Below are 144179 nucleotides of genomic sequence, written 5' to 3'. Positions count from 1 at the left end.
GGGAGGCCGGGTGGACGTACCGCCGAATTGCTCAACACGTGGGGCTTGAGGTCTCCACAGTACATCGATGTTGTCGCCAGTGGTCGGCGGAAGGTGCACGTGCTCGTCGACCTGGGACCGGACCGCAGCGACGCACGGATGCACGCCAAGACCGTAGGATCCTACACAGTGCCGTAGGGGACCACACCGCCACTTCCCAGCAAATTAGGGACACTGTTGCTCCTGGGGTATCGGCGAGGACCATTCGCAACCGTCTCCATGAAGCTGGCTACGGTCCCGCACACCGTTAGGCCGTCTTCCGCTCACGCCCCAACATCGTGCAGCCCGCCTCCAGTGGTGTCGTGACAGGCGTGAATGGAGGGACGAATGGAGACGTGTCGTCTTCAGAGATGAGAGTCGCTTCTGCCTTGGTGCCAATGATGGTCGTATGCGTGTTTGGCGCCGTGCAGGTGAGGGCCACAATCAGGACTGGATACGACCGAGGCACACAGGGCCAACACCCGGCATCATCGTGTGGGGAGTGATCTCCTACACTGGCCGTACACCACTGGTGATCGTCGAGGGGACACTGAATAGTGCACGGTACATCCAAACCGTCATCGAACCCATCGTTCTACCATTCCTAGACCGGCAAGGGAACTTGCTGTTCCAACAGGACAATGCACGTCCGCATGTATCCCGTGCCACCCAACGTGCTCTAGAAGGTGTAAGTCAACTACCCTGGCCAGCAAGATCTCCGGATCTGTCCCCCATTGAGCATGTTTGGGACTGGATGAAGCGTCATTTCACGCGGTCTGCACGTCCAGCACGAACGCTGGTCCATCTGAGGCACCAGGTGGAAATGGCATGGCAAGCCGTTCCACGGGACTACATCCACCATCTCTACGATCGTCTCCATGGGAGAATAGCAGCCTGCATTGCTGCGAAAGGTGGATATAAACTGTACTAGTGCCGACATTGTGCATGCTCTGTTGCCTGTGTCTATGTGCCTGTGGTTCTGTCAGTGTGATCATGTGATGTATCTGACCCCAGGAATGTGTCAATAAAGTTTCCCCTTCCTGGGACAATGAATTCACGGTGTTCTTATTTCAATTTCCAGGAGTGTATATTATCAACCTAGCAAGTAATTCTTTTCCCAGAACAAAATCCAAACTTTGTATAAGTTCTGCTCCAGAAACATTTAATCCAAATGGTACAACACAGTATTGATAAGATCAACCTCCAGACAGAAAAGTAGTGTACTTTCTAGAATCGGGTTCCAATGGTATCTGGTGAAAACTAGAGGTTATGTCATTGCTAGTCATGTATGTTACATCTTTAAATTTATGCAGTAGTTCATATTTGATTACAGAATGGTCAGCTTCTCTTACTATTCATTTAAGTGTCTGAAATCTAGTTCAACCTTCAACCTTCCATCCTGTTTGCATACTAAGATTGTGTGGGTTATTATAAATACCATAAACAAAAATTACTTACATTTAAAATCACACATTGGCAACTAGAAATTTCAGAACAAAGAAGTTCATGTCAAGTAATATGTGCCTGTCAGCAGAATGAGTAAAATCCATTACAAATATTCCCATTGGAAATAGGCTAAGTGTAGAAGTCATCACATTAAATTGTACATAGAATTAAAAGGCAGTGGAATGTCTCATACATGGCTAGTGACATGTGGCAACTGACAAAGTTGTCACATTGTATGAAATAGGAAACACTGGTAAGTGGTGTACCTATGTGGAAACATATACACATTGCAAACAGATGAAGTGTAAGCTATCAATCACCACATTGCATCAAAAAGAGGCTGAGAAAAGATTTTAGTAGAAAAATGGGGGTAATTGGGAGGCAGGGAGGAGGAGGGGAACTTTAAAATAAATTATAGAGGAAAAAGGAGGATAAATAAAAAGAGATAAGCTATTAAACAAGAAAAAATAGAAATTTGATGTGAATGAATGACAAGTGGAAGCTACCAGCTGTGCAGAGTGGCCACATGGTTTGAGATGCTATGTCACAGACTGCGTGGCCCTTCCCATTGGAGGTTTGAGTCCTCCCTTGGGCATGGGTGTGTGTGTTGTTCTTGTCATAAGTTAGTTTAAGTAATGTGTAAGTCTAGGGTCCGATGACCTCAGCAGTTTGGACCTATAGTAATTCACACACATTTGAACATTTGAAGCTACCAATGAACTTTAACAACATTAACCAGTTTGAAGTACAGGCTTAAAACCTTCAAGAAACTGTTCAGTTGCAAGTTGCAGCTAATCATTTAACATGTTACTAGTCCTATTGAGTGTGTGTTTAACAAGTACTTAGATGATAAAGAGCTCCCATCTTCCCCAATTTTTCTACCAAAATATTTTCTCAGTCCCTTTCCGATACAGCATTGTGATTGACAGCCTACAATTTATCTGCTTGCTTTGCATGTATGTTTCCATCCAGGTATGCCACCTACCAATATTTCCTACTTCATAAACTGTGACAAATTTGTCAGGCACTGCATGGCACCATCCCAATATGAGACATATCACTGCCTTTTAATTTTATGTACAATTTAATGTGATGGCTGTTATGCTTCTCCCAGTTCCCAGCTCCAGTAGGAATCATTTTTAATAGATTAAAGTTATATCTCTCATTTCTTTCTAGTGCCCTGTCTACTTTAACTACATATTTTAAGAATTGATATATGGAACCTATATACTAAACCACACTGCAGTTTTCCTGGCAATCTCCTCCATGTGTCTATTTGCATAAGGTCATTGAACAGTTTGTCTAAATGTATTAATTTCTTAGTTACTTTTTACAGAAATCTTGCATATTGTCAACTCCTTCTCTATAATGTGCTCCATTCAAGAACTTGCTTTTAATTCTAGGCTGTTCTTTTTCTGACTAAAATTCATTCAAAATCTTTCTTCAAAATCACTACAAGTCATATTTACATTAGCGAACTGATTAGCCCAAGAGAGTGCTCCCTCATTCAATTTTTTTTTACAAACTTAATTTTAAGCAGATCATTCATACCACTAATGAAATTACCATGGCAGTTTTATAGACAATGAACTGAAGTCTATTATTCCCTGGGGACTGTTTAATAGGTGCATTGGCCAACATTCCATTGCAGTTACTACTGAAATTTTAATAGAAAAACTGTCTTCCAGTTCAGCTAGGTTTTTGCAAACATGTCATATGTTATTTTTACATGCATCCACATTGTTAGTTACAGTGTTTCTGTCTCAACTACTTTATTGTGTAATCATGAATAAATGATTTTCTGTTTTACTTTCTAAATTACTGATTGATTTTTAAACTCAAAGTTTTCATCATTTGGTCCTATTTGTGTTGTTAATACATGGCTTTCTTCTTTTATTATCTAATGAAATATTTCAAAACTTTTGTTAATTTTCTGAACTGTTTCTACTTAATTCATTTTAACAGTAGATACTTTGCCTTCTGAAGCACCTATCTGTGAATTGATTCATTTGTGTTCTGACACCACACCAGTTTATATTTATTGAGGTTATTTCTTATTTTAGTAACTTTAAAATTAGTGTTTAAAAGATTGTTCCTTTATTCTTTTAATTTGGCACTTGTAGCAACAAATTTTACAGCCCAAATAGTTATCAAGTTTGTTTTTTGAAGCTTTGATTTTATTATTTGTTTGCTGTATTCTACCTCCCAAAATTTCCAAACTGTCATTTGGTCCTTTGCTTGTTTCTCCAGTTTCTAGGCATTTAGCGAATTGTTCAAACTATAGTTCCCTCTGAGTTTTTCTCTGGCATCAAAACCTTGGAATGGACTGCAAACACTGCTTGTATTCATGTAAACTTCTCTCTCATTATGACTCTGATCTAGTTCATTATTACTGTCCAAAGTAACTTCTGCCTCACTGTGGATGACACTAAGTTCTTAATTTTCATTTGCTACTAAGTCATTGTTGATTACTTCAGTCTCATTTATCATGTTAAATTATTGTCAAAATACTTCACAGTCCTAAAAATAAAGTTTTTTACATGGTCTCCAACACTGACTTTCATTACAATAAAAAAAAGAGAAATAATTTTCAAACTACTTACCTTTTCAGTGTTTCAGACGATGATGTCTCACATGATTATTTCCAATTATTTAGTTTGTCACTTTCCTTATTTGTCACTTTGTTTCATTTATGATCTATATTGTCATCAATGCTGGCTATGTTTTTAATCTGAAGTCTTTTAATTGTGAATTTCGTTATTTGTGATTCGTTAGTACCTGAAACTTGAAAAAAACTACCAAGACTGTCCTGACAATTTTCAACAGATCCTAGAGCCTCCATCAAATTAAAACATAATTAAAATGGAAAGCTGGATGTCCACCTGTTGTAGCCAGCAGGCTGGTCACTTGCTGTTTTCCTGCTGGCCACCTGCCTTCTTCCCGTCAAATTGGGGTGTGGTTGCCTCCCCCCCCCCCCCCCCCCCACATTGACACAGAGCTCATGTAACACTGTAAAAAAATAAAAATAATAAAACATTAATTTGGACTGCTGTTTCTCTTTGGGCTTTCACTGGCCTACTACTCTGCCCCAACCCTCCACTGTCTGTTATACTGACATTATAGCCACCCATCCACCCCCAGGTCAGCTATAGTTGCTACTAACCACACTGCTCCTCAGTTCCATATCAACACATGCTTCTACATCAGGGAACACCAGTGCCTGTGTTTCAGACATCTGATCGATTGTAATAGATGCCAAATCCACATTATTGTCATTATCCTCTAGTTCGATCATATTATTTTGTTTAAACAATGAACTCAATAATTGGAATGATCATAATTAGAATATTCATTACCATTATTTCTATAATATTCTTTGCATTCATTCCTTCTATCACAGCTGTTGGACTTAATACAGTCCCCCTCTATTATTATGACACTGTCTTGTCCTGTTCCATGTGCAGTTCTTACATCCCCCTCCCCGCCTTTCCCTTTGCCAGCAGCCTGCAAATTTTATGTGATGCACCAGCTAGTTTCTTGACTGCCTGCTCTGAAAGTTTGCACCTTGTGGACCCACCTGTACTGGCCTTCCCTGTCAGCTTTTCTTCTCTGCTAAAAACTCTCTCTTTCTCCTTCATAATTCTGTACTCTTCTTGCTGTCTATTTCTCCACTTCATATCCTGACTACTGCTCCCATTTGTATCCTCTCTCCATCTCTTGCCAGCATTACGATACAAATTATTGTTATTCTTATGCATGACACGATTTCTGTTACTATTTACACTATTAATGAATGAAAACTGATGCAGTTGCTGCTGAGAACTGGAGTACTTTTCATTAATTACATTAATAGCTGCAGAATCAGTGCACCCTCCAAACATAGAGAAACTAATATTTTCCCTATGGTCTGCCAACATTGGGCAGAAACACATACCAATTTCCATCTTTTCAATACAATTCAAGAAATCCTCCATAGAATCAGTAGTTACTGGATGAGTTCCCAATGCAATGGCTCCAGACATCTTCTTTTTAAGGTACAAAATTTTTGACAACATACACAGTAGTCTACCTAAATGAATCAGTTTATTTAACTCCCTGACACAAAATTCTTTCACACTTTCATTCCCACTTTTGTAACTTGGCCCATTTAAAAAATCAGTCTGCAATCTGAGTTGTTTAGCTTTCCCCCAGTATTTATTTAAAAACATAACGTCAGGAATTTTGTAATGAATGAAGTGCTCAGCATGCTGATCAGCCCAAATCTGAACTCTGCTACTGATTGCCTTTTAACAAATTTAACCTTAGTAAAATCACTCATACCAGCTACAAAATTATCTTTGGATGCTGCCTTGAAATCCACAGCAAGGTATCTGTGTTTATTTTTCCTAATCACCCCACAGAATTAAAAAAAAACTGATAAACACAGTGTAAAATGGCAGTAAAGACTGTCAACTATACAACTTAGGAGTGGAAAAATTTGCCATCTGAACTCTTTTGAACTGCAACTATAAAATCCAGATATGTACATGTACATCAGTTGTTACCATCAGTTTTTTACTTATGACACACTTGATTATATTTTAATAATAATAATAATAATAATAATAATAATAATTATTATTATTATTATTATTATTATTATTATTATTATTTTTATTATTACTGAAGCCACAATATTTAAAGTGTAGGATTATAAGTTTTATACAGTATCTAGATATCATGTATCAAAAGTGTAAATGGGTTGATGTTAATACAGGTGGAAGCTTTCTTCTGAAGACAAATGGCATGTCAAATTGCATCACAAACAAAGGATAGGTACCAATCATACTGACTTGCCCATACTGAATTTTAAATAAAAGGTTTCCGCTATTTTGAAAAAAAAAAAAAAGTTGTGAAATAAAATAAGAAATGAAAAATTCTCACCACTGCAGTTACTGTGATCTTTGTGTCTGGTGTGTTTTACAGAGCTTTGAAAATATATGACATTGTGATGCATATAAAGTGTGCAGCAGTGTGTGAGAAATTCCAAAGTATTTTAATAATGCATGAAATGATTTATTTTGTAATTTCAAATGACTGTTTTATTAAAAATATTCTCTAGGTTTCAGTGCTACATAAGAATGATTATTTTCAAAACAGTGTAAGGTTATTTTTACCCCAATGACTAATTCAGTAAAACAGCTGCATGTATAAAGCACAGAGACTTCTACTTTTGTTGTCTCCGTGACATATAGAACCATATTGCAAATACCTTATTATTCAAATTAAAAGAATTCGTTTATTTTTGCTGAACACGCACCAGGATAATTACAATATGACCATTGAAAGTTCGTGCTGGATATGGGATCTGAACTCATCCTTTTCATGAGGGTTGTCTTCATCAAGTGGACCATCTGAAATTGCTTCCGAAACTGACTCAAATTCAGACTCTATCACATTTCCTTCCCTCCAATTCCTCTGAACATATGGGCAGACATTCTGCAACAGCTTAGGAGGGAACAGTCGACAGGAAAGCAGAGCCTAATGACATCACTGCAAACTGTACTATTCAAATTGAAGAAAGCAGTTGTTTAACACTGGACATACGTTAAGAGAAAAAGTTTTAGGCACACATGTGTGGCATTGGGAACTTCTGTCAATCTGACAAGATACTATTCAATGAAGTTTCAGGGTTTCAGCTCGATACAGCAACTTCTTCTCATGATATTTCAGCAACGGCTATTCAACAATCTTCAGGTGGAGTGTTTTGCACTTACCTGAAGATGGCTGAATGGTTGTCACCCAAAATATCATGGTAAAAAGTTGATTTATCTGGCTGCAATGCTGAAACTTCATAGAATACTCTTTATGCCAGGAAAATTTCAAGAATCACATGACAAGATATTAATTTGTAAATATAGCCACTTCTGAACACTGAGAGATCCTATTTTGAATATAATGCCTGAAAATTTTTGGTCACTTTGAAAATATTGCAAATATTCAGAAGTTTATTTTTGACATAGATCAAGAATGCACATGGCACACAAAATTGCATGTGAGTTTGATATGCTGCATGAGTGTGGTCTGAGGCTCGGCCTGTCTCAACACTACTCATTACCTCTTGGCTTAACTCGGTCCTTCTAACAAGTTCTTGGTAAATCATGACATTTCACTTAGTAACAGTAAGGAGCAGCATTTTTTTGGTTGGCAGGACTATCTTCAGTCAAGCAGAACCATGGTGTCAGCACTGTTTATCCTTTACTATTTATTCCTGAAATAAAGTAAGTTCACAGGTCATGGGGCTGTTTGCACACCATGGAGAAGGAATTTAAAAGGTTTATTTGATAATGTAAGAGCAAAAAGTTACAGTGATCAACAGACAGTTTTTACAAGATTCACTCTTCTGTACAACAAAAAGTGCTTTTTGGTAAATTTGCAGATATGGAGTAAACAATGAAATGGATCATACAAACAGTAAATTTTCTGAAGTCTCATGCATTATTACACTATGAGTTACAACAGTTGTAGATGTAAGTGAATGAAGAGTATGGAGACTGCAAAGTATGTTGTTTAAGTTAAATAAAACCAGTGTTACTGAATTTCTGAAGGGAAAAGGAAAGCAGGAATGAAAATTCGAACATCTACAGAACCTGCATTTTAAGTGGATTTGAGTGCACAGTGCCCACAAGATGTTGCAAGGTGAGAAACAACCTATTTCTCCAGGGCAAAATTTTCATTCTGCAGCAGAGTGTGCACTGACATGAAACTTCCTGGCAGAATAAAACTGTGTGCAGGACTAAGACCTGAACGCAGAACCTTTCCTTCATGGGCAAAGTCCTACCAGCTGAGCTATCCAAGCACGACTCAGTGCCCATCCTCAGAGCTTTACTACCACCAGTACATCTGCTCCTACCTTACAAAATTCACAGAGGCTGTCCTGCAAAACTTTCAGAACTAGCACTCCTGGAAGCACACTCCACTGTAGACTGAAAATTTCATTCTGGAAACATCCCCCAAGCTGTGGCTAAGCCATTTCTCTACAATATCCTTTCTTCCAGAAGTACTAGTTCAGCAAGTTTCACAGGAAAGCTTCTGTGAAGTTCGGAAGGTAGGATATGTGATACTGGTGGAAGTAAAGCTGCGAGGGGAGGTTGTGAGTTGTGCTTGGGTAGCTCAGTTGGTATAACATTTGCTCATGGAAGGCAAAGGTATCAAGTTCAAGTCTTGGTTCAGCATGCAGTTTTAATCTGCCAGAAAGTTTCATGACAGTGCACACTTTGCTGCAGAATGAAAATTTAGTTCTGGAAACAACCCCCGGGCTGTGGCTAAGCCATGTCTCCACAAAATCCTTTTGTCCAGGAAGGCTAGTTCTGCAAGTTTCACAGGAGAGCTTCTGTGAAGTTTGGATGGTAGGGGACAAGGTACTGAGAGAATCAGAGCTGTGAGGATAGGTCATGAGGCAGGACTTGCCTGTGAAAGGCGAAGATCCCAAGTTTGAGTCACAGTGTGGCACATAGTTTTAATTAGTCAGGAAGTTTCAACTTATTTCTTATTTGATGGGGATGCATTTAAAAAGACAGCTACATTGCTGAAAGGGCAAATTCTGACAAAAAACACCATCCATTCCCTAGCTCACTGGCATTACAGAAAATGTGAATTTTGAAGAATTTGTTGTGGCAATGAAAGAATTACAAGGATAATTATCTAAATGCATTGAGGGCACTGCCAAATTTATATCTGTTTTTGATCAATTTTTGAGTCCTGCCAATGCAGTTCAAAGTGCCCCTGTGCATGTGCAGATGGAACTGATCTGTCTACAATGTAATTCCCATTTGAAAGACAAACTGTTTTACATTAAAACTGTCCAGTAGCTATACATTGTTTTCCTCAGGGAGAGTTTCCATGTCTCTATAACAGGGTTGCAAATGAGATATGATATTTTGATTAACACAAATGTGTAAAGGCTTTTTTCAGTAATGAAACAAAATGAATCATGATTACATGACAACCTGAGTGATGAAAATCTGTGAAATCATCTTGCATCTGTCAGTATGCTGAACCATTTGTGCTAGATAAGAATTTTATTATGTCTTCTGTGCACCAAAACTATTTCATTTAGACTGAAACTTTGCTAGACAATGTGGCATGGTAGTGGAAGAAATGTGCAACTTGGTGACAGAGCTCCACACACATGCAAGATCACTGCACATGTAGAGAATTCTTGGCTGTCGCTGACATACTGCTTTTTCTGATAAGTTCTGAAGAGAACCACAATTTTCATTCACATTACTTAGAGTTGCAGTAACACAAATCTGTAAAGTTTATTTATCCTACCTTTTGCAAATAATAAGTCTCACCATCACAAAATTGGAATAAAATTTTTAAAGTCCTACCTACTAATGCCACAAATACATTGAAACTGACTCAAGTGAACAGGATGTCTTTTTTTTTCTTATTTTTACTAAGTGGGAAGAATGAGGTAACCACTGTTCCCGGTTTTTACATTCAATCAAATTACTGGAAAGCAGTACTGGCAGCTGTTCACTGTTGGAGACACTGGCTGTACAGATTGTCTTAAAGATGATTATAAATCATTGTAACTCACATTAAAAAGTAAAATGTGTCACATCATGAACTTATAAAGCTTAGACCATAAGATAGAACAAAATTTCATGACACACTCCTTGGGAATGTCCCACACAGTTAAACGCCATGTCACACTGGTTAGGAAAGTCTGATCTATGCTGTGCTTAGAGGTGGAAGCTGAAAATATAACACTGCAACATTTGGTATGAGAAAATGATCCTTTTGGGTTATCTGAATGGGTTGGAGATTAAAGAATGCATACTTTACAGAAATACAGAAATCAAAAATGTGCACAACGCAACTGGCATTAATAAAAATGTAATTTCCTGAGTAATTAACAGGTGGGGAGAAATTAAATGCAACCAAACCTTGGGTTACAAATGGGATCAGAATATCACTCAAAATAAGAGAAGCCTCTACTTAGCAGTAAGGGACACAGATGTTGGTGTGGCTATATCACATTACTGACTGTACTGTAAAGTTCTAAGCAAAATTCTCAAAACATTGAAATGCACATATTTCCAAGGAAAAGTAAGCTCCTCAGAGTGAATAATGAACTGATCAAACATAGCTCCAAAACTGTAGAAATTTTTACTTATTTCCTGTCAGTTCCAGATAATTTAGGTTAGAACTACTCAGAGAATAAAATTTTTTTGAGCATCTCATGACCACTTGTTAACATATTGCCTTTGGCTGATATTTGTTTAATAATTTTTCTGATGTTGTGCCAGCACTAGTGGCTAGCTTTATTGAAGATTCATCCTCCACTGTAGCCAAAGAGAATTTGTGTCTGTGTTTGAGAAGATAGGCAGTTCCTAAGAAAGCCTTCCAAAACAAGTTTGATCAAATTGAATTACAACTCCAAAAGAGGTATTCAATATTATCAACTATTCTAGAAACAACTGTGCAAGTTGTTATGGTGAAATTCAAATAGCCAAACTTATTGATAATTGAATTAGTTACTGGTACGTAATGTAGCAATTCAAAGTGGTACTTTGCAACAGAGCCCTAAAATGCTGTTGTCAACCCACTTCACAAAAAAGGAAATAAAACATTCGTAAAGAATTACCAACCCAATCATTTTCAAAATTTGTCAAGAATATCATGTACAGTAGACTTTATAAACACTTATTACAGGAAAACACACTCAGTAACAAACAGTTTGGATTTAAAAAAGGACTGATAACTTCAACAGGCTATATGTATGTTGACAGATGAGATAATGGAATCAATAGATCAGAAAATACTACCACTGGAAATATTTCTTTACTTAGCTAATGCATTTGATTGTGTGAACCCTGATATTTTAATGCTAGAGTTAAACATTGTAGAGTCACAGACACAGAAGACTCATGTGGGCTTTATTGTACCTGAATGACAGGAAGCAATGTGTACTAGTTCCAGGTCAATTACTTATAAGTAGGGACTTAGAATTTGAAGCACCAGTATCCTTTTTACAGATGATACAAGAACATAAATAAGAAGTAATATCACTCTCCTTAATGAAAAGATGGCTATTGATATACCGGGTGATCAAAAAGTCAGTATAAATTTGAAAACTGAATAAATCATGGAATAATGTAGATAGAGAGGTACAAATTGACACACATGCTTGAAATGACTTGGGGTTTTATTAGAACCAAAAAAATACAAATGTTCAAAAAATGTCTGACAGATGGCACTTCATCTGATCAGAATATCAATAATTAGCATAACAAAGTAAGACAAAGCAAAGATGATGTTCTTTACAGGAAATGTTCAATATGTCCACTATCATTCCTCAACAATAGCTGTAGTCGAGGAATAATGTTGTGAACAGCACTGTAAAGCATGTCCAGAGTTATGGTGAGGCATTGGAGTCGGATGTTGTCTTTCAGCATCCCTAGAGATGTCAGTCGATTACGATATACTTGCGTCTTCAGGTAACCCCAAACACAATAATCGCATGTAATCGCATGGACTGAGGTCTGGGGACCTGGGAGGCCAAGCGTGATGAAGGTGGCGGCTGAGCACACGATCATCACCAAATGACGCACACAAGAGATCTTTCACGCATCTAGCAATACTTTGTTTTTTCCTTGGTTCTAATAAAACCCCATATCATTCCAAGCATGTGTGTCATTTTTTACCTATCTATATACATTGTTCAGTGGTTTATTAAGTTTTCAAATTTATACTGACTTTTTGATCACCCGGTAGACATGAAAACACCAACATATGGCTTAAATCTAATAAGTTATCACTGTATTTTGACAAGACTCAGTGTATATGGTTCACTACTTCTCATAGAACTCAATTAGCTAATAATTGGGTTCTTCAAATAATGAAATACAAGAAGCAGGTAGTGTTAAATTTTTTGAACTACAGATAGAAGTAACCTTAATCAGAAAACTGATTTCCTAGAATTAACGAAGCACTTTAGTTCAGCCACATGTGCAGTACACATAGGTACTGCTATAGGTGATTTAAAAGTGAATATACAAGTTTATTCTCCATATTTCCATTCACTAATGAGTTATGGCCCCCTATTAATCATAAACCTTGTCATTTGTGGGGAGACTTGCATGCCTCAATGATACAGATAGCCGTACAATAGGTGCAACCACAACAGAGGGGTATCTGTTGAGAGGCCAGACAAACGTGCAGTTCCTCAAGAGGGGCAGTAGCCTTTTCAGTAGTTGCAGGGGCAACAGTCTGGATGATTGACTGATCTGGCCTTGTAACACTAACCAAAACAGCATTGCTGAGCTGGTACTGCGAACGGCTGAAAGCAAGGGGAAACTACAGACGTAATTTTTCCCGCGGGCATGCAGCTTTACTGTATGGTTAAATGATGATGGCATCCACTTGGGTAAAATATTCCACAGGTAAAATAGTCCCCCACTCGGATCTCTGGGCGGGGACTACTCAGGAGGACGCTGTTATCAGAAGAAAGAGAACTGGTGTTCTACAGATCGAAGCTTGGAATGTCAGATCCCTTAATTGGGTAGGTAGGTTAGAAAATTCAAAAAGGGAAATGGATAGGTTAAAGTTAGATATAGGGGGAATTAGTAAAGTTCAGTGGCAGGAGGAACAAGACTTCTGGTCAGGTGAATACGGGGTTATAAATACAAAATCAAATAGGGGTAATGCAGGAGTAGGTTTAATAATGAATAGGAAAATAGGAATGTGGGTAAGCTACTACAAACAACATAGTGAACACATTATTGTGGCCAAGACAGATACGAAGCCCACACCTACCACAGTAGTACAAGTTTATATGCCAAATAGCTCTGCAGATGACGAAGAGATTGATGAAATGTATGATGAGATAAAAGAAATTATTCAGATAGTGAAGGGAGGCAAAAATTTGGTAGTCATGGGTGACTGGAATTCAATAGTAGGAAAAGGGAGAGAAGGAAACGTAGTAGGTGAATATGGTATGGGAGTAAGGAATGAAAGAGGAAGCCGCTTGGTAGAATTTTGCACAGAACAGAACTTAATCATAGCTAACACTTGGTTCAAGAATCATGAAAGAAGGTTGTATACATGGAAGAAATCTGGAGATACTAGAAGGTATCAGACAGATTATATAATGGTAAGATAGAGATTCAGGAACCAGGTTTTAAATTGTAAGACATTTCGAGGGGCAGATGTGGACTCTGACCACAAGCTATTGGTTATGAACTGTAGATTAAAACTGAAGAAACTGCAAAAAGGTGGGAATTTAAGAAGATGGGACCTAGATAAACTGAAAGAACCAGAGGTTGTAGAGAGCTTCAGGGAGAGCATTATGGAACGATTGACAAGAATGGGGGAAAGAAATACAGTAGAAGAAGAATGGGTAGCTTTGAGGGATGAAGTAGCGAAGGCAGCAGAGGATCAAGTAGGTAAAAAGACGAGGGCTAATAGAAATCCTTGGGTAACAGAAGAGATATTGAATTTAATTGATGAAAGGAGAAAATATAAAAATGCAGTAAATGAAGCAGGCAAAAAGAAATACTAACGTCTCAAAAATGAGATCAACAGGAAGTGCAAAATGGCTAAGCATGGATGGCTAGAGGACAAATATAAGGATCTAGAGGCACATATCACTAGGGGTAAGATAGATACTGCCTACAGGAAAATTAAAGAGAGCTTTGGAGAATAGAGATCCAGTTGTATGAATATCAAGAGCTCAGATGGAAAACCAGTTCTAAGCAAAGAAGGGAAAGCAGAAAGGTGGAAGGAGTATATAGAGGGTCTATACAAGGGCGATGTTCTTGAGGAGAAAATTATAGAATTGGAAGAGAATGTAGATGAAGATGAAATAGGAGATATGATACTGCGTGAAGAGTTTGACAGAGCACTAAAAGACCTAAGTCGAAACAAGGCCCGAGGAGTAGACAATATTCCATTAGAACTACTGACAGCCTTGGGAGAGCCAGGCCTAACAAAACTCTACCATCTAGTGAGCAAGATGTATGAGACAGGCAAAATGCCCTCAGACTTCAAGAAGACTATAATAATTCCAATCCCAAAGAAAGCAGGTGTTGACAGATGTGAAAACTACCGAACTATCAGTTTAATAAGCCATAGCTGCAAAATACTAACACGAATTCTTTACAGACGAATGAAAAAACTGGTAGAAGCTGACCTCAGGGAAGATCAGTTTGGATTCCGTAGAAATGTTGGAACACGTGAGGCAATACTGACCCTACGACTTATCTTAGAAAATAGATTAAGGAAAGGCAAACCTGCATTTCTAGCATTTGTAGACTTAGAGAAAGCTTTTGACAATGTTGACTGCAATAATCTCTTTCAAATTCTGAAGGTGGCAGGTGTAAAATACAGGGAGCGAAAGGCTATTTACAATTTGTACAGAAACCAGATGGCAGTTATAAGAGTCGAGGGGCATGAAAGGGAAGCAGTGGTTGGGAAGGGAGTGAGATAGGGTTATAGCCTAACCCCGATGTTATTCAATCTGTATATTGAGCAAGCAGTAAATGGAACAAAAGAAAAATTCGCAGTTGGAATTAAAATCCATGGAGAAGAAATTAAAACCTTGAGGTTTACCGATGACACTGTAATTCTGTCAGAGACAGCTAAGGACTTGGAAGAGCTGTTGAACGGAATGGACAGTGTCTTGAAAGGAGGATATAAGATGAACATCAACAAAAGCAAAATGAGGATAATGGAATGTAGTCGAATTAAGTCGGGTGATGCTGAGGGAATTAGATTAGGAAATGAGACACTTAAAGTAGTAAAGGAGTTTTGCTATTTGGGGAGCAAAATAACTGATGATGGTCGAAGTAGAGAGGATACAAAATGTAGACTGGCAATGGCAAGGAAAGCGTTTCTGAAGAAGAGAAATTTGTTACCATCGAGTATAGATTTAAGTGTCAGGAAGTCCTTTCTGAAAGTATTTGTATGGAGTGTAGCCATGTATGGAAGTGAAACATGGACAATAAATAGTTTGGACAAGAAGAGAATAGAAGCTTTCGAAATGTGGTGCTATAGAAGAATGCTGAAGATTAGATGGGTAGATCACATAACTAATGAGGAGGTATTGAACAGAATTGGGGAGAAGAGGAGTTTGTGGCACAACTTGACAAGAAGAAGGGACCGGTTGGTAGGACATGTTGTGAGGCATCAAGGGATCACCAATTTAGTATTGGAGGGCAGCCTGGAGGATAAAAATTGTAGAGGGAGACCAAGAGATGAATACACTAAACAGATTCAGAAGGATGTAGGTTGCAGTAGGTATTGGGAGATGAAGAACCTTGCACAGGATAGCATAGCATGGAGAGCTGCATCAAACCAGTCCCTGGACTGAAGACCACATCAACAACAACAACAAGTTATGGAATCATTTTCTGGAGAAAATCAACATAAGGTTTGTATTTTCAGAATACAGAAGTGTATTGACAGAATTTATTTGGTGTTACTTCTATAACATCATTAAATTACCATATATTTCTTTCCTCAAAAACTAGAATGAATACGGCACTAGTGCCAAAAACACCTACAAAGATTTCAAGAAGTTAACATCAGTACAGAAACAAGTCAAATGAATGCATACACATGTAGTTAACAAACTGCCAGAGCACATTAAATGTCAGGTAGATAATGTGATAAAGTTTAAGACTGAATCAAAGGACCTCATGCTGGGCAATTTCTCCTATTCCATTGAAGAGCATCTTAACATAAATTCTTAAAATTATTGTTTTAGTTTATTTCATAATTAAAATTGGCACTGTAATGTGACAGTCTTTAGTAATGTAGAGTCATGCAACTGTATTGCACTCTAAGTCAAATTAAAATACTGTACATCTTTGACATATTTTCACATCATAAAGACTGCTCTCAGGAGGATCCAAGCAATATGACTAATGTAATATAATGTAACTGCATTGAAACATGGAAGATGAACTACGGTCATGTCTCAAACACAATCAAATCCAAATCAGAAAAATGATCATCAAAGAAATACAGCACTTAGCACTGAAAGCACATTTATTATGGACACTAGAATACAGGCAGAACAGAACAGCCTCCTGGACAGAGGGTGCTGCTATTTATACAAAAATTGCCAGTTCAAACTTGCATCTGGCCATCCTGATCTAGCTTTTCTGTGATTTCCCTAAATCACTTCAGGAAAATGCTGGGATGGTTCCTCTGAAATGGAATGGACAGTTTCCTTCCCTATCCCTCCCTAATCCAATCTTGTGCTCCATCTCAAATGACCTCCTTTTCAACAGGGCTTTAAACACTACTCTCTTCTCCTCTCCTCTCCTCTCCTCCGCTTTGTATCACTGGCCAGTGCTTGGCATTATAGTGCTCTCACTCGTTCACCTGAGCATCTGGAGTCCATATGCCTGCTGGCTGCCTTTCTTCCTCAGTTCCAGTGATTAGGTGTTTCATGCAGTCATTCTGAGTATTGTACAGTTTAAAAGGGAACAGTGCCCACTGTCATTTTGGCCCTGTGACCATGGAGCAGAAAGTATGGTGTGAAGTCTGTAGTGTTTGGTTTTGCTATGTTGTATGGAAGTGTCATGAGAAGCAATATTGCATTCCAGACTCTCTGTGTGACATCACTGTGCATCAAGAGTATATCTACAAGGTTCTTATTAAAGCATTCTGTGAGGCCATTCTGCTGTGATATCACAATATGAAATTTCCTCCGCTACTAGCTATCACTGCCATTCCTTACAGTGGCTCACATAGTGTCTAATGAAACAGTACATACCTGGCCAGTGATACCTACAACTGATTTTGTACAGTGTGTTCATGGATCTCAGATGATCAAGTATTGGAGCATTTTGGTACTACTTCAGGACAACTGGTCATAGGTAAGCTGGGATGATGAACAATCATTTCTTCCCATTGTATCATAATTTCTCTTATACAATATTCTGTTTACTGATTGGAATTCATTTGTGGTCAGTTCTTCCTCCTTCAAAGCTTTGTGCTATTCAGTAGAGCTGGCTCTTCCCTCTGTTCAGAAGTAAAGTCATTTAACACTGCAGTGACCGAGATTTCATCCACACTGCTGTGTTCCAACAAAGAAGTCCTTAAAAAGTAGTCAACGTCCTTGAGTTTGACTCTGTATTTGTATATCACTGTGACATTTCACTTCTGAACCCTCAGTGCCCCTGTAAACAGTGAAACTGACAAATCCTTCAAAGCAAGCCAGCCAGCACTGAAAATTGTCGTCTGTCACAACTGTGAATGGTCATTGGTGATGGTGACCTATGACCTCTCTCTGGCTAGGATGAGTGAATGAGTGGCTGAACTTGAATAACTTTCAAAGCCTCAGATCTATGAATGAGTTCCTCATGCTCCTGCTTCTGCCAAGAATTTTCATTCATTAATACATGAACCTGCTCTGTTAGAGCAGCAACAGACTCTGTAGTAGTTAGCATGTGTTTCTACCATTTGGTGTACTTTACCTCATACTGTAATCAATACCAGAAGCACAAATAAATAACTAATGCACTCAGTACTAAAAAAAAACTTTATAAATTAGTTTTTCCAACACTTCTTGAGACATAATGTGTTGTGTCAGGAAGAGTAACAACCACTTATTGACTCTAGCGGTAATGACATGGCCTATTCCAGGCTGGCACATGTCAGAATTGGTGAGAGGAATGGTGAGGGAGAGGGAAGATTCACACTGGGGCATACAGTTAAACAGTGGTAGTATTAATACGTGTTTTCTCAGGCATCCTTATACAGCATTCCAGCCTGTCTAAGGGACACACTGTGTACATGCAGTTGTATGTTAATGGTGGAATGCAAGTGCCCCAATGTTGCCTGTGACATCTGTTGCTCTAGACTGCAACTGGCAGCTGCCAAAGTGCTGTGTGGTGGGACACCAGAGGGCAAAGAATGAGCACAGTGCACACAGGTCCTTTGTAGTTTTACCAGCTGTTACCCACCCACATACTCGTTGTCCCCATGTTTTGGGCTGGAGTGTGACAGCTGACATAGATGTCCTGATGCCAAGCAGCAGTGCCTTGGTCATTCCCTATGGTAGACCAGGATGGTAGCCAATGAAATTTAGGTGGCTAGGAGGCCACAAAGGCACACCTGCCTGAGCCAGATTGTAGGCAGCCAAAGTCCCTCAGAGGATGGTGGCTGCCCGGACATCAGCTCCCCAAATTGGTGAAGTTTCCCCAACTTCCACAGCAACCACACTACCAGTATGGTGTTCCTCATGCCTGAACTAAATGAGCTAATCAATGGACAGGTAGTGAGGCCTCTTCCACAAGCTCCAATGGATTCATACACATGGGCATTAAAAGCAACACACCCGTGTTACAATCAGTGGTGGGGTAGGATAAGTTTCTGGACAGATGTCAAAATCTAATGCTGCCAAGACTGGACTTCTGACTGATTTGCAATGTTCTTGACAGATTGCAAATTCACATGAAAAGAAATGTTAATGAAATGGAGATAGTGGGAAAGAAGTTTTGTGTTCCAGTATGTATTGATAATTGTGGGCAAAAAGATATTGAGATTCCATGTGGAAAAATACTTGCTAGTGGTCAGGATGCTGTGGAGAAAGGATTTCAGTGTGAAAAACAGTTTAAATGTAAGAGAAGCAACTGCAAGTAAGCAAAGTTTGGGCAGCTGCATGCTTGGTTATAAATCAATTATATGAGTAGTCAGCACATGTTTCTGAGTCAGACCAAAATCTTTTTTACCCAATATTAGAGAAATATGCTTGGTTATTCGAATAACAGCAGTATTTGCCAGCAACTGACCTTGTACAACATAAAATTACAAAGGGAGACACTGGACCAATTGCGAAAAAACACACAGACTCCAATTCAACCTAAAATCCATTGTTGAAGATACTGTACAAAAACAGTTGGCTCCAGGGATAATTCAACCATCTGCAAGTCCTTGGCCATTACCTACCATTGTGATACCCAAAAAGTCAATCAATGGGGGAAAAAACCTATTGTCTATGTCTATTGTCTATGTGTTGTGGTTACCCCCAAATTATAGTTGTGCCACAAGACTAACCAAGAAACCACATTTGTGGTATCTGTCAGGGTTGTATGAGATTTTACACATTCCTTTTGGCCTTAGAAATGCTCCTGCTACTTTCCAAAGTTTCACTGACCTGTTGTTGAGATGACTGAAGCCTACCATGTGTTTAATGTATTTAAGCAATGTCAAATATTTTTGAGGACTATAGAGAAACATGTGAAGAAACTGTAGAAAGTATTATTTAGATGCACATTTAAGTTAAAAGATAGAGAAGTTTTCTTTTGCACAGTTTCTAGTTCAATACCCGGGACATATTATCAGTTCAGATGGATTCAAGCTGATGCATCAAGTGAAAAGGTTAGAGTGGTTCAGATGGATGATGTTATATTAGAAGAACTGAGAGAAGCACAAGAGACAGATGCAGAATTCAATAGTACACTTCCCATCCAAATTTCCTTCCAAAGGATGGAAGTCTGTACCACAAGATTCCCTTGTATAACAAAGTAGTAATTCCTACAAAGATGCAACTGCATATCATAGCTCAGTGTTATAACAATTTGTAAGCAGGCCATAGTGGATGAAGAGCCACAAATTCTAGAATGGCTTCACAATTTTGGCAGGAAGGCAGACAGACTGATGTTCCAAAGTATGTATAAAGCTCCTTGTCTTGTCTACATCTACATACATACTGCACAAGCCACCATATGGTGCTTGGTGGATGGTACCTGTACCACTACTAGGAATTTTCTTTCCTGTCCCAGTCACAAATAGAGGGAGGGAAAAATAACTGTCTATATGCCTCTTTATTAGCCTTAATTTCTTATATCTTATCTCTGTGGTCCTCATGTATAATGTATGTTGGTAGCAGTATAATAGTTTGGCCAGTTCTCTAAACTTTCTCGTTAGTGTTCCTCAAAAAGAATGTCACCTTCCCTCCATGGATTCCCATTTAAATTCCCAAAACATCTCTGTAACACTTACCTGTTGTTCAGATGTACTGGTAACAAATTTAGCAGCATGCCTCTGTAGTGTTTCAATGTCTTCTTTTAATCTGTCCTGGTGCAGATCCTAAACACTCAAGCAGTAAAGAACAGATTGCACTAGCATTGTATAACCCATCTCCATTACAGATAATGATACTTTTTGAAAATTCTTGCAATAAACCAAAGTCGACCATTTGCTTTCTCTACCACACTCCTCACATCCTCGGTCCATTTCATATTGGTTTGCAACATTACATCAAGATATTTAAACAATGTGACTTGCCAAGCAAGATAATATTAATGCTGTATTCAAATATTAGGGGTTTAGTTTTGCTACTCATCAGCATTAACTTACATTTTTATACATTCGGAGCTGTTTGCCATTCATCACATCAAATAGAAATCTTGTCTAAATCATCTTGTATCATCCTCATCACTCATAATTGACACCATTCTGTACATCACAGCATCATCAGCAAACATCTATAGATTGCTGCCCACCCTGACAGCCAGATCATTTGTGTGTATAGAAAATAACAGCGGTCCTATCACACTTCCCTGGGCCACTCCTGACGATACCCTTGTCTCTGATGAACACTCACAGCTGAGGACATCATACTGGTTCTATTACTTAAGTCTTTGAGCCACTCAAATATCTGGGAATCTATTCCATATGCTTGTACATTCATCAACAGTCTGCAGTGGGGTAGCATGTCAAATGCTTTTCAGAAATCAAGAAATGTGGAATTTGCCTGTTGTCCTTTATCCATAGTTTGTGAAAGCTAAATTGTGAAAGCTGGATCAGGAGGTAGCAAACATAATTATTGGGCTAAGATCTGAAGACAAAAACATGACCAGCTAATGATGCTGAAAGTTCTGCAATCTTAGGTTACAACAAGAGGCAGATTAAACTCATGGTAGGTCTAGTGACAGGCTATAGGAACTCCAGGAAATACCTGCACATGATGGGTATAGAGAAAGAAGCTCCTAAGGACAGACTATGTGGTGTGGGGGATGAAACTGCACCTCATTTAATCTTCCAATGCGAAGCACTGGAGGCCAAAAGACACAAAATATTTGGGTCATTCATTCCTGAAGAGACTGTGTCTAACAAAGACTTAATAAAGGGTCTTCTACTCATCAAGGGTGCTGACTGGCTTTACTAAAATGACTGGGAGAGACACTGCACAATAAACATAGTTTCAGTGCAGGCAACAGAGCATTAAGTCTGCAGTTTTTTGTCCTTCTGGTTAAATCCTGTCAATCTGACATTCAAGAGACTGAGTACATACCATGATAGAAATGAGAAATATGGACAGCATATTTTACAATTTATTCTCTTGCTTTGTAAAGAATAAAAACCCTTTCACAAAGAATGTCAGCAGTATACAGCTCCAACATTTTTTTATCCAGTTGCTGAATTTATGAAAACCAATTTATGTCAAATGGCACACAAATTTTACTCACAACACTATAATTTTGAACGTAATTTTAATTAACTTACCTAATATAACAATAATTAATTTACCATTTCTTATGCTGATACATATTCTGTCTGCTTTAGGTATGTATATGTGAAGACTATTAAAATAAAAAGATATAAACTTTTCAACAAATAAATAAATCAATTTGGTGTACCTCTATATTCTTAATTAAATTCTCAAAATTAACATGTCCACCCATCCGGACAGCTGAGCACATTATAGCACCCACTCCCACGACATGGGGAGGCACACTGGCCCTGGACTGAATCCACCTCGCAGATTAATGAAGGGGGCTGGTGTGCCGGCCATTACCCACTTTGGTAAATTTGGGCTGATTCCCAGTTTATGCCTCTGTTATATGTTGTGCAAATGCCTTGAAAAATAATGTCACATTTGACCATACAATATACACTAGATGCAGGCAGAACAGGTACACAGATTCCTACAGGGTTGGGAAGGGTGGGGGCAGGGGTGGGGGTGAAGGGGGGGTGGGGGCGAACACTACTATCACATGCTGGTTTCTGTGACTTCAGTGCTCTGGCCAAAAGCTCATTAGGAATAGTCAACTGAGCAAGCTCAAGCAACGACTGTAGACCATAGGGCACATCCACCTACCTCAGTGTCTTCTCCTTTCTACCTGAAACCTAGCTTTATACAATTTCACAGATTTCAGAAAATGCATTGCTTCTACTACTTTTTATTTGGACACCACAAATTGCAGAACCTGAAGTCAAAAAATCTGAACCTGGAGTCTGAGTGACCTGCCCCTTTTTCCCAAACCTGTCTCCTTTTCCTCCCTAAAGAAGGAACTTACAGTTCTGAATAGTTTAGTCCTCTTTTAAATGAGTCTATCAGTACTACTGGATGACCAGCCATTCTGTAATTTCTTTTACCTTTAATTTCTGCAATTTATGGTACATAAATTAATTTTGAATACTAATCTGTTTCTCCTTTTCAGTGAAGATTTTATTACTATTGCAGTCTGAATTTTATATTCAGCATGCCTCTGTAGTGTGCCATTAGCAGTCTTTTTACTGCCCAGATAGCAAAACTTGTCTACTGTTTCTAGCATCTAATTTCCCAATTCCTCCAGCGTCACCAAACCCCAATACCATGTACTACTTTTTTTGTCTTCATTTTACACCTTTTCAAGACAATACTTATCTGTTCAACTGATCTTCCAAGTTCTTTGCTTTCTGTCAGGATAACACAGCACCTTCTTCCAACAGAGCTTTTAACTCTCCTTCCAACTTTTTTTCTTAATTTAACTTTATTACTTGCTCTATATATGCATTTAACAGCATAGGAAATAAGTTACAATCCTGTCTCAATTGTTGCCTCCTTTTCATGGCACTCAACTCATAAGTGCAACTCATAAGTGCAGCCTGGTTGCTGTAAAAAATGTAAATAAATGTTTACTCTCTGATCCTCTATAACTTCAGAATTCCAAGGACTATATCCCATTTAACTCATCAAACATTTTCTTTCTAAATCTACAGATGTTATAAATGTTGGTGTGCCTTTCTTCTAAGATAAGATGTGATATTGCAGTTGCTTCATATGTTATTGTTTTTCTTTGGAATCCAAATTGATATTCCCTTACATCAGATCCATCCAGTGGTCTGAATCTTGTATAGATAATTCATGTTAATGTTTTGCAACCATGACTTATTAAACTTATGATTTGGCAATACTCACATTTGTCAGTACCCATCTCCTTGAACTCTGAGGGTATTTCACTTGTTTCACATATCCTGCATACCTGGTGCAAAACATTGCCATGGTTGGTCTCCCAACAATCTTAGCAACTCTGAGAGAATGTCTATTCTATGTGTTTTGTTTCAACTTAAATTTTTCAGTACTCCATCAAATTTTTCACACATTTATTGCATCACCAAACCTATGAACATCCACTCTCTTCTCCCTTTCCATAATAGTTTCCTTCATGTTTACTTTCCTTGTATAAAACTTCTATAAATTCCTTCCATATTTTAGTCTTCTCTTCTCTGTTTAGCACTGGCTTTCCATCAAAGTTCTTGATGTTCATACACTAGCTTCTCTTTTCTCCAAAGGTTTCTTTATTTGCTTGTAAGTGGCATTTGTCTTTCTTATAGTCTTAAATCCCTCTATAACTTCGCGTTTCTCCTCTAGTTGCTCCTGCTTTACCGCACAGCACTCTGTCAAGCTCATTTCTTAAGTACCCATTTTCTTTGTTGGCTGCTTCAGTTGCTGCATTTTTACATTTTCTCATTCCATCAATAAACTTTAATATCTTGTCTGTTGCCCAAGGACTTCTTCTCCAGTATGCTTCCTTCTTTTTCCTGGCCTTATCTTATACCTTCATGGAGTCAGCATGTCTGTCTGGATTTGGCAACGTTAGTGGTAGAATGTGACCAGATGCCCTCTTTCTATCTTTTGTCCTCTCCCAATTCCTTCCCAGACGGAATTTGTGTACCCCCATCTGTCTGTGTCTAGCATTATTTGTGTACCTCATCTATCTGTGTCTAGCGTTATTCCACATGAAACTGAGAGAAAGTGTTTGAAATGTTTGCAGATTGTGTAACTGAGGCTGGATGTAGGTATCAGCCCAGTATTCACCTAGATGAGTGCTGAAGGGTAGGGAGGACTGGAACAAGATAGCTCCACAAGAAGTTTTAATTCTAGGGCTGGTAATGTCATGTTACATAGAGATGGACTGCTTCATCGTAGCTCCTTAATGCATTACATAGCAAATTTATTTTCTAAGACTTGTATTAATGAGAAATGACAGTCATATGACACATCTCTCTTAATGTTTGGTGAAGCCAAGAACATGGGGTAGCTAAGTATGAAACATGGTATTTCTCATGACTGATGCAGACTTATATAATGAATGCTGTTTCAGGACAGACTTCAGATTTGCAAATGTACATTTAGTCAGTACTTTATTTAAATGTGAAACACAGAATGAGGTGACAAACATCATGGGATAGCGATATGTACATATACAAATGGCAGTAATATCATCTACACAAGGTATAAAGGGTCGGTGCATTGGTGGGTCATTTGCACTCAGTTGATTTATGTGAAAAGGTTTCTGAGGTGATTATGGCCACGTGGTGGGAATTAACATTCTTTGATTTGGAATGATAATTGGAGCTAGAGACATGGGACATTCCAGTTCAGAAATTGTTAGGGAATTCAATATCACAAGAGCCACAGTGTCATTAGAGTGCAGAGAATACCAAATTTCAGGCATTACCTTTCACCACAGACATCACAGTGTCCCAAGGCCTACACTTGCCGATCAATAGCAGTGTCATTCGTGTAGAGTTGTCAGTGTTAAGAGACAAGCAGCACTGCTTGAAATAATCACAAAAATCAATGTGGGACATACGACGAACTTACTCATTAGGACAATACAGCAAAATTTGGTGTTAATGGGCCATGGCAGCAGCTGAGCAATGTGAGTAGCTTTGCCAACAGCACAGCATAGCCTGCAACACCTCTCCTGGGCTTGTGACCATATCGGTTGGACCATAGATGATTGGAAAACTATGGCTTGGTCAGGTGAGTTCTAATTTCAGTTGATAAGAGCTGATAGTAGGGTTCGAGTGTGGTGCAGACCCCATGAAGCCATGGACCGAAGTTGTCAACCAGACACTGTGCAAGCTGGTGGTGGCTCCATAACGGTGTGGGCTGTGTTTACATGGAATGGACTGGGTCCTCTGGTCCAACGGAATAGATCATTGACTGGAAATGGTTGTGTTTGGCTACTTGAAGATAATTTGCAGCCATTTGTGGACTTCATGCTCCCAAATCGTGTCATGTCACCGTGCCACAACTTTTCACAATTGGTTTTAAGAACATTCTGGACAATTTGAGCAAATGATTTGGCCACCTTCATCACCAAACACAAATCCCATCAACCATTCATGGGATATAATTGAGAGGTCAGTTCATCCACAAAATCCTGTACCAACAACACTTTCCCAGTTATGGATGGCTATAGAGGCAGCATAGCTCAATATTTCTGCAGGGGACTTCCAATGACTTGTTGAGTCCATGCCAGGCAAAAGGAGGTCCAAAACGATATTAGGAGGTATCCCATGACTTTTGTCACCTCACTGTAAAAACACAGGATGTTCATGAATACTATTTATTTTGCTTACCACCAAAGCATCAATGTCTGGTACCACTTTTCGGGCACTGCTAATCTGAAGACAAACTTTTAAGTTGAAGTCTGTCAGTGAGCTTCTCTGGGCAGAATTCATTCTCTTCATTGCAGAAAAAAGTTGCTCGCATAAATACACCAACGGAAAAAAATTACAAAACCAAAAGATAATTAACCCAGACTAATCAAATTTTGGGAGTACATTTGTTTGTGTAAAATATTTATGTGATTATCATGGCAAGTTCACTGGTTAACATAAGCATGAGAATAGCCACTGGAAATGTGAAATGCTGATACATTAATAACTTGTATAACCACCAAAATGTTGAATGCAAGTATGCAAACGTGCATGTATTGTGTTGGACAGACAGGTGCCGGACGTCAGTTTGTGTGATGGGGTTCCATGCTTGTTATACTTGGTCACTCGATACACAAACGGTTAATGCTGTTTATGGATAACACTGGAGTTGTCATCTGATGATGTCCTATATGTGCTCAATTGGAGACAGGTCTGGTGATAGAACAGGCCAAAGCAACCTGTCGACACTCTGAACAGCATGTTGGGTTACAATAGCAGTATGTGGGCATGCGTTATCCTGTTGGAAAACACCCCTGGAATGCTGTCCATGAATGGCAGCACAAGAGATCAAATCATCAGACTGAGATACAAATTTGCAGTCAGGGTGCATCAAACAACCATGAGAGTGCTCCTGCTGTCATACAAAGTTGCACCCAAGACCGTAACTCCAGGTGTAGGTCCAGTGTACAGACAGGTTGGCTGCAGGTCCTCAACTGGTCTCCTCCTAACCAACACACGACCAGCACTGGCACTGAGACAGAAAGCACAATAGATCTCTAATTCCCCTAATATGAGCCCTTGCTTGACACCACTGGCAGTGATTTGGGGTCAGTGGAATACAAACTACAGGGCTTCCAACTTGAAGTTGTCCTTGAAGTAACCAACTTGAAACAGTTTGATCTGTCACTGTGGTGCCAACTGTTGCTCAAACTGCTGCAGATGCAGTATGATGCGCCAGAGCCATATGAGAAACACGACGCTCTTCCTTCTCGGTAGACACATGTGGCCTTATGGAGCCTGGTCTTCTTGCGACCCTACATTCTCGTGATCACCATAGGAGCAACCATGAACAGTGGCCACATTACTGACAAGTCTTCCCTCTCAGTAGTGCCATGCGACTGTATAGCGCCTGGTCTTCTTGCGACCATACATTCTTGTGACCACCACATCTCATACAATGCCTCCTTGGTATTGTGATTTTTTTTCCCCATCAGTGTATGTGGATCTAGACATCAACGCAATTGTAGTTGCAGACTTGTAACATCATACAAATTTACACAAAGGAAAATTCTTATAAAAGTCTGAGAGACTAATTTTGTTAGGGTGCTTATCACCCAACTGCCTGTCACACTGTAGAACTGTAAATTCTATTTGCAATCCAGTTTTCATATTGTTAACATCAACTGAAAAGGGAAGTGAAAAAGACATTAAACTTTTCAAAATCCTAAAAGGGAATCTCATATTTGTGGAGATGACCAAGTATATTTTGATACTATTCGAAAGTCTGCTCTCTTAGCACTGTTAAAGACAACTCAGAGAAATATGCAGTGATCCCATTTCCTAGCTGTCTATTCCAGTAAGTGTTTCATCTTAAAGCTCTGAGTGCAGTCATCCATCTCAGAAATTAACATGTTTTTATCATGCAATGCTCAATTCAAAATATTCATATAGTGCATAATATCTCAGAGGAATGTCAAATCTGCACATGACTGCAAATGAAATTGTTGTACGACTCACCACACTTATCACTTCTGTCATGTTCACACTCTTAGCACATACATTCTCTTGGTGCAGAATGCAAAGAAAGCAAAAATCTGATGTGGAATTGGTAACAATTTTAGCATCTCTCGTAAAGGTGCCACAAAACTAATGTTTCAGCTAATCATTGCCACTATGCTTCGTGTAAGCACAAAAGTGAAATTTTTCCATTCCAGGCACATGTTGTCAACACACAATTGAAGACAGGCAAGAATATCTGCCCATTGTAGTGTCTTGCACTGGCACCAAGTGCAGTGGATCTTCTGTGACGAGAAGATAACCATCCGCTCTGGCAATTTAAATTCCCAATTGAGCAGTGTCAGAAATGTCAGTGCAATCATCCAACACCAGATGAAATGCAACAAAAGTTTTTGAAAGGACCGCAGACTTATCTGAGACATTATCAGTGAAACTGCAGTGCTTTGTTAATCTGAAAATTAATGTGGTAACTTACTTGCATTGATTATTTGTTTGTCGACTGTTCCTCCCAAAAACAAAAATATATTTTCATAGTGAAAATGTTGGGGAAAATTATTCAGATGTTTATTTCTCTGCTCCCAAAAGATGAATACTTACTTCAAATACACCACTTTTTACACCTCTGCTTCTCACTCTTCACCTTCCAAATGCCCATAATCCATTGCATGGAAGATACTGTAATGCTGCTGTAAACTGAATTTTTTCATTTTGTTCAGTGCTTTGAAGCACACTAAGGATCTCAAAACGCTGTTAGATACCATAAATATAATAGTATCCTGCAGTGGTGTATTGTAAATTGATACTGCTGCGTCTGAACTTCACTTTCAAGTTCACAACCCAGCCATCATGCTACTTTTAATTCATTTAAAAAGAGCTACTTTCCACTTCAAACATAGTGCTGTAAATATATATGCTAGTGTCTAAGGCTATGCTGAACCTGTAGTGATTCCTCTGAAGGCATTGCACGTTGCACACTTCCCCTGAACTATGGAATGACATCTGACTGCCCCATTCTGCTCTTGCTCAACTAGCCACATCCTGAACACTCTTGCTACAGAGGATAGCCCAGTTGAAATCAATCAGAGATTGAAAGGAGGGCCAAAGTTCATGCATGGAATTAATTACCATTTAGGGGGAGGGGTGAAGAGAGAAGGGAAGAGGGGGATGTTTAGGCCAGAGTCCAGACACATTACAAAATTTTAAAACCTTTGTCACACTCGTCTCATCATCAGCTAAAATAGAGGGCAGATTCCCATCGGGGTTTAAATGCACTCTGTTAAAATATGGCGGATGGAAATGTGAACGCAATCCATTTGAGGGTCACTTCACCCCGCCTGAGCAACTGCCAGAAGGAATGTTACGGCCGGGTTGTTGATTTCACCAACCGCAGCTTATTCCTGCCAGCCATTCCTCATCCCACAATTGCCCTGAATACGATGCATCTGCTCCAGGGCCTTGGGGATCGCATGAAGCTCCACTGCAAAAATGGTATATTCTTCAGGAATGTGAATCCTTGTGACATGCCCAGGGAACACTACAGAGTAGCCAAGGGATTCCCTTGTATGGAGCCATCAGTGTAAACTACTGTGAAACTGTGATGCATAACCAAAATGATAAAAAACAGAGACTGGAATATAAAAGGCATACTATCTTTCTTAAGATTAGTCAAGTCTAAAAAGAGGCTAGGTCTCTCGAGGAGCCAAAGTGGAAATCTGCTCCAACCTTGACATAAAACATTAAGACCAGCCACATCCATCTCTAAAAATCCTGTGTGTGAATCCTATAGGGCTTTATTGCTCATTGCTGGTTATGAAACAGCCATGCCAGTGCAAGCCGAGTAACAGTATGGTATGCAGGTGTGTATGGTGTCGACGAGAGGGGAGGAGAGAGGGGGGAGGGAGGGGGGAGGGAGGGGGGAGGGAGGGGGGAGGGAGGGGGAGAGGGAGGGGGGAGAGGGGGGAGGGAGGGGGGAGGGAGGGGGAGAGGGAGGGGGGAGAGAGGGATGGGATGAGGAGGTGGGGGAGGGAGGGGGAAATTGGGAGGGGGAAGAGGAAAGGGAAGGGGGAGAGACGGAGAGGTAGAGGGGTGAGGGGGAGGGAGAGGGGGAAGGAGAGGGGGAAGGAGAGAGAGGGGGAGCGAGGGAGGAGAGATGGGGAGGGAGAGGGGAAGTAAGGAGAGATGGGGAGAGAGGGGGAGGGAGAGAGGGGGGAGGGGGAGGGAGAGGGGGAGATAGAGGGGGAGGGAGAGAGGGGGGAGGGAGAGAGGGGGAGGGGGAGAGGGGGAGGGGGAGAGAGGGGGAGGGCGAGGGAGAGAGGGGGGAGGGAGAGAGTGGGCGAGGGGGAGGGAGGGAGAGGGGGAGGGAGAGGGGGGAAGGAGAGAGGGGGAGAGGGGGGAAGGAGAGAGGGGGAGGGGGAGAGGGGGAAGGAGAGAGGGGGAGGGGGAGGGAGAGGGGGAGGGAGAGGGGGAGGGAGAGAGGGGGGAGGGGGAGAGGGGGGAGGGGGAGAGGGGGGAGGGGGAGAGGGGGGAGGGCGAGGGAGAGAGAGGGGGAGGGAGAGAGAGGGCGAGGGAGAGAGAGGGGGAGGGAGAGAGAGGGCGAGGGGGAGGGAGAGAGAGGGGGAGGGAGAGAGTGGGGGAGGGAGAGAGAAGGGAGGAGAGATGGGATAGTAGTTCTCTCTCCAGCATATCCTGTGGTCTCGTGATTCCCCAGGGCTAAACTTCCGCCAACCTGCTCCCACTGCCTCACCTTCCCTTGTCCCTTCTCTCTTCTGTTCATATCACAATTTCAGCACTGAGAACACATATTGTTTTCTTGCACTACTTCTAACCCTCCCCTCCCCTCCCCCACCCCCATGTGGTCTCTCTCTCTCTCTCTCTCTCTCTCTCTCTCTCTCTCCCCCCCCCCTTCAACCCCTCTCCCTTCTCTCCCCCCTCGATTTCTCCCTCATCTTCACCTTTCTCTCCTTCCCCCCTTCATCTTCCTACATCTCTTTTTGTTGTACCATCCATACTATTTTCATCTCGTTGTACAGCAACGAAGTCACCAGTCCAAAGAAATGCCCGTTTCCTGCTACCCCCTCCTTGCTTCCTTCCCTAGCCCCTTCCCCAACACCATCAGCTCAGGCAATTGCTTTCAATAATCAAGTATCAATATTTAGTCTTAGCATGGCCACGGGAGTGTGCATTTGGGTGTCTGTGTGTGTGAATATGTGTACTATTACTGGGAAAAAGAGGTAGCACTCAAAAGCTAATGTGAATGCTGTTTTCTGTTGCTGTACTGTACTCATCAATCTGCTATATGAGGTGTAATCAAAAACCATGGCGAATAATTTTATTAGGAACAAACTAATAAGCTTACATGGAATTTGATTTAATGTCCTTTAATGTACTGTCCCTAGCTAGCAATGCACTTATCCCAAGACTGAATCCATGATTGTAAGCCTTTTTGAAAGGGTGTTCAGTTGCTCTGTCTTGGACCTCTCAATATCAGGAATGATGTTCAAACATTTTTGTTTATGTACGGTTTTAATTTCTGGTAAGAGCCAGAAGTCTCATGGTGCTAAATCTGATGAGTAAAACAGATGTGAATACGCAGGAATTCGTTTTCTGTCCAAAAACTCATGAATCAAAAAGCGAAGTGCATCACAGAACATTGTCCTGATGCAGAAGCAAGCCACCCATTTTTCTGGTCTATTTCTTTGTACACTGTTTTAAAAACGTTGCAGTATGCCTTTGTAAAATTCATTGTTTATAGTTGTTCCCTTTCGAACAAACTCTGATCGCACTACTCCCTTAATATCAAACAAAGCAATAAGTGTGACTCTGATATTCGATTTTGACTGATGTGCCTTTTTAGGGTGCGGAGATTTACTTGATTTACATTGGGAACTCTGAATTTTTGTCTCAGGGTCATACAGATCGAAGCAAGTTCCATCTCCAGTTACAAATTTGACACGAAGTCCAAATCTTAACGAAGATGATCCTTGAACTCTGTGTAAAATGACACACAATTTTCCTTGTGTTCATTACTCAAAAGTCTGGGAACAATTTTGAACCCATTTGTTTCATTTGCAAATTATCACTTAAAATGTTTTGGACAGAACCGTACAAGATGCTAAGTTCTTTGGTAAGTGCTCAAAAAGTTGTTCGCCTATTTGAACCAACAATTTTTGCCACTTTTTGCACATTTTCTTCTGTTTTTGAGGTCAATGGATGTGCTGAATGTCGCTCATCTTCTGCCGTCCCATTTCGCTTATAAATCACTCATACAACTTGTAAACAGTCTTCAGAGATACAGTGTTATCAACATACAGGAATTTCAATATTTCACAAGTTTCATTGGCAGTTTTTTGCAACTTGAAATAGAACTTAATGTTGATGCATCATTCAAAATCCATGATGCATGATAGAGACAGTAAAAACAACCTAACTCTAGCATCTAATCGAAAAGTCAGAGCGTGTTCCAACTTGATGTTGTCTTTTTCGACAGTTCAGGTAATTGGACAAATTACATCAAATGGTTGTGTTGTAAGCAGATGCTACTTAAAAAAAAACATTCACGATCTTGTTTAATCACATCTCATAGGTGTGTAGTTACAACCATTATTATTATTATTATTATTATTATTACTACTACTACTACTACTGATGACAATGATCAAGAATAATTAAAGCAGCAGCTGTTCAAATTCCCGAAATGAATACAGTTATTGATGATGATTTATAATAAAGTAAGGCAGGGGAAGTTTCAGCCATTATATTTCCTGAGAACTATGAAACCAGTCTTTGGGATGAAAGACGACGACGACGACGACCACCACCACCACCACCACCACCACCACCACCACCACAGATGTTTCCACAAATTGTGAAATGAAAACGTATGCAGTCAGTTTTTCATTCAAACGTCCTCTAGTGTGATGTAATCCAATATGGTATCAATAGTGAGAACTATAGATGGTTAAGACTAATTATGAATGCTTGTGAGAGTTGTGTCTGCAACATTTGCCTGTTTGAGCACGTCAATGCTCAGGCTGTAGCCACACACGAATATGACAGGGAACCATCACTTTTCACTCAAATTGTTATGTAGAGCCATGTCTCTCACAGAAAAAGGGAAGCTGATGTCCACTTCTTTGAGCAGCTACACTTCCTACTTTTCTCATTTTTCAGTCAATCAAGTGCAGTGCTGCAACTCAATCTTTGGGCAGAAAACTATTAGTCCTTGACACATTTTAGGAGAAGTAGCATGGAAGTGCTGTAGAGCACTGTGTTAACAACCGCAGGTCAGCAGCTGCAGTGTGGCGACAGGTGGGTCACAATAACAAACATGTCAGTGGATTGCGAAGCGAGGACATTCGACCTCAGCAGTATACAGTACTGGACAGCAGTAGCTGTGCAGCAAGTGGGGCGATGTCACTCCACGAGGATGAGTCTCTTGTTATGCCAATGTGACTAGGCACATGGTTTTAGTTGGTTGGTTGGTTTAAAGGCAGGAGAAGGGACCAAACTACGAGGTCATCAGTCCCTCGTGGTTTTAGTGAAGCAAATGGGCATCGGAGGCACATAAATAAGTATGGATTTTGAGGCAGGCATCATTTTTTGCTGGAAGCCAGCAGCACCGCCACAACGTCAGAGAGAGAACTGGGCACTGCCGGCAGCAGCCATGGGTTCCAGATTGGGCTGCACCTGCTGCCAGCACTAAGCCTTTCACGGGACTTGGTGCCACAGCCCTGCCAACCTGCAGCCGCTCACATTGAGTTCCTAATGGGACTTGATGCTGTAGTGCCAGCCGCCGTTCAACTCCAGTCTGAGGGCAGCAGGTTAAGTCCCATGCACAGCAGACACCACATGCTGCCATTGTGGCTGCATGTGGGCCCGAGGGACCAATCCCCAAGCAGAACACCATCCCAGCACAACACATAGTGCCACTGACATCAACAGCCGTGGTCTCCAAAGGCTGCCGGTCTCAACAATGCAGGGCACCAGCTGAGGAGCTATGGGTGAAAGCTGCCGCCTGTTCACCAGCACCAGCCAGGGACAATGGGGGAGGCATGCCTGCCTCACTACATCATATATTGAAATCAATGAAAGTTCTAACTATTCACAATGTTTGCCCTTGGCCCCATGGCCTGTCACCACCACTCACTCTTCCCCCAGCTTGCCTGTAAATTAGCTTTATTATTCTATCTTCACAGACATTTTATTGCAGTTAGTACTCCTTTTTACTATTTGTGTGTGTTAGATTTCATATTAAATGTAATGTAAAATATTAAGAACGCCTAGTAACACGAAAGAGTGCCTTTTGATCTTAATCTTACTAGTGTAAAGAAAAAACTGGCTGGAAAAAATTAAGTCTTAAAGTTTGTAATGTATCTTATGCTTTTAAATGTTAGATATGAAAAAAAGTTGCAGGAAGAAAGACATAATCTTGACCATTTTGAATCAAGAGGCATACACAACAAAAAGGAGAGAAACACAATATATAAAATGGGCTCAGCTACAGAGAAGATTTCTACAGATACTGAAGAGCAATGGGAGAGAAGGCAGTTTGCTTCTGGATAGCAGTCGTTATAAAATACATTTTAGAGCCACTACACGGTGAATGAAGTTGTAGCACATGCAAAATGGGTATAACATAAAAATACTATGATAATATGACAGAAATATAATACAGGGAAGTGAAGGAAAGAAAGATAGACACGGAAAATTATGGAAAGAACTAACTATGAATAAATATAGTGATTTAAAGGAAGAGTATGCATTAGAACGCGTGTGTATTGACTCAGGATTGCTGAATAATTTTCTATACCACTGTTACTCTTTGTTACCTATAGCTTTTCTTGTTCTTGTTGCACGATTCACGAAACCTGACAGTTCCATATCTAGCATAAGATAATTTTGGACACAGACGTCGTCGTCATTTTTGGTGAGTGTTATCTTTTTATTTGATGTAACTCACAGCATTTGGTTAATAAATATTTTTGAATTTTCATGCTAATGATAAATAAAATACAAGAGAGGTTTAAATCAAAATTTCATTTTACAAAATCAGAAAATATACAATAAAAATTGGGGCAGAACTGTGTGTTTTTCAAACATATAATAAAAAGTTTGTAACACATTAATATAACATGGTTATAAATATTTCTTCACAGTGGTCTCCGTATTCCAGGTTAGAGAAACACTGCATATGTTCCAGCACTTAATATATTGTTATTCATCATTTCTTCGTGCTTTGTTTTCTACATGAACTAAGCTACAATAGTGTCACACAGGAATTATGGAACTGGATAATTTCTAATGTGATTCTTAACCTTGAATAATTTATAATACTCTCTTTAATTTTCTAAATACCCATTCCAATATCCAAATGTTCATGTTCCAACTAACTTTCTCACTGCAAGGTTTCAAATTTGTTACAGTGTTTGTGGTTTTTGGTGCACTGAAACCTTGTGAACATATATAAAAGGGCACTGGAAAGCACACACTGCAATATTTAGTAAACTCTGGATTTGGAAACCACCATGGTGGAATGTCTACAAGACAGTAATAGGGGAAATCCAGTAATGTATGCAGTTATTTCATACAAAAACACATATTTTAGTTGAAGTCTTACAACATGGTCTCCATCATTTCCAATAAAATACTTTTAGTTCTGTACACAGAGCCTCTTGTTAATACCACTCAGTGGCAAAGGAGTTACTAAGTCTGTCACACTATTTAAAAAATTATGACTGTTGATAGAATAATAGTTTGGCATGTGTACATTAAATACATACGGAACACACTAAATTCACATTTCTAGAACTCACACTCCCACATATATTCCAGGAGAATTGGTGAATTAAACAATACACAAAACAGCATAGCACACTTTCTTCATTAAGTATCTTACAAATGTATGACCATATAAATCCAAGTATCAACATTTACAACAAAAGATAAATACAATGCATATTAATGGAAAGTGAGGAATTGGTAATGGCACAGGTCATGTATTATCAAACAACATCATACAAATAATACTGCAGTTTTGTAAAGCTTATGAGATAAGGCTATTTTTAATTCCTTTGCTTTGGGAGCATCTAAAATTATTCAATAATTTATTACTCCCATGGAGTCTTAAAAAATTCATCAGATATAGAAGACAGTCCAAAGTTATGCAGAAAACCAGCAATTTTTTTTAACACATGCTCACTACTGTTCAAAATTTATTTATACATTTAATCACCAAAAACTGAGATTATAAATGCCTTTGAGATCTGTTTTCTAGCACATTACTCTATTACAAACATGTTAATGAGTAAGCAAATATCTAAATTTGAACATGTAAAACTGTTATTCTCATCCTTAAAATTTTAGCAGTGTTGATGACAAGCAAATGGAAGGCCATCTAACATTTGTGTAAAGCAATTCCACAAACAGAATATAAAGCTAAACAGCAGCTGGTATGGTTAAGGAACATTGCCATTGTAAATGTAAAAGATGTCACTGACCAATCAGCTCATCACTCTGAAGACTGATCCAATCAACAGGTTGCCAATATTAGTCATACAAAAAGAAAGTTTGTGAACTATCATCATTCAGTTAATGACAATAGGGTGTGTGGGTGGGGGTGGGGGGAGGGACTGACTGAGACTGCAAACATTAAAGTCAACCAGAAGGCTTGTGAGAAAGGAAACAATAATCATGTAAAAATTATCTGAATACAATTAAAATATCCTTCTGTGTCATTTTTATACAATATCTTAATAGTTCTTAATAAAATATGGCTATTGGCACAGTTTGGTTTCTGAAGAGAGTCAGATACATAATAATTGTATTTTCTTTATTTATTTTAGATTTCTTTGACAAAATACTGACCTAATGAACCTTCAAGCCAGAAGCCACAAGTATACACTAGTAAGCCTTAGACATCCTGCTTGGAAGTAACTACAATGCAATTCAATGCATAAAGTCTCTCTGGGAATGTAACTGCTCTGTCACCTGTTTGTGACATGATATTGTACCATCTCCAATTTTCCTCTACACATTATCATTCACATTTTATTTTTCTTAACTGATTTCAAGCTAAGCTTTATGGGTTTGGCATCATGTAGTAAAAGTACTGGCAAGCTCTGTGGAATGGTGCCCATTTGTTGCAATTCCAATGGATGGCATGCAGCAAGCGAACTGAAGCTAATCGCATTCCACACGTACATTTACGATGAAGGGTTTGCTAGGCAACAGCTTCATAATGCAGCACCAGAGCTTAGAATGCTAATGGTATTTAAAATTATGTACATTGTCTCATTCATGTAAAAGAGTTCATCAATACACAAAGTAACTTGGAAAATTTATTGAATAATGAGTTAGTTTTCTTAATTTTCAGAATTTCTGACTGCATTAAAAACAAAATAAAAGGTGAAATACAATTAGTGTTGAAAGTATCCATTTATTTCTGAATTATAATGTGTAATATGTAAGTGTCAGTATATGAATGGACTGTACACCTCTGTGCACGGTTCACCAAAATGTAACTTTATATTGTTATTATGAGTCACAATGACTCAATTTGCAGTTCAGAAAAGTTTTTAATTAATGGATGGATGATTTATGGGTTTACATTAATTTCAATGAGAATGGCTCAGAGAGGGAACACTCCATTGACATGCATTAATTACATGTGGCATTTTGATTTATGCCCCCCCCCCCCCCCCCCAAAAAAAAAAAAAGAAATCCATTGTCTATTTCCAAAATATGCTGCCATTTTAAAACTGAAGTATATTCAGGAACTATTCACTAAGACTACATGGACATTCATTCAAGCAACTTACAGGTATGTGAATTATCTACTTCTGGGTTTATACCATTCAATGTGAGTATGTTCAAGAATCATTTCCTGAATCAGTAGCCAATGTAATTATGACACTGTACAGTCTGTGGTAGTGAATCTGCTAGGTGAAAGCTTCACACAACTATTTTGACAGATGGAAATAAGAGCATTTCCACTCAGACTCAGTGGAATGTTAGCATATTTACTGTTGTAGGAAACAGTATGCTCTGTCTCAAACACTGACTTTAATGCAGCATAGTAGTTTGTAGAAGATCATTTTAACTTTAACACAAACATGCTGATGGAATTGTTAGGTTATTTGAGATCTGCAGCATTTTAGTTAGTGTCATTGACATATATAAACCACATGGACAAAACAGTGGCGAATGAGGACAAAAATAAACGTGTTCTGATTGTAAACATCCATAAACTCAAAAACACATAGAAAGTGGGAAGATATATTGTAGATGATTTTGCATAGCTAAAATTCAGTATAAGTTTATTCTTGGCATATCCAAAAACAGTATACTGAGTTTTGTTACAACACAAGAGTAATTCAGATAAAACTCTGCATTCCAGCACTTACTGACTGGTCATTTAAATTACTATCATTATTTTACATCAGATACAAAATAATTATTGGCCTCAAATATCAATAGCCTTTTTGTTTAAAAGAAGGCTGTTATTAATTTGTCTTTTCTGTTAGGGTTTAATGTCTCGTCGACAACAACTAATTACAAATGGAAGAGAAGAAAAGGTAGTGATAAACTCAACATCTTTTTCCTCTCTCTTAATCACAGCAATGTCACCATCTTTGCTCCACTTATCAAAAAGAGTGATTCAATCCATCATTACTATTTCCATTAGTTAGCTTAATCTGTGCTACTTTGTTACACAAACTGAGCCTAACTATCATTCTGCCACCCAAGAATATTTCTAAAATGTGGCTTACAAAATAATACAGAACATCATCAGTAATGGTTGCTACATAATTTCAATGACTAATTTTACAAATAAAATAAACCTCAGTGAAGTTGGGATGCAATGGAAAAATGAGTTAATGGCCATTTCTACACCTTGATCCCAGCAGCCACTTGAGTCTTCTTTCTAATTGAACGTAACCTCTGATTGCAGTACACTCGCAAAAAAATTGATATAAAAACTACAAATACTCCAATAATGCCAAGAGCAGTAATATGATGTTGATAAATTATGCATGATAGCAAGATGGCGAGGCCCTGCAATAAAAAAGGTTATACAAATTATTAAACATCAAAGTGTTACAAGAATAATTATATTACGAGCATGAAAAGAAGTTTACTGAGTGTCAACTTATGCAGACTAGTCTTGATAATAACTCTCAGAGACAATATTTGCCTTAATGAATTCCAACTCAGAAAGTGCACAAAGATGTACTAGCAATAAGAAATTAAGATTTCTGAAAAAATGAAGTTTGCACATGAGAAAGAAAGTGCCAATATATCTTTCTGGTACCAAAGGCACAAAAATCAGCACATGAATGAAATAAAATGGAGCAGAATAATGTGCATTGAGGAAATGGGTCTGTCATACAATTAAAAATTTTGCTTGTATGTATGTCACACATGCGCGCGCGCGCGTGTGTGTGTGTGTGTGTGTGGGCGCGCGCGCGCTCACAACAGACAGGACGCCAGGACGTGGGTTTGAAACATCGTTCTCCCATATGCGAGTCCAGTGTACTAACCACTGCGCCACCTTGCTCGATGAGAAGAACATTGCTTAGCTGAAGGAGCATTTCAACAGTTGCAGACTTGTCTGTGTCCCTGACCAGGTGCCGTTGTTGCTCACTCAACTGGTGGCACAACAAGTATTGCAATAGCTTCCACTGCCCAAAAACTTTTGAGTGTCTCAGCCTGCTGCAGGAATGTCGTTGCTGGTGGTGGTGGTGGTTAGTGTTTAACATCCCGTCGACAACGAGGTCATTAGAGGCGGAGCGCAAGCTCGGGTTAGGGAAGGATTGGGAAGGAAATCGGCCGTGCCCTTTCAAAGGAACCATCCTGACATTTGCCTGAAACGATTTAGGAAAATCACGGAAAACCTAAATCAGGATGGTTGGAGACGGGATTGAACCGTCGTCCTCCCGAATGAATGTCATTGCTGGCATGCTGAATGACAAAATGAAGTTCTTTAAGATGAATTGCTTTTCTTATCCTTGGGTCCACAACCATCAAATATTGATTAAAAGATTATGGTTTCACTTTGGCTGTTATTATCTGGAGAGAGGGAGAGGACAGAAAAGTATAAGTTTTATTCGCCACTGTTGGCCAACTTCAACAACATGTTTATCATCAGTGTGGTTGAGATCTGTACATCTACACCTACACCTGCAGTTACATGATTACTCTGAAATTCACACTAAAGTGTCTGGCAGAGGGCTCATCAAACTACTTTCACACTATTTCTCTACCATTCCACTCTCTAACAGTGTGTGGTGAAAATCAAACACTTAAATATTTATCTGTGAGCTCTGATTTTTCTTATTTTATTACAATGATGATTTCTCCCCATGTCATTGGATGTCAACAAAATATTTTCATACTCTAAGGAGAATGCTGGTTGATTCAGGAGAGGGGACCAAATAGTGAGGTCAATGGTCCATTGGATTAGGTAAGCATGGGAAAGGAAGTCTGCCATGCCCTTTGAAAGGAATCAGCCTGCCATTTGCTTGAAGCAATTTAGAGAAATTATTGAAAACCTAAATCAGGATGGCAGGACGTGGGTTTGAAACACCGTTCTCCCATATGCGAGTCCAGTGTACTAACTACTGCGCCACCTTGCTCGATGAGAAGAACGTTGGAAATTGAAATTTCATGAAAAGATCCCATTGCAATGAAAAACGTCACACATCATATCCATGACATTGTCTCCTCTATTTTGCGATAGTACAAAACAAGCTGCCTTTCTTTGAACTTTTCTGATGTCCTCCGTCAATCCTATCTGGTAAGGTTCCCATACTGCACAGCAATACTCTAACAGAGGACACACAAGTGTATTGTAAGCAGTCTCTTTAGAAGATCTGTTGCATCTTTAAGTGTTCTGCCAATAAAACCCAATCTTTGTTCCATCTCCCCCAAATACTTTTCTACACGATTGTTCCAGTTTAAGTTATTCATAAATGTAATCTGTAAGTATTTAGTTGAATTTACAACCCTCATTTGACTCTAAATAATGAAAAGTGGGAAGTTATCCACATGAGTGCTAAATCCTTTACATGACACAGTAAATCACAGCATCCTCTGCAAACAATCTAAGGGGGCTGCTCACATTGTCTCCTAAATTGTTTATATAGATCAGGAACAGCAGAGGACCTGTATTACATCCTTGGGGAACGCCAGATATTACTTCTGTTTTACTCGATAATTTTCTGTCAATTACTACAAACTGCAACCTTTCTGAGAGGAAATCATGAATCCAGTCATACAACTGAGATGATGCTCCACAGGCACACAACTTGATTAGAAGTCGCTTGTGAGGGATGCTGCCAAAAGCCTTCTGGAAATCTAAAAATATGGAATCAATTTGACATCCCCTGTCGATAGCACTCATTAGCTCATGACAATAAAGAGGCAGTTTTATTTCACAAGAATAATATTCCTGAATCCATGAATCAATGTTGTTTGTTTGTTAATAAATTATTTTCCTCTAGGTAATTCCCAATGTTTGGGCACAGTATATGTTCCAAAATCCTACTGCAAATCAGTGTTAGAGATAAGGGTCTGTAATTCAGAGGATTACTCCTATTTTCTTTCTTGGTTCGTGGTGAGACTTGTGCAACTTTCCGGTCTTTAGGTATCAATATTTCATAAAGTGAGTGGCTGTGTACAATCACTAATATGGAGTTATTGTAGCAACATACTCTGAAAGGAATATAGCTGGTGTACAATCTGTACTGGAGGCATTGCCTTTATTAAGTGATCTAAGCTGCTTCGCTACACCAAAATGTCTACATTTAAGTTACTCATGTCTGCAGTTGTTCTTGTTGTGAATTCTGGAATATTTAATTCATCTTCTTTGGTGAAGGAATTACAGGAAACTACATTTAGTAAATTAGCTTTAGTGGCATTGTCATCAATAACATCACCATTGTTATCATGCAGTGAAGGCAGTGATTGTGTCTTAGCGCTGGTGTACTTTACGTACGACCACAATCTCTCAGGGTTTTCAGCCAGATTTCGAGGCAAGAGTTATTAAAAGCATCTCACACTGATGTTCGGACTAAATTTTGACCTTCTGTAAAACTTTGGCAATCTTGGGGGTTTTGCGTTCTTTTAAATTTGACTTGCTTTTTTCATTGGTTCTGCAACAGCGTTATGATCTGTTTTTTGTTCCCTGGGGCTCTGTTCCATGTGTTAGTAATTTATTTGGCATAAATCTCTCCACTGCTGTCAATACTATTTCTTTGAATCCAAGCCACGTCTTGTTTACACTTTTATAGTTACTTTGGGAGGAATGGAGGCTGTCTCTTAGGAAGGTATCAGGAGAATTTATATCTGATTTTTTAAATAGATATATTTTGTACTTATTTTTAGTGGTTTTGGGTGTTGTGGTATTCAGTCACCCTAAAATGACCTTGTGGTCACTAATCCCTGTACCCATTATAATGCTCCCTATTTGCTCGGGATTATTTGTTGTTATGAGGTCGAGTATGTTTTCACAACCATTTACACTTTGAGTGGGCCCCTGAACTAATTGTTCAAAACAATTTTGGAGAAAGCTTTTAGTACAATTTTGGATGATCTTTTACGCCTACCACCGACTTTAAACACCTATTTTTGCCAACATATTGAGGGTAGATTGAAGTGACCACCAAGTACAATTGTGAGCAGGGTACCTATTTGAAATGACACTCAAGTCTTCTTTAAAATGTTCACCAATTGTATCATCTAAGTTGGGAGATCAGAAAAAGGAACCAAATAGTAATTTATTCCACTTGTCCAGTATAGCCTCTAACAATAATAACTCACAAGAACTACCAGATAAATTTCGCTACAAGATAGACTACTTCCAACAGCAACTAACGCATGACTGCCAACTGTATTTAATCTGTGTAACAATGGAAAATCCAGGATGGAATAATGACAATATTACGAAAAGGACAGACTGCTACTTGCTGTATGGCAGAGGTGTTGAGTTGCAGATAGGCACCACAAAAAGACTGTCAAATAAGTAAGCTTTTGGCCAACAAGCCCTCCATCTGAATCACACACACACACACACACACACACACACACACACACACACAAACGGTACTCACACACAAGAACACTGTCTCTGACTGCCAAGGGAAGATCTCAGAAACCTGACACAATGATCATGGTGTGTGTGTGTGTGTGTGTGTGTGTGTGTGTGTGTGTGTGTGTGTGTGTGTGTGTGTAATCTGGTCGCCTTTTTGGTCGATAACTTACTTGTTTGACAATATTTTTGTTGTGCCTATCTGCTACTCAACATCTCTGTTATACGGTTATGGCGAGTGGTAATCTATATTTTCCATAACGTTGTATTTAATATATCCTTTCTGAACACTATTACATTCTTTGTTAACATTTTGGGTGAATTGATCTCCAGCTTTAGCCAGCTTTCAGTACCTGTAATCATTTGTGCTTCAGTGCTTTCTATTAGCACCTGGAGCTCTGGTTCTTTCCCAACACAGGTACAATTTACTACTAATAAAACCTATAGTTTCTATATCACCCCTGTACTGTATTTGACCTGCATCCTTTGAGACAGAAACCCTTTTGGTTCTTTCCTGTGACCTTCTAACCTAACCCCCCCCCCCCCCCCCAAATTCACTCCACACAGCTCACAGCTCCCACTACCCATGTAGCCACCTCCAGGATGTAGTGGACCACTGAGCTATTAAGAGCGAACAGATTACCCATCGCTCTCTGGCCCAAGTCACGGTTTTCACAGAACCACCTAAGCCTCTGATTCAGACCTCCACTCAGCTCTGTATGAAGATGTGCAGACAGTCCTGTCGACAACGCTACAGAGGGTGAGTTCTGCCTTCACCTCACAAGCAAGACTGGCAGTCTTTACCAATTCAGCTTACCACCTGAAACCAGATGGAATCTCTTTCGATCTAAAGCAGCACACGTCACTATTACCGACATAAGCCACCTGCAGCTGGTTCACCCTGTGTTCTTCATGGCATCTGGAAGAACTCATTTCACATCTTGTGTGACTTCCCTTAGTAAGCACACAGAGTGCACACTGGATTTTCTTCTTGGCAGCCATGTTCCTAAATGACCTCATTACACTGAACTGGCCAATAGTGATAAATAAAACATTGTATTCAAATAAGGACAGCCACAGCACAACCATGACCTCCCTTAAGTGGTTTTGGATGACCGCTGCTTCAACCTGTCCTCCAGTAGTGAAAACATACAGCTTAGACACTTCTGTGGTGACTGCATTCTGGCAGCCTGCATTGTCAAGCAGCATAACAGCAACATAAAGTGTGGCAGTTTGGGATATTACTCGATACAATGTGCGTTCTTGACTGTTATGTATTAAGGGATCACAGAGATTTTATAGCCCAAAGTACTGCCTCTCTTTCAGAAAACTCCTCATGTTCCATTATAGGAGGACAGCGTCTGGCCACACAGACAATGACTGTGCAGGTCTTCTTAAAAGAAAAAAAAAATGTACCAGTGCTTCTCTGGCTTGCACATTTGCTTGATATGTCACCCTCTGCCCATGTCTGCAAATTTGGTTGGCAACATGTTCATCACAGTCCTCCTCCAACCACTGTTCAAATGGTTCAAATGGCTCTGAGCACTATGTGACTTAACTTCTGAGGTCATCAGTCGCCTAGAACTTAGAACTAATTAAAACTAACTAACCTAAGGACATCACACACATCCATGCCCGAGGCAGGATTCGAACCTGCGACCGTAGTGGTCGCTCGGTTCCAGATTGTAGCGCCTAGAACCAATCGGCCACCCCAGCTGGCTCCAACGACTGTGATGGATTTTGAACTCTCATACATATCACATGGGAGGAGACACCCCAGAAACATCTTCAGGCCTCCTTTGATTCAATGCTATACAATTTAGAGTCTTTGGCTGCAGTATATGGGGGCTTCACATGATGCTGCATTGCCAAAGCTTGAGATCATGTGCAGTTCTGTAGCCTTAATCATTTGTGTATTTGCACATACTTAATCTATGCAGCAAATTTCATTCAGTCACACGTGTCCTTCTTGGTGTTGCAACTTTCACAGAAGTAACTATATTGAAATCTATTATGGTAAGAAAACTTGGAGGCATGTCAGCAAGTAAATATTATTAAGTGAAGTGACACCATTGTAAAATTGTGGATGTGTATTGTGGTAAATGTAAAAACTAATAGTAAACCAGATTCTACATCATTAGTAATCAAGTCTAGAAACCTACAGTGTTCTCACTGTTAAAATTTCCACCCTTTTATCTTTTCTCTTACTCTCACTTCTGCCTTCTGTTTCCATATTTTAATCATTACAAATTTGTCACTGTTAATTATGTTATCTCAGTAATCACAGTATGTATTACTTGCCCTCTTCATTACTTCTGTCTGTGTGCTAAGTACATTCTCTGTAAGAATTGGCAGCATACAGTAGGGGAGAACCAAACATAGTAACCAAGTACCCACTGATTCAGAAATCATCTACAATAATTAAATTACATTTTTTTTCACAATCATTACAGACATATGCCCAGAAATGCATGCCGAGGTGTACAGCTACTTGAAGGTAGAGATAAAATATGTTGAACACTGTAGAATATGACCCTAGTATCAGCAACTAACCGGTGGCCCACCAGCACGAGGTAAGCAAATGACTATGTGGCACATTCTCCACAACAGCCAGTATCAATTTCACACAGCATACAGGCCTTATAACTGACAGACTTGCCTCTATAGTGAAGGTTTTGTCACTGGTTCATCACACACACCACCATGCTGCTACGATTTCTGACACCCACTTGATTCACAGATGAGGCTACTTTTACGGGAGGCAGTACTGTCAACCTTCACAAAACCTGCCTGTAAGCTATGGAAAAATCTTCATGCTATGGTTGCAGTGAACAATAACACCAATTCAGCCTAAATGTGTGGGCAGGGATTATTCAGAGCTGCCTCTTGAATGCGGAGATAAAACACAAGAACAGACAGAATGTTCCCACTTGCCTTGTGGGTTCTCGTGTTGCTGTCTATCACTGAAACCTACACTATCACAGATTTAGGATCTTCACCTTCTAGAGGTTGGACCTCCCTTGAAGCACATTTCTGGCCATTTGACCATTACATTTTTTGCACCTTATCCATTCATGGATCATTTCCTGCAGTTCATCCCCATTTACTAAAATTGCCCTATATAGTACTTATGTGGCAAGGAAGGAAAAATATATATGCACACACGCGCACGCACGCACGCGCACACACACACACACACACACACACACACACACACACACACACACACACACACAAGTGCAACACTCTCCACCCCCACCCCCTCTCACAGAGAGAGAGAGAGAGAGAGAGAGAGAGAGAGAGAGAGAGAGAGAGAGCACTACGTAATCATCATACTTATTGCACTGTAACCACAATTACTCCACTACCACACTGCAAGGACAGAGAGAGATGCAATATGCATTTTATGTACTGGGAATAATAACCATTATTGTAAGTATGGCACAATAAAACTAGCAATACGTAAAACATAAAATAAAAGCAAATTCCCTTACCTGTCTAATAGTCATAATTATTGCAAATATCACAGGTCCAAATGTAGAGATTGTGAAGAAAATGAAAAGCTGTCCAGCAGCTGAACAAACGGATAGAATCAGGCAATCAAATATGAATTTTGGAAACTGCAAAAATGAGAAACATACAATGTAAATAAATCACTTTGACCTAAAATAGAAAATTCATAAAGCAGGATTTAACCTTTGGAAGAAGAGAGATCTTTTTTTTATTTTAGTAATAGAACAAATCAGTACAGAAACGTAGCTTTATTTTTATTGATAAATGTAACATATAATGCCTCTACAATTTTTACAATAAGAAAACAGTGGCACTACTTCATACACTCCATATTACTGAACGACATGCACGTCCTGTCTCTGTTGCAGGTTGCCTACGGAACAGCTTCTAGGGGCCAACAAAAATTTTATTTTCAATAGTCCATATAATTATTGACCAATTTTGGAAACTTAAAATACTGTCATACTCTACTCATTAAGAGGTACAATCTTAAGTTAAAGGTTTAATCCAGTAAGACAAGTATTAAATTTAGTAACTGTGTGTATGTCTTCCAACAAATTTTACACGCATTTTCAAACTGTCATGAAATTTTTTCTCAATCTTGTTTGTTTTGTTTTGTTTTAGAGCATAAAAACAACAAAGGTCATATGCGCCCATGTCAGAACCACCGAAGACGAAAGTTGTCAATGAAAAGGGAGCCGGAGCTGCCCGGCAGTGAACAGGCCATAATACGGTTAATGGTGATAGCAAAGAGGATGACACTCAGGATGGAACCCCGTGGCACACTGTTTTCCTGGATAAAGGTGTCCTACAAGGCATAACCCTCACATATCTTGAAAACTTGGTCTTTTAAAAATTCCTGAAGGAAAGGGGGCATGTGGCCTCAGAAGCCCCATGTGTACATAGTACGGAGGATACCAATCCTCCAGCAGATGTCGTAGGCTTCCCCCATATCGAAAAACATGGCCACAGTCTGGTATTTCTGCAGAGGACCATTAATGATATAGGTTGACAAAGTGACAAGATGGTCAACTGTACAACAGTGTGCTCAAAATCCACACTGTGCAGTGGTTAGTAACTCGTGAGACTCAAGCCACCATACCAGCCGGGCATGACTCAAACATTCTATCACCTTGCTAACACAGTTGGTGAGAGAAATAGGGCGGTAGACAGAAGGAAGGTGTTTGTCCTTAGCGGGCTTAGGTACGGCTATAACAGTGGCTCCATGCCAGCATCTGGGAAATGTGCCCTCTGCCCAGATGCAACTGTTTGTATGAAGGACAAAGTGCTTGCCCACACCATAAAGGTTCAACATCTGAATCTGAACATCATGCAGCCCTGGGGCAGGGGATCAGGATGAACTGAGAGCATGATCTATCTCACTCATAGTAAAAGCAGCATTGTAGCACTCACAATTCTGAGAAGAGAAGGGTATCACCTGAGCCTCCTCCAATCATTTCTGATGGAAGAAGGCAGGGTTATAGCGGGTGGAGCTCAAAATCTCCGCAAAATAGTGGCCCAAGGTGTTGTAGATAACAATAGGGTCCACTATGGTTGCTCGAGTACGTGTCAGAGAGAGCAGACCACTTGAGACAACGGGAAAAGTGGTCAGTGCAGTGTGAGAAGTCCAAATGGGAATAGTTGTGTGTGGAGCCTGAAAGGAACATGGATACTCAAGTGTTAAGGCAGATGAGGTTGAGTTGACTGAGAAGGCCAGCCAAGAGAGCACCTCTTGGACAGGTTCTGGAAGAGCCTCAAAGGGGATTGTGAACATTAAAGTCACTGAGCAGCAAAAATGGGTGATGAAATTGCCCAATAAGCTGGAGGAAGTCTGCCCTGGTGACCCCGAATGATGGAGGGATGTACATGGCACACAGGGAAAAGGTGAAGTGGTGTTCCCAGCCTGAATTACACCATGGATGTGAGGGTACTCTGTGTACCCAAAATCATCTGATTCCATTCCTACTGATCACATCTGACATGCCTGGGTCCATATTCAAACAATTTCTGTAAATCCTGTGTGGTACATCAGTGGTCACGAATATGTTCAGTGACTTGTAGTCCTTGTTACTATGTGTCACTATTGTAAGCAGGGCAAGAGGATTCTACATGCTACTAGGAAGAAATCTGTAATTCAGTTGCTCAGTAATGTAGTGTAATTTTCAGATTATCTGTGCACATTAAGTAATCTTTGTATTTCTGGGTTGGGCTTCAATATTTTGATGAACTGAAATCAACTGTTCATGCTAAATGAGTTGTTATTTAAGTGGACTTTCAGACTTTTACAGTACAGCCACATGAAATAAACGTCTGCCTTAACACTGTGGTTTACAGTCTTGGCTTCTCACAACATGACACAAGAATTATACGTTGCCCATTTTTGTGCAACTATGAACCAGATTTCAGCAATGCATATCTTCCCAAAATAACACAGAATATGTATGGCACCTCTGATTCTCAGAATCAAAGGTTATTTTTGCTGTATTAAAAGGTAGGTAGAATTTGCTATCAATTCGGATTCCATTCAGGACTAATAGCATGATTCAGCTTCTTAATAAAAACATTTTTCAACAGTCTAAAGCATTTTCCAGAAAACTGTTGAAACACTATGAAGATGATATCTGAATGGGACAGAAATCTGTAGATGTGATGTCTATGTACAAACAAACAGCTAGAATTTCAGAAAAAATTGTATGATTTGTTCAAGAGAAAGAGCTTCACAAAGTGAACACATCATTAACACATTGGTTCAGGTAAGGGTCTTATGCAAAAAGCTATTCAGCTTGGCACTGATTGATAAAATTGTTGGACGTCCTCCTGTGGAATAATATGAAAAATTCTGTGCAACTGAAGTGTTAGATTGTGAAAATCTCAAGCTGACTGGAAGGCCCTTCCCATTATGCCCTAAATATTCCCAGCTGCGGAGAGATCCAGCAACCTTGCTGGCCACACATGAATACAAACAGTAGAAACTCTCACCATGAATGTGTGGGCATTATCTTGCTGAAATGTATGCCCAGGATGGCTTGTAATGGAGGACAATAAAGCGATGCATAGAATATCATCGACATACCGCTGTGCTGTAAGGGTGCCGCAGATGACAACCAAAATGGTCGTACTATGAAAAGAAATGGCATCCCAGACCATTACTTCCAGCTGTTGGGCCGTATGGAAGGCGACACTTAAATTTGTATCCTACCACTGTCTGCGGCACCTCCAGACACGGCTTTTCTGGTCATCGGGGCTCAATTCAGAGCAAGACTCATGATTGACGACAGTTCTGTTTCAGTCAATGAGATTCCAACTTGGATATGCCCAACACCACAGCAAATAGGCTCATTGGTGTACGTAGGTCAATGGTAGTTGGTGCAAGTGGTGCCACCAGCACAGCCACCTTTCGGTGAGCCAACTATTAATGGCCTCTGTGGTCACTGAAGCACAAGTTGCATATCTGATCAGGGCTCTGAGTGCCTTACCAACAATTGCTCAGTCCTCATGTTCTATTGTCTCTCCAAGTCAAACACTTCCTTCTTGATGCGGTGTTCAGCCACAGTTCACCCATTCCTGCCAACATCATTGAATAGTGGCATCGCTCCTATTCGAATGTCAAGCATTTTGTTAATTACTCCAAGTGGCTTCTTCGAGTCCAACTACACATCCTCTCTCAAATGCTGGCATATGCGTATGTTGTTCACTGGCCTTTCTGTGAGGCACAGGCACTGTCCAACAGAGTACACGAAATTAAATTTACAAAGACTTTATGCCCTGGTTTTGACATGTCCCCTCTTTACTATCACTGCCAGCTGTGCAGTGAAACTACATTGCAGTGCCACACGTTCATTGATCAGCCATCAAAGTTTACAATTTTGCATTTTCAGTTGATACCTGTATAAACAACAATTTCTGACCAATCTGCGTAACTCCTTAATGGTCTGCATCTGCATCTTCTTCTTCTGCTTAGAGTGTAATTTCCAATAGCTTTCTGTCATTTCAGGTTTACCAGTGGAACAGCATTGTTAAACTTTAGTTATTTCTGTGCTGTAAATTTGCATCACCACATTTTACAAATTTGTTCGAGTTTGCCTGTTACACAGCATAATACGCAGAAAAATAACCATGACAATTTCTTTCTCCATTCCAGTGCTCCGTGAACAAACTAGTGATTAACGTGAAGTGCCTGAATGCAGTAATTTTTCTTTTATCAGGTGTTCCTGGTCTTAGGAAAATATTTGTTTTCGTCACTCAATACACACGCGGTATTTTTGTGATGATGTCAGTAACTGTTTAATTGCCAGTAAAATATACATTATTCAAATATTATCATAAGAATTGTGTTACAGGAATTCTTATAAAATATTTAATGTCAACAAATTAAAGTCTCGATTTATGGAAGTCATCTGTAATGTTGCATCATACCCAGTCTGCTAGTCACTTGTGTAACAATTACATATGCAACAGTTTAGCTGTCAATATGAAATGCAAGTTATTCAAAAAATAATGATTTGAGACATTCTTGGTATGGTTTAAGCAATTAAAATTCATGTGTGTGCACTTTAGACTTCACACTATGTGGTGCTACATTCTCTTGTCATGGCTGTTTCTGCTTATTTGCTGGATCACATGCTAGGCAGGAAGGACTTTACAGACTGCAGTTATATGCTGTTCTTCATGTGGCAAAAATGAATAACTTCAAGATTGACTTAAAAAAACTTGCAGTGCATCTTAGCAGTTAAAATTTTGACAGTGCATTTAGTGTATTCTTCCTGCATGAAAAATTTCAGGGTAGGTTTTGAAATGTTGGATTGGCCCATTCCCTTTTAAGTTACCTGCAGATAAATCAGCGACACCTGATGGCAGAACGCGTACCACAACCGTGCCATGCCCCTACTTGAAAAATTTTCAATGACTAGGGAGTAGGCAAGCATTACATAAGTTTATAATATGTTTCACAGCACAGGCTATTTGTTCATTTGTATTGAATTGTTCACTTTAGTAAACTTATGGGCCTTAATAATACTAACCTTGAAATATCAGTGTCTTCTATTTGTTCTAGTTTTTTTGTGTGTGTATGTCAATCCAAAAGTAAGGTAACACAAACTCTCATGGCTGAAAGATTTCTTTGGCTGTCTGAATTAACTGCTAGGAGCTCACAACATAGCCACAGTGTTAGCACACAACTAAAATCATCTCTGAGACGGTCCCATTCACAGGAATACTGTCACATGTAACTGTGCACAAGGTGGCTAAATTTATGAGTGTTAATAAATTGATGACTTGATATGGAACTGGGAGATTTTTCTGGGGAATTTTAATGTGTTGACACCTAGACATGTACAGTATTATTCCTGTACCATTAAGAAAGGTGTAGGTTTAATATACAGTACTTAATAATGACAGGGGACATTTATATGAAGAGTAACAGCGTGGTTAGCTGCAAAAATCTGCGACAGGTGGCAATCTGTGCATTGTATCATTCCTGAGAAATTCAGCAACCAACAAAAATGTTTACACTAGATTTCCAGGCAACTCTCAGGAGGTCACATGTTGACTATAATAGGGAGCAGTGAAAATGGAGCAGAGAGAGAAAGGTCACTTTCCCCACCCTTCACATGTTCCGTCCCGTAACTGCCAATGACCAGCATATAACTCAGCCCATGCCTTTAAATGCACACTACTGTGAGTGCTGTATCTATTGTAGGTGCCATCCAAGTAACACAATAATGAGAAAATTTTCAAAGGAACACCTATTCCTGACACTGATCTTGCAGTAGATTCACACAGCTGCCACCAGCACAGTTTTATGACTCTACTGTAAATAATCTTCTCGTTATGCACTTTTTGTATCCAAGCAGTCTTTGTTTACTGAGGGAACTTTTATTGTGATCACACACATTCCTTTTCCTGGTTGTGAGTTGTTATTCAAATCCAAGACATACAGGGCTAAACATATACAGCCATAGCAAGGTTTCCAAATTTCTTCAAGACTTAAAAGAATATTCCAAATGAAATCCTGTTAGCACCACATGGTGCAATCACAAAGGCATGTTGTGATTCATTAAACAAAACTTGCAGCAGAACAAGTTATGGAAACCACTGATGAAGAGCAGAAGTCCAGTCACAAAAAAACATTAATGGAAGACTGCCAATATTTGGCCAATTTCCAGAAGGTTCTCACTGATCACACTTTATTTTAGAATTCTGTTATTCTTGTGAACCTCCAGTACATCAAAATGGGGGCCAGAGGTCTTAAATAACAAGACTTACTTCACAGGGGGATCACGCCATGGGATGCAAGATTATGAAAACAGACTCAAAAAATACAAAAAAGGAAGATGTATTATGATGCAAAGATTAGACATAGTAGCGAGTAGGGCAAATTTTCTAAGAGAAATAAACAAAATCAGGACACAAAATAATTTTCAGGCCATTACTTGTCAGAATGAGAGATGACTTGACCAAAATCAAGCCAGGAACCATATCTGGTGGTTATGCCAGTTATCATTCAGAAAAATAGAAAATTCATCACTCAAACAAGAAAGGAAGGATGGACTTTTCCACACTAACTATGGGAGGCGGGGTGGGGAGGTGGGAGGGGGCAGTGGAGATGACATATTTTGATCTGGTATATGTAAGAAGATATACTGGAAGAAGTCAATCCCAAAATTTTAATAAGGGTCATTAATTTGATATAAAGCAGCTGTTGGTAATATGTCACTATGTCACTTTGGAGGCAGGCAATGGGAGGATGGTAATGGTTAGTAAATGACAAGCTCTTAACCACTTGACAACAATACTATGGAAAGGATAGTTGCTACTCATCATATAGAGGAGATTTTGAGTCACAGATGGCCACAACAAAAAGAAAGTTCATTTTCTGACAGTCTTTCTTTTTTTTGTTCTTATCTGCGACTCAGGATTTGTGCTATCCTTTTCATAATATTGTCAAACATTCCATCCTGGACTTTCCACTGCTGAATTTTTTCTTAACCGCATGACATCTACAAAACAACAAATTTGCATTCCTCACTGTGTGCAGATGGTCATTCCTTCACTTCCTGCAATTTTCTCCAAGTGAAATTTTTGTTATAAACATATATCGTAATTCTGCATGTATTACTTTGAAATCATTATGAATGGTTTTCTCAGAAATACAGTATCCTTATTGTGCTGCAGACTGATCTGTAGCACAGCCCAAATTCTATGTTGGGTCAAGGGGGGGGGGGGGGGGGGGGGGTGAATAGTTTTATTTGTCGGAAATGAGGGAAGCAGTGTGAACATGCATAAACTGAATATTAGAACTGCAAAAGCTAAGGATTACTAGAGGGCATACAAACAGTATTAACTAATTTCCTATGTGTGTATATCTATTTCCATTGGAAGAAACTGTACTTTTATCTGATACATGATTTGCTTACAAGTTGATGGCAGCTATTTTGAGGTTGTCATTATTTTAGTAACTAACAGTTATTCTTTGCACTGTGAAAATTGCCTCATTAATAAACAGCCTATTGAAAATGAGCTTTTATTCGGCTATCTTAATTCCCATTATTTCTCGTGCTACATATTGCTAACATACACTTCAAGGTAAATATGCAGACTGCCCCTTTTACACTTTTAACAAGAGAACCACCACCAGCACATCCACAATCATTTTGAACTTGATACAATAGCAGCACAAATGGTGTAGAAGATAGAGAGATTCCCCCTTATCACTAATCTGCAATAACATGACTTCACGAGGAGGAATCTACGAGAATTTCTTATACAGCATTACAATTACTTCAAATAATTGCTCTGCTACTGAATTTTCAGATCATCATGTTGAAACCACAATTAAGTCCAAATCCGAAAACAGGGTCATCAATGAAATACAACATTTAGAACTGTAAGCATGTTTATTACTGACACTAACATACAACCGGAACAGAACTGACCTCCTTGATGGAGAGTGCAATTATTTATACGAACATAGAATATTCCAGACATACAAACATTAAAAATATAATATATTTCATGAACATTCCAGAAATGATTACTAAATAACAAGTACTTGCTGGCAGTCAGGTTTGAACCGGTGACTGCAGCACACCAGACAGTGGCTCTAACCACTAAAACACACTGCTTTCACCAGAGCTCACAGCAACGCTCCCTTCCCTGGAGAAGCGGCAACCCAATGTTCTGGAAGTCCTCATAGGAGCCAACTACAATACTATGGATCTAGGTTGTGCCAATAGTCGTCTGTATGGTGGCGTTGGCAGATTCTTACATTCTGCTTGTGCTATTACATCCTCTTCACTATGATGAGCATCGCAGGTAGCCCCTCCCATCAAAGCTTCATGATCGTCACGCAGGTCTTCAGTTTTCTTGAACCTCCCATTGTCAATCTGTGCATCTGGACTCTAGTAGCGCTTCATACAAAGGACATGGACAACGTCTCTGCACTTTTGTCTTTTTGATGATGGGTCACATTCATTAACTTGATGTGTGCTGTTTGTCAAACGATAAAGGATAGTCGCACTTCTGCAATTTTTCTGATAATCCTACTTTCTCCACAGGTGTGAAAAGCCAAACAAAATCTCTTGGGATGTGTCTCATGGGTCAGTGCTTGGTACAGTAGTGCTCTCAGTCCTTATCCAGTGTGTGTGTATGAGCCAGCTGTCCTGCTCCACTTGAAATCAGAACAATGTGTCCACTGTCATTTCAGCCTTGCAACCATGGAACGGAAAGAACAATAGAAGCCTATAGTGCCTTGCATCACTGTGTTGTATGGGAGTGTCATGATGGGCAGTACTGGATCCTAATCTCTTTGTGTGACATCAAAATATATCAAAAACATATTTGCCAGATGGTTATTAAAGAGTTCTGTAATGCCATTTGTGTGAGGACGGTAAAAAGTTGTCACACAGTAGATTATGTCACAACATGAAATTATCTCTGATACTTGTCTCAGCCAGAAAACTTTTTCACAATCAGAGATCAACACAGGGAGCTCTGTGATTCAAAATGATGTCTTCTACAAGGATCTCTGCAATTTCTAGAGCTTTGATAGACAGCACAGCTTTTGCGACAGCATACTGGGCAAGGTAGTAAGTGCAGACTGTTATTCACTGATTCCTGTTTGCCAACATCGGAAACCTCCCCAAGAGGCCTATTCCAGTTCAACGGAATGGTGCTGCTGCAGGCATGATTCGTACCACATGCCCCATATGTAACTGCGTCGTGTGCTTCTATTGATGGCATTCCTTACAGTGGCATATATAGTATCTAACAAACCTGTAGAGACCTGGCCAGTGACAGATACCTCTAATTCTGTCTCAAGTCCTCATGAATTCCAAGTGATCAGACATCGCAGCATCATGGAAAACTTCAGGAGAGCTTGCCACAGATGAGCTGAGGTAATGAGCAACCACCTATGCCCTACTGGATCATAGTTCCTTTAATAAAATGCTTTGTTAATTAATTGGAATTCTTCTTTGGGCGATTCCTCCTCTTTCAAGACATATATAATTTTCAGCAGTGCTGGATATTCCCTCTGTTCAGCAGCAATGTATTAATGCAGTGATGATTGAGATTTTTGTCCATGCTGCTTTGTTATGCCAAAAAATTCCTTGGGAGACGGTAGGTGTCCTTACGTTTGCATCCACTTTTGTATACCACTGTGACGACGTACTCCTGAAGCCTCAGTGCCCATCTCACCAGTTGACCCAGCAGATCCTTCAGGCCAGTCAGCCAGTCGAGCGAATGGTGGTCTGTCACAATGGTGAATAGTTCGCCTAATAAATATGAGCAGAACTTGTTGATGGCCCAAACAACTGCAAGATACTCTTTTTAGTTTGTAAAGTAGTTCATTTTGGATTTGGAGTGTACTCTGTAAGTATAAGCTATCACCTTTGCACCACCACCTTGAAGTTGAACAAAAACTTCTTCATTCAAAAACCACTAGCATCAGTATGAAGTTTTATCACGGCATTCTCACCATGCATCACTAGAATGGGATTAGTTGTAATGACTCCTTAAGGATGAGGAAACATTCTTCTTGTATTTCATTCCAGGAAAATTTGGTGTCTCCCTGCAGTAGTTCTTGAAAGAGATGCTCCTTCGTACAGGGGTACTTTATGAACTGCTGGTGGTATGAGCCCATTCCATGAAAAATTCTCATACATTCCATTGCCATTCACTAGGTGCCCCAAGATTTTTATTTCTTGGGCAACGAAGAAGCACTTTCTCACATTCAGGCGGAGACCTGCAGTCTGAACACACTTCAATACTGTCGTCAGACAGCTTAGATATTCTTCAAATATCTTTGGAAAGATGATAATGTCATCCAGATAGTGAAGACACAGTGCCCATTTAAGGTGTTGAAGCAGGCCGTCCATCATATGTTCATAGGTGGCTGGAGCATTACACAGTCCAAACCGCATTACTTTAAACTGACAGAGGCCATCAGGAGTTACGACAACAGTCTTTTCCCAGTTAGCCTCTTCAACCTCCATTTGCCAGTAGGCTTCTGGCATGTCCCATGTCCATAGTTGGGAAATAATTTGCTCCACGGCATGTCCATAGTTGGAAAATACTTTGCTCCTTTTAAACAGTCTATGGTATCATCAATGTGTGGAAATGGACAGACTTCATTCTTCGTGATTTTACTCAGCTAACGGTAGTGGATGCAGAAATGCCCTGTGCCATACTTCTCCTTCACAAGGACCACAGGAAAGTAACAAGGCCACTCAGACGGTTCACTAACATCATGTTGCCATGTCTTCCCCACTTCCTCCCATATTATTCATTGTTTAGCCTGTGACACTCAACATGAATGCCAAAATTCAAAAATTGATGCAGAATGGCTCCCACTCGCCGATACTGTTCCTCAGTCAGCCCAGATCCTATACACCGTTGGTAGTAGCTCCCTCCCCTGCATTGGCTACTGTGGTAGAAGAGCATGATTCTTCATCAGTGACACTAAGCTACCCTTCCTGGATTGGTTCCGTCATCCCTAAACACACATTTAGAGATGAGTTGTAGCTCCCCATGACAATTAGTGGTCCAAAGTTCTCTCTGGCCACCTACAATGATTATGACTGGCAATGGTATGTAGATTTCTTCTGTGAGCCTGAGTAGCTTTTTGCAATCAATAAAAGCTTGAAAGTTTAATTGAGAGTCTCTACGGAACTCGCCTCATTGATAATGATGAGATATCATCATCGATGACAAACAACTTCCTGAGCAGTCTTTATTATATGTGCTCATCAAAATGCTTCCTCAATCTGGAGCTCCCACAGTCTCAGACTGCTTGTGATGCCTGTAAGAACCCCACATGAGAATAACATTATGCCCGCATTCTGTTAAAATGACTTCACAGAGCATTCAACTAATGGCAGAGATTAGTGCCAAAGGTTGATACACCTCTTTTTTGACATTCTCTATTATCTCTTGACATATGGGGTTGATATTCATGACTGCTATCTCTTGTGTACTCAGTCAGACATTTCTGTATGTCACACACTGCTTAATCTCTTCCCTTATTATCTGATAAATGAGAGAGGCAAGCTCATTGTGGTCTTCTGCAACTAACACAATGACACCATTTGGCTGTCTGTCATATCTCTTTTGTCTGACTCTTTTTCTGTTGTTTCCTCAATTATCTGGATCCACTTGATGAATTCCTCTGTCGTCATGACATCCTTTACCAGAAGAGCTTGGTACATGTATTTTTGTCATTCCTTTCATCAAATGTGAGATTTTTTAAGTGGACTTGCTACTTGTTGTCGCTGAACATTTTCTCAAGTTAGGCCCCGAATTTGACCCCAATATTGAGCTTCTCTTCACTGTTCTGAACCACTGCTGAGCTGTGCCACTGAAGTATAAGAACACATTTGCCAAATACATCACATCATCCCAACTATTGTATCTGGTGATTTGGTCAAATCCCTTCAGCCATTTCATAAGGTTGGCCTGTGTCTCTGGAAAAACACCTCTGGATGCCTGATGTGTAGATGGCTTGTACTGCTGTTTTGGAATCTGTCTGTCTCCTGAATATACAATTCTTATGAATGATGTACTGCTTGTATTCTGGTTCCTGTCTGTGTACGTGACAGCTTTGATGTTGCCTAATTGCAGCCATGGTGATGTAGATGTTTTCAAGTACCCACTCAACAAATTCACATTTAAACCACAATCGCATACATATCTCAAGGCGAGGTTGTCAATGCAGCACAACACTATGGACTGAAAATACACTTACTGCTGGAAGTTTCATTGTTGTACATCTGTTAGTTATTGTTCAGTGCTAAACTGATTAGAATGCTGCGTCACACAGTTTGCGAATTTTGAGGTGGCACAGTTGGAGGAGCAATGCATCTGCATTAAATTTTTTGTGAAACTCAAGAAACCCATTACAGACAAACATTCAATGATGAAAAAGTCAACAGTGATGATTGCTTAAGCCAAACTCAGTGTTACAAGTGTTACGCTTTAAAAATGGCCAGACGGAGTTAAAGATGACCCTCATTGAGGATGGCCTTTGATGTCTACCGACAACGCTCATGTCAGGAATGTCAATGAAATTGTGCATGCCAATCGAAGACTGACTGTCCAAGAGATTGCAGAAGAATGTAACATTTCAGTTGGATCATGTCACAAAATTCTGACACAGCATGTTGAAATGCATTGTGTTGCCACCAAGTTCATTACATAACTCACGAGTCTAGACCTGGAAGACCATCATCTCGCAATCTGTGAAGAGGTTCTGGATCACACAAATGAGAACAAGATGTTCCTTAAGACAATCATAATTGATGATGAGATATGGGTCTATGGTTATGATGTTCAGACCAAGGTTCAACCTTCACAATGGGTCTGAAAGGTTCTCCAAGACCAAAAAAGCTTGTCAGGTGAGATCAAATGTCAAGGCCAAGCTCATAGTTTTCTTTGACTTTGAAGTAGTAGTTCACCATGAATTCATGTCACTTAGAATGTAAGTTCTTTGCTATGTTTCCATGACTGAAAGACAAGACTATATATTATAAACGTTATGTCGATGACATCTTGTTACTGTTAGAGGGGGACAAGAATGAGGTTACTGCATTTGCTCAAGCCATAGGCAGCATGCACCAAAAAATAGTGTTTACTACAGAAATAGAAGCGGGCTCCATTAACTATTTAGACCTTATCATTAAGAAGGTTGATAATAGACACAAATTTTCAATTTCAGAAAGCCTACATCTACAGATACTATTATCGGAGCTAGTTCATGCCATCCGCCACAATATAAAAGGACCTTTTTCACCTCTATTATCCACCGACTTTTAAATTACCATTGACCGACAATGAAATACGCCAAGAACTTGGTATATTAAGGCAAATTGCAGTAGCCAACGATTTCTCAGCTACAGATTTTATGCGCCCATACAATAGGATAAAAAAAAAAACAGAAAGCAAATAGTAGGCAGACCCACAGTCATCTAGAAAAAAGAAAGAATAAAGAAAACCTGAAAACTATTCCAATGAAATTTTACGGAAAAATGTCCATACAAACAGAAAAGTGTTTGAATAAATCTAAGGTTTGATGTGGTTTTCAAGTTAACAACACTCTGAAACTCCATGTAAAACATAGTTTGAGTAAAGATTCTGATAAATTTGATGGGTCTGGGGTTTACAAGATCATTTGTAGTAGTTGTGACAAATTTTACATCGGTCAAATTGGCCATTCTTTTAAAATTAGATTCAGGGAGCATTTGCAGGCACATAACAAAACTGCATTGGGAATGCATTTGGCAGAAACTGGCCACACTATAGGCAATATCGAGAGTTGTATGCGTATTCTACACTGGGCAGAGAAGGGTCTCGCCCTTCACTTGTTGGAGGAGTTAGAGATTTACAAAGTGAAAAAGCATGAGCCCACTAAGGTACTCAATGGACAAAGCAATTTTGTACCCAACGCCTACTTTGCTATGTTTGATAACATACTACGATAACCAAATAATGCCTCGCGTATTTATACCTAGCCTTACTTGGTGATTTATGTCGACAACAGTAGGCATTTGCCTCACTTCCAAACATTAACTGATTATGTCACACCTACTCACTGAATGTATAACCAGACTATATAATTTTATTTATTGACTGTTAATATGCTGTTTAAAAGTTTTCTGTCGGAGACATATTACGTTTTATGTAAAGCCCTCTAGTGGTTAAATTCTTAAGATTGGTGCGTGCCTAAATAACATCCTGGCGGCCATCCCAACAGAGGGTGCTGATCATTGATCTGTCCTTTTTCAGCTGTTATATTGACATTTTATCTTTCATAGGAAATTTATAGGTTGCTACAGGCAATGTATTACGTATATTAATTGTTGACCGTAAATTCACCATAAAAAGTATCAGTCCTATTCTGTTCATATATTTCCTTTTAATAATTTTATATGGGTAACTGTATTCGTCATTTAATGTATCACAATTGGTTTCCATGATAGTTATCAATTTTAAAGGTCTGCTACATGTATTTTAGATAATGTGTTTTTATCAGATTATGTTTTTTGCGTAGATGATGACTACATCTAAGCCCACAGTAGCGACATCTAGGGAGGATGTAGGCAAACAGATTTCTGGCAGCTACTGTACTTCAGTAGCCAGTTGCAATAATGACTGCATGGATGATGATGCCTATTCTACACCTTATTTTAGATCTATGTGATGATGCTGTGCTGATTATATTTATATGTTTTGACGATGCCATTATGGCCTTATCACTTTAGGACATGGTGTAAAAAAGGTACATTTTACCATATTTTATCTGTACATTTCCCTGGTTGTACGATAGTATATTTTGATACGTATTGCTGTATTATGTTGAAAGACACACTGCTCACTAGGTGTATATATTTGTATATTATAGATCTGAGGATGGTCATTATGGACTGAAACCGGTCATCATCTAAAGAATTGATATTGTGATCAAAGACTGGAATAAAAAAACAATTGACAGTATTGGATCACTGTTTGTATACGCGACCACGTCGCAATTGGTGGAAAAAGACAAGGCTCGGTAGAAATCTTCAGGTAATGGATGATATATTGAATCTAACTGATAGTAGGAGAAAATATAAAAATGCAGCAAATGAAGCAGGAAAATAGGACATCAAGACATGTAGAACATGAAACAGACAGGAAGTGCAAAATGGCAAAGCAGAAATGGCTAGACAAGGAAATGCAAGGCTGTAGAAGCATGCATGACCAGGGGAAGTATAGATTACACTTCTAGGAAAATTAAAAAGGGCCCTTGCAGAAAAGAAAAGCATCTGTATGAATATTGTGAGTTTGGGTAGCAAGCCTGTATTAAGTAAATAAGGTGCAAGGAATATATAGAAGATCTATACAACGGAAATGTAAAGAGAAAGAAGAGAAAGGGAAGCAGATGAAGATAAGACAGGAAATATGATACTGCAAGAAGACTGACATAGCACTGAAAGAACAAGTCAAAAAAGGCACATGGAGTAGGTGGCATTCCTTCAGAACTATTCGGATCTTTGGGAGAGTTAACCATGATCAAACTACTCAACATGGTGCGCAAAGTATATGAGATGGCAAAAATACCCTCGGACATCGAGAACAATGTGATAATCCCAATTTCAAAGAAGGCATGTGGTGACAGGTGTGATATCACCTAACCATCAGTTTAATAAATCATAGTTGCAAAATACTGAAACAAATTATGTACAGAAGAATAGAAAACTGGTAGAAGTCAACCTTAGGGAAGATCAGTTAGATTTATAGAAAGATTTTTGACAGTTGTGCCTGGAGTACACACACTGAAATTGTGAAGATAGAAAGAAAATACCGAGATTGAAAAGTTATCTGAAACTTGTACAGAAACCAGACTGCAGTTACAAGAGTCACAGTATATGAAAGGGGATAATTAACTGAGAAGTGACCAAAACACGGTTGCAGCCTCTTCCTAATGTTATTTAATCTGTTCACTGAGCTAACAGTAAAGGAAACCAAGTAGAAATTTGGAAAGGGAATTGAAATTCAATTACGAGTATTTAAAACTGAGATTTGACAATGACATCGAAACTCTGTACAAGGCAGCAATGGATGCAGAAGATCAGTTTAATAGAACCAGTAATTTCTTCAAATGAGATTATAAAATGAACATCAACAAAATTAAAATGAAGATAGTTGAATTAAATCAGTTGTTGCTGACAGAATAATATTAGGCAATGACACCTTAAAAGTAGTAGATGAGTTTTGCTATTTGGGCAACAAAATAACTGATAATGGCCAAAGGAGAAAGGATACAAAATCAGATGGCAGTAGCAAGTCTCGTCTGAAGAAGAGAAATTTGTTAACATCAAATATAAACTTAAACGTTTGGAAGTCTTTCCTGAAGGCATTTGTATGGCATGTAACCTTGTATGGAAGTCGAACTTGGACAGTGGGTTAAAAAGTTGCTGTGAATGCAAAGAGAGGATCACCAGTTTATGACAAGTCAAAGCATGGTAGGCAAACAAATGCTGAATTAAAACAAAATGAGAACCAGGACAGCAGTACAAGAAGCATTCAATAAATTTTGAAGTAAAATTTTGCCAAATGGACTAACTAAAAATCCTAATGAGTTTTGGTCTTATTTAAGTCAGTAAGTGGATCGGAATCGTCTATTCACACGTGTAGTGCCCACACTGGCACCAAAATAGGCAGAGGAAAGGCATAATATTTAATTTAGTCTTATGAAATTGTTTCATTGCAGAAGAACTTAATGCAGTTCCTCTTTAAATCAATGGCTGAAAAGGCAGATATTGAGATAAGTGACTGGAACAGAAAATAAACTAAAACTGCTCAACAGTGGGAATGCCACCGGACCAGATCAGATACCTGTGAGGTTCTACAGAGATTACTTGAAAGAATTTGCTCCCCTTCTAGTAGTAGTTCATCACTGGTCACTGCAACAATGAAGAGTACTTATCAACTAGGAAAAAGTGCAGGTCATTCCCACTTTCAAGAAAAGCCGTCAGACATGCATAATTACAGGCCTACATTTCTGATGTAAATCTGTTGTAGAATTACAGAAGAAGTTACATGTTCACACATTATGACATTCTTGGAGAAGGAAAATCTCTTCTACAATGATCAACATTGATTCTGCGAACAAGAGACCTAGCGAAAAATAGCTTGCTCCATGATAACGATGGAAGCTGAAGAAATGAATTAAAATTTGTGCCACAGGTGAGACTCGAACCCGGGACTCCTTTTTTACTGGTAAGGAGACCCGGGTTTGAGTCCCGACTGTGGCACAAATTTTAATTCATTTCTTCAGCTTCCATCATTACCATAGATAAAAATGAGATTTAAATGTCTTGGGGAAAATTAATTATAATATCTATAAGATCACCTGGGGTACAGGACCTCCCCATTACGTCCAATGCTGGGGTGCTATTCCAATGCCGGAGAGCCCTGGCAATAGTGACGATTTAGGGGGAAAATAACCTGAAGATATGAACTGAAGTTTGAATTGAAGAGGGCACTGGAGTTGGGTAGTCTGTGCAGCAATGGTAACCATAGTGCTGTGGTGGTGTAAAGGTCAGCATTTCTGCCTAGTAAGCAAGGAGACCCAGGTTTTAGTCCCAGCCATGTCACAAATTTTAATTCATTTCTTCAGCTTCCATCATTACCATAGATAAAAATGAGATTTAAATGTCTTGGGGAAAATTAATAAGATCTACAGCTTGCTCTCTTGGGCACAAAATCCACAGTGCTACAGACAAAGGCATTCAGGTTGATGTCATGTTTCTCAATTTCCAGAAGGCACTCAGTACATTGCCATTCTGCCATATAGTGAACAAAATAAGAGCTTATCAAGCATCGGACCAGATTTGTGATTGGATACAGGACTTCCCTGCAGATATGTAATTTTTAATGGAACAAACTCAACAAAGGCATCAGTAATTTTGGGAGTATGTAAAGGGAGTGTTATCGGGCAGATAAAATGACCTAGTGAATAATGTTGGAGGCTACATAAGGCTATTAGGGAATGATGCTATTGTCCATAGAAATGTTGCAACATCAGAAGACAGCATCAAAATTCAGGAAGACTTGCAGAGGATTGACACGTGGCACAGGGTCTAGCTTTTGACCTAGAATGTAGCTAAATGTAACAAAAAAATGGTTCAAATGGCTCTGAGCACTATGGGACTCAACTGCTGTGGTCATAAGTCCCCTAGAACTTAGAACTACTTAAACCTAACTAACCTAAGGGCATCACACACATCCATGCCCGAGGCAGGATTCGAACCTGCGACCGTAGCGGTCGTGCGGTTCCAGACTGTAGCGCCTTTAACCGCTCGGCCACTCCGGCCGGCTTAAGTGTAACATTGTGCATAAATAGACAAACGACTTCACTGCTGTTCAACTGTACTATTGGCAACAACTCACTGAAAACAATGATTCGTAAAAAACCTAGGAGAAACCATATGGAGTGACCTAAAATTGAATGAGCACAGATAATAAACAGTACGAAAAGCAGAGGCCAACTGAATCACCTCGATAACCTGCTACTTTCTCAGTTTATTATAGTACCCAGCAGTTTCATTTGAAATTCTAACAACCATAAAAATTTCAACTGGATAAATTTTGAGAGAATTATGTTCATGTTTCCACAATGAATGTTCAAGTTAACTGAAGCAATATTACTTTTGTTCTAGGTCACTTGGTCAAAAACAGTTTTTCTTAAAACAGATTTAAACAAATTGATGATGATGGAGATTTTATCATTAGGGTACTGCGGAAAAGGCTTGAAGCAATATTCACAGGGTCGAACAAATTTTTAAATGACAAATGTCTGAGAAAAGATGGCTTATACCCGAATGGTTAAGTAAAATGTAGACATGCCTAAAATCATACCAAGCAAGTGAAACTGATGCATTCTACTGGGGGAGATAAAATACAAGTTGAAAATGAAAAGCATATATATCAAAGGAAAGGTGCACTTTAAATCATAGTCAAGAACAAAAATTCTATATTGATGCACTGCAATATTAACATCTAAGCAGCAGAACTTCCAAACCTTATATATTCTAAAATTGATGCTTTCTGAGTGTGCAAACATCAAAATAATCTGCTTAAATGAACCCTTGTTAATAGAGCATTGTATAAAGATTGTTAGTGATATTAATGATTTTAAGGCAGCTACCAGGTTTTGTAGGAGAAATAAATCTCATGGAAACCCCCAAACTCTTGTTTATGCCACAAAAAGTTATAAAGTAAGAAAGGATTTAAATTATTTAAATGAAGAAAGTGTGGATGAGAGTTCCTCTGTACTGTTAGGTGATTTGAATACATTAATTATAGCAATATATCGACTTCTCAGAAACGCTATAACAAACCTGTTCTTAGCTGAAGTCAAATGTCTACTGGAAAAACTTCAAACAGTAAATAAAACAACAGTTGTTGACAGAGCAGACTTCAACCAAAATGAGATAGTGAGGGCAATGAACCCATAAAATTTCATGACTTAATTCAGAAATAAGGTTTCTTGTCAAGTTTCATTAAGGTACTAGAGGAAACAGGAGATCAGTGACCTGCACTGATAATATGATTAGAAACTATCAATTTGATAATACAAGTAACTAATGCTTAGTCCTAAATGTTTCTGACCACTAAAATCTATATAGACTGAGTTGCTGGAAGTGCATGAACTAAAGTCTTGAAGAATGTACATCTAACAGCGACAGACAGACTTGACCTCTTAGAGGATGTACACTGGCATCAGTGCACATGAAGCAGTTTTAACAACAATGATTACTGAAGTACAGAGGGCAACTACAGAAAGTAGAAGGATTTACATGTTCAGCAGGATAGATAAAAAAAGGCAGCAGTATTGTATCTCAATTAGAAAACCTAAACATTTAACACTGAAGAGGAACATATAGAAGAATGATGGCTCAGTTTTAGAAGAATAATTGATCATGCACTTGATAGATATGTACATTGTACAACAGTTCATAATTGGATGGGCATCTCTGTGGCATACAGTCACTGTAAAAAAATAATAGCTTCTAAAGAAACAGAGACTAGTGCATAACAAATGTAAAAAAGCATAGAAATATAGATAGAGCAATGATGAATGAAATGTTTGGCTGGCTAGAGAACAAAGCATGTAGACTTCAACAACTACTGTAGCAAAATATTATCAAAGAATCTCTCACAAACCCAAAGACATTCTGGTCATATCCAAACGCTGTTAGTGGCACAGAAGTTGTGTCCAGACACTCATGGATGAGACGGACTGAAACTGAGGGGACCAAGCAAAAGCAGAAACAATGAACTCACTTTTCAAATGTTCCTTTACAAATGAAAATCTAAGGGTACTGCCCCAATTTACTTATCATATCACTGCAAAGATGAGTGATCTAGATATTAATGTCATTGGTATTAAGAAGCATCTGAAATTGCTAAAACTGAACAAAGCTCCAACCTTCAATGGAATATTTATCAGATAACTGTGCCCAGCAGTTGGACGGAAGCACATGTCACACCTATCTACAGGAAGGGCAGCAAAAGTGATTCACAATATCCTTGACATTCATTTATTGTAGAATCTCAGAAAATCTTCTAAGGCCATACATAAAGAGGTATCTCGAATTAATGACCTTCTCATGTGAACAAGCATGGAGTTTGAAAATATCAGTCATGTAAAACGCAACTCTCACTTTTCTCACATGACACCCTGAAAGCCACAGATGAAGGCAGTCAGGTAGATGCAGAGTTTTCCCCTCTCCAAAATGTATTCCACTCTGTACCACACCAATGCTTATTATCCAAAGTATGATCATAAAGGATATAAAGCAAAAATTTGTGACTGGACTGAGGATTCTTTGGTAGGGAGGACACAGGAAGTTGTCTAGGATGGAAAGTCATTAACAGAAGTAGAAGTAATTTCGGGTGTGCCTCAGGAAGGGGTATTAGGCCCTTGCCGTTCACGTTTTATATTCACGACCTTGCAGACAACGTAGTTGTAACTTCAGTCTTTTCGCAGATAATGCAGTTATCTACAATGAAGTGCTGCCTGAAAAAAGCTACAAAAATATTCAGTTGGATCTTGATAAGATCTGAAAGTGGTGCAAAGATTAGAAATTTGTTTTAAATCCTTAAAAATGAAACACTATGAACTTCATAAAATGAAAAAAATAGTATCCTATGACTGTAGTACCAAAAAGTCACAATTGGAATCAGTCAACTCACAACAGTACCCAATACCTGGGGGGTGGGGGATGACGACTTACATGTATTCAACTGACCCCCCCCCCCTCCGCCGAACTAGGCAGGAGAAAGTAAACAGTAAACATAAATGGATTACAACAGTAATAAAAATCTCTAGTGCTAGAAACAGAGAGTTCCACAATGGGCTAAAATCTAACAAAAACCCTGATTTTATATGTATGCTAAACACTACAAAGCTGTAATCATGAAGTTTTACTGTAGGGGTATTTTAAGTGGTCCAGTAAAAGATTAGTGAAGTGTTTCATACAGAGCATTACCCTGTATTGTAGGGCGCCAATACACAGAAACTGCAGTGGAAAGAAAGAGAAAGAGAAAGAGAAAGAGAGAGAGAGAGAGAGAGAGAGAGAGAGAGGAGAAATGCTTAGTGACTTTTGAGATGTCAATCTACAGAAGAATGAAAGGTGTGAAATGGACATATCAAATGAGACATGAGCTTTTGTTACAAGGAGTGAATGAGAAAAGACTAATGATGGAAGAGTTCAGAGGAGGTAGTGAAATTGGTTATGACACTGGATAAGAAGCATGCACTTGAATCAACAGTGTCTACAAAGAGGACCAGAGGTAGAAGAAGATGCAAGTTAACTGACAACACCAGGATAAATGCATTATATGCAGCTACAAAAAGAATTACAGGGAACTGGGAGGACTGGAGAAAGTTGAGCTTGCAGCGATGGCTAGCATCATCAAAGTAGTATTGCTAGCTAAGAAACTAGCAAATAATAGATAAAAATCAAAAATCAAGTGACTTTGAAAATTACATTTCAAAATGATATTATACTTATTCCTGTTTAGACGTCAAATTGTTTCAACGAATTCCATTCTATCACACAAGGTAATTTTCGTAAGCTTGGACGACAACCTGAACACATCTTGTAAAGAAAAAACAAGAACAAAAGGTTGAAAAGTCATACAAAGAGATGAGGAGAATACAATACCATCCTTCAAAATAAAAATTCATTTGGATGAGATGTAACACACATGTATGTAGCAAAGGATGCATATCATATATCACCACTATCACTGTCCATTATTAGAAAGCAGCCCTTTAAGCAGGACTCTCTCTCTCTCTCTCTCTCTCTCTCTCTCTCTCTCTCTCTCTCTCTCCCTCCCCCCCCCCCCCCCCAACACACACACACCTGTACAGCTACAATGTGCTGGCTGAATACACAATGGCAGAACTGTGATCTGCAGGCAGATTGGGATGTGCGAGGCCATGTCGGGCGGACCATATGAAGGGAAGGAGGAGGCCAGGTGTGGGAGTGTGGGTTGGGGTAGGTTGGCTAACATCTTGGAGGAAGGTAGCAGGGGCACTGTCACTGGTGAGTTTGTGCAGCACATGATAACAATGATGTGAGAGCAGTACACTGGAATGGTGTGACAGAACAGTGTGAAGGGGAGATGAGCAGGGGAGGGGAGGAGGGAGAAGAGAGTATGGATGCAAGATGATTGCAATTAGGGTCCTGTGGCATGGTTGAAATGGCTTTGAGCGGCAGGGGGCTAGCAGAGATTGAAGCCAGGTGAATTAAGGGAACAAAGAGAGTGTTGCAAAAATAACTCCCATCTGCATAGTTCAGAAAAGATGATGCTGAAGTGATGGATCCACATTGCACAGGTTGTGAAGTAAACATTAAAATTGAGCATGTTGTGCTCAGAAGCATGTTCTGTCACTGCTTGGTCAGTACTGCTCTTGGCTACGGTTTGGCAGGGGTTATTCATTTGGGTAGGCAGTTGGTTTGGGGGTGATGCAGCAATTTCAGCAGAGCTGGTTTATTATGTGACTGCTTTCATGGGTAGTCCTGTCTCTGATGGACGGGATAACCCTGTGACAGGCCTGTGGTAGTATGTGCTGGGTGGGTGAGTCAGATGAGTCTTGCACCTGGGTACGGGTTACAATCCATGTGGGAGTGGGTGTGGCATAGGGATGGAACAGAATATTGTGTAGACTGGGTGGGCAGCAGAGCACTACTCTGGGGAGGGAGGGGTGGCAAGGATTGTAGGTAGGACGTTCCTCGTTTTCTTGGATAGGACTGAAACTTCTGTGATATTGAGGTATTTATTGGATAGGTTGTCAATAGTGTTTTGGATTTGTTTAGGTTCTGGGTTTTGTGTGATGTTGGGAAAGGAATTTTGAGGACTGTGACACATGGAAAAAGTCAGGACATCAGTGTATGGGTTCCACTGGTGAACCCCCTTGTGATGAGGGGTGGTTCACTGGGGGTAGGTATGTGTCGTCGGTGGTGGTGCTTTGAGGCACGAATAGCACCCAGTCCCTGCCTTGCTGACCTTTTTCATCTACCACATCCCCAAAACTCCTCCCAATGCCCCACAAAACCCAGAACCTCCAAAAATTTAAAAAAAAAAAACTTTGCCAAGTCGAGAATGGTGTCACCACACATACATGTTTGAATCAGCTGCCAACTGTATCACCACAGGCCAGTGGCTGGCAGCCACCTGTGGAAGGTGTCCACGTGGTGCTGTCTCAGCTGTGCCGTCTGGCAGTGACTTGTACATATATATGCGTGGAGCAGTGCCAATTGACCCTCTTTCATGTCCTGCCAGTGTGCCATTCGCACTAGTGTACTGTGTCTTGTTATGTGGGGAACCACTAGTGTCTATTTTCCATTACTGTTCCATGGTTCATGAATAAAACCATATTTGTGGTTCTTGGACTGGTCTCATGTATTACTTTATTACTACAGTTTTCTATCTGGTCATGTTTTAGAGTGTCTCTCTCCTTGTTCATGGCCTGCTGACATTGTGACCAAGGCTTTCACTTTGCATCTTATTGTGGCACAGGTTGCTTTGGGCTTGTCTTTGTCTGTGTCTTTTCCACTGTCGGTCTGGCATGTTTAGCTCGACCACCACTTCATACTGTGTTCTCTTCCGAAGGTGGTCCTTCTGCCTTGCAACTTCACCTATTTCTCTCCTTCAATCTGACATGTGTGCTGATACCTGGCTACTCATGGATATACCACCTTACCTCTAACCTGATCTCACCATCCTTCTCCAGGTCCTTCCCAAGAACAGAAAACTCCCACAGGAAGAAAGGACAGCAATCCACAGCCTCAAGAAAAACCCTGATTTAATCATCATCCCAACAGACAAATGCTCCACTACTGTCATGATTACCAGACAGAAGGCACATACCAACTATCCAATTTCTTCTCCCTCCTTAAACCTATCTCAACCCCCTCCAAGCACCAGCATTCCACACGATTCCCAAAATCAATAAACCCAAAAATCTTGACTGTCCAATTGTAGCTAGTTACTGTGCACCAACTGAGAGCAGAACACAGCATGTTGTTATCAATGGAGAGACGTCTACAGACGTTAAAGTAACCTCTGGCGTGCCACAGGGGAGTGTTATGGGACCATTGCTTTTCACAATATATATAAATGACCTAGTAGATAGCGTCGGAAGTTCCATGCGGCTTTTCGCGGATGATGCTGTAGTATACAGAGAAGTTGCAGCATTAGAAAATTGTTGCGAAATGCAGGAAGATCTGCAGCGGATAGGCACTTGGTGCAGGGAGTGACAACTGACCCTTAACATAGACAAATGTAATGTATTGCGAATACATAGAAAGTAGGATCCTTTATTGTATGATTATATGATAGCGGAACAAACACTGGTAGCAGTTACTTCTGTAAAATATTTGGGAGTACGCGTGCGGAATGATTTGAAGTGGAATGATCATATAAAATTAATTGTTGGTAAGGCGGGTACCAGGTTGAGATTCATTGGGAGAGTCCTTAGAAAATGTAGTCCATCATAGTCCATCAACAAAGGAGGTGGCTTACAAAACACTCGTTCAAACTGTACTTGAGTATTGCTCATCAGTGTGGGATCCGTACCAGATCGGGTTGATGGAGGAGATAGAGAAGATCCAAAGAAGAGCGGCGTGTTTCTTCACAGGGTTATTTGGTAACCGTGATAGCGTTACGGAGATGTTTAACAAACTCAAGTGGCAGACTCTGCAAGAGAGGCGCTCTGCATTGCGGTGTAGCTTGCTCGCCAGGTTTCGAGAGGGTACGTTTCTGGATGAGGTATCGAATATATTGCTTCCCCCTACTTATACCTCCCGAGGAGATCACGAATGTAAAATTAGAGAGATTAGAGCGTGCACGGAGGCTTTCAGACAGTCGTTCTTCCCGCGAACCATACGCAACTGGAACAGGAAAGGGAGGTAATGACAGTGGCACGTAAAGTGCCCTCCGCCACACACCGTTGGGTGGCTTGCAGAGTATAAACATAGATGTAGATGTAGAGGATCTCTGCGCTTGCCAACCAACACCTCCAACCAATTTCCTGCAACCTAGCCTGTCACATTAAAGATACAAACCACTTCCTTCACTGTGTCTCAACCAACCCCACCTTATTTCATTATCACTTGGCACTTCACTTCATTATCACTTGGATCCCTAATCACTACTGATGGCCCCTCCTTACACACCAACATCCTCCATGCCCACAGCCGTGCTGCTATCTAACACTACCTTTCCCAATGTACTTCTGACTCGAAACCCACCACCTAATTCCTTATACACATATTGCCCAAACCTAGTTCCCAGACAGATTCACTGGGCCATATCCCCACACACCCCTTATTCTATCACCTCTCCCCCCCCCCCCCCCCCCCCAAGAACCAGCTGCAATGGAGCAACCTCATCATACAGAATCATCCCTGACTGGAAAAATTCAATCACAGCCTCTGCCAGACTTCAAGTATTTATCATTGTGCCCAGAAATGAAGAACAATATTCTGCAGCCCACCCAATCTATGCAATATCCTGGTCCATCCCCCATGCCACACCCGCCCCCAACCAATCACCACATGGGTTGTGTCTTAGAACCAGATGCAAGACCTGTCCGATCCATGCAACCAGCACATGTTACTCAAGGCCTGTAACTGGCTTTTTCTATCCCATCAGGAGTAGGGCAACCAGTGAAAGCAGTCACGTCATATACCAGAACTGCTGCAATTTCCACTGGGTCCTAAGTCGATGAGGTAGCACACATCAGACATCTACAAAATGAATAAAATATTAACACGTTTCTTTACAATATGTACAAGTTGAAATATGTGATACACATAACTTAGGTACACCATGAGTCCTTCAGTGTTGCTGTGAAACATCATTTTCTGAACGGTTTTTTATCCAACCTGGTACACTTGATAGTGTTATAAGATACAATCATTGGCTAGCTGTTAAGATTTATATTTACGTATTCTCACTGCAGGTGTACCAAGATCTGTGGAAGGAGTTCAGTGTGTGTTGTCATAAGACAACTTGCTGATGGAACAGTTGAATGCAGTGAGTGATCTGAAGACATCCTGTGGTAGCATCTATGGCGCCACCCATAACAGATGATGGACGCTGAAGAGAGCAGAGCTCACAGAGGCACACTGGCAGTATGTTTGAATGTATCATTTCCTGCGGAGATGCGAGTGGCATATGGTTCGCTGTGTGTGGTCAATGAAGACCCCATTGATACTGCAATTTTTGCACAGTATTTTAAGTAGACATGTCCCCAACCAACTGTCACCCGAATGAATGGCCACTGCAAGCTGTGGCCATAAGCAGTACTGACCACTCAGTGGCAGAACACATTCTAATCACATCATGTTTGATTTCCATAGCTGCTTTACAACCCATGCTGTCTGCATCTCCCCCCCTCCCCCCCTTTCCTGCCCTCCCCAGCACCTGGTTTTCTGAACTATGATGATGGGAGTTATCCCCATGTGCTCCATTCCTGTAATCTATCTGGCCTCAATCTCCACTAGTCTACTCCCCCACATCCAACTCTACCTTGTCAGAGGACCATAACTTCACTCATTATGCCCCCCCCCCTCCCCCAGGTTTCTCTCTCTCTCTCTCTCTCTCTCTCTCTCTCTCTCTCTCTCTTTTTTTTTTTTTTTGCGAAAAAGGATTCATCTGAAAGCCAGCCAAGTTTTCAGTTTTGTTTTTGTACCTGTCAACAATTCAATGCCTCCCTCTACTATTCAGTGAGTTGTTAGCTTTATTCCTTGAGATGAAACCATTATTCAAATGTGTCAACAGATGATATTGAGAATTACATCTCTCTTGATAGTTTTCTCTACAGTGGCTGCAGACACTGCAGCCAAACAAACTGAAAAATGTGTTACAGTGACACAATTTTTAAACACTAGTTTGGCATCCAGCAAGGAAGAAGCACTACAGCGTCATCAGTGCCTTACTTAAAATATATGCTCCACATCAGGTAAGGGTAAAAAGTGTCATAGGAATAGACTGTGATCTGACAAAAGCATTCAATTCAGTGATTTACTCCTTACTTCTCCACAAATTACAGATGCATGGGCTCAGAGACAATATTTTACAGTGGTTAAGCTCATACTTAAACAGACAGAAAATAAAGAGTAATTGTAACATCAAATTCCTCTGATGAAAAATAATTTCCTGGTAGTCTCACAGTTTTCAATATTGGGCCCCTTTTTTGTGTGTGTTCTATGTAAATGACCTAACAATTGCTGCTGATGTTCATTTAGTTTTATTTGCAGATGATACACTAGTTCTAATTGAAAATGAGATACCAGAAAAAATTTCAGAATGTGTCGAGAAGCTTGAATACTGGTTACAGCAAAAAGGACTAAAATTAAATATCACTAAAACCCAGATGATGCAATTTGCAAATGAATCAATAAAAACACCACATATAAAAACAAATTATAACACCCACGAGAGGCCTAAATCTTGACAAAATATTTAACTGAAATGACTACATAGACCATTTAGCAAATAAATTTTATAGTTTAGCGTCTGCATTGTGTATTTTGTCAGTTGTCACAAGCATAGAAACCAGAAAGATAATCTGTAACTGTCACATTGAGACAGTTATTAATTATGATATAATCTTACAGGGGAATTTAACAAATGTCACAAGGATACGAGTATTGCAAAAGAAAACAATTGGTTGGTTGGTTGGTTGGTTTAAAAGAGGGGGGAAAGGGACCAAACTCTGAGGTCATCAGTCCCTTGTTCCTAATAAAACAATGCCACAAGTGTGAGAATAAAATAGATGAGACATATAACACAAAACTGAAAGAAAGGAAAGACCACAAGAATGAAGGAGAGGCGATGAACACTAAAAGGAATGAAAGAGGACAATAGAACAACAAAGAGATGCAAGAAACAGTTAGAAGAGAGTAAAACAAGGAAGCAGATTACAGTGGCTGGTCGACAACGAAAATTAAAAGGAAGAGACAGCCACCCTGCAACACATTAAAACCTTCACCCTAAAAGCACTAGGGTGGAGGACACTGAGGGACAAAGGACATGCGCTAAAACTCAGATCGAATGATAAAACCCACCCTCACGGTTGAAACACAAAACTAAATCAGCCGATGAGGCATTGTCTGCTAAATCAATAACAACAAGTCCGACAACCGAAAATTAAGTCGCAGGGCAGCCAAAGGAGGACATAGTAGAAGAATATGGGCCACTGTCAACTGGGTGCTGCACCGACACTGAGGTGGGTCTTCACGGCGCAGGAGGTAGCTGTGGGTCACCCATGCATGGTCAATGCGGAGCCTGCAGAGAACCACAGAGTCCCTGCGAGACGCCCTCATCGAGGACTTCCACACATTCGTGGTCCCCTTCATGGCCCACAGTTTGTTGTGCGTACTGAGATTTTGCCATTCTGTCTACCAAAGCTGAAAAACCTTGCGGCGTAGTAATGAATGTAGCTCACTTGTGGCAATGCCCATCTAAAGAAGCGGTTTCTGTGTAGCCTGTTTGGCCAGCCTGTCAGCAAGTTAATTTCCTGGGATTCCGATGTGACCTGGGGTTCAGATGAACACCACTGAACAACTGGACCGTTCCAGGGTATAGATGGACTCCTGGATGGACACTACCAAAGGATGACAAGGGTAGCACTGGTCGATAGTTTTCAGGCTGCTCGAGGAGTCAGAACATAAAAGAAAAGACTCCCCAGGGCAAGAACGGAGATACTGAAGTGCACGAAAAATGGCCACCAGCACTGCAGTGAATACACTGCAGCCATCAGGTAAGGAATGCTGTTCAATATGGCTGCCGTGCACATAGGCAAAGCCAATGTGACCATCAGCCATCGATCCATGGGTGTAATCCACTTCAGGGCCCCGGAGCATGTCAAGAATCGAGAAGAAGTGACAGCGGAGAGCCACAGGGTTAATGGAGTCCTTAGGGCCACGTGAAAGGTCCAGACAAAGCTGCGGCCAAGGCGTACACCATGGAGGCATATGTGAACGGACCGCAAGTAGAGGTGGTAAAGGGAAGGTCTCCAGTTCGAAGAGAAGGGACCACACGTGAACTGCACTCGTTATCCCTGACCTGGGCCGTCGATGCAGGAGATGGACTGCCGCGGGCGAGAAAAGGAGATGGTAATTCGGATGCTCAGGGGAACTATGAATGTGTGCTGCGTAACTGGCGAGCAGTTGCGCACGTCTGATATGCAATAGGGGGACTCCAACCACCACCAGCACGCTGGTCACCGGACTCGTCCTAAAAGCTCCTGTCACTAGTTGAACGCCACAGTGGTGAACAGGGTCGAGTAAATACAACGCTGAAGGTGCTGCCGAACCATAAACCACACTCCCATAGTCAATTCAGGATTGGACAAGGGCTCTGTAGAGCTGCAGCAGCATAGAGTGATCTGCACCCTAATTAGTGTTGGTCAGGCAACAGAGGGCACTGAGGTGCTGCCAGCACTTCTGCTTAAGCTGACGAAGGTGAGGGAGACAAGTTAATCGAGCAACAAAAAACAGTCCTAGGAATCGATATGTCTCCACTACAGTGAGTGGATCGCCATTAAGGTAAAGTGCTGGTTCTGGATGAAGGGTACGACGCCAACTGAAGTGCACGACACACGACTTCGCTGTTGAAAACTGGAAGCCGTGGGCTAGAGCCCATGACTGTGTCTTGTGGATGGCTTCCTGTAGGCATCGTTCAGCAACACGAGTACTAGAGCAGCAGTACAAAATGTGGAAGTCGTCTGCATACAGAGAAGGTGAGACGGAAGGCCCGACAGCTGCTGCTAGACCGTTAATGGCAACTAAAAATAGAAAGACACTTAATACAGAGCCCTGCAGGACTCCATTCTCCTGGTTATGGATGGAACTATGGGAGGCACCAACTTGGACACAGAAAGTATGGAGTGACAGGAAGTTATGGATAAAAATCGGGAGCAGGCCCCAGAGACCCCACTCATACAATGTGGCAAGGATATGACGACGCAAGGCCGTGTCGTATGCTTTACATAAGTCAAAAAAGACAGTAACCAGGTGTTGCCAGCTGGAAAAAGCTGTTCGGATGGCAGACTCGATGGACGCAAGATTATCAGTGGTAGAGCGACCCTGGCGGAAGCCACCCTGACATGGAGCCAGCAGGCCACGTGACTCCAGGACCCGACACAACCCAACCGCCGACATATCATATGCTCCAGCAGCTTACAAAGAACGTTGGTGAGGCTGATGGACCGATAGCTTTCCACATTGAGGGGCTTTTTACTGGGTTTGAGCACCGGAATGATGGTGCTCTCCCACCATTGCGATGGAAAGACGCCACTGCACCAGATCCGGTTGAAGATGATGAGGAGATGTCGCTTGTAGTCAGATGAGAGATGTTTAATCGTCTGGCTGTGAATCAAATCAGGCCCAGGACCTGTGACGGGGCAATGTGCAAGGGCACTGAGGAGCTCCCACTCTGTAAATGGGGCATTATAGGATTCACTGCGGAATGTAGTGAATGAGAGGATATTCCCTTCCAGTCGCTGTTTGAGTGTGCGAAAGGCTGGGGGTAATTCTCCGACTCAGAGGATCGAGCAAACTGCTCAGCTATCGTATTTGCTACTTTCGATAACACACCATTTATGGTAACACCAGGGACACCTGTTGGGGCCTGGTACCCAAAAAGATGTTTGATCTTCGCCCAGACTTGGGAAGGTGACATATGGCACCTAATGATCGAGACATATCTTTCCCAATGCCCCTGCTTCCGTTGTTTGATAAGGCCGCTGCAGAGTTTGCCGACACTCTTTAATTGCTTCAGCGACTTCCGGTGACCACCAAGGGCCTGCCTTACACCTTGGGCACCCTAAAGAGTGAGGGATCGCGTTTTCTGCCACAGAAACAATTGTTGTAGTCACATGCTCAATCATCACATCGATGTTACCGTGTGGGGGAGATTCGACAGTGACAGCACAGGTGAAAATTGCCCAATCGGCCTCGTTTAAAGCCCATTTGGGCAGGCATCCATGGGCCTGATGCTGGGCAAGTGAAAGGAAGATGGGGAAGTGGTCACTACCACACAGGTAGTCATGTGTTCTCCAGTGGATAGATGAGAGAAGTCCTGGGCTGCAAATTGATAAATCAATGGCCGAGTAACTACCATGAGCCACACTGAAATGTGTGGCGGCCCCAGTGTTCAAGAGGCAGAGGTCGAACTGTGATAGTAAAGTTTCAACATCTCAGCCTCAGTCAGTAAGCATGGTACCACCCCACAAGGGGTTATGGGCATTAAAATCTCCCACAAGTAGGAACGGTTTAGGGAGTTGATCAATCAGTGCAGCTAATCCATTCAGGGGTACTGCAGGTGTAAAGCTTAACAGTTGCCGTAGCTCAGCCAGGTGGTCGAAAAAACTGCCGCAATTGCACTGGAGGATGACATCGGGAGACTGGGAAGGCATGGAACATACAATGAGGCAGTTTACACCTCAGAGTCAGCTGCTGCCACTGACTTATTGCCTGAGCTGTCTATATCCATTGTGTCTGAGGGTCCAGTGAGATCTAGGTCCTCAGTGGACGCCAAAATCTCCACCCCATCCTCAGACGCAGAGCTTGTAGGTAGCGGTGGTGTGGGTGACACAGTAATTTCCTTGCTCTTAGGGGTTTTCTTTTTGGATTTCTCTCACTGCTCCTCGAGTTTCCCTGGCTGGGAGAACTTCACTGGCTCAATCTCCGGGACTGAGGATGAGCGTGAAGCCCTACGACCAGCTGATTTTGGGGTCTTCAGCCACTGGCGGGTGTCGTCTTTCCCACTAGCAGAAACCTGGGAAGGGAGTGACCCAAGGGAGCCCTTCCCAGTGAGAGAAACCGAAGAAGACTTACACTTCTCTGGCTGAGAAGTGGGGACGGATGTCCCTGATGGTTGGGGGAATGTTCCTGCTGAAGTAGGTGGTGCAGGAGTAACAGGGAGGGAAATGTCCCCCACCATCAAGGGGGCAGGTATAGTCTTCCAGCTCTAAGAGGTGACTTGGGTTGGCAGAGCTGATGGTGCCAAAACTGTTGTAGCGGCGGTGTAAGACAATGTCATACGCACAGGATGCAGCTACTCAAATTTTCTCTTAGCCTCAGTATAGGTCAGTTGGTCCAGGGTCTTGTACTCCATGAGTTTCCTTTCTCTCTGGAGAATCCTGCAGTCTGGTGAGCAAGGCGAATGGTGCTCTCCGGAGTTGACACAGATAGGAGGTGGGGCACATGGAGTATTGGGATGTGATGGGCGTCCACAATCTCGGCATGTGATGCTGCAACTAAAGCGGGAAGACATATGGCCGAACTTCCAGCACTTAAAGCACCACATCAGGGGAGGGATATAGGGCTTTACAGTGGTAGACCACCTTGATCTTCTCGGGCAATGTACCACCCTCAAAGGCCAAGATGAAGGCACTGGTGGCAACCTGATTATCCCTCGGACCCTGGTGGACAAGCCGGACGAAATGTACACCTCGCCGCTCTAAATTGGCATACAGCTCGTCGTCGGACTGCAAAAGAAGGTCCCTTGAAATATGATACCCTGGACCATATTTAAGCTCTTTTGGGGCGTGATGGTTACAGAAACATCCCCCAGCTTGTCACAAGTGAGTAACTCCTGTGACTGGGAATAGGATGCTGTTTTGATCAAGACTGAACCAGATCTCATTTTGGACAAGCCCCCCACCTCCCTAAACTTGTCCTCTAAATGCTCAACAAAAAACTGAGGCTTCATTGTCATGAAAGATTCTTCATCATTTCTCAAACATACAAGCTACCGGCACAAATAAGATCCGCTGCCTTCCTTAGCCTGATGTTCCTCCCATGGTGTGGCCAGGGAGGGGAACGATTTACGGTCATACTTCCGTGTGTTGAATTGAGCTCATGACTGCTTAGAGACTGCTGGTGTTTCACCACCAGCAAGAGATGATTGACTATGCTTCATTGCATGTCATCTGCCCTGATGCCACCCACTCCGACCGAGGGCCCTCCCCATAGGTAGGATGGCCATTGCCGAGAGTCCCGATGCCCCAGCAGGATGGGCACCTTGGAATACATGGGTAGTTAACAGCACAGGCATCAGCAGAGTGATCCCTGTGTGGTCATGGGGCTACAACCAACAGGGTACATGGCGGCCCCACCACAACGGGCTGGCTACCGTGCTGGATATCAGGTGCAAAGAAGTCCATGGTCATCACTGACGCAGAAAGGGACACTGCATAGTGCATGGTGGGAAATGCAACCAGGAAGGTGTCCTCGCCCAAGAGATGGAGAATGGGTGAGACTGTAATGCGATGAGAAAGTGGGCTAAAGATCTCAATGCACGATGGACACGATGCACCATGTAAGGTGCCCTTCCCCAATTGGCTCGCTCTTTGGAAAAATTTTGAATGGAGGTCAAACCCAACAGGGGACCATCACATAAAGGCCAAAACATATGATACTCCTTTTAGTCGCCTCTTACAACAGGCAGGAATACCTCGGGCCTATTCTAACCCCTGGACCCGCAGGGGGGAAGGAAACAATTAAGGACTTGCTTATTATCAAACAAATCATCCTTCAATTGTAAAAAAAAACTTAAAAATAGTACCCATTCCTTCCATGTACATTTATGATATCTTTATTTTCTTATATAAAAACACACTGAGTTTTCAGAACAATTACAGCACTCACCACAGAGAGATGTCAGATTTTCTGCACACTGTTTAAAACTCTGTGCTCAGACAACTGAGCATACAGGGTTACAAATTGACAATCAAATAAAGGCAAGAGTGCATTCAACATGGAACTTGCTTTACTGGAAATTTCTCTTTACTCTTCTAGTGGAAAATTGTTATTCTGCTGATGAATTGATGGATGATAATTTCACAGTTTGAACAAGAGAATTTTACTTTGTTTTCATTTCTTTGTAGACTGAAAACTAAAGTGAGTTTTTTGTTACTGTAACACAGTAAAGTATGTAAAATAACTTTAATATTACTCACAGATAAATATTTCATTCTTCTCTTGGCACATTCCGTAAACAACAACTCAAACGATTTGAAAATTTCATCAAATGACATGAACAATTGTGAATGAAGGATGGTAAACTATTCACTCACAAAATAATGTTTTATAACAAAATACAAATGAAGTGGACACCTTCGTCCAAAGTTATGTTGTATTCAATAAAGTTAACATTATCTAAAAAGGACAAAACAGTATGTACCAAACTCTAGATTCAGTGGACAAGCATTAAAGTACATACAGAATCATATGCCCAGTCATTAAGAAAAATAAACTAAAATGATAGAGGAACACTAAATTTTCACAATGATCAAGAGAAAAAGGGCCCAGAGTCATTCCAACACAATACACACTACTGGCCTTTAAAATTTCAATACCAGGAAGGACATCAAAGAACAAAATATTTCATATTGTGTGGATACAGCATAGTAGGAAGAATACATGACTCAATTTGTAGGTGGTTTGGGAGTACACATGGTGCAAAATTTTGTATGCACAGCTTCCACCTCTGATAGCAACAATGTCCATAACCTGGCTAATTATAGAGTCAAATTCAGCTTGGATGACAGATACAGGTGTGTCTTTCCTGCTCCTTCAACTCTATGCTAGAATCATAGTATCTGTTGAGACGTGGCACACCAATCTTATGGCAACCCATGCCCATGTGTTTTTAGTGGGTGAGAGAACTAGAGAATATGCTGGATACGGCAACAATCAAACACCCTCTGCATTGAAGTAAATCAGGACAGCAAAAGAAAGAGGCAACATGAAGTCTTGTTGAAAGATAAACTTCTCCGATACTTTGAAGGTAGGGGGCAGCATCAGCCTTAACGAGTCAGATATGAACTGGATGCTGCCCAAATAAACAGCTATTTGAAGTAAAAGTCGCCATGTTGTGTACAAAATGGTATCCCCTATCATCATGGCAGGTGCTAGGCCCATCATGTAGAAGATGCATTCTGGCAATGTTCATTCTCCTCAAAGCATTCACACACGTATTTCCATCGTGATGGTGTACACAGAACTGAGACTTGTATGAAGAGACAGCATGGCACCACTCCAGTGTCCAATGTTGTCATGGGATACACCAATGTTGGCACACCTCACACTGCTGTCATGTCAAGGGAAGCTGCAACAATGATCGCCTTGCTGACAGTCCATGGTGTTCCAGACGTTGTTACACTATCTGTGTGAGAGCTTGTCTTTCTACAACCAAAACCATTTCCTGACTCAAGGTACATGACGTACCTGTATGATCCTGCACAGCCAATCATACAACATGTGTGTCCTCACAGATGCTAGTCATCTGGTGACATTGAGATCCTGAATGGCACCAAGTATAATCCTCCTCAAAACAGTGATCCATATTCACCTTATGAGCACTACAAAGTGTTTTTTTTTTTTTTTTTTTTTTTTTTTTTTACACACACAGTCCAATCTAGTCGCTGTCATGAATGATGATGACAATGAAATGATCAGGATAACACAAACACCCAGTCTCTGGGCAGAGAAAATCCCCAACCCAGCCAGGAATCGAACCTGGGACCCCGTGATCCAGAGGCACCAATGTTAGCCACTAGACCATGAGTTGCGGACAATTTCAGCATGAGAAACATTTTGTGAAGTCTTTTTCTTATATGCAGAATATAGATGCGTTTACTCTTATCTACTTTGTCCAGTTTCATTGAAATGATAATCATTTGCACATCCAAATGTGTTAGTGCACTTTATGCCAATTTGACAATTACTGCATGCTGCTTTTAGGATGGTGAAAGTTCAGTGGCTAGCAGCGTACATGTTAATTATTAAACAGAATATCATACATTAAATGTTCCTCACCTGTGCCATAAAATTGACAGATTTGATAAATCCACCCTGCTGAAAAAGTGATACACCAGTGAAGATGCAGGAGAAGAGATTTACACCACACATCATCTGTACTGAACTCATATTATATTGAGCAAATAAAGAGCCTTGCCAGTTTGACGTAAAGCTATCAAAGATCATATATGAAGCTAACAGTATAATTCCAGAAAATGTAGTAACTGTTGTACCTGCGCAGAAAAGAACAACACATTGTTGGTAGTATACATAAGAAATAACTTACACAAAATGTCAGTGACAAAAAGTTATGGAGCTCTTATTGTTATTGTTATTATTATTATTATTATTATTATTATTATTATTACTATATCCTCTAACTTTTCAGCCCTTCCCATCATTATGTGCTCTTTACACTAAATGCAGTATCACTCTTAGGAGAGAGTGTGTAATATACTACACAAATTAAATATTTAATAGCAGTTTATACATAAAATACAGAAAGAAGAAAAAAAGTACAAGCACCAATGACTGTACAATGAAACTCCAACAGAGCTTCATATGTTATCAATAAATGAAAAGGGATGTAGTACTAAGTCCCCCCCCCCTTTTTTTCTTTTTCTCTTTTGATAATATAAGGAGAAATCAAACACTTACCTTACCATCATTTAAAATGACTGGGAAATCAAAGAGTTGTTCTCTTCCCTGTATATCTGACACTTCTGATTAAAATACAATGCCACAAGCACTACACATGAAGGATCTAATTATCAAATTAGGAAGTTACAGATTTTGGGGGTTATGCCTCACTCAAAGTTGAGTTACGATAATGTTCCTTTACAGTCTCTAGGAGTACCTAATAGAGTCATTTCATGATAAAGTTGAATGTTTCATAAACTACATGCTGATATATGTCTACGACATCTGCGTATAAACATCTATCTGGTTGGAAGAGTGCCTACTACCTCACTTTTTCAGGGAAATAATTTTGTACTGGCAACTCAAGGTTTTCAGATTCAGCACTGAACACTGAATCAAGAAGAAAGGAAGCCATAAAACTGAAAAAAGGTATAAGTAATGAGCTGAAATAATTGCAGTATCAACAGGAAGAGGTTCAAAATAAAGTCTGCCCAGACTGAATTAGCAAGGACTTCAGGGAAGACTGATGAGGGCATTGTAACCTTAACTTTACAATTGGAGGAACAAAACCAATGTCTCCAGAAGGTGGCATACGACTCTCATCTCAGAAGTAATACACTTTTATGGAGAACTCTTAGAACCATAAAGCGAGAACAGGAAATTAAACAGAATAAATATACGTGAAAGTCTTTTGAAGATGCCATGAAAAAGAAGTGCAAGGCTGTAGGAGACACATTAACAGGAAAGATATCTGCAGTAAGAGTAATGGTAGAGAGGCATCCACAGAATGTAAGATGTGTGGAAGGGTTTATTAAAAGAAATGCAAGTCATTATTGATGAATACAAACAGGGACACACTATTTTGTCAATCGAGAATGCAGCTACAAGTTATCTTAGTGTACAAAAGCTTCAGTAGTTCAAGCAACTGTGTAATATCACCCTGTAGCATTCATAAAACTGTTTTGCAGTGCATTCTTGAGTTTATGGACCAAAAAAATGAAAAGTGGCTTGGTTGATGGATACCTGCAGAAAAAAGCAAATTCTTGGGCATCAAGGCTGCACAATAATACTGTAAAAATTATCAAAAAGTAGACACATTTTTCCAACAGCAGTACTGGTTGTCAACAAAACAATGGGTAGCGAAGTAAACTACATTAAATTCAGTACCACATTAACCTATCAACTGCTTATTAATGGAATATAAAACATGAAATTAAGGAAAAAATTCCTATTTGTAGGACCTGGTAACAAATGAAGAATAACTGAAATGCTGATTTTACAGTTGCCTTTACCAGTCAGAAAAGAAGAGTCAAACAAAATAGCGCAATGGTTAAGGTCCTGGCCTCATTTTTGAGAGGATGGGAGTACAAATCCATCCCGCAGTCCAGATATAGGTTTACTGTGGTTCCTCTAAAATGATAAAGATGAATGCTGGCATGGTTCCACTGAAAAGGGTAAGGCCAAATTCCTCCCCATTTTCCCCCACTCTGAGAATGTGGTATGTCTAATGACCTTGACACTAAATCATAATCTTCCTTCCTTCCTTCTTTGTTTTAATAGAGGAATTGTTTATGGTTCAACATAGGTATTTTAGACATTTATTTACTGCTAGATGAAATCTACTGATTATGAGAAAAGAAGAGCTGAGTGAAATGATATAGAACAAGGAGAAATGTATTCAGTACCATTGTGTCAAGATATTTATTTCGCATGGTCCACCTCTATGACAAAATATGTATGAAAGTAGAATAAACAAAGAGAATGGGAGAGACAGATAGTGCCAATATGAGAAAAGTCAGCACAAAGGACATGAGAAAGGCCAACAATCAAAAGTACTATAGTACCAACAATGGATCATGTGGAGGAGCATTTGACAGATAAGAAAGCTTATATAGACTTATGAAAGTTTCGAGTAAGAGACTGCTAAGAATGGGCCACGAAGACGGGTCGAATTATACTGGAGAGGCTTTATCAAGCCACTCCAGCTTCACTGGGGTGGCATTAAGTACCTACAGCTGGATGATTTGTCTGACGTGGTGGTAATTTTATTTATGGGCCACTGCACAAGTTATGATCAGAATTCAGAGAACAATGTTAGACAACAAAATATCATCACTTTCATATAAATTAAACAATTTAAGCCATGCATGCAAGGAAAGTTCTCAGAAGGTATGAATGTTATCTGTTCCATATTTAATTGGCATTTGGAGTGGTCTCTCATGCAAAATGATGGCAGCTACAAGCTACTGCACCACCCAGTAGCTGCAGAATCAGTTTATCTATTAATGAACACTGTATCAAAATCCTTACAGTAGTTCCTGAAATTAGCTTGAACATGCAGACAGAACCACAGCAGGGACATGAATTTATATATGTTTAGATAGATATAGCAGATTAGTTCTCATCAAATAGGACAAGATTTACTCAACAGAGAATAAATGGCAACTCAAAAAATATTACATAATAAAAAATCAAGCCCACATCAACACAACTTTACACCTTCTTTTCTGAATGAAGATTACTTCTGAATAACCTTCTATCTGTAGAATTTTGCACATGAATAGATTGGCAAGAGTTTGAAATTTTCAACAAAGAATGGGTATTGAAGATGGTAATTACTGTTCACATGTTTCATGTGAATTTGCTAAGTGAAAATTTTTGTGCATCACTTGATAACACTGTGACCTAAATAAATGGAGATTCAATGGCACCACTAACTTACTCAATGATTTGAATACATTTTTGACTTTTTGTAATCAGTTGCAATAATCTCTCTGTGTGTTGGCTGCAGTCAGCCATATAAAGAGAAAAATAGATACAATACTTCAAGATTGCTGTTACATGAATTTTTAACAAACATATTAAAATTGCCTGGGTAATTTTAAAGGACAATGTTATATTGAAATTCCATATTTTAACGGAAGTATGATTAGAGAAGTGGGAGTAAGGGTAATGGTCTGCATAAAAAATGCAGAGAGCAGAGGCAGTTCAAGAAGATGATAACTTGTAAGTGGGCGAAGAAAATGGACATTCACATTATTCTCAAGACAGTTATGAGAATCAGAGAAAATTGAATGTACTGTTGAATTCATCAGAGATTGAGCACTAGCTCAAATTGGCTTGTTTCAACAACAGCCCTATTTGGTTGAAGTGACAACAGAAAAATCTATCTTGGGGTGGCTAGAAGGGGATTTGAACAGTGCTCTTCCTGAATACAATTCTTAACTACTCTGCCACCTTGTCTGATGATTTACAGGACAGGTGTAAATTTTCTGAAAACAGAAAAAATTATCTGTAACTGATCTCATGTTTCCAGAATGAATTTTCCCTCTGCAGTAGTGTGTGCACTGATATGAAACTTGCTGGCAGATTAAAACTGACCACGACTCAAACCTGAGACCTTTGCCTTTCACAGGCAAGTGCTCTATTGACTAAGCAACCTGAGCATCACTCACAACTCACCCTCATAATTTTACTTCCGCCAGTACCTCATCTCCTACCTTCAAAACTTCACAGAAGTACTCCTGGGTAGTTTGCAGGACTAACATTCCGGGAAAAAATAATATTGTGGACACATGGCATAGCTACAACCTGGGGCATCATTTCCAGAATGAATTTTCACTCTGCAGTGGGGCATGCACTGACATGAAACTTCCTACTGAACTGAGTGCCAGATGGGGATCTAATGTAATATGGAAGAGAAGTTCATAGAAGTTCGATGTGGAGTTAGTACATTGCTATTCTTGTACGCAGTGAATGTAAAAGATTGAAGAGTGAGGGACTGAATTACTCTTGTGAGAATAGCTTTTGAAATACACTGCTGAATAAGCTCAAGCATGTGAAAGGTTTTCTATAAACAAAACAGAAACTAGAGACAAAGTGAAAAGATCTGGTGAAAAAATGTAATAAAATGTGGAGACATCTGCAAAAATGTGTTTCCACTAAAATACAATGTTACATAAGAGAAGAAAATATACACACAAGATAAGAGCAGAGCAAAACTAAGTTGGAGATTACAAACATTCCATTATAAGAACAATAATGATACTGCTGCTGCTAATGCTGCTGCTGCTGTTGATGATGATGATAAAAATGTTCTTTTTGTGTTTCCACCTGTGTGAAATTTGGTATGTTTGTTCATTTAGTGGTTTGGCATTTCTCTGGTTGATGGAAAGATACATGTACCATATTTACGTGATTATAAGACTAGATTTTATCCCCTCAGTTTGTCACTTGAAAGAGACAGGGTCATCCTATGTTTGCAGATTAAACTATTGCTGCTGAGGTTAACATTTTTACATTGTTTAACAATGCATACAGGGGTCGTCTTACATTTACAGATGAAGCTTAGGCTACTGAGGTCACATGAAGATTTATTTGGAAGGGCAGGGCTGCGCAAATGATACTCACCTTCAAACAACCTCAATATTTCCCAATGCCCTGAAGCACTTGACACATTATTGACATTGCTCAAACAATCACGTGAAATCTGACTCATGTGGTGCTAGTGCAAGGGATATGCGAGAAACTATGAACAAGCCACTACAGTAATCAATGGCTCAGCTTAAAATTTGACAATTTTATGAAAGATGGGAGGAAATAGCACCACATTATATCATCTTACAAATTCCTGCTGTATTTGAACAAGTTTGCAATAAACGTTCTCATACATGTACAAACATTATGCTGCTTTTGGAGTAAAGGTAACATTTAAAAGCGAAAATATTGACCTTCAAAAAACATTATATGATTCTGAGCCTAGATCAATATTTTATTTGGTTATGAGAGATTGTAATGATTTATTACAAGGGTTGCAAATGAGAAATTTGGTCACTGTTCACAAATTAGAATACCAGGTAAAAATGTTACCAGCTTTAGAACATGATGCTGACATTCAGTTTAAACAAGAGCGAAAATTTATCAAGAATGAAATGTCTAACAAAAAGAATTGATCTTATTAAACTGACTGTAATTGTTGTCACAAAAATAAATGACAGTGGCAAGACCTGTATTGGAGATGGTACCAATAGACATCAGTAAATGGTGGGATGAGCACAAGTTTTGTGAACTGGAGTGAGTGTGATTGTGATCTTTTATTTATATATTAGTTGCAGTGTTATATATGACTTGCACCCTGGAAGATATTGCAGTTCATGTTTCACAGTTGCTCAAGTGCAGGACTATGAAAGGCTTGGAGGGACAACAGTGAGACCAACTTGGCTGAGAACTTGAGTGCAGGAAGCGGAGTAAAGAGTGGGCGGCAAACTACGTCTTGTTGGCCAACCATGAGAATCTATATTGCATCTTTGGCTTCTTAGGAACATCTGTCATCTTTACACCGCAGTTTTCCTGAATCCATTTGTAGTCAGAGTGGAATTGGCTTTAGAACTGGACAAATGCTCAACAAGAGTGTTTGTTTCAGCAAGAGGTGTTGAAAGTCTCCATGGGGGCCAGTAGCATACTTATATGTTTTAATCTGCAGTGCTGTCAATGCCAATTGTGACATAAGATACAACCAGAGTGGTGGGGAGTTAGCTGCTGGTTTTATGACAGAGTGGCGAACAGATGATATATTTGCAAACAAGAGACACTGTAACTTTCTCACACCAGTATAGAAATGAAATCCAATATGTACTCAGATGAAACAAGCTGTGTTCTCAAGTCCCGTGGTAAGCAAGACCTCAGAAATCACAACACATTCAGAAGAAATAGCCAATACTTGTGACAATGAAGAAACAAACTTCCCAGCTCTGCTGTAAGGATGATGATGATGATTAAAGATAGTGATACTACAGATGACAGGGTCAGTAAGCAAAAAACAGGGAAAAGAAAATGGCCTGCAAATTAATGTACACCATCCCTTTTCATTTATTTTATTTCTCCTTGTGTTGTCAAAATGTAGAAATCAATAAATGGCTTAAATTTAGGATAGGTATTATGCCAACTTCTTAGGCAGATAGTTTATGTCAATAAAACAGTTTGTAATTCTGATTAGTCAGAATATGTTAAAAATAAATTTTTTCAAGAAGCTTCTTGGAAAAAAGGGGGTTGTCTTATACTCGGGTAAGTATGGTAAATTTTAAAATTCTCTCACACACAATGACAAACTTTCAGGGTATACGGGACTGAGCTATATAACACAGGCTGAATCAGCACTAGCCGGCCAAACCAACTGGGAGACCAGTTGAGATATCCTGGCACATACCGAGGCTAATACCATGTCTTACATACCGAGAGTAATACCATGTCTGTCAGCTTGGAGTACAGATAACCACTCATTATTACTGCAGTAAGAGGAAAAAAGGTATTATATGACACAGTCAGTTATTAGTAAGACAGTAAGTCAAGTGGAATATACAATCAAGTGTAATTTCATGACTGTGGACTCACATTCAAACAGTGGCAATTACTCAAAGAAGATTTTAGTAACCTTTCATTTGGATGTATGCTAATTCCAATGATAATTCTTTGCATTTGTATCTCCACAGAATTCAGTTGGCGGATGAGATATTACAAGATCAGATCATTTCTTAAATGTTGTGGAAGACAAGCCCCTAAATGTGAATCCTATAACACAGGCTTCAGATTCATTATGAATACGTATTTCAGGAAAGTTATACTCACCCACCCCTTTGCTGAATGATGTGCTCCCAATCAGGAGTGGCCACATGTCCCACACATATTCAGCAATAATCATCTACATCTATGTCTACATTATGCAAAACAAATGTGAAGTGGGTGGCAGAAGATACTTCCCATTGTACCACTTATTAGGGCTCTTTCCTTTCTGTTCCACTAGCATATGGAGCGCAGGTAGAATTATTGCTTGAATGTCTCTGTGTACACTATAATTAGTCCACTCTTGTGTTTGCTGTCCTTATGGGATTGATATGTAGGGGGAAATAGTATTTTCATAGATTCATCACTTAAAGCTAGTTCTTCAAAATATGTAGGCTGGCTTTTGTGTGATAGTTGGCATCTATCTTCCTCAAGCATATGCCAGTTCAGGTTTTTCAGCATTTCAGTGACACTCTCCTGAATGTCAAGCAAACCTGTGACCATTTACACTCCTTTGTATACATTCAGTACCCCCTGTTAGCTCTATTTGGTATGGGTCCCATATACTTGAGCAATATTCTAGAATGTGTCACACAAGTGTGCTGTAAGAAATTTCCTTTGTACGTTTCCCCAGTATCCTACCACTGAACCACAGTTTGCATGCTGCTTTACCTATATCTGAAGCTATGTGATTGTTCCATTTTGTATCCCTACAAATTTTTACACACAAGCATTTGAATGAGTTGACTGATTCCAATTGTGACTCAATGATATTGTAGTCATGGGATAAAAGCGCAAGGGACTATTGCTCACAGGTGCTTATCATAACACCATAATTTTGTTTGCTTTGCTGCTTTCAGTATATTGTAGTGTTATATGGTACAGTCATCAAACAAATTTAACACTCAAAGTTGAGGTGATAAACAATTTTTGGAGTTCCCATAATAAAGTCTTTGCAAATAACTTCTACCCACCCTGCCCCAACTCTCTCTAGAAAAGAATGGGTAAAAAATGTGATGAGCAGTTGGAGAGGGAGTAGGACAGTGAATTCACAGGAATGAAAACTGTTGTGACTCGCCGATCATTCAAAGTGCCGCCGCGCAATTACGCGCGTCCTCTACGTACGGCGCTGTCTGCCAGCCATGCAGCAGCTGCGCCACCTAAGCGGCCAGCCGAGCAGCGGCCGCTAGACTGGGACTCAGTGCTCATTCGAATGCTAACATGTACACATGTCTTACTTGTCAACTTACTCTGTGACTTATATGTGTTGTTGTGTCGTTCCGAAATATATGTGTTAAACTTGAAGTTCTAACAATTGGCGACGAGGTAGTGGATTTTTCCTTTTCACCGTTGACTCACAGGGTTCCATGGCTACTGTTGAGCAACTATTGCAAAATCTCCTTGAACAGCAAACGCTTCTAACAGCGGCGATTCGCGATTTCGTCGCGGCGTCAAATGCGGGGCGTTTCTCGTTGTTGGCTATACAGTGTGTTAACTGTAAGACGGCAGAGTTGTGAGGGGAGTGTGGGGAGAGGAGGAAGCAAGCATTGGTTGGCGAGGGGAGGGGAGTGGACCCTTTTGGGGGGGGGGGGGGGGGGGGGGACAAGGCACACCTACCAGTTGCAGTGCTGGCACTATAATTTGCGCGTCATGCTTACACGGAAACAGACGAAAGGCTTCTTCTAACCGTAGGCCTACCGGTAGGGGTTGTTGGCGACTCCCGAGATGGGCCAGCAACTGCCTCTTCACTCATTTTGATAATGTTTAGCAGAACTGCACAATAAAAACACGCAGAACAGTACAGCGCAAAACAATAATGAAGCAGACGACAATGGCTACCTTGTACAACACAGTCAGCTATGTAATTTTGGCAGCAGTCTAAACTGCGTGCCTATCGAAGCCTCCCGACGTTTACCGACTTCTACCGATTTAGGACTAGGGAGAGGTCTGCCATCTAAAAGTTTACACACTGTACCTCCTTTTCCTCCTTACGACGAGACGGCGGAAGACTGGTCTGATTATGAAAAACATCTTCGACAGCACTTCTTGGCATTTCATGTCACGGATGAACAACCATGTAAGTCTCTGTTCCTTTCCTGGATTTCACCTCAAATGTATCGGTTGTTGTCACAATTGGCTCCTTTGAAGGATCCTGCGTCTTTGTCCTTTGCTGAAATGTGCTCACTTCTTTCTGTCTATTTTCAAAAGCAAACGCATGTGTTGCCTTTTATCGTTGTCAAAAACAACCAAATCAATCCTATCGCGCTTGGGCTGCTGAACTTCACGGCCTCAGTCAAAAGTGTCAATTTGTTACTGACGTTCACAAAGAATCCTATGCTGATTCCATGGTATGGGATGCTATTATCCGGTCGGCGCCCGACAAAGAAGTTCGGCAACGTGCCCTTCAGTTGGGGAATCCGACTCTAGATGAAGTTCTCTCCATTGCGCAGTCTTTTGAAATTTCTCGTGCTGCTGGGGCGCAAATAGAGGCGTGGGGTGATGTCAGGGAAATACAACCTCTGTGCGCTGTTGACGATGCGTGCGGCACGTCCCCGCCGGCTGACGTGGCCGCAGTGCGCTCCCACGCGCAGCCTCGGCCTAGCCGTAAACAACCCGCTAAGAAACTGCAGCAAAATCCCCGGCAACTTCCTTCATGTCCGCGGTGTTTTATGAAACATTCACGCAAGGATTGTCCCCAACGTTGGGCTGTGTGTCACAATTGCAAGAAGAAAGGTCATGTGTCTTCCGTTTGCAAATCCGACCGCATACAAGATGTTCATGAACATGACGCTGATTCTGATTCTGTGTTGTCTGTCAATAGCACTTCTTCCCTTTCAGGGAAGTTATTCCTCACTGTCCAAATCCTTGGTCGAGATGTTCGCATGCAAGTGGATACCAGTTCTGCTGCCACTATAATTAATTCTCAGACGTATCTTCAGCTGGGTTCTCCACTCCTGTCCCCTGTCACTCGGCAATTACGGGCGTACAATAAACAGAAGATTTCTCTCTTGGGACAGTTTAATGCTGAGGTATCTTACAAATCCGTCGTTCGCACTGTTCCCATATTTGTGGTCGACCAGAGCAACGCAGAAAATCTTTTTGGTTTCGATGCCTTTCGCATTTTTGGGTTCTCCATAGATGACTCTGTCAATATTGTCTCTGATGCTATTCCTTATGCTCAACTGGATTCCTTGTCGACGACATTTTTGTCCCTTTTTTCTCCTGGGTTAGGCCGTGCAAACGACTTTGAAGCTCATATCACGCTCAAACCCACTGCTCGGCCTAAGTTTTTTCGGGCTCAGCCCATTCCTGTGGCCCTTCGTGATCGGATAAAACGGGAGTTGGATCGTCTCACTACTTCAGGGGTCTTGCTTCCTGTCACTTCCAGTGAGTGGTCCTCTCTTGTCGTTGTCGTTGCTAAGCCAAATGGTGATATTCGTCTCTGTGGCGATTTCAAAGCCACTGTAAATGCTCAATGCCTCATTGACACTTACCCTATGCCCCGTCCTGAAGAACTGTTCACTAAACTTGCTGGAGGCCAGTATTTTTCTAAAATTGACCTGTCAGAAGCTTCCTCTCGACGCTGCTTCCCGGCAGTTTCTGGTCCTTAACACGCCTTTCGGCCTCTATCAATACCAACGCTTGCCATTCGGGGTTGCTAGCGCCCCTGCTCTCTTTCAGCGATTCTTGGAACAATTATTGCTCCCTGTCCCTAGGTGTATCAATTACATGGACGACATTGTTGTCACTGGCTCCACCACTGAAGAACATCTTCAAAATCTCCGCACACTTTTTCATGTCTTACAGACTGCCGGTCTTAAGTGTAATCTTCAGAAATCACAATTTTTTCAGGCATCTATCACGTACTTGGGGTTTCAACTCTCTCGGGATGGTATTCGTCCGCTTCAACAAACTGTCGCTGTGATTGATGCCCTTCCTCGCCCTACATCTGTTAAGGAACTGCAGGCCTTCTTGGGGAAAATAGCATACTATCACAAGTTTTTACCGTCTGCGGCTTCGGTGGCTCAGCCGTTGCATCGCCTGTTGCATAAAAACGTGCCTTTTCACTGGCCCGCGTCATGTGAAGCAGCTTTCCAGAAGTTGAAGACTATGCTGAAACCGGCCCCGTGCCTGGCTACTTATCGACCTGGTCAACACCTTGTTCTTGCCACAGACACCTCTCAATACGGGGTCGGTGCAGTCCTTGTGCACCATTTTTCGGACGGTTCGGAACAACCCATTTCTTATGCCTCCAAAACGCTCACGGATGCCCAACAAAAGTATTCTCAAATTGAGAAAGAAGCTTTGGCCATCATTTATGCTCTTCATAAGTTCGGTGTTTTCCTCTATGGCTCAAAATTTCATTTTGTTACGGATCACAAACCACTTGTTTCCTTGTTTCATCCATCAACGTCACTTCCCGACAAGGCTGCACACCGCCTCCAGCGTTGGGCTCTTTACTTGTCCCGTTTCAATTATGAGATTCATTTCCGGCCAACGGCTCAACATGCGAATGCTGATGCTCTGTCTCGCCTTCCCATGGGTCCTGATCAGGCATTTGATAGGGACAAACTTTTGTGTTTCCACCTGGATGTTGCCGAGCAGCGGGTTGTGGACGGGTTCCCCATTACTGGGGACAGGCTGGCGGCTGCTACGGGTTACGACCCTACCCTCTCCCGGGTTTTACGCTATATTCAGAAGGGTTGGCCAGATCGCCCGTCCGCTAAGACTTCTGATCCGTTGCGGAACTACTACACTTTGCGCTACCGCCTCACGGCTAGGGATGGTGTTATCCTCCTCTCCACTGACAATGCTTCGCCACGTGTTGTGGTACCTGCGTCTTTGTGTGCTTCGGTCTTGCGCCTCCTTCGCCAAGGGCACTGGGGTGTGTCTCACACAAAATCTCTGGCGCGCCGTCATGTGTACTGGCCTGGCATCGACTCTGAAATAGCACACATGGTCGCTGCCTGCGGCCCTTGTGCATCACAGGCCGCTGCCCCGAAGTCATCTTTGTCACTGTGGCCTTCGTCTGAGAAGCCCTGGGAGCGCATTCATGCTGACTTTGCGGGACCCTTTTTAGGTACTTATTGGCTCCTCGTAATTGACGCCTACACTAACTTTCCTTTCATTGTCCGTTGCATGTCGCCTACCACCGCAGCAACCACCAGTGCTCTCGCCCGCATTTTTTCTTTGGAAGGCCTCCCCTCTACTCTTGTTACTGACAACAACCTCTTCCGAATTTGCGGATTTTTGTGCTCGTCACTGCGTTACGCATGTCACGGCCCCGCCGTTCCATCCACAATCCAACGGTGAGGCTGAACCACTGGTCCGCACATTTAAGGCTCAGATGCGGAAACTTCTGACTTCTTCTGCTGCTGATGATGCGCTTCTCCAATTTCTGGCGTCTTACCGTTTCACCTCCATGGGCGACCACAGCCCGGCTGAGCTCTTACATGGCCTACAGCCCCGCACGCTACTTCATCTTCTGCGGCTTCCCACCACACGGCCGCGGGTGCCTTCACTTGGCTGGTTCACCACCGACGACCTCGTCTGGGTACGGGGATATGGCAGGCGGCCAAAATGGAGCCCGGGCCGCATCTTAAGACACCGTGGCAGACGCCTGTATGAAATCCAGATGGACATGGGTGTTGCAGTGCGTCATTTGGACCAGCTTCGGCCTCGGGTGCCAGGAACGCCTGTTCTGAAAGCCGCCACACCACCTTTGGCTCTACTTGACGCTCGGGATCTTGGCATCTCTCAATACTCCCAACGCAGCCCTCTCACCGTCATCGCGATGCCAGCACCAGAACGGACGCCACCAGGAGACGTGCCCGTGCAGGAACCGGAGGACCATCCTCTGTCAGAGCAAATCTACTTGCCTCCTCCTCCAACGGACGCTGACACATCGCCCATGTCTCCTGTCATATCAACTGGACTTGCCGCAACGGGCAGATTGGTGCATGGGGCCCCAGCAGATTCGACCCCTACGTCTCCCGTCATCTCGACCCGTTATCATCGGGGACACTTCCGTCCGTACGGGAAGCCTCCTCCTCGAGACTTTACGGCGAGTCAAACAACACCTATGGACGTTAGCCATCTCCAGGACACCTCCATCAAGACCAGTGCAACAATTTCAAAGGGGGGAAAAGTGTTGTGACTCGCTGGTCATTCAAAGTGCCGCCGCGCAATTACGCGCGTCCTCTACGTGTGGCGCTGTCTGCCAGCCATGCAGCAGCTGCGCCACCTAAGCAGCCAGCCGAGCAGCGGCCGCTAGACTGGGACTCAGTGCTCATTCAAATGCTAACGTGTACACATGTCTTACTTGTCAACTTACTCTGTGACTTATATGTGTTGTTGTGCCGTTCCGAAATATATGTGTTAAACTTGAAGTTCTAACAAAAACTGGTTAGCTACATGTCGAATAAAAACTGGAAATAAAATGGGAGCACTAAGAGTCTTTTCTTTCATTTACGTCAGCCAAAAATCTGAAGGGAATTATCACAAAACCTGTTCATCCCAGTCCATGCAATTTTTAAGACAAAAAAATATACACAAAAGCTGGTGCTACAAAGTGCAAATTCAGTGCTACAAACTGCAAATTCAGGAAAACTACCACCAATCATCAAAAATAAAAAATCATCCAAAATAACTAACTTTTAACTCTATTTCTAAAAATCAGCATGTTAAATATAAACTAAGAATGATGAAACATATACCTTTATCGTCTGAACTTCCTAATAGGAAGAAAGTCATGCCTAGTGATATCAAGAATGCTGTGACATACTCATAATATTCATATTTTGCACGGGAAACAATCTTTCCCATTATCATAACTGGAATGATTTTGGAAGCTTTGGCCAGTACCTATAAGAAATATGAAAATAACTTTTTATAGAACCATAAAAGAAATCTTAACAGTCAAAATGGAGTAATCAGAACAGAACATTTCTACATTACATGTACAATCTGCAAATCAAAGTGAATGGCAGACAGTGATTATTATTGTACCATATGTTAAGTTCTTCTCCCATTTCAGTCAAAGTCGGAACTTGGGAAGTGAGACTGGTTGGATTGCCCTGACACACACACACACACACACACACACACACACACACACACTGGGATCTGAGTAATTCTGTGAAGAATTAAATCACAAACTTTGATCTTAATTTGTCTTTGTGAAGATATGACAGCGAAATGAAAATTTTATTAGCCTCGCATGAAGATAGTGTTGAAATCAATGAAAGGGAGGAACGTTAGTGTTTAACATCACATTGATGACACTATCAATATTAGACACCAAGAATATGATCAAATAGGCAAGGACAGGGAAGTAACCAGCTGCAGCCTTTCCAAACGTACCATCCCAGCATTTGCCTTAATCAATTAAGAGTACTAATGAAAACAATCTGGATACCTGGATGAGGATTTAAACTCAGCTCCTCCAGAACACAGGTCCAGTGTTCAAACCATGCACCACATCTGAAATCATTGAATTTGGTTTTTCTTATGCTGGTATATGTTGCACAATAACTCAAGTGTCACCACGAAGTTGGTGAGGATTTGTTAGGATCCTGGTCAATCATCTTCAATGATTAAGAAATTGACAACTAAATTCAACTTGCCCATACTTCCCTTGAAGATGATCTATGGAGGAAATTCTAAAACCACAACTATGACGAAAACTCTTGAGAAAGTGCACACACTGGAATTGGACAGTCAGTGATTAAAGCTATGTGACAGAATTAGCCACAGCGTGCCAAACGGCACGTGAGCACAATCTGCGGTCCACATCTCAGCTTGTCTCAGCTTTGCTCCATACCTCTTGGAAGTACTTGGTACAGCACAACTTTTCGTTTAGCATTGCGATGAGCCATTTTTAGGTCAGCACAACTTTCTGTAGTTTGGCATAACCACGGTGTTAGCACTGTTTACCCTTCTCTATTTGTTCATAGTATAAAAGAAGTTCACAAGTCCAGTAGCTGTTAGCACAAAAAGAGGGAGTCTAGCAATCTATCATCACAAGCCTTTAAAATAAATGGTAATGACAGGAGAAAAGATATGAATGCTCACTCAACATCTATTATGCAATACAAAGACGATGACAGAGTAAAAAATTACAATGAGCGACAGATGAGATTCATTATTTTGTACATCGATCAACACTTTGTGCTAAATTTGCAAGCCATGGAGCAAGTGATGCAATTGGTGGTATGAATAGTAAATTTTCTGAAGTTGCATACATTACTCCACTGTCAATTGCAACAGCTTTTGATGGAATTAAATAAAGAGTACAGAGATTTTAAATATGATTGCAAAGAACATTGGTTAATGCAAGAGACATGCCTGGAATGATTATTTGATTTAAAATCCACTACTATTGAATTTACGAAGGAAAAAAGAGAGCAGGAATGAAAATTAGAATGGCCGGTATTTATTACAGACTTCATATTTTAAGAGGACTTGGCTGAACACTGTCCACAGTAACGTAGCACAAGATGAGAAACCATTTACTTCTGGTTTGATGAGGATGCAGTTAAAAAGAAACTCACAATGTGGAAGGGCCTAATTCTGTCAGAAAATACCACACATTTCTGCAAGTTCACTGGCGTCAATGATAACACGAGGTTTGAAGAAATGAGTGTGGCCTTGAAATAATTACAACAATAATTTTGTAAACATTTTGATGCCACTGCCAATGTTTCATCTTTTCTTGAAACCATTTGCCATTTCAGTAGAAAGTATCCCTGTACATGTGCAGATGGAACTGACTGATCTGCAAGGTAATCACTGTTTAAAAGACAAATTCTTTTACATTAAAACTGTCCAGGAGTTCTATGTTGTTTTCCTTGGGAAGAGTTTCCATGTCTTCTGAAAGAGATTGCATCATGATACAATATTTCAGCCACGTGTGTGTGAGAGGCTTTTTATGACTCTGAAACTAAATAAGTCACGATTCTGTGGCAAGATGAGTGCAAAAATCTGTGAAATTGCCTGTGTCTGTCCATATGCTGACAGTGTGTGCCAACCATGGCAGTGGAGGAAATAAGCAGCCAGGCTGAGCACTACGGCACTTGTGTGAGGGCACAGTCTGACCAACCTTGCTGTATGACAGCTGATACAATAAGCATATCAGGAGAAACTATATGGAACATTTTATAAGAAGAATTCACTATGAAGCCTTTGTTGAAAGGTGGCCAAAAGTATACATGAGAATAAAATGGGATATTTAGAAAGAATCAGAGTATTTTTGTGAGCCATTTCATTACTGTGGATGACGTGTGGGTTCACCAGTTTATGTAATAAATGATACAGCAATCAAAACTGCAGGTGGAAGGCAATGGCCTTGCACTAAAAAAGATGAAGTTGTCTTTAAGTTGTCTTCTTCTTCTTCTTCTTTATTATTATTATTATTATTATTATTATTATTATTATTTATTATTATTGTTATTATTATTATTAATAATCACAGAGGAACATTGGCATTTTATCTGACAGGAGAATGATTGAAATACCTGTCCAGCCATCATGATTTGGATTCTCCATTGTTTCACTAAATCACTTCAGGCAAATGTCAAGATACCTTAAGCAGGCCATGGAAAATGTCTATCCACCTCAATCCTCCTCCAACTTAGCTTGTGCTCTGTCTCTTAAGGCCTCATTGTCAATGAGATGATAAATTCTATTTTTATTCCCTTGCAGTATCAGCTATGGGGAACGGATTAAATAATAAAGACTGTTTATTACTGGAAACGTTTTTCATCAAGTTGGTAGTTTTGAATGTCCATTCACTACAACAGTATTTTTATATCATGCTGGTTTTATATACAGTGTTGTATCATACACAGTTTATTTAAATCACTGGTATGCAAGTGGTTTTAAGTACCTTATGTAAAACGGGGAACAATGTCACACTGAAACCAGACTGTCGACAAGTGTTACCAGGAGCTTCTGAAATGTTATCTGATATACAGGCTGCGTACAGTAGCCAGACTGAAGGATTTTTTTTCCTTACACACTTGAGAATATTGCCTCTAAAACTTTTTTAAGTATTTTACTAAAATCCAATGATCTAAGAATAAATTACTGTGCACAGGAAAATAAATCTTGATACTTATGAATTGGACTACTTAACTGCCAATAAAATGCATGGATACTGGTTGCTAACAATGTGGCCAAAATATTACAGTATTCTGTTAATCTACACTTTACTTTTAAGCAATTAATTATTGGCAGTTATGAGGAAATATATAAAGGAAAATGTATATAAAATTGTACAAAAACTGTTCTTGAACGAAGATGGTGCATTTGCATGTAACACTTGCAGCTTTTCAATTGTGGTTTGAAGAACATGATAAAATTCTTCACCACCTCTTTCTAGCACAATAATAATCTCAATATTATTGAACCACTATGTCCATATTACACACAAGCTGTGAAAATATATACTTCAACCAAACACTGTATCCTCTCTAGAGTGCACATTATTAACTGAATAGACACTGCAGACTCTTGAGACACTGGAAGGTTTCAGATCAATTATATAATGGTAAGACAGAGATTTAAAAGAAAGGAGGGAAGATAAGTGTTTAAAGCAATTCCAGAACCAGATTTTAAAATGTATGACATTCACAGAGGCATATGTGGACTCTGGACATAGTTTATTGGTTATGAACTGTAGATTAAAACTGATTAAATTACAAAAAGGTAGAAAATTAAGTAGATGGAATCTGGATAAGCAACAAGAACTGGAGGTTGTTGAGAGTTTCAAAGAGACCACTAGGCAACAATTGACCGGAATAGGGGAAAGGAATTCAATGGAAGATGATTGAGAGATGCAATAGTGAAGGCAACAGAGGATGCAACAGGTAAAAAGTCAAGGTGAAGTAGAAATCCTTGAATATCATAGGAGATATTTAATTTTATTGATGAAAGGATTAATATAAAAATGCAGCTAATGAAGCAGGTGAAAAGTAATACAAACGTCTAAAAAATAGGACTGACAAGAAGTTATTAGAAGAGGACTGACAAAGTTCAAATGGGTAAGCAGAAATGACTAGAGCAGGGGAGGGCAACTGGTGGCCACGTGCAGCCCACTAAGGGTTTCTGTGTGACCTGCCAAGACAATCAGCAAGATCACCCTTGAACCAGATTTCCTTCTCATGTGCAACCGAGGACTTCCACTTGGACGGCCATGTCAATACACATGTGCACTGTAGAAACTAATCACACAAACAAAGTTAACACTTGGCATAGTAGCTTATGTGAGTTGTTATAAAGGCATTTTCCATTTAATTATTGGCATGCAGTCAGATCACACTGTGAAAGACATATTTAATGCTGTGGCATTATGTGGCTTTTAATATTATGCTAAAGAATTCTATGTATGAAGAAATTTGCTGGAAAGATGTTTCCTACATCTAGATTCACATATACTTGTGAAGCAAGTTTTTCTTGCTTAAAGAACAACAAGAAGAAGAGTGAATGTAGGCTCCCAGGTGGTCTTTGACAGACAGTAACTCGCAAGCTGTGATGGGGATCTCAACAAGCAATCTCACTGATGATTTAAAAATAAAATAAAATAAAATGTAGAATACAGTAATAGGATACATTTGCCTCATTAAATTGTTTCTAAGAGTAAATCTGCTTGCAGCTATAGATGATATTACATTAGCATGATAAATAAAGTAATTAACCCTTTCACTACGGTGAACTTCTATAGAAGTCAGGAGCAAATGTGCTGCTCAGCCTGTGGACTACTGCAAACGTCACGTGCAGCCCATGCCGCCCAGTTGGTGGACTGCTCCACCTCACATCATGTTTCTCCACTTCACTAGGCTCGACTTGTGTGGAAATTTGACCTATGCACCACCTAGCGGCTTTGTTCAAAGTTTGTAGTTAAGAACAGAGTCACTAGATGGCAGTTGCAGTCAGTTTCAAAGTGTTGGTTTCACATGAGTTGCAATGCTCATTTCCCGCCCTGTTTCTAATCTGAAATGACATTTTGTTAACCTCAGTTAGTTTCCACTAGAAGTGACATGGCAGATAAGCGATATACTGTGGAGGAAGCTTTTTCTCTCATACTGGGTAGTGACTTTGAAGATGAAAGCAAATCATCATCAAATCTGACTATGAACATGAAACACCTATTGCAGCTGCTTCTTCATCAGGTACACATGCTACCCCAGCTGTTCCATTGACATCCCCCGACTTGGATTTGTGCACTGACACAACACACAATATCAAAAACGTGTGATTTGTATAAATACTTTCCCAAATAAATATATAGTACAAAGTCCAATAATTGTGATAACACTGCGAGTGTGAAAGCAGGACAGACTAGTGCCGCGGGCAGTGCGAAAAATGTGCCATACAGCGGGCACGGCCTGGTGCTCGTCCACAGTGCACGATGCAACAATCACAGCACCAGAGTGAAGGGGTTAAAACAGCCACTATTTTATTTATATTTGTTGAATTATGGTAAAATTTATACTTTTCCTGAAATTAAATGTTAACTAATGAATGCAATCATTTTAGAAAGAGTGGCCCTCTGCAAAACTCCACTTCCACAGTGTGGCCCCTGAGTCAATACAATTGCCCACCCCTGGGCTACAGGACAAATGCAATACTACAGAAGTATGTATAACCAGATGAAAGCTGTATCAGCTATAAATGAGGCCTCTGTAGAAAAGAGCAGCAGCTGTATGAATATCAAATGCTCAGTTGAAAAAGCAGGATGTAGCAAAGAAGAGACAGCTGACATGAGTATAAAGAGGGGCTATACAAGGAAAATGAACATGAAGGTAATATTATGCACTGAAAAACCTAAGTCAAAACAAGAGCCCTGCAGTAGACAACATTCCCTCAGGAGTGCTGCTTTCCTTCAGAGAGCCATGCAAGACAAAAATATTCCACTTAGTTTGAAAGATATGAGACTGGGAAGGCCCTCAGACTTTAAGAAGAATGTAATAATTCCAGTTCTAAAGAAAGAAGTTGCTGACAGGTGTGAATATTACCGAACTATCAGCTTAAAAATATTGACTCACATTACTTACAGAAGAATGGAAAAATTGGTAGAGCCTAACTCTGGGAAGCTAAGTCTGATTTACAGTTGACTGTAGGAACACGCAAGGCAATGCTGATTCTAAGACTTATAAGAATGACAAACCTATGGTCATAGCATTTGTAGACTTAGAGAAAGCTTTTGACAATGTTGACTGGAATACACTCTTTGAAATTCTGATCATAGCAAGGGTAAAATACAAGTAGCAAAAGGTTATCTAGAACTAGACAGGAATCAGATGGTGGTTATGAATTGAAGGGCATGGATGGGAAGCAGCAGTTGAGAAGAGAGAGAATCCAGGGTGCATTCTATCCCCAATGTCATTCAATCTGTACACTAAGCAAGCATTAAAGGAAACTAAAGAAAAAAATTGGAGAAGGAATTAAAATTCAGGGGGAAGAAATAAAAACTTTGTACTTTACCCAAGACCTCGTAATCACGTCAGAAGCGCAACGGACTTGAAGAGTAGTTGAACAGAATGGACAGTGTCTTGAAAGAAGGATATAAGATGATTATCAACAGAAGCACAACAATAGTAATAGAATGTAACTGAATTAAATCAGGCAATACTGAGGGAATTACATTAGGCAATAAGGCATTAAAAGTGACAGACAAGATTTGCTATTTGGGCAGTAAAATAACTGATTGCAGAAGTAGAGAGGATACAAAATGTAGACTGGCAATGGCCAAAAAGCCGTTTCTGAATAGAAGTGAAATGTATTGACATCAAATATAAATTTGAGTATTAGGAAGTCTTTTCTAAAGGTATCTGTCTGGCGTATGGCCTTGTATGGAAGTGAAATGTGGATGAGAAGTAGTTCAGAGAAGAAGAGAAGGGACGCTTTTGAAATGTGGTGCTACAGATGAATGCTGAAGATTAGAGATGGGTAGATCATTTAACTAACGAGGATGTACTGAATAGAACTGGGAAGAAAAGAAATTTGCAGCACAACTTCACTAAAAAAAAAAAGGGATCAATTGATACGATACATTTTGAGACGTTAAGGAATCACAAATTTAGTATAGGAGGGAAGTGTTGGGGGTAAAAATTGTGGAGGGAGACTAAAATATGAATGCAGTAGGCAAGTTCAAACTGATGTAGACTGCGGTAGTTTTTTTGGAGATTATGAGAGATGCACAGGGTACAGCAGCATGGAGAGCTGCATGAAATCACTATTCAGATTAAAGGTGATAACAGCAACAGACTCTGCAGTGAACAATACAAAGACAACAAATTACAAGTTCAATAATTGAGGACACACTATAATGCATTGGATATTCATTTGCATGTTGCTGATGTAGAGTTAGCATTTTGATTAATTAGTCCACAACCTGCATGTCTTACATTCTGAATGATACAAGTAATTGCAGAATAGTTTAATTTGATATACTAAATCAATTACTTTCAGAAATGGCACAATGAAATATACCACTGAGAAAAGATATCATTGCAAGGGAAAGTTTTAAGTGAAAACTGCACCAGTAAAAATGAATCCAAAAGTGCATACAACTGCACGATATGTGACACAAAAATGATAAAAGGTATTTGGTGTAGCAACTGTTAACATTGGTCCCATGATAAATGTTCCAAAGTAAGCATAAAAAATTATAAATAAAATATATTACTGCTCTGAGGTATAAGGTCACACTTTTTGGAAAGAAAATACATGTGTCTTTATCAAAAGAAGATCATAATCAAAAATGTGGTGTAAACAAAATGGACATGATGATTCGCTCTACAAAATGTATCTTGTCAAAAAGACGATAGTTTTAATCACCAGGAATCTTTGAACGACATCTCAACTTCACGCAGTTATATCCATGTCTTCAAGAGGTATGTCATATTAGATTTTCAAAGGCATATGATAAATGCACGATGAGCAGCTTTTCAGCAGTCCACAAATGGCTATAAAAGAAAGTCGAATTTTTTTGTGGCAGTCATGCACACAACATATCAGAATTATTGACAAGCCATGTTAATCACATTGTTTCATATTTCTAGCATTGTAAAACATGTAGCAAATTTTGACAGTGTCACCATGAGTGTTAACGAAGAATGCTCTGATCCCACACAAAATGTTTGTGTTGTTCTCTTAGAAGGTGCTAATAACATCTACAGAAATGAAGACAGTTCCTTCATTAAAAAAATTCTTCCTCATGTTTCAGTTTCTGCATTTCACCAATGTAATTGCAACAACTTTGCCTCTATGGTATGACCTACTAGTCATGCATAAACAAAGAAATAGACTAATTTGAAACTGAAAAGCCTCTGCACAAAATTTATACGTGTTAAGTTGTTAAACATTAGCAGTTACGAAAGGAACTGTTTCCCATTGTATGGTGTGCTACTCAACAAATGTGGCAAAACAGTGCTAGCTTTTGAGATAAGGACTCTTGAGGAGATATCTCTCATTAATGAAAGCAGAAATAAATGTTATTGCACTCAGTGCTCCTATACACAAAAATTAATGCAGTAGACCAATTCTCATCACATTTTGTTTAAAAGCTTACAGTGTGGGAATGTAACATAGAAATACAGACTTGCACAGGTACCAGAAATTTTGGGCAATGTAAGGTTATTTGATTAATTTAGTTTGTAAAAAATAGCTTCATAATGCATCCAAGCATAGACGGCCTATCAACAGGGCTCACGAACTGGAAGTATTCCCGTGTAACACAAATTCTTTAAAAGTTATGTGCTTAAATAAACACTAGCTTAAAACTGATCAATATCAATGTTCATATTTTTATTTACTTACATTGGGGTTTGAAAACCAATTAAGATAAAATAGTACATGAAATCATCTTTATTTGGATGGATTACTAGTTTTGGTTAACAATCTAGCCATTTTAAGATCTAAGATATAAAACAGATTCTTTCTCATGTTCGCAACATAACATTGTAGCAGGGTTCAAGAGTATATGCATGAATTAATTACAGAATATGAAAAGAATCATCTGAATTTAAAAAATCATAACTATTATATTATTCGAAATATGCGTGTGAACAATGTACTGTTGAAAAGAGCAAACTCTAGAGTTTTACATGGTTCCCGCCAGATAGCAACAGTGTGCGCCCACTTCAGTTCTATTAAAAATGGTTTAGGAACAAGAGAAAGTGTTTTGTGTTCCACGTTTTGCTCAGTGTGGGTCAGTAATAACTGTTCAGTGTGACTTTTGTACTAGGTATGGTGTGGATCCTTCCACAGCACAGAACATTAGACACTGACATGAACAATTCCAAGAAACAGATGTTGATGGTATCCGCCATAGTTTCACAAGGAGTCCACAGAAATCCATTCGCCGTGAAGCTTGACAGCTCAACATGTGCCCGATGTACATCTGGCGGGTGCATTGATGTTTACACATGAAACCATACAAAATTCAACTACTGCAAACTCTTCGTGAACGTGACACAAGCAACAACATGTGGAGTTCTGTAATTTCATTCTTGGCCAGATGGAGGATGACAGTTTTCTTCCACACTTAGTGTTTAGTGACAAGGAAACATTCCATTTAAATGGAAAGGTGAACCATCATAATGTGAGAATATGAGGTACAATTCATGGGTGAAATCTCTGATCCATTCGTGATCAAAACTGGAGTGTGCCAAGATAACAGATTATCCCTACTATTATTCGACCAGGTCCTGGACAAAGTAATGAGAGAATGGGAAAAAGAACTCAAAACTCAAGGACTCTGGAAACCAACATGACAAGGAATATGCTGGGACAAAAGAGAAATATCAAACCCAGCTTTAACCTGGTCATATTATCAGACAACAAAGCAACAGCAACCAAACAAATAGAGGCACTAAAAGAATGCACAGAAAATTTAGGCTGCAAATCTCTTTCGGAAGTCTGTTTTTTTTTTCTGCCCAAAATTAAACATAACAAAATTAGACACAAAATACGGCAAAATAAACATAGATGCACACTTCAATTATCTAGGTGAAATCCTTGAACCTACAGGATCGTACAGAACATTAGACTACAAAAGATGAAGAGAGCGTTCGGTGGCAAGACACAGCATGTATATAATAAAAAATGAATGTCCATTTACACTAAAGTCAGACACTACAACACAGTAATCAAGCCTTAAATACTGTGTACAAGTGAGATGATAACACTCCATACAAAAAGTAACATGGAAAGTCTACTGAAGTAAGAAAAGAAAATCACGAGGAAAATCCTCGGCCCAGAGCTGACAGAAGAGGGATACAGATTCCACTCTAGGAAAACTACAGAGATGTCAAACATGGCAGCAGATGCCAGAAAAAGGAGGTTGAAGTTCTATGGGCACATCATCAGGCTATCACCAAAATGACTCACCAAGAGAATACTCACGTAAGTACAAGGGGTCAAATCGACAATGGCAAAAACAGCTAGGAGTTTTTAGCAGCTGGCTATAGGATGTATACAAAATCTATATGTTCTAATAAGATTTTAAGGAACAATATGTAACTATATTCAAAACTAAATAGTTGATATCAATGCAGCTCATCTTATAGTTAAACCAACAAGGCTTTAACGATAATAACTAGCATTATAGAAGTCTCTGGTATTATATAAACCAAGTGATGTTACATGTCCTACATTAAAAAATGTTGTTCTTTTATCTTGTACAATGTCGTACATTTTATACTCTTTTTAGGTTAATAATTGTATAATCTGTTGTTATTTCCTATTACTGTCACAATAATGGAGAAACTGTCTGCCATTAGTCTGACCCTAACTGTGGTTTGTCCATATTATTGTATGTTGGCAACATTTCTTATATACTGAGACAGTGGCTAAGGCTGGTAATCCACTGTAAAAGTATCAACATGATAAACTATCACATCAAATAATATTGTTTGGTTCATATAGTGCCAGCAGACTACAATCCTGCTCATTATTACTATTAAAGTCATGTTGGTTTAAATATAAGATGAGCTGTATTGAGTCAGGCAGCAGTAGCCGACCGCGACAGACGCAGCAACAGATAAGTAAACCGCTTTTGTGACATTTATGAGTTCCTAACCAGGAGTGAATTTTATTATATCTGTGTGCTTTAATAGTTTAGTTTCTTGAGTTTCTGCATTTAAATTTAAAATCTAATAGCCACAGTTCGCGCGTTTTCGTTTGCGTCAGAAAGTAAATCAATTTTGTGACATATTACAAGTTCCTTATCAGGGGCAAACTATTTAGTTTCACCTGAGTGCTTCAGTAGTCAGGTTTCTGAATATCTGCATATTACTAGACACAGTTCGTGCATTTTTGTCAGGGTCTACAGTAGAGTTGCGCAGCACGTGCCGATAGTCTGTTTATCTGCGTAGTTTAGTTTTCCACAGTCTTTATTATGGACAGGGGCTGCTATTGTTGTGTGCAGATGCGAGCTGAGTTGGTAACACTTTGTTCTCAGCTTCAGGCTGTGATGGCTTCAGTTACACAGCTTGAGGCTGCAGTGGATGGGCACCACTGTTGTGGGCTGGCCATGGGGATCCAACGGATGTCCAGTGTGTCAGAGTCCTCCGATCAGTCCTCACCAGTGGCCAGCCCAGTTACTGCTCGCACTGAGGTTGACCACTCACCTGTGGTCGAGTGGGAGGTCGCCCCGGGGCAAAGCAGGTGACAAAAGACTTCCCAGGCGGCCGCACATAAGGCCTCCCCGGTTTGTCTGACAAACAGGTTCCAGGTGCTGTCTGTGGCTGACAATGTCACTGAGCCAGATGCTGTCGCTTGTCCTGTTTCAGAGGAAACCACTCAGCCTGCAAGATCTGGGCAATTGCAGAGGGTGGGATTATTGGTAGTTGGGAGCTCCAACGTTGGGTGCGTTATGGGGCCCCTTAGAGACTTGGCTGACAAGAAGGGTAACAAATCCAATGTGCACTCCGTGTGCATACCGGGTTGAATTATTCCAGATGTGGAAAGGGTCCTCCTGGATGCCATGAAGAGCACAAGGTGCAGCCAACTGCAGGTGATTGCTCACGTCGGTACCAATGATGTGTGTCACTTTGGATCAGAAGAGATATTCTCTGGTTTTGAGCGGCTAAAAGAAGTGGTAAAGGCTGTCAATCTTGCCTGCAAGATGTAAGCAGAGCTGACCATTTGCAGCATAGTCGACAGGACCGACTGCGGACCTCTTGTACAGAGCCAAGTGGAGGGTCTGAATCAGAGGCTCAAACAGTTCTGTGACCATGTAGGCTGTAGATTCCTCGACTTGTGCCAAATGGTGGTTGGGTTTCGGGTTCCGCTGAATAGGTCAGGTGTCCACTATACGCAGGAGGCGGCTACACGGGTAGCAGGGGCTGTGTGGTGTGGACTGGGCAGTTTTTTAGGTTAGAGGGTCTCGGGAAAACACAAGAAGGGCTTCAGTGACAAAGGGAGCAGGCTGAACACAGGAAGAATGTAGATAAAGTAACCATTAGTATAACAGTTGTAAATTGTTGTAGCTGTGTTGGGAAAGTACCAGAGCTCCAAGCGTTAATAGAAAGCACTGATGCTCAAATTGTTATAGGCACTGAAAGCTGGATAAAGCCAGACATAAGCTCAGCTGAAATTTTTGCAAAGAACCTAATGGTGTTCCAAAAGGTTAGGCTAAACACGGTTGGCGGTGGCGTGTTTGTTGCTGTCAGAAGTAGTTTAACTTGTCGCGAAATTGAAGTAGATACTCCCTGTGAGTTAGTATGGACAAAGGTCATTGTTGGCAACCAGAATAAAATAATAATTGGATCCTTTTACCAACTTCCCAATTCGGATGATACAGTTGCTGAAAGGTTCAAAGAAAACTTGAGTTTGATTTCAAACACGTACCCGACTCATACGATAATAGTTGGTGGTGACTTTAATTTACCCTCGATATGTTGGCAGAAATACATGTTTAATTCCGGAGGTATGCATAAAATATCCTCCGAAATTGTGCTAAATGCATTCTCTGAAAATTATTTCGAGCAGTTAGTTCATGAGCCCACGCGAATAGTAAACGGTTGTGAAAACACACTTCATCTCTTAGCAATAAATAATCCTGAGTTAATAATGAGCATCAAAACCGATTCAGGAATTAGTGAACACAGGGTTGTTGTAGTGAGATCGAATATTGTAATCCACAAATCCCCGAAAAATAAGCAAAAAATATACCTATTCAAAACAGCAGATAAAAATTCAATTGACGCCTTCCCGAGAGACAATCTCCATTCATTGCAAATTAATAATACAAGTGTAGACCAGATGTGGCTTAAATTCAAAGAAATAGTATTGGCAGCAATTGAGAGATTTATAACAAATAAATTAACAAACGACAGAGCTGATCCTCCTTGGTACACAAAACGGGTTAGAACACTGTTGCAGAAACAACGAAACAAACATGCCAAATTTAAACAGAAGCAAAATCCCCAAGATTGGCGTTCTTCTACAGAAGCTCGAAATTTAGCATAGACTTCAATGCGAGATGCCTATAACAGTTTCCACGAGGAAACGTTGTGTTGAAACATGGCAGAAAATCCAAAGAGATTCTGGTTGTATGTGAAATCTGTTAGCAGCAAGAAACAATCAATGCCTTCTCTGTGCGATAGCAATGGAGATACTATCAAAGACAGTGCTGCCAAAGCAGAGTTACTAAACACAGTCTTCCGAAATGCCTTCATAAAAGAAGACAAAATAAATATTCCAGAATTCGAATCAAGAACAGCTGCCAACATGAGTTATGTAAAAGTAAATATCCTCGGAGTAGTGAAGCAACTTAAATCACTTAATAAAAGCAAGTCTTCTGGTCTAGACTGTATACCAATTAGGTTCCTTTCGGAGTATGCTGATGCATTAGCTCCATACTTAAAAATCATATACAACCGTTCGCTCGACGAAAGATCCATATCCAAAGACTGGAAAGTTGCACAGGTCACACCAATATTTAAGAAAGGTAGTAGGAGTAATCCACTAAATTACTGGCCCATGTTGTTAATGTCGATATGTAGCACGATTTTAGAACATATATTGTGTTCGAACATTATGAATTACCTCGTAGGAGTCCGCCGCGGTAGCTGAGTGGTCAGCATGACAGACTGTTAATCCTAAGGGCCTGGGTTCGATTCCCGGATGGGTCGGAGATTTTCTCCACTCAGGGACTGGGTGTTGTGTTGTCCTAATCATCATCATTTCATCCCCATCGACGCGCAGGTCGCCGAAGTGGCGTCAAATCGAAAGACCTGCACCAGGCGAACGGTCTACCTGACGGGAGGCCCTAGCCACACGACATTTCCATTTTTTTTAACCCCTTGTAGGAAACTGTCTATTGACACACAGTCAACATGGCTATAGAAAACATTGTTCCTGTGAAACACAACTAGCTCTTTATTCACATGAAGTGCTGAGTGCTATTGACAAGGGATTTCAGATCGATTCCGTATTTCTGGATTTCCGGAAGGCTTTAGACACTTTAGCACACAAGCAGCTCATATTGAAATTGCATGCTTATGGAATATCATCTCAGTTATGTGACTGGATTTGTGATTCCCTGTCAGAGAGGTCACAGTTCATAGTAACTGACAGAAAGTCATTGCGTAAAACAGAAGTGACTTCTGGTGTTCCCCAAGGTTGTGTTATAGGCCCTTTGCTGTTCCTTATCTACATAAACAATTTGGAGAAAGTCGCAGTTGACCCTGAATAACAAAAAGTGTAAGGTCATCCACATGAGTGCTAAAAGAAACTCGTTAAACTTCGGTTACACGATAAATCAGTCTAATCTAAAAGCCGTGAAGTCAACTAAATACAAAGGTATTACAATTATGAACAACTTAATTGGAAGGAACACACAGAAAATGTTGTGGGGAAGGCTAACCAAAGATTGGGTTTTATTGGCAGAACACTTAAAGATGCAACAGACCTTCTAAAGAGACTGCCTACACTACTCTTGTCCGTCCTCTTTTAGAATACTATTGCGCGGTGTGGGATCCTTACCAGATAGGACAGACAGAGTACATCGAAAAAGTTCAAAGAAAGGCAGCACATTTTGTATTATCGCAAAATATGGGAGCAAGTGTCACAGAAATGATACAGGATCTGGGCTGGACATCATTAAAAGCAAGGCGTTTTTCGTTGCGATGGAATCTTCTCACAGGAAGTGCAAAATGGCTAAGCAGGGATGGCTAGAGGACAAATGTAAGGATGTAGAGGCTTGTCTCACTAGGGGTAAGATAGATACTGCCTACAGGAAAATTAAAGAGACCTTTGGAGAGAAGAGAACCACTTGTATGAATATCAAGAGCTCAGATGGCAACCCAGTTCTATGCAAAGAAGGGAAGGCAGAAAGGTGGAAGGAGTATATAGAGGGTTTATACAAGGGCGATGTACTTGAGGACAATATTATGGAAATGGAAGAGGATGTAGATGAAGACGAAATGGGCGATAAGATACTGCGTGAAGAGTTTGACAGAGCACTGAAAGACCTGAGTCGAAACAAGGCCCCGGGAGTAGACAACATTCCATTAGAACTACTGCTGGCCTTGGGAGAGCCATTCATGACAAAACTCTACCATCTGGTGAGGAAGATGTATGAGACAGACGAAATACCCTCAGACTTCATGAAGAATATAATAATTCCAATCCCAAAGAAAGCAGGCGTTGACAGATGTGAAAATTACCGAACTATCAGTTTAATAAGTCACAGCTGCAAAATACTAACGCGAATTCTTTACAGACGAATGGAAAAACTGGTAGAAGCGGACCTCGGGGAAGATCAGTTTGGATTCCGTAGAAATGTTGGAACATGTGAGGCAATACTAACCTTCAGATTTATCTTAGAAGAAAGATTAAGAAAAGGCAAACCTACATTTCTAGCATTTGTAGACTTAGAGAAAGCTTTTGACAATGTTAACTGGAATACTCTCTTTCAAATTCTGAAGGTGGCAGGGGTAAAATACAGGGAGCGAAAGGCTATTTACAATTTGTACAGAAACCAGATGGCAGTTATAAGAGTCGAGGGGCATGAAAGGGAAGCAGTGGTTGGGAAAGGAGTGAGACAGGGTTGTAGCCTCTCCCCGATGTTATTCAATCTGTATATTGAGCAAGCAGTAAAGGAAACAAAAGAAAAATTCGGAGTAGGTATTAAAATTCATGGAGAAGAAGAAAAACTCTGAGGTTTGCCAATGACATTGTAATTCTGCCAGAGAGAGCAAAGGAATTGGAAGAGCAGTTGAATGGAATGGACAGTGTCTTGAAAGGAGGATATAAGATGAATATCAACAAAAGCAAAACGAGGATAATGGAATGTAGTCAAACTAAATCAGGTGATGCTGAGGGAATTAGATTAGGAAATGGGACACTTAAAGTAGTAAAGCAGTTTTGCTATTTAGGGAGCAAAATAACTGATGATGGTCGAAGTAGAGAGGAAATAAAATGTAGACTGCAATGGGAAGGAAAGCGTTTCTGAAGAAGAGAAATTTGTTAACATCGAGTATAGATTTAAGCGTCAGGAAGTCGTTTCTGAAAGTATTTGTATGGAGTGTAGCCATGTATGGAAGTGAAACTTGGACGATAACTAGTTTGGACAAGAAGAGAATAGAAGCTTTCGAAATGTGGTGCTACAGAAGAATGCTGAAGATAAGGTGGGTAGATCACGTAACTAATGAGGAGGTATTGAATAGAATTGGGGAGCAGAGAAGTTTGTGGCACAACTTGACTAGAAGAAGGGATCGGTTGGTAGGACATGTTTTGAGGCATCAAGGGATCACAAATTTAGCATTGGAGGGCACCGTGGGGGGTAAAAATCGTAGAGGGAGACCAAGAGATGAATACACTAAGCAGATTCAGAAGGATGTAAGTTGCAGTAGGTACTGGGAGATGAAGGAGCTTGCACAGGATAGAGTAGCATGGAGAGCTGCATCAAACCAGTCTCAGGACTGAAGACCACAACAACAACAACAACAACAACAACATGGAATCTTCTCATGAAATTCTGACCACCAACTTTCTCCTCCGAATGCGAAAATATTTTGTTGACACCGACCTGCATAGGGGGGAACGATCACCACGATAAAATAAGGGGAAATCAGAGCTCATACGGAAAGATACAGGTGTTCATTCTTTCTGCGCGCTACACGAGATTGGAATAATAGAGAATTGTGAAGGTGGTTTAATGAACCCTCTGCCAGGCACTTAAATGTGATTTGCAGAGTATCCATGTAGATGTAGATTTCAATGATCTAACTTTAAATACCTTCTCATCTTGTTCCTTAAAACCTTATTAGAACATGTAGACTTTATATAAGTTATATAGCCAGGTGCTACTGGCACCTAGTGGTTTTTGCCTCAAGCAACATATCAAAACCTAGTAGCCATTAAGTCTCCATTTTGCTACAGTACTGGCCACTCATGTAAATGCCGAATGTTGTGTTTTCTTGAATGTTGTAATGAGCATCAGCTGCACACCATGAGTTGAAGGACTCATTCACAAGCGTCTTAGAACACGACGTACATGGCAGACAGCAATGTGCACACAAGGTCATGAAAGCTCTCAACAAGGAAGACAGACACTGTCTTATACCCAATGAACAATACATAAATCATTATACAGATTTGTGGTATACACAGAAGGCCGAAGATGATACTAGAGAAAGTACATACAATGACACAGTTGATCCAATCACTATGGACAAACTACAACAGGCTTTCAAAGCATGAAAAACAGAAAAGCTAGTGGAACAGATGGAATAAACACAGAGCTAATTAAATATGGAAGGTTACCAATAGATAAAAGACTTTTACAATTAATAAATAAATGTTGGTCTAACTGCAAGATCCCAGACCCTTAGTATACACCAGAAGTACTCTCTCTTTTCAAAAAAGGGAAACATAATGACTGTAAAAACTATCATGGTACAAGTTTTCTAAACAATGGCTACAAACTATACTCAAAGATCATCTATAACTGCATGAAGAATATTACAGAAGCTATTATTTCTGAGGAACATAATGGGTTTAGATCAGGTTGTTCATGCGCAGACAATGCATTTGAAGTTAAAAACATCATAGAAAAACACAGAGAATTTAATATAGAAACCCATATGGCCTTTATAGACTTTAAGAAGGCGTTTAACTGTGTGAGCTGTGATAGTCTATGGAAGATTATATCTGAATGTGGATATTCCTATCACCTAAAAGAGGTAGTGAAAAGTCTCTGCGAAACACAGGTAGGAATCAATTAGAAGAAATAATTATTAACCTAGGCATTAGACAAGGATGTGGACTATCAGCTACCCTTTTTAATATGTACACTGATTTCATTCTTTGCATATGGAAATGTAAAGTAAACAAAGGAATTAAGATAATGAATAAGGAATACCTGAATGTACTTTTGTTTACTGGTGCCATTGCTATTATTCAAATGAATAAAGAAGACCTGCAAAGATCAGTATACCAACTAAACAAAATTTGCAAGAAGCACAACTTCAAAATTTCTAGTAACAAAATAAAAATAATAGCATTCAGAGGAAAATATCCAGTCGATCAAAAATTGTTTAGGATAATTCAGTTTTACAACAAGTGTCTCAAATCTCTTATTTAGGTTGTGCTGTAAGTTTTGATTTGGACCCTGACACTGAAAATGAAATATACAAATTCCAAGCTGTCTGTGGTACCATTAGCAGAACATTGTACCATAATGTATAAAAAGAAACCATCATGAAGTTCTATAAAGTAAAGGCAGTTCCAGTGTTAGCCTACAGAAATGAAAGCTGGGTTACCATTTTTTAAAATAACAAGAAAATAAAATTCAGACAGCAGAGACGAGGTTCCTAAGAAAGACGCACAAGAAAAGATATAATTATAAATGAAGATATTAGAACAGAATTGAATATTTACAGCATGAATGAAAAAATGCAAAAATATTGCGAAGATTGGAAACAACACCTCATGTGAATGCCAGGTTACAGAATTCCTTTGAAGATCCTGAACTACAAGCCGAATGGGAAAAAGAGATATTGGAAGACCTAGAAAAAGAAGGGAATGATTTTGTTTGACAGTTTGGAACAGGCAACAGCCTAATCCTTGAAAGGCAGAAAAAGATGATGATGATGATGATGATGATGATGGTGATGGTATATTACACGGTGTACACGCGGACAAGGAAAAAAAAGTTCCACGGTTTTTTATGGATATTCTAGTTAAGACGACACTTTTTCCCAGGTGAAATACACTTTTTCCATTCCAACTGACAGCATACTTTCCCTCAGAACTAGGAAATTTCTCAATCCTTTGAATAGTAACTGTTTTATACACTGCTGCAGCACATCCCAGCACTTTAGGAAATGGAACCCACCACAAAAAAGGACATGTTTTGGGAAGATCTTTGATGCACAAAAACATGTACACTGCATTTTTGATATTACCAAAGTATAAATATGAAGTCCACCCAGCAAAGCACATTAGTTTCCAAAGCAATGAAATCGAGATGTCAATGCGTTTTTGTCATCCAATCACAGCTCACGTCACGTGATCTCACCAGCCAAGACAGCTGATATTCAGAGCATAGGACATATGATGATGTCAGCATATAGCAACATCACTGTTTCTTTATAAGTTTATGTACATAGAGTCTAGCTACAAAAAAATGCTAAGTTTTCACATATAATATAAATCTTTTTTTGCATGTGTTATCCTTTAAGATATATCAAACACAAATGTGCCAGTAAAATTTTAAATAATGACATAAATGTCTGGTCTTCTGGGTCCGAAATTTTGCTAAGTGGCTGTTCTTCAAAGTGTTAAGTTTTGAATGAGAGTAAATGCTCCACGGTTTAAGGAAGTCATCACACATTCTCACATTTAACGTAATTCAACTTGCGCAAAAGGAAATTTACTTTGAAAGTAACGCTTCTCAAATCACCATTCACAATATTCTCCTGTGACTTATTAGAAATGTAGACAGTTGTGACATCATGCTACTTGAAAGCAACTTGTTGTTACAAAGTATTGCATAGTCTTTGTCCTAAAGCCTTTGGCATGTTTTGCTGTCAGCAGACGTTTATGAGCGCACTGTATTTTTTTGTCATAAATGGAGCATTTTCTTTGCAACTTAAGTTTTATTTCTGTGTTTTTCTCTCATTTGTTTTATTGCTACATATTATACTGCTGTAGTGAGCCAAAGCAAAATTCTTTATTAGATTATCAGTTCTTATCAGTCAAAATCACAAAACTTTAACTGAAAACTAAAACAACAAAAAAATGCTGGAATTCTAATAACTTCCTGTGTTTTTCCCGGTTTTCTCCTGGATGAGAAAATTCCTGAGTTCTTCCCAGATTTCCCGGGGCATATACATCCTGTGTTAGCATACATACACCATATCCCTGGTATTGCATTGCTCAACATATTTGAAAATTTGTTGAATATGTGCACAAAAAAGTTTTATCAAAAAGTCATTATTTGAGCTGACTTCAACATAGATATGAGAGCTGATGACATTGCCACTTGTCTGAAGGACTTGGTCTCTACCAATGGCCTACTACTAAATTTCAGAAAATATACTGAAGTAACAGGAGAGACTGTAACATGTACAGACAATATTGTAAGCAGTATGAATTATGGTGTCATTTTAGATTTAAAGAGGTCCAACCAATCAGCCCTTTTTGCCTCAATGTTCAATTAAGGTAAAACCTATACAGCAAAAAGAGTTAGGAACCTCAGCCAGCAAAATGTGAATATATTTGTCTCTAAACTGAAAATTAGTTTTCAGTAACCACTAAATAGAGTGATTTTGTATCAGAATTCACAAGCATATTCAATGCAGGTTTCCCCTTCATAACAGTACGTGGCAAATCCAGTAAGAAACATGTGGATAACTGAAGGCATTGACATCTTTAGCATTAGAAAGAGGAAACTGCACACTGACGCAAAAAATAACCATGATGCCAAGTTTCTCATGTATGTAAACAGCCATAAACAATATTGGACAAAGTTGTTGAACAACCAAAACTAATTGCAAACAATACAATATGTCAAACCACATAAAGGAATCAAAAGCTGCATGGCAGATTGTCAAGACTGAAGGAGTAGTTGAGAAAACTACTCATTTTAACCCTACATTAAAAGTTTATGGGGGAACTGCTGCAAACTCGATATATCTGAGAACAATTCAACAGATACTTTATAACTTCAAATATAAAGGGATAACTTCTCTCCTCCTCTCATAAATCAAACATAAGGCAACGCAGATTTGGAGAATTTAAATTTACCTATGAATGGCTGTCATGAAGTGGCTAGCATTATATCATCCTCAAAAAGTCCTAAATTTGTGAACTGGGATGAGATTACAATAAAAACAGCACGTCATATTTAGTCCCAACTCTGTCACATAATAAATCTATCATTTGACAACAGCTACTTTCCTGACAGGTTTAATTAGGAAGAAGTTCCACCCATCCACAAAAGGGGCAGACAAAATGAGATACGAAATTTCTGCCTAGTACTAATATTGTGAATTTTCTTCTAAAATATGATAGTGAACAATATGTCATCAATCAGAAAAATATAACAAAATCTGTAACACTGATTCTCAATAATCAACATGGATTCATGAAAGGACAAAGTACTGTGCACACTGTTAATGAACTAAAATAAGCAAATGTCTTTATAACAAGCTGTGTGTAACCAGTATCTCGAGTGATAAGGTAAACCATAAGGTGCTTCACAAAATGACTGCTTATGGTTCCCACGAAAAGTCTTCAAAGCTTGTCCTCATCCTATCTAAAAAACAGGTAACAGAGGATGGTTACACAACAAAAAGATGAGACAATGTGTTCCAGCTGGCAGGAGACACAAGCAGGCAGATCACAGGGATCCACACTAGGCCCATTACTGCTCCTGTATCACATAAATGACATGCCATGCAAGATAACCTCACAACTAATTCTGCATACACACAACGCAAGAGCAAATGTTTGCTATAAAACAGTTTTGAGCTAGCACAGAATACTATACAATAAGCTCATCAAGAACTTGAAATTTGGATAAATAATGATGCTATGAAACTGAACCTTATAAAAAATACAAATTGTACATTTCAGGACAAAACAAATTGCTGAATATGTATCACAGCTAAATTATGATGGCAAGGAACTGATCACTGGAGATTATTAAAATTTCTTGGAGTTACTATAAACAAAAACTTGCCATGGAATGATTACACGGATTGCCATGGAATGATTACACAGATTGCATAGGAGGGCTATTAAACTGTTTTGTTTACGAAATGAGAGTTCTAAACAATGTAACTGACTTAGCTGTTAAGAAAAAATGTTTATCATTCATAATTTATATCGGCTCTCAGATATGATATAATTTATTGGGATGATGAAAATGCAAATATCTTGAATGTTTAACCTACAAAAATCATCAGAGCTGTGATGGAAACAAACAACAGGCAATCATTGAAACCATTATTCAAAAGCCTTCACTTCATGACAGTTGCTTTTATGTTTATATATAAAATACTTCTCTTTGAAATAAAAAATGCTCGCTTTTTCAAAGGAATTTCTTTTACACATGTTTATGATTCGGAGCATAGATCAGACTATGCATAGGCTTGTCACAGACTTTTCTGGTTAGAAAATACCCCATCTATCACAAGGCATCGAATCTTAGCAATAACATATGGTCCAAGTACAAGGACTACAAACTAAAAACAAGAGAAGTCAGCAAAGTAATAAAAAAGTAGCTGTAATTACAGTGCGGAAGGTTTTACAAACAAGGAGGTGAAGCAGCAGATATTGACAATTGTTATATTGCATGGGGGGGAGGGAGAGGGAGGGGGGAGGGGGGAGGGGGGGAGGGAGGGAGTGGGAGGGGGGGGGGGGGAGAGAGAGAGGGGGGGGGCAATCATGTTTTCCTTTAACACATGTACATGTACTTCCTACATATACCTGTGTAGGCACAGAACTATATTCACTGATAAATCACCAGTATTTCAATCAAATTATTCTATATGACACATCATGTAAAAAATTATTCTATTCTAGTGCATGAGCTGTCTGTTTCATTTATCAACAGTACATACCTGAGTAGGGAAGCTGACATATTTGAGGGCTTCGTATTGGCACCAAGAACTCATTATATTAGAAAATGAGCAGTATACATATTTGTACATTGGAGCTGCATGGCGTGTTTGATTTGTTGTAAGTATATATGTGCCTGACAAAAGGAATGCTAGTATCCGGTTGACAAATACCAGAAACTGGGAGTCAGTAAAATGTCCTTTGGTACCATCACTGGCTTCATATTCCTGGAAAATTTTAAACATACAAACAACAAGAAAATAAAACACCAAGAAGAATAAAAAATTTGGTACTAGCTCTGCAGAATAAAATATTGTAAAATGACTGATAAAATATATGCTACACAACACCCATAATATTCAATGCCAATAAGCAAACCCCATTTCTAACCATCCTTACATAAAATACCACCAAGATACTGAACAATGCACAGTCAAATACTCTGGCATGGTGGTATGATAAGAGTAGGAACAAAAATTTATGAAGATGGAGGTAACATTCATATAGGTGAAGACAACATTCACAACACAGACACTGTTGTGAACAATATCATTTTAAGAAATATAGTGACCAGCCACTTTTTTTATGTATATTTATTTATGTTAATATGTGTTTCAGGCCATCATGTGTCTTCAATTGATGTAATACATACTTGAATCTTCAGTAGGTAAGTCGTTAAAATATCAACAGTCATTTGGATGCTGCAGCTGGCCTGCGCAAAATTAACAACTTCGTTTAGTCACTACACTTTGTGAGTTGTATATTACTGGGGAAGGGGAAACTGTAAGCAATATTGTTATTCTGCACATAATGACATGAGCAACAGATATAAATACACCATTTTACTGTGCTGCAATTTTGGGAAAATGTACACCCTCACAGTAATCCTGGAAAAAAATATTTTAAAAAATGCAGATACCCTCCGATAAATGCAACAGAACATGAACTGGATGGAATATCCCTGAAGTATGCATTGTTCTGCTCATAGTGAAACATATCACATGTCACATAATTTTTATATGTGAACTGTGACTTCGTGAGTTACATTCAATAGCAGTTCAAGTAATGCCATGGCCTACTATGAAAAGCATACATAGTTTTAAATGCACCACCAAATCATTAAATATATATAAAAATGGTTTTTCAACCAACTGCAGTAAGACTTGACCCCACAAATGTCTCAGTCATTTTCAGATTCTCATTGTACTTTTAGCATTACATAACAGACCAAACACAAACAAATGGCCATCTTGGCAGAATTCACACTTTAAAAACAGCTAAGAGGCATTCTGTGATCACTACAATATAAGAACAGTCATTTACAGATGAATTCATTCACATGTTAAGCTGTTCATGAGTTATGCATCAAGTTCAAGTGAAGTATTGGATCAAGTCTTGAACCCAGATAATTATCTTTTGTGGGTTATCACATATGCTAGCCGAGCACGCCCCAATCCTAGTTGAGCAAAACTGATTCGAATGACTAATAACAAATGAAGAAAAAATATTATCCATTAAATACATAACCACAATACATTTTCAGTTTGAACTTTCAGTATTAAGACTGAAAAATTTACTGTCAATTAAGGTCTGTGACAATGGTGATCCATTTTCAAGTGAACTACCTTCATGTAAGTTGCTGAAGGTTGTCTATTACCATTCAACGAGTCCTTACTTCATTTATGCATCTTGTTCGCAACAAACACAAGGGAACTGCATAATTATATTAATGTGATCCATGTCTGTTACCATTAGCACATCTTCCAACTGTTGACACAGCAAGGAAGGGGGAGGAAGTATTTGCAAGTGCAGAGTCAATTGAAATGGGTCATGTTGGTAGTGTGTAACTGCTGAGGCCAATTGCTTGTGAAGCATTTTTATGGCTCATCTGTTACACTGTACAGTAAGTTTACTCATGCTGAACTCAAAAATCAGTTTGAACTCCACAGTGTTTTACTAGGCATGGTCCTAATGAATGTAGTATATTTTTGTATAACTCTGACTTTTAAACTGATTTACAGGTGGACCAGATGTTCAGCATGGACTACGAACTAAAGCGCAAGTAGGCATTTTTCACGTGAAGTCTGGTTTAAACCAAAGCTACAATTTAGTGTTAAGAGCACTACCGCCAAGCATTTCACATTTATGTACAAATTCAGACACCACAAATTTTCATTTCCTACATCATTTTGCTTATGATGTCAAAACTGGTTTGCTCCCCATGCAAAATAATTGTCTCTGAACATCAAAGTTTTGTATCATAACTAACTGTATGGTGTTGCATCTTGTGTGTGGACTATCAGCATCAAGAAACAATAATCCACCAGTTATAGGCTATGCTTGTTATCTCGTGTTCTCTTCTGTTTCCTCTTGTGTAAACACCTGTTCCAATGAATAGTGGTGAATTAATACTGGCAGTTTATCTGGGAATGCTTGTTCACTTGTGTTCACTTCCATTCACTTTAGTATAAAGTAGGCTTTAACAAATCATTGCCATAAATGAAAGCACCAATAAGTGACAGAAAAAAATCACTGAATAATAGGAGATTGGACTTCAGTCCTTTTGATTTCTAGTCTGGTTCTTATCCAATGATCCACACTTCTATAAATAACAGTAATAAGTTATTTATCAAACAGAAGCTGCACTAAGCCACAGAAACAAACATTGGATATACGTGAGAGAGTGCTAATTCAGAAGTAAACACAGATAATTCAGTGGTAGACTACATTACTCATTAGTTGAAGTTATGAATAATAAATAACAAATAATTATTTGTATTCATAGCATTGAATACTATCTTGTGAATAATTATTTTCAATGGGCTTCTTATTCAAATAGTTATCTATGTAGAAAGTTATTCAAATGATGCCCAACCCTGGCCCTATTTGACTTGCCACAGGAATCTTCCATACTCCACAAAAATATATAACAAATTTAACCCATTTATTCGCTTGTGATACAGCCTGAGGCAGTACAATTGCCCTGCCCAAAAAATCAGATTTCTAGATTCAAGCCCTGGTCTTGCATGAAGTTTCAATTTCTATCACATAAGCAACACAGAATACAAGAATTCCACCTCAAATTTAGTTTTTCATAGCGTTTGGCAGATCCCATCAAGGAGGTGGTCTTACAGGATTTAGGAGGATTTATTTAAGTTATATATTAACAAACGAAGGCAACTTGCAGAAACTCAACCAGTACACTGACTTAACAATACACTCACATTATATTATTAAAACCATACACACTTAAACCTGCTAAACTTAACTGAGTATTAGAAGGAAGGCAACTGCTCTGGACAAAAGTTGCTTATACCACAGTCGTTTTAAATAGCTGCTTTATATGTTTTACTGTTGTTCAACTGTGTATAAATGCATGGTATTCGTGGCTTTGGAGATGTCAGAAAGAATAGACAACACACACTCATACATAACTGATTTGCCTCATTTAGGCAATGAGTCCACAATCTTCAATGCAGATTCACATTTACATTTGACCTCCAGTGGCAATCTGACTAAAATTGGCAACCAAATTGGACATGGACTGCAATATGTTGTGCTAGGTGGGAAAGTGATTCGACCATTCGACCAGGAGTGTGCCTAGACAGTCTGCACATTTGCGATAAATACTGGGTCTGGATGGTGCAGCAATTAATGCAACTGCCGAGTAAGCAGGAGATACTGCGTTCGAGTTGCTGCTGATTCCACAAAAAGTCCTGATGCAGCTGATATTATTAATTACTTCCCTTTCCAACCCCCCCCCCCCCCCCCCCCCCGGCATCTTCAATTTACACAATACAACTGTGTGTTTATAGTATCCTGTTCAACATTGCCAATGCGAGAAAGTCTCAAGTGCCTATTAATAGACCTAAATCTACACCTACATACATACTCTGCAAGCCACTGTATGAGACATGGCGGAGGGTACCACATACCACTACTAGTCATTTCATTTGCGGTTCCACTCGCAAATAATGTGAGGGAAAAACTACTATCTATAAGACTCCATACAAGGACTAATTTCTCTCAACTTCATGATCCTAACACAAAATGTATGTCAGCAGCAGTAGAATCGATCTGCACTCAGTCTCAAATGTTGGTTCCCTTAATTTCTGCAATAGTTCCTTGTGAAAAGAGCTTCACCTTCCCTTCAGGGATTCCCATTTGAGTTCCAAAGGTATTTCCTTAACAGCTGTGTGCTGACTGAACCTACCAGTAACAAATCTAGCAGCACACTTCTGAACTGCTTTTATGTTTTCCTTTAATCTGACCTGGTTGGAATTCAAACACTCGAGCAATATTCAAGAATGGGTCACACCACTGTTCTACAATCTGACACCTTTATAGATGAGCTACACTTTCCCAAAATTCTCCAAATAAAATAAAGTCTAGCATTTGTCTTCTCAGCTAACAATCTAACACACTCATTTCATACCACTTTGCAACATTATGCCTAGCTATTTAATTGTTGTGACTGTGACAAGCATTACGTTAATAATGCCATATTCAAATGTTACAGGGTTTTTCCCCCCGACTTATCCACATTAACTTACATTTTTATACATTTATAGCAAGCTGCCATTCATCACACCAGCTACAAACTCTGTCCAACTTATCTTTATCCCCCTATAGTCATTCAAGGATGACACTTCCTCTTACAACACAGTGACCTCAGCAAAACAGCCATAAATTGATGTTCACCCAGTCCGCCAGATTATTTATGTATACAGAGAATATCAGAGCTCCTATCACACTTCCCTGGGGCAGTCTCGACGATACCCTTGTTTCTGATGCACACTCACCATTGAGGACAATACACTGAATGCTTTCCGGAAATCTAGGAATATGGAATCTGCCTGTTGTCCTCCATCCACGGTTTGTAGAATACCATGTGAGAAAAGAGCCAGCTGAGTTTTGCATGAGTGATGCTTTCTAAATCCGTGTCAATCTGTGGAGAGAAGTTTTTCTGCAAGGAACTTTACTATATTCTAACTGAGAATATGTTCAAGAATTCTGCAGCAAACCCACGTTAACAATATTGATTCATAATTACGCAGGTCCATTCTTTTACCTTTATTATATTCAGGTGTCACCTGCACTTTTTTCCAGTCACTGAGGACTTTGTCCTGGGGAGAGATTTGTGATAAATGCAAGTCAAGTAAGGAGCCAATGCCACAGTGTACTCTCTGTAAAACTAATTGGGATTCCATCTGGACCTGGTGACTTATTTGTTTTCAACTCCTTCAGTTGCTTCTCTATGCCACGGATGCCTACTTCTATGTCCTCCATGCAGGAATCTGTGCAATAGTCACACAATGGTTGTACAATCATCCTGCACGAATGGTTTCTTAAACATGCAAATTAAAACTTCAGCTTTACTTTTTCTGTCTCCTGTCGCCACACAAAATTGGTCAACGAATGATTACAGGCCCTCAACCTGTTTAGTGATTTTAGATATGACCATAATTTTCTCAGGTTCTCAGCAAGATCTTTCACTAAGGTAGGATGGTGGAAGTTGTTGTTTGCTTTGTCAATTGATCTTCCTACAGATGCATGAATTTCTAATCGTTGTTCATCTGTCAACATTTGTGCATTCTTTTTTGAACTGAAAGTGTAACAACCTCTGTCTCTTCAGCATCTTCTGCATCTGATTATTAAACCATGGACAGTCTTTTTCATCCTTAATCCACTTACTTGGCACTTATGTGTTCAGAGCACAATTAACTATCAGCTGAAACTTGGCCCACAATTCCTCTGCATCTATCATATTGCAATTAAATAATGTCCACTCCTTGTCTAGGTAGGATGCTAACAATTGCTCATCCGCTTTTTCTAGCATAAATACTCTCCTAGCCTTCTTGATGAAATTAATTGACTTTAGTAACCATCAACACTTTGCGAGATCATGATCACTAACCCCTACTTCTATACTAACACTGTCATTAAGGTATGTAGATCTACATCAAATTTACAACTTAAATACTGATAGTAACAAAACAATGACTTCTCGATACTAATAATATTACTACGAACACCATCTGTGTAACATCCACAGTATATTCTATTACATGTGTGAGGCATGTAATGACAAAAAAACACTTATGCAAATGAAACAGTTAAATGTCCTTGGTTGGAGTCCTTTTAAGGCACACACATCTATAATACATCTTAAACACTTTGGAGAAATTATGCTTCAATAATTTGGGTACTGAAGCAGGTGTAATCCTCTGGAAACACCTGCATTATGAAGCTTCCGACCCTGGCTGCACACCGTCTCGGTCAAAAAAATGGCTCTGAGCACTATGGGACTCAACTGCTGTGGTCATCAGTCCCCTAGAACTTAGAACTACTTAAACCTAACTAACCTAAGGACATCACACACACCCATGCCCGAGGCAGGATTCGAACCTGCGACCGTAGCAGCAGCGCGGCTCCGGACTGGAGCGCCTAGAACCGCACGGCCACGGCGGCCGGCCACCGTCTCGGTCTTTGCAGATTTCGCAAGGAGCAATTCACAAACACTTAGCACTGAAGAATTGCTTGACACTGCACAAAAGCTGTATGAAAAGCAGTATTGTAGTGTAGACTAAGGATAAACTGAATGGGGTTAAACTGTTTTTAACATACTGCCTTTGTTTTCAGGAGGGCGGAGGCTCTAATCCTCATCTGACCATCCTCATTTAGGTTTTCTGAGGTTTTCCTAAATTACTTCAAGTAGATGCTGGCAGAGTTCCTGCCATAAGGCCACAGCTGACCATCTGACCCATTCTTGTAAACTCAGCTATAAGCATGTAAATGCCTGTAAAAAGTGGGCGAGGAAATCATAAACCTACCTGGTAAGTTAGGCTTAGCATAAACTGATAGGTTAGATTCAACTACACTTAATGTCCAGGAAAGTTCTTCTTTTAAAGGCAACAAAGAAGGGCTGGACCTAAGTGGTTTCCCCAGATTCACATTGTAAAACCAGCTCAAAATAAGCAAGATTTCATAAATATCTGCGCTAGATCCACGAAGATGGCCGAGGAAAATATTAAAGGTCAGAACCAATTTTGTATAAGGAATTTTGTACACAGTTTCTCACCATATGATGTGGTCTAATCTGTTCTGAGAATTATAGCAGGCATAATGATTGCCCTTGTAATACAACTTACTCATCAGCTTTCTGATTTAAGACAGACTATCTCAGTGTTGAAGGTATGAGTGGAAAACGTGTAGTTTTAAATGATTTTGCAAACGAGAATATGCTCGATTCATTACGTCTGAGCAAGAACTGGTGTAAAGGAAATTAAATTTCTTTTCCTGTATTAGATGATTTCAGTTAGTTTATAGTTTCAGCAGAGAGCAGCATACTCATTGGGTTTGTTAATTTATATTAATAAAGTTCTCAGTAGCAGTGTATTAGATCTAGGTTTCTTGTGTACCGAGTTGCACGTTGAAGTGTCAGGTATATATTTTGAGCATTTAAGATTGTTATTGTATCACTTTATGGGTCACCTAATGGTAAACCACTAGTATATATAGATAAAAAAAAACACCTTGAGAAATTATTGATTTCTTTTCACTGTTCTCAGCGAAGAAAGTATAGTATAGTATAGTGATTGGTGGCGACACAAATTAATGTAAATGATTTTAAAAATCTGTTAAGACAATTTGATTTTGGTTTTACTGACTGTAAACCCACAAGAGAGACTGCTTGTGTTGAGAATATACTTACAAATGTTAGTAGAAGTCTAATGAGCTCTGATGTAGTGGTTTTTGCTTTCTTAGACTGTGATTCAGTTTGGGTAGAAATAAGCAGGCCTAATACATAGTCTAAAGAGCTCAAAGTGCCTACACTGGCAATCATAAGATCAATAATATACGACAAAAATTTCTAATTTTATGGTTTCACTCAATAATCATGACTGAAAAGATCTGTTTGACAATAATGTTCAATAGATTTTTTCATGCTTTCTTAAATAGTTTTGAGACCAACTTTCCTCAGTACAAATGTAAAGTCAATATCAACACATGTAACACAAATAAGCATTCACACAGGAACACGGGGTATGCCTTTCAATTAGCCAATATGAAAAACACAGTGTTGACGTATTTAGATTTTTGTGGACTATACTAAACAGATATGGCTAAGCTAAGATACTTTAAGAGCACGAAAGTATTATAAAAATACAGTCAATGAGGCTACAAAACAACATAACTTGTTTAATACAGAGTCATTTCAAAATAAGTGCAAGGAAGCATGTAGTGTAATGAATTCAGTGGCAAAAAGCAAACAAAAAGAGACTGTAGCTGTATCACCAACTGAATTTAATAACTTTTGTATACAGCCTGTTAACAAAATTTGTGAAAGCACTGATAGGCTCGTGAAACTGTATTTGATATCATAAAATGTCATAATGTAAGCTGTGCACTGAAAGACAAATTTTTGTTCTAAGAAGTAACACCAGAAAAATTTTAGGCCTTCTGATGGTGTAGATACATATGATTTATCTAGACAAATGATTGTATCATATTTCCCCTTAGTTATTGTATTAATAAATGTTTAAAGGAGGAGGATATTACCGTTTAACGTCCCGTCGACAATGAGGTCATTAGAGACGGAGCACAAGCTCGGATTAGGGAAGGAAATCGGCCATGCCCTTTCTAAGGAACCATCCCGGCATTTGCCTGAAGCGATTTAGGGAAATCACGGAAAACCTAAATCAGGATGGCCGGACGCGGGATTGAACCGTCGTCCTCCCGAATGCGAGTCCAGTGTGCTAACCACTGCGCCACCTCGCTCGGTAAATGTTTAAATGAAGGTGTATTTCCAGAGGTTCAAATTAGCAAGAGCTGTGCCCATTTATAAGAAGGGAAAGAGAAATTGCCCCTCTAGTTATCGCCCAGTATCTCTGACACTGTTTTATCTAAAGTTTTAGAATATGTCGTCTGTTACCAGTTATGTTATTATTTGGACCATAATATTCTTTCTGCTGCACACTTTGGCTGTAGAATGTGCAAATCTATTGTTTATGTTAATGACTCTTTGATTAAGAAGGTGCTTCATGCTTATGAAAAGAGAAACTTTGTTCAGGCTACTTTTTGCGACCTTAGCAAGTCCTTCAACCGTGTACAACATGATTCACTTATCAAAAAAATAGTTTACTATGAAATCATTAACAATACTGTAGATGACATTTCTGAATCATTTATTAATAACTGCAAGCAAACTGTCTTGAGAAGGAGAGATCTCAGATAGCTGAAATATATGTGGTATATCACAAGGTTCGCGTTTGGGACCTTTATTATTTAATCTACTGATAAATTATTTGCCACTTTATGTAAACACTCATGCTAGTCTCTCCACTGATGATACCACTTTTTTCAATGTTAGATCAGACTTTGATACCCTTCAATTTGTAACTAACAACATTCAGTCGCAAGTAGGGTCTGTCAGTCTGGTTTCGAACTAATGGATTTTCGCCCAGTGAGAGTAAAACTCAACAAACTGTATTTAGCTTAAGAGATCTACCAGTAAATGACTGTTTAGGCAGTGTTAAGTTTTTTAGTATTGCCACTGATAAGAATTTGTCAGGTTGGGGTTGGGTTGTTTGGGGGAAGAGACGAAACAGCATGGTCATTGGTCTTATCGGATTAGGGAAGGACGTAGAAGGAAGTCGGCCATGCCCTGTTAAAGGAACCATCCTGGCATTTGCCTGGAGTGATTTACGGAAATCACAGAAAACCTAAATGAGGATGGCTGGACGTGGGATTGAACCGTCGTCCTCCCGAATGCGAGTACAGTGTGCTAACCACTGCGCCACCTCACTTGGTGAATTGTCTTGAGATCCACACACTGAATATATGTTAGTGCCAGGTTGTCTAGAGTGGTGTATTTGCTAAGAATTAAAAAAAAAAAAAAATCACTTTAGCTTATGTAAGATCCACATATTTTGCTGTTTTTGACAATATTATATCGTATGAACTTTTATTTTGTGGTAAGAGCACACATGTTCAGCATATTTTGGTATTTCAAAATAAAGTTATTAGGACTATCGAAATATCAGAAAAACTTGACCAGTGCACATCATTGTTTATTGACTTAAAAATATTAACTGTAATAAACTTTATGAAGATGGTATCAGACATGTCCGAAAGAACAGATACCATCTTCATGTAGTTAAGGCTAATCAGCCATTGACCTCCTCCTGTGCGGATGCATACGTATTGCCCGAACTCTTATGGGACTCGGTAAGGTTGTCTGCCGTGAGTAATGGGTGTAATGGGCAGGGGCAGTACGAATGTAGTGTGTGGACATGAAGTTGGGAATGTAGGCCTCATGGGGAGCGTGCAAGGGATATCGCACTATGCTCTGTGCCCTCGCTGGCTCAGATGGATAGAGCGTCTGCCATGTAAGCAGGAGATCCCGGGTTCGAGTCCCGCTCAGGGCACACATTTTCAACTGTCCCCCTTGATATATGTCAATGCCTGTAGGCAGCATAGGGTCTTGATTTAATCATCATTTCATTGTAATAAACTTGTATATTTACTCTGCTCTCTTGTATACAAAGAGTATCAGAATTCCAGCTTAGACAGGATTTGCACTCTAATGGCACTAGAAATAATAGGCATACTGACATACCTTACTGTAGTCTATCTAAATCATCAAATAACTATGGAGTGGGGGGTTGAAAATGTTCAACAAACTGCCTCTAGAATGGATAGAAGCTCCATTCAACTGATTTAATCACATACTGTACAGCTGTTTATCAATTAATCATTATCACTCAGTTAATGAATTTTATGAATGTGAAAATGTGACACCACAGTGGTAATCATTTGGACACTGCACCATAATTTCTTCAACAGCATTAATGTAAGACACTTTAACCAAATTGTTTTAGCTTAAATATTGTACTTCATTGGAAATTTATTGTAATTTAGGGTTTTATGAACTAATATTTTTTGTGTATATACTGTATATTTATATAGAATCGCAACTTGAAATTATCTACTGCTGTAACAATTGAACAATAATACTGTTTTATTTATTGAATTCATTAAAAATGTCATGTCTATGACAATAATACTCACAGCCCAGACAGTAAGCCTGTCTGATACCACTGCTTGCAGCAACTGTCAAGGATGGCTACTTCCATCAGCAAAATAATCCTTTACCAATTACAACGGGAAATTATCATAAATAACGCTGTAATGGCAGCCAGCAGTGGAGTTTATAGAGGTACAACAGTGCCTCTAGTGCCTAAGTTGTGTAGTACACATTAATTGTCACGATTTCTACAATTCACTACCACAAGTATTGCAATTATACTGCAAAAAGTACATATGATGGAGACATTATATTTAATTCAAATTACACAACTACGGTGGCCATGGTGGTCTTGTGGGTAACACTAGACTTCGGCCCTGAACATCCTGGGTTCAATTTGGGATAGGGACATGGAAATTTCAGTTCTTTCAGTACTGCCCATTCGCAGCATGCTGTTGATAGAGTGCCAGGGATCTTTTTTGTGGCTATAAGCTAGCCAGCATGAAGGGCCCACCACCTTCCCAGTGCCTTGGAACTACCTAAAGTCAGGCCAATAGGCTGGCCACGGGCTTGCGCCACAGACTATCTTACCCAACTACGACCAAATATATTACAATAGTCACACCCCAAGCTTAACTTTGCACAATTTACCCTTTGGAGGACTCAAAATCAACTTTAACACATGTAGAACACTATTACTGAAGCTTTACATCATCCCTGTGAACAAGAACAGAACCTCTGAGGTCTAGTGAACAACATGAGCCAACTGTACATTGTTTGAAGTGCTATTACATACGTTAAGTATGGACTGGGCTGTTTCTGTTTGTATGTTTCAGTTGTAAATATTGATTTTATATTTTGTTTGTACTATGGGCCTGTATTTCTTTTCTTGTGGTTGGTGGCTTACATTGTATTGTTCAGATTAGTTAACAACTCAATGCAGGGGTGACAGATTGATGAAGCACTGGCAGAGATGTGCATCTTCACAAATGGCCAACAGCTAGCACCACTAGCACGATAACATTACCAAAATAAAATCCAGTGAACTAACAACACTTTCACGGGAATACACAATTTTGAGCTCGGAATTTTCTCGTTATTAACTCCTTCAAACATATAAAAACTTGAATGTCTATTAGACATGATGAGGCATGTGCAGGCTGTATTGACAGACTGATCTGCAGCTTACCCCAAGGTAAAGGTTAGATTGAAAGGTAACAGTGTGGTTGAGAGTTGGCAAGGCAGTACTGAAGGAATAAAAAACATGTTAGTCAAACATAAGCTTGATGTGACAAGGCCTTACAAAATTTAGAAAAAAGTTGAATGAAAAGAACACAGAAAAAAATTCTGTAGGCTACCCTAAACAAGTGTATTAAGACGGAAAAGCCTTATTTCAATGGTATTTCTGTAATCACCCAGACTTACGAAGCCACCCAGTAGTTTATAAATTCATCTACAGCTGTGTATTTCACTTATTTCAAGTTAGTTTTATCACTGGTCATACGACAACATAATAGCTTTCCACATCCAGATCCTCCAAAATGGGGAAAAGTCAGGATAATGTATTTGCTACTTCTATACAAACACCTGATACACAATGGTACCACTCTATGATCTCTGTACCCCTACAAAGGCTTTAGAAACAATGGTAGCTTCTCAAAATATTCATACAACATAGATCTCTCATGCTGAATATACTCACAAAGCTACGGCTGGTTAATATCAAGACAGCTACCCTGTCCACATAGGTGAAAGAATAACTATGAACATAAATGAAAATTACCTGAGTCATGACCTTCTCTTGAAGAATTCCCCATGTCAGATATGTAGTCTGAAGTCCCATGAAGCAGAAAACAATTAATAATGTTTCTTGAAGTATGGTGCGTGGTGGCTGAGGTGCATGCGATGCCGACTGACCACTCTGTTTGTTATCTACTCCTAGTAATGGTTCTGGCCCAAGAAAGCACACTTTAACTAATCTCGTTACACAACTATTACCTGGTTTTCGAAAAAAGAAGGATATAAGGAAGATTATCGCTGTGATACACTATGTAACATACATTTCAATAGCATATTCTGATAAACAGGCATACCCTCTAGTTCTAAATGTTTGCTCCTCTTTACATACATAAAAATAAAAAATCCAGGGACAAACACTGTGGCATACCCAAGAATGTTTAACATCAGTCGTGTAACCCAGTTGTCACTTAAAGTTAAATAAAGACCTGACGGCTCTAATCTTTGCTGATCCATGACTATTAATGATTTTAGGAACTGTGAAGCTAGATATGAGACAGCAATGGTTGCAGCGAAACACAACCTGTAAAATCAGAATTTTACGATAGCTACAGATAGTTATTTTCTCAGTAACCAGCAATAACCATTGAGAGTAATGACTAGAAATGAGATACTGATGTGACGCGCAATATTTAAGAGGGTGATTTGTAATGTGTAACATTTAACCGGGTGATTAAGTTTCTAATAATGTAGAAAACGACGGCACACGCTCAGAAACTGTCACAAAATAGAATTGTGTACTGTATTACAAACACTACATCGCTGGTAACAGGTCTGTAAAAGACGAGATATACACGAAGTCACATAGATTTTCTCATTTCAAGCATTTCTTCGATCTATGTTTACAATTTTAAAAAAATACGCTTAGGCACTTGCCCTATAGTCAATTCTAGCGGCCGATACATTGTTTCTTTGCACTGTACACTATATTTTGAATTAAAATGACAGAAAACAAAATCTCTGGACACGACGGATCATTAAAACGTTTTGCAAATAAATGCTATGTGTACGCTCACATCACTACATACAAGTTTAACTGTTCGCCGTCCGTCCCTCACTTTATCAACCACACAACTTACAACACACATCTCACACACGTAAACCAAACCACAACAAAGCAAACATCACCGCGCAGCCTAGAATCAAAGATAGAACCACAATCCAAAACGTCAGAAAGATCGACGCCTACGTGACGATATATGAATCGATATTTCCAGATCCGGTAATTTTCTTGAAATATTTCCTAAATTTTACAGTTATTTCCAGGCCCATAAACTTATCAGAACTTGAACTCAGTTTAAAATGTTTTAATGATTTGAATAATAAAACAATGAAACTGTTTTTAATGATTTAAATAATAAAACAGTGTACCAGATACGATTTTGCATGCAGAGTATGGCGTATTTCAGAAATTTATTTCTATTTTCAAGTGTTAATTATTTAACTTGGTATTGTATGTGATATCTGCGTATGTGTTCTGCAGAACAACACACACGCACACATCAAATGTAAATACCGAGTCATATTAGACTTCAACGAAATGGAACGGCTGTCCACATCACCGTCAGCATTACAGACCGTTAAATACCCACCGATTTTAACTTCGCAATTAGCTATGCATCTATATTTAGTGTCGACGATTGTGCTAAGGTGTTTTGCACAGATTCCAGTCGCCAAGGGACACACGAAGAAAGCAGCTACCAAGACACTATTTGGACTATACCATTACAATTTTTTGTTGTACAGATTAAGAAACACAGTGCAGACGTGGCAGAGATTTATATACCATATTTTACGTGACGTCCTGCCTGTCATTTGCTATCTTGACGATATTTTCATTTTCTCTGAGTCCTTGCAAGGCGGTTTACAACATGTAAGCCAACTCTTTCGATGCCTTGAAGATTTTGACATCCTCATTAATACACAGAAATCTGTGTTTGCAAAAGCGGAGATCTCTTTTCTGGGCTGCAAGGTCTCCTGCACTGTAGTGGCACAACTGTAAGAAAAGGTTTCAGCTATTCAAAATGTGCCGCACCCTACTATATACAGAGGCCTTCGGTGATTTATTGACATGATTAACTTTAACTGTGTCTTTTACCACAAGCTGCAGTTGTGCAACACCCTGTCGATCTGCTTGTCACCAGCAAAAAACACTTCTGGCAACAGAAAAATTGAGTGATCTGTGGAAGCATCTCAAGCGTTTGAAGATTTGAAGACAGTACTGTCTAAGGCAACACTACTAACACATCCGAAGCCTAGCGCACTGGCAGGGCGTTTTGTTGATGGCAGGCAGGTAGCAGTGGGCTCTGTCTTACAGCAACAGATCCTCAGATCTTGGCAACCTGTGGCATTTTTCTCCAGGCATCTTGCCGAAGTACAAACTAAATGAAGCGCTATAGATAGAGAACTAGCTGTTAAACAGTTCTGACACATTTTAGAAGGCCAATACTTTGCAGTATTTACACACTGTTAGCTATTTATTTCTGTTTTGCAGTGGCCAACTGAACACATCAGCCTCATCAATACTGACATACAGAATCTGTGACACAATTTACAACGGATGTTCGATACATAAAAGACAAAGACAATACTGTGGTTGACTGTCTTTCTAGAAACATAGCGCAACAATGGTAGATTGGGCGAAGACTGCAGATAGCCAGCTGTGAGAATCTGTCATACAAGAGTACGAGTGATATCAAAAGAACAAACACTTTCGTCACCTGAAAAGGCAGCACCAATGAGACTGATTCAGCTGAGCGACTTAAACTGGCTTTCATTAACAATTCAACATATGATTGGTTAAACAGTTCACTGGCGCTTGCACCTACACAATAACCACCAGTGGCCGTGCCTTACTCTGCTCTGCAGCCAGCAACACCTGCTCTGGGAGGCGTAACTTCTGGCCCACGCCCTGCTGCACCTACAATTATACACATAGACAGATACATCAAAAGCAAGTTCCCAGATGTCCCAGGCACACCAAGCTATCGCATGGACAGGAAGCAGAAGGATGATGTTGGCCAGCTGACTGGTAATAAAACTGCACTAATTGCCCACATGTGCACTATCGGTCACTCCCTTCTTCCACCCACAATTTCTTCGAGAAAGGTGCACACCCATGTCCCTACTGCGGCAGCCTGCCATGGGCATGTGTCGGACATCTCCCCTAAAGTCCTCGGGGAGAGCAGAAGAAAGATGAAGTGCAACGTGCCGTTAGTACAAGCTGCAGCCTCTACAACTTTCTCAAGGGAGTGAAGCTACTGTAGCGACCACAAGATCGACTGAGCGACTAAGCGCAGAGCTAAGTGTTGTGTGAAGTGATAGCTTTATCTCAGTTCACTTTTGATTTTGCCTTGTAAAGTTGTATGTTACTAGTGATCTCCTCAAAGTGTATAAATCTTCAATAAATCGTTATTATGTTTTACCATACACCATTTCCACATTTGTAGTAAGGGTAGCAGCACAGCTTAAAACATACAATGCCATGAAGTAGTATACAAGTATGTGAATATTAAGGGGCTATCCAAAAGTTTCTCTCTGGTAGCAATGCTGCATTGTACGCACAACGCAGCGCAATTTCGATAGAGTTTATAAGCATCATTATGTAGCTAAGGAATTAGTGTAGAATTTGTGTCTTCCTGACACATGTGTAGGAAATGTGGAAAGGTGAACTATGCCGACGTTATTACCAAATGAGTCCAGACAGGATCAACGGCTGTTATTCTTTTATTGGCTGGCGAAGGACAAACACCGGTAAACATCCATCGAAGAATGAAGAATGATTAAGGGGCAGCATGTCTCTTGAAGTCCACCATTGTGAAATGGTGAGCCAAGTTTCATGTTGATTGTGATAACACACATTAAGCAGAACTTATGTCAACTCAAGTGAGAGACATTCGAACGCGCGCCGTGTATTCCTGATCTCCTCCCACGAAATTACTACGCCTTCGGTACCTTAAAAGAGGTCTTGAAGGGTCGACGATTCCACTTCTTCACGCAGAAAGACACATTGTGTTATCAAACGGGTATCTTCAATCTTGTGCGTTGATAGGATGATCGCCTTAATACTCATAGCCATTTTGTCCGACTGGCATACAGATTTTGGACTGTATGGCCTTCAAACCTAAACTTTTTGGTCGCCCCTTTGATTACGTATTGATTTAGGCGATTCAGTAGTTTGTGCTTGTAGTGGCGTGTCCGCAAGGTACTCATGTAATGTATTTTGTTTGTGCCATTAAAGACTTATTCCATTCTAGAGTCAGTACATGTTCTAAACTCACTCTTTGAGAGGCTCTCGACTAAACTGCCACAATCCTCGTCATCCATATATTTTGTGAGACGTGTGACTAACCAGGGTGTAGTAATCACTGTTGGGTGGAGTGTTGACAGGCCAGAGTTGGCGGTCTCCTACGATAAATTTGAGATCTTCTTGTACACATAGCCTGTTGAGCCTACTTGCTGTCGTTATCGTTACGTGCACGTATGGTGTCACGTTTTACACATATGTTGGATTGTATCGACCAGTTTTAGTCCTTGAGTTAACGTTTGGACTACCTCACAGTAATTTAAGTTTTACGTCTGATCATCTCAAAGTTGAATACAATTACAATCTTCCATTATGATTACATGAGCACGTAAGTTATTTATTATTTCTCCTCTGTAAAAGTCAAACCAGGGTCCACCGGTCTATCCACAGCAACTTTGTATATTCTTCTTTTGACCTGTGTGCGAGCCTGGTCGACATACCAATAAGTATTCTATCGAAATTAGTGGCTGATTTGGTTCTTCACTCCTAATGTTTCGATCTATTTGAACCTTCTTTCATTTTCCTACCATGGCGCATTTGTCGCCTACATTGCGACTCTCAGTACCTATTTCCGAATAGCCGGCATGTCGTGTGCCTCGCCCATCCGCTCAGAGCTGTAAAATGGTACAGCTACCCCACTGTATGTCCGTAGACAGTCAGCCAGAACACTCTCACTTTCTTACAGCGTTAAAATATTTCCGGCATGTCCCAGCTAACCTGCAACACATAATTTCTTGCATGCAAAACCGTCATTTCTTGTTCTCTGCAATAATGATGTACGCTATTGGCAGAATAGTAACGCCAGAACACCAATCTTGACTCTACAGAAGAAGTCAAGCCCAACTTGTGCACTAAGAGTCAAATATACTAATAGCATATACTGGTTTTTACAGTACTATCAGTGCTGAGAAAAAGGCCAACGAGAGTAATGACGGCTCCAGCAGCAAGCCACATCAGAAAGAGAATTGTAGAAGTGAAAGAAACTGACTGCGGTTATAGGAAGGTTAGTGTCTGCTTACTTTTCGTCAGCTTGAGGGTGAAGCTCTCAATGCAGCGAAGCAGGCTGTGTTCTACCTGCTCCTGCCTTGTGCCCCAAGCAAAATTCCACGAGAAAGTACGGACAACCTTGAAGGGGGAGGGGGGGGGGGCAACCACAGCTATGAGTATTCATCTTGGGTATTAATAACTGCTTCAGCTGCATTTAATCCTTTATTACTGGATCACAACCGGTTTCGTGGCAGTGAATATGTGGCTTTTAGTGCCACGAAAACGGTCGTGGCCCAGTAATAAAGGTCTAAATACAGCTGAAGCGGTTATTAATACCATAAGAAAGTGTTGAGGAAATAAAATATAGTAGTTCAAGATACCAATTCTGAACACCACATTCTCTATTAATTGAAAAAATAACACCGAAGCAAGACATTTCACTGTTAATGGCTGTTATTAGATTATGTCCCAGCAATTCTCTGGAATTACTGCCCTTTTTCCAACAACAAGAAGTTATGCTGGAATAAACTACTGACCATTTTATGGCTGAAATGCTTCCTTATTCAGGTTGTATACCTTGAGCTGATTTCTCTCATGCTTCTGGCTAGAGTCTCCCAACCTGAAAGCTGACGTTTAGCCAATGGTGGCGGCTGATGACTGCGTTATGGACCATTCTGTTAGAGGCCGAGATGAATGGTAGCAGCCCTCTGAAGTGTCCATCGCTACCCCATGTCGCTCACCTTGTAACATGAAGATAACACTGTCAACATTCCACCAGCATTTCCGCAGCAATTCTCTCACTAGCGCCGACCGTACGTCGCTTCCTCCAAGACTTCCCACACCAGTTCATTGGTTAGTTGTTTTGGCCGCCCGTTTTTTCTAATACATGTAAGCTTGCTTTGTTTATGAAATAATTTACACTCCATATTTACCATTTTAGATTAGTATCTACTTTTCCCCTCTTAGTCAGTATTAAAATCAAATGGCTCTGAGCACTATGGGACTTAACTGCTGAGGTCAACATTCTCCTAGAACTTAGAACTACTTAAACCTAACTAACCTAAGGACATCAAACACATCCATGCCCGAGGCAGTATTCGAACCTGCGACCGTAGGGGTCGCGCGGTTCCAGACTGTAGCGCCTAGAACCGCCCGGCTACTTCGGCCGGCAGTCAGTATTAAGTTCAGCATTATAAGTACTCCTTAGTAACTTTAGAAACATGCTATCTAAAACTCCATCACTACCTTTCCACCACTGACTGTCCTCTTGCTTGTTGCCAGGGCCGACTTTTCCCCCCAGCCTTGGTGCACGACACCACTGCAACTAAGACATCAAGTTTTGGTCCCTTGACGCCTTATTGCACAACATCACTAAAATTCTCAAAAACATTCTTTTGGCCATGAACATAAGTGTTACAAAGGACCCTAAAATCATTCAAATTACATTGAAGCAAAAAAAAAAAAAAAAACAAAAAAACGTGTAGGCATGCGTATTCAAATACAGAGATACGTAAACAGTCAGAATACGGCGCTTCGGTCGGCAACGCCTGTATAAGACAAGTGTCTGGCGCAGTTGTTAGATCGGTTACTGCTGCTACAATGGCGGGTTATCGAAATTTAAGTGAGTCTGAACGTGGCGTTATAGTCGGCGCACGAGCGAAGGGACGCAGCATGTCCGAGGTAGCGTTGAAGCGGGGATTTTCCCGTACGACCATTTCACGAGTGTACCGTGAGTATCAGGAATCAGGTAAAACATCAAATCTCCGACATCGCTGCGACCGGAAAAAGATTCTGCAAGAACGGAACAAACGACTGAAGAAAATCGTTCAACGTGACAGAAGTGCAGCCCTTCTGCAAATTGCTGCAGATTTCAGTGCTGAGCCATTTACAAGTGTCAGCGTGCGAAACATTCGACGAAACATAATCGATATGGGCTTTCGGGGCCGAAGGCCCACTCGTGTACCCTTGATGACTGCACGACACAAAGCTTTACGCCTCGCCTGGGCCCGTCATCACCGACATTGGACTGTTGACTGAAAACATGTTGCCTTTCCAGGTATTTTTTCTCTATTTTCATCTTGGTCAACGTCTCTGCTCCGTATAGTGCAAAACTCCACGTCATAGTCTCCGGTAGCTTTCCTCCTCTTCACGTCCTTGATCGTCTTCTCTACTTCCATTGTCAGTATGTTGGGCTCTTTTTCGTCTTTGTCCATAGTCTCCTCTATCTCTAATTCGATGGCTGGCGGACGTTGTTCCTTATCGTAGAACTCCTTTACGTATTATTTCCATATTTCCAGCACCTCCGCCTGCTCAGTAACCTTTTGTTCTCTAGAGTCCTCTATTCCAAAGGGCCTTACTCCTTTATTCCCGCTCCCTCCCAGTTCCTTCGCTTTCTGGTACATGAGGTCCTACCTCTCTCTTCTCATCAGTTGCTCTATTTCTTAGCACATTTATTCTATGTACTTTTCCTTCACTTTGTCTGTTTCTCTCCTGAGTGCGTTCAAATGGTTCAAACGGCTCTGAGCACTATGGGACTTAACTTCTAAGGTCATCAGTCCCCTAGAACTTAGAACTACTTAAACCTAACTAACCTAAGGACATCACACAACACACAGCCATCACGAGGCAGAGAAAATCCCTGACCCCGCCGGGAATCGAACCCGGGAACCCGGGCGTGGGAAGCGAGAACGCTACCGCACGACCACGAGATGCGGGCCTGAGTGCGTTGTTAAGTCTTTTGTATTCTTCTTCATTAACATTTTTACATTTTCTTCTTTCCCCCATCTTCTCCAGCGTCTCATTGGTGATCCAGGGTTTCCACGCTCTCTTTGGTTCCCTCCCAACTCCACTCATCTCTCAGTTCACCTAATTGTTGTACTGATGTGTGCAGCCAAAAGGTTGCATCTTTCACGCTGCCCCCAAAATCTCTGTTTCACGAGTATGTAGTCTACCAGATATCTGTTAATCTTTCCTGGACTCTTCCATGTGTACAAGTTACACTTCCTTTTCTTGAACCAAATGTTCATTACCACCAATTTACTTCGCTGAGAGAATTCCACTATCATCCCTCCTCTGCCGTTTCTTCTTCCTGACCCATATTGACCCACAATGTTTGCTTGACTGCCTTGTCAAACCACACAGTTCCAGTCGCCCACGATTATCTTCCTCTGCCTTCAGAGTGGATGATGTCTTCTATTTCATCGTACATTTTCTCCACTTCTTCGTCATCATGGTCTGATGTTGCCCTGTACACTTGAACTATCACAAAGTCCACTGGTTCTGCAATTATTTTCACAAACATGGCACCTAACTTAAGTCACACTTTGAACTACATGATTTCCCATCGCTATTCCTATCCCACATTCAAAACTTTTTGCGCTGGAATAAAACACTGCGTAATTACCGAACACCATTTACAACTATCTGCCCACCTTACTTCACTTAAACCCATTATGTTCACTTCACATTTGTCCATTTGTCTCTTCGGATTTTCCAGTTTTCTTGCTGTTCGAAGTGTTCTTAACGTTCCGTGTCCCGATCCCAAAATTAAAATAGCCATCTCTTTTGATGACACCCGCCGAAGTACTCCCCACCTGGAGATGCTAAAATAGATATCTCTTTTGATGGCATTTCCCACGTGGAAAGCCGAACGGCATAATAGTGGCGGTGCACCGAGCAGCGTCTCACGTACGCACCCGGGTGCGCGTCTGCTAATTCGGCAATCGCTTACGGGACACCGGATATACGGCGCCTCTCGTGGACATTTGTCATAGCTTTACCTCCGCAATATCTTATTCCAGGAACTGCCATTATCATTCTCTGTCTTTCGACGTTCAGGAAATATAATAATGTGGTAGTATTTACATTTCCTTTCCACATCGCTGTATCACGGCCGAAGAACCAGTCTATGATTGGTTTCGCCTATGAGTTTTTGATCTTAATCCATCTAAAGTATCATTTGCTCTGTGCATCAAGTCGATACTGATGCTCGCTGCTGTGCGGTACCAGCCTACCCAGTTCGCCAGCTGACCATCCCCTATGACGTGGACCGTGGATTGCAAAGTTGCCTCATCCGCCAGATCCGCCGTACCGACGATATTCAACCTCGTCTTCACTGCCGTTGAGGTCTTCACCGTTACCCCGGCAACGGTCCCTCACGAGGTACTATCACCTGGCCCATGTGAGACAAGGTTTTTTAACGAGGTTTTACTCCTCCACCACCTCCTTTCTCATCCGGGCTTGGGATTGGCTACGGCGAAACTGATATACACTGGATGAACATTTGTACAACTTTGAATTAATGTTTATCGAATTAATTACACTACTGGCCATTAACTTTCCTACACCAAGAAGAAATGCAGATGATAAACGGATATTTATTGAACAAATACACTCCTGGAAATTGAAATAAGAACACCGTGAATTCATTGTCCCAGGAAGGGGAAACTTTATTGACACATTCCTGGTGTCAGATACATCACATGATCACACTGACAGAACCACAGGCACATAGACACAGGCAACAGAGCATGCACAATGTCGGCACTAGTACAGTGTATATCCATCTTTCGCAGCAATGCAGGCTGCTATTCTCCCATGGAGACGATCGTAGAGATGCTGGATGTAGTCCTGTGGAACGGCTTGCCATGTCATTTCCACCTGGCGCCTCAGTTGGACCAGCGTTCGTGCTGGACGTGCAGACCGCGTGAGACGACGCTTCATCCAGTCCCAAACATGCTCCATGGAGGACAGATCCGGAGATCTTGCTGGCCAGGGTAGTTGACTTACACCTTCTAGAGCACGTTGCGTGGCACGGGATACATGCGGACGTGCATTGTCCTGTTGGAACAGCAAGTTCCCTTGCCGGTCTAGGAATGGTAGAACGATGGGTTCGATGACGGTTTGGATGTACCGTGCACTATTCAGTGTCCCCTCGACGATCACCAGTGGTGTACGGCCAGTGTAGGAGATCGCTCCCCACACCATGATGCCGGGTATTGGCCCTGTGTGCCTCGGTCGTATGCAGTCCTGATTGTGGCGCTCACCTGCACGGCGCCAAACACGCATACGACCATCATTGGCACCAAGGCAGAAGCGACTCTCATCGCTGAAGACGACACGTCTCCATTCGTCCCTCCATTCACGCCTGTCGCGACACCACTGGAGGCGGGCTGCACGATATTGGGGCGTGAGCGGAAGACGGCCTAACGGTGTGCGGGACCGTAGCCCAGCTTCATGGAGACGGTTGCGAATGGTCCTCGCCGATACCCCAGGAGCAACAGTGTCCCTAATTTGCTGGGAAGTGGCGGTGCGGTCCCCCTACGGCACTGCCTAGGATCCTACGGTCTTGGCGTGCATCCGTGCGTCGCTGCGGTCCGGTCCCAGGTCGACGGGCACGTGCACCTTCCGCCGACCACTGGCGACAACATCGATGTACTGTGGAGACCTCACGCCCCACGTGTTGAGCAATTCGGCGGTACGTCCACCCGGCCGCCCGCATGCCCACTATACGCCCTCGCTCAAAGTCCGTCAACTGCACATACGGTTCACGTCCACGCTGTCGCGGCATGCTACCAGTGTTAAAGACTGCGATGGAGCTCCGTATGCCACGGCAAACTGGCTGACACTGACGGCGGCGGTGCACAAATGCTGCGCAGCTAGCGCCATTCGACGGCCAACACCGCGGTTCCTGGTGTGTCCGCTGTGCCGTGCGTGTGATCATTGCTTGCACAGCCCTCTCGCAGTGTCCGGAGCAAGTATGGTGGGTCTGACACACCGGTGTAAAAGTGTTCTTTTTTCCATTCCCAGGAGTGTATATTATACTATTACTGACATGCGATTACATTTTCACGCAATTTGGGTGCATAGATCCTGAGGAATCAGTACCCA

At 40.2% G+C, this 144179-nt stretch overlaps 1 protein-coding gene across 1 annotated transcript; it reads right to left on the bottom strand.

The window, feature by feature from the left end:
* Positions 1-34940: 34940 nt before the first annotated feature.
* Positions 34941-134120, bottom strand: LOC126470454 (adenosine 3'-phospho 5'-phosphosulfate transporter 1). Its single transcript, XM_050098303.1, has 8 exons — positions 133874-134120; positions 133294-133520; positions 132984-133198; positions 120174-120398; positions 96804-96951; positions 82909-83123; positions 46504-46629; positions 34941-38976 (listed from the first exon to the last, which is right to left on the bottom strand). Exons 1-8 carry the CDS (start codon positions 133900-133902, stop codon positions 38809-38811), a joined length of 1353 nt encoding a protein of 450 aa, XP_049954260.1. The 5' UTR covers positions 133903-134120; the 3' UTR covers positions 34941-38808.
* Between the last annotated feature and the right edge of the window lie 10059 nt (positions 134121-144179).

This window comes from Schistocerca serialis, chromosome 3 (assembly GCF_023864345.2).
Source record: "Schistocerca serialis cubense isolate TAMUIC-IGC-003099 chromosome 3, iqSchSeri2.2, whole genome shotgun sequence".
Classification (NCBI taxonomy): domain Eukaryota; kingdom Metazoa; phylum Arthropoda; class Insecta; order Orthoptera; family Acrididae; genus Schistocerca; species Schistocerca serialis.
This window is presented reverse-complemented; position numbering and strand designations above follow the sequence as displayed.

Coding starts and splice junctions, on each gene's coding strand:
- LOC126470454 (XM_050098303.1), bottom strand. CDS start 133,902: ATGTATCGGCCGCTAGAATTGACTATAGG. Junction 96,952..120,173: donor ATGTCAGCTTCCCTACTCAG/GTATGTACTGTT, acceptor TATTTCTTATAG/GTACTGGCCAAAGCTTCCAA. Junction 46,630..82,908: donor CTGTCAATTTTATGGCACAG/GTGAGGAACATT, acceptor TCATTTTTGCAG/TTTCCAAAATTCATATTTGA.